The following is a 138872-nucleotide window of genomic DNA, read 5'->3' as shown; positions in this document are numbered from 1 at the left end:
TAAAATTAAATTTTCATTTTTATCCTTTGTCACATTCATATCGAATCATATCCTCACATAATAATAATAATAATAATTAATAATAATAATTAATAAACTATTTATATCCCGCCCTCCCCAGCCAAGACGGGGCTCAAGGCAGCTGACACCAGGTAAAAACAATTGATTAAAATACAACTTAAAAACAAGATTAAGTACAAAATGCAGCCTCATTTCAGTAGAAACTCAAATCAAAAGCTTTTGGGGGATGAAAACGTCAAATCTTCACCAAGGCCAACTATCCAGACTGGTCCTACCTGGGCCAGAAAAAAGCCAGGGAAGTCCCCAACTTTGCTCCTACCAAGCATCGACTCCCCGCCCTCCCTGGCTTTCTTAAGTAATCACAACCATCTTAGCATTTCTATATTGCCCTGTTTACCGTCTTTCTATACTTTGTAAAATTTACTGTAGTATTTGTAAACCAGTTTCCAAAATGAACATTGCAAAATATTTAAGTCAAACCTGCAAACGTTTTCAAATGTTTACAATGTTCTTTCATGTATTGTATAAATTTACTCCAGTCCTTCTCAAAACAGCTCTTCACACTGGTTTCTGAATCTCCCTGTCAGCTTTGCCAGTTCTGCATATTCAATCATTTTTTCTGCCATTCTTCCTAAGTTGGAAGTTCCTGCTGCTTCTATTTCTGGGCTAAAAGTGTCCTTGCAGCTGTAGTGGCATACATAAATATGTTTATATCTGCTTTTGAAATTTCCTCTCCTATAATAGCCAGTAAGAAAGCCTCCGGTTTTTTAAATAAATGTATTTTTGAAAATCCTTTTCAATTCATTGTATATCATATCCCAGTAGGCTTTGACTGTCCACCACATATGGAATAAATTCCCTTCCTTCTCCTTGCAGTTCCAACATGCCTTATCTTGAGTTCTATACATTTTAGCAAGTTTAGTCAGCGTCAAATACCATCTATACATCATCTTCATTAAATTTTCCTTAAGTGTCGTACATGCAGTAAATTTGTTTTTGTCCATAATCTTTCCCATGTATCAGATTCAATATTATGACCAAGATCTTGAGCCCATTTAACCATAACCGACTTAACTTCTTCATCCTTTGTATGCCATTCTAATAATAACTTATACACATTTGACAAAACATTACCGGATGCTATCAAGACATTCACCGTAAAGCACAGCTCTCCCATCTCTAGGACGGGGTGGAAATGGCAGCTCAGAAGGACCACCATAGTTTCTTTCACAGCAGATATTAATGGTAAAAAAACGACAACAACATTGACTTGGCTCCTGAGGTAAATTCACCTCAGGAAGCTTACGGAAGGAAAGTTCTCCTTTCCTCCTGCTGCCCTTCCTGTTTTCATATTTAGTTTCACATGCTTTTTGGAAAGTCTCTCCCCCCCCCCCTTCTCATTACTCTTTGAGACACTTTGATATAAATCATGACAAATAAATAGATATTAATAGTAATAAAATAACAATGACCCCCCACCCTGGTGTCCTATCACAGTTGCTTAGGAGGGCCCCCATCCTGCCCCAGAGACTTCCAACAGGTAGATCGTGATCTACTGGTAGATCGTGGGGTGTATGTAGTAGATCGCGGTAGATCGTGGAACACCCCCCCCCGCCCAATTTCTCTGGCTTCCTAAAAAAAAGCTCAACAACTTTGGTAGATCACTGCCAGTTATTTTAGAGTGGGAGTAGATCTCAGTCTCTTGAAAGTTGGACACGCCTGCTGTATAGCAAAACAAAACAAGGCAGCCTGCTTTGTTTCCTCAGAGGGCATTGGCTTAGAACAGAAAAGCGAAGAAGGAAAGGATTAAACACACACAAATCCCTGAAATCTATGGTATGGCAGCTGTTGAGTTACAATAAAGCCTTTCCATGGGATGTGTTCAGACTGATCCTTCTTTCAGAGGAAGGGTAGGTAGAATGGAAATTGTATGTGTATGTGTATGTGTGTGGAGAGAGTGAGAGAGAGTGCTGGAAGCAGCTCAGATGGATGGTGAGTTATATCAGGATCCAAGCCAGTTTCTTTTCTTCGAGAGAGAGATATTGTATAGCAGGGACGTCCAACAGGTAGATCGTGATCTACTGGTAGATCGTGGGGTGTATGTAGTAGATCGCGGTAGATCGTGGAACACCCCCCCCCCCCTGCCCAATTTCTCTGGCTTCCTAAAAAAAAGCTCAACAACTTTGGTAGATCACTGCCAGTTATTTTATTTTAGAGTGGGAGTAGATCTCAGTCTCTTGAAAGTTGGACACGCCTGCTGTATAGCAAAACAAAACAAGGCAGCCTGCTTTGTTTCCTCAGAGGGCATTGGCTTAGAACAGAAAAGCGAAGAAGGAAAGGATTAAACACACACAAATCCCTGAAATCTATGGTATGGCAGCTGTTGAGTCACAATAAAGCCTTTCCATGGGATTTGTTCAGACTGATCCTTCTTTCAGAGGAAGGGTAGGTAGAATGGAAATCGTATGTGTATGTGTGTGGAGAGAGTGAGAGAGAGTGCTGGAAGCAGCTCAGATGGATGGGGTGTAAGTAATAAAAATATTAAAATTATATTTTTTTAATGTTAGCTCAGATGTAGGGCTCATTTGGGTGGCTCAAACCTTAGTACAGTGTGTGTGTGTGTGTGTGTGTGTGTGTGTAAGATCCACCTTCTCTATATGCTGCTGGACTACAATTCTTGGGATTTTTCCTGGTACAAAATGGAAAAATGTATAGCTGGTTGTAGAAAAATACAGGAACAATATAGTACAGTTGTACCTTGGTTGACGAACAGAATGCGTTCAGGAAACGACTCCCAGAACCGTTCGAAAACCAAGGCGCGGCTTCCGAGTGGCTGCAGGAGGTTCCTGCAGCCAATCAGAAGCTGCGTAAGCCTCGCCGGATGTTTGGCTTCCGAAAATCATTCGAAAACTGGAACGCTCACTTCCAGTTTTCGATCGTTCGGGAGCCAAAACATTTGGCAACTAAGCCGTTCATCAACCAAGGTATGACTGTACTTAATAATTGTTTTCTCAGAGGGCTGATAGCATTGTTGTGGGTAGGGGACCATTTTGGAATGGGAACATTTCTCTCCATGAGAGTTGGGATTGAACTGAACACAAAAGCTGCCTTGGTCCTTCCAGCTCAATAAGATCTGCATCAGGGATCCACATCCACCAAATGTTTCTGCACTACAGGACCCATCGTCCCTGCCCATTGGTCATGCTGGCTGGGGCTGACCAGAGCTGGAAGCAACAACACATGGAGAACTACAGGTTTTTCCACCTTTACCCTGGACTTTGTCACCTGATTCCCCCCCCCCCCGACCTCCCCTATTCCTGTGGCTCTAACATGTTTTAAACTGATTTTAATATTGAGTTTTAAATTGCTGTAACTCTGGGACACTAAGGTGACAGGTGAGTATGTAAACAATTGAACTGATGATGATAAATCCTTAGTATAGGGTTGCAGGCTTTTTGATGAGGACTGGGGCCCTTATGTTTTTCCCGTGGCTCTGGATGAGGACTTCAGTACTGATGTCTCAGAGTAGACCTATTAGCTATCAAAGATATTTAAACCATTGGTCAATGAGACCTCTTAACATGGAGCAAGGTGGTACAAGTGTTGCTGCCTTTATATTAAACAGTGTATTTTAGATGGAGCAGCTTTCCATGCACACAGAGCCAGTGTGGTGTAGTGGTTAAGAGTGGTAGTCTCGTAATCTAGTGAACCGGGTTTGCGTCTCCGCTCCTCCACGTGCAGCTGCTGGGTGACCTTGGGCCAGTCACACTTCTTTGAAGTCTCTCAGCCCCACTTACCTCACAGAGTGTTTGTTGTGGGGGAGGAAGGGAAAGGAGAATGTTAGCCGCTTTGAGACTACTTAAAGGGAGTGAAAGGCGGGATATCAAATCCAAACTCTTCTTCTTCTTCTACTAATAAGAACTGCTGCACTGTCTGAATCTTACAAATGCGTGGGTGCATTAGTGCTGTGGAGTGGGTTCACTTTTGGCACCCTTGAGCAGCTGCCATGGCAGGTAATGACTCACCTGATCCATCCTTTAGAAAAGCTTCCAGCCAAGCACTACAAGCACCACCTGGAAGCTGGGTTTACCTGCCCATTAAATTCCCCACCCTGTTTGTGGTGTAAATGGGCATTGTTGTCTTGGAAGATGTTTAGTAGGGCCAATTCTGGGGTGATTTCTAATACTTGCTTAGATATTTTACATATTTCTCGAATGGCTGTTGTCCAGAATAGTTGGATTTGGGGGCACTCCCACCACATGTGGAGGTATGTGCCTGTGGAGGTGCACCCTCTCCAGCATTTGGATGAGGTTCCTGGGCGTATTAGCGCTAGTTTTCTTGGTGTTAGGTACATAACCCACCTACTTTCAGCAGCCAGAAACACCATAACCAGACACTGGAGAGACCTGTCAGGAGTAAGCATGGACCAATGGTACCAAATAGTATGGAAAACAGCCCTACTAGAAAAATTAACCAATAAACTGAAACTGACACGGGGACAAACAGAAGAAGATGCCTTTACCCCGGTATGGCTCCCCTTTATCACATACACAGCCCAACAAGTCAAGGACAATAATCCACCTGGATTATTCAATATGGCTAACCTGATCCAAAACACCCACCCACCCCACTCACACACAAAAACCAAGATCACCACAGTCAATCACAAACAAAGAACCACAACCTAGGCCAACCCGAACCTCTCTCACCACCACAGGAACACAAGTGAATAGCAAAGAACCTGCACAAGCAAAGCTGACACCAAACCCTACATACATTAAGCAAAATAGAAACATTGCCACCTGACCCTACCCCCACCCATCTTCCCCCCCTCTACCCCTCTCCCCCTTTTCTTCCTAATGTATCAACAAATGAAACTGATTTGTAAAAATGTTACATGGAAAAAATATAGAATCATAGAATCATAGAGTTGGAAGAGACCACAAGGGCCATCCAGTTCAACCCCCTGCCAAGCAGGAAACACCATCAGAGCACTCCTGACATATGGTTGTCAAGCCTCTGCTTAAAGACCTCCAAAGAAGGAGACTCCACCACACTCCTTGGCAGCAAATTCCACTGTCGAACAGCTCTTACTGTCAGGAAGTTCTTCCTAATGTTCAGGTGGAATCTTCTTTCTTGTAGTTTGGAACCATTGCTCCATGTCCGCTTCTCTGGAGCAGCAGAAAACAACCTTTCTCCCTCCTCTATGTGACATCCTTTTATATATTTGAACATGGCTATCATATCACCCCTTAACTTCCTCTTCTCCAGGCTAAACATGCCCAGCTCCCTTAGCCGTTCCTCATAAGGCATCGTTTCCAGGCCTTTGACCATTTTGGTTGCCCTCCACTGGACACGTTCCAGTTTGTCAGTGTCCTTCTTGAACTGTGGTGCCCAGAACTGGACACAATACTCCAGGTGAGGTCTGACCAGAGCAGAATACAGTGGCACTATTACTTCCCTTGATCTAGATGCTATACTCCTATTGATGCAGCCCAGAATTTCATTGGCTTTTTTAGCTGCCGCGTCACACTGTTGGCTCATGTCAAGTTTGTGGTCAACCAAGACTCCTAGATCCTTTTCACATGTACTGCTCTCAAGCCAGGTGTCACCCATCTTGTATTTGTGCCTCTCATTTTTTTTGCCCAAGTGCAATACCTTACATTTCTCCCTGTTAAAATTCATCTTGTTTGTTTTGGCCCAGTTCTCTAATCTGTCAAGGTCGACATTACACATACTTCTGTAGATCAAGAAAATATTTAATAAAAAATACAAAAACAAAACAAAACAAAACCCACCATCTCATATAGGAGACACTATTCCCTTTAGAGAGTTGTAATTCCTATAGTGATAGAAGGATCACTCCCTCTCTCTGGGTGTCAGAATTCAGGGCCGGTCAGAGGTATGTGCCTATCTCTCCAGGCACCGGCTGAATTCTTTCGACCTCCCTCCGGCGACTCCCGGGAGGAAAAACACTCGAGGTCCGTTCCGGCGATTTTCCTCAGGCTGTGAGAAAAACACACCAAACTGCTTCTCCTCCTCCCTGCTCTCCAGCATATCCCCAGGGAGGGGAATCAGACTCAGACAGAAATGTAACTACATTGCTTTTATTCCTGTCTTTCACTTCAGTACAGAGAAAACATGTCCGCTCTCTTCAACAAACAGAGAGTAACTCCAAACTCCACCCATGTACATCCTGTACAGGTCATATGACACACACAGAGCTAACATCCGGTGCTCAGTACAGAATGGACTGCCCCTTTGTTCCCATGGCAACAGTCACATACTTCCTGTTTGGCTTTCCAGCCACAAGCAGCAGACTTGGCTGCTAGAGCCTTTGCTTGCTGCTGCATTGCTGCTTTAGAATAACATACTCCCCCTAAAGCATCAATGCGTGCTGCGAGCAAAGCGTCATCCAGAGAAGAAAACAAACAGTTGTTATACTTATAACACTCCCCTGTTGTTTCAGTTCCACCCTTGGAACTACCCGCCACTGGTTTTACCAATGTACCTCTCTGGTTGTGTGACTTCCAAGGAATGAGTGCTTCTGCATTACCTTGGTTAGCAACTCTCTGTTGTGCCTTTGTCTCTGACTCAGACACAGCTTCAATTTGACCTTGGTCGTTTACAACAGCAACATATGCAATAGCTTGGTTGGCAAACTCTTTTGAATACCTCTTGGGTGGTACACCCTTCGTTGCTCTCTCAGACCTACGTAAGAGGTGCTGCTCTTCTCTGCTTTCTGGTTCAGCCTCTGAACTCTCTGAAGAACCAGTACTAAGCTTAATCAGTGGTTCATCCTCCTCTTCTGAGGGTCTAGTCATTATGTGAGATTTCCTCTCAATGACTGTGACAACTGAGCTGTCTGAGCTATCGCTGTCATCATCAGTACTACTGAACTCAATAAGATCAAACTCATCATCATCATCATCAGAATCATCATCATCTCCTGTGGGAAATGTGTGAACAACCACTCGCTCCTGTTCAGGAGCACTCTCTAGAAATTTTGTGAGAATCACTTTACCAGATTCAGACAAAATTACTCTGTAGAGACCCTTTTCATAACCCACAAAAATGCCTCTGGCATTCTTTACTCCACCCGGAGCTTCTGTCCTCACATGAGACCCAAAAACCTTGAAATGGGCAACAGAAGGTTTTCTGTGGAACAGTTTCTCAAAAGGAGAACATCCCAATTCTTTTGAAACCTTTCTCAACCACGTGTAACAAAATGACATTAGTGACTCAGCCCAGTACTCATGTGGCAGATGTGAACTAAGCAATTGCGCTTCCATTCCCTTTTGCAATTCTTTGTTCACCCTAACACAAACACATCTGTTCCAAGCTTCTTCGGAAGCTGCAATTTTGTGTCTTATCCCTTTCTTCTTCAGGAACCTCTGGAAATCCTGTAAGAGAAAAATTGGCTTCTCATCTGTGCAAAGACAATCTATGTCAGCATCATGCATATTTTTAACCTTGTCACAAAACTCTTTAAACCTTTCTAAGGCTTCTTTCGGTCTCTCCAAAAGATAAATCCAGACAAAACCTGTAAAAGAATCAACACATATTAGGTAATACTTTGCATTGCCTCTAGAAGGTGCTAGAGGACCAATCACATCAGCATACACCCGCTGAAATGCCTTGTCGACCCTCGAAGTGACCTGCTTGGCGCTCTTCTCAGCTACACCTGCAAAAGAAATCATGTTAGAATCACAAGAATTACATTCCATGTAATCACTTTGATTAAAAGTCAACAAATACAGTCCATCTTTCTCTTTGGCAGAAAGATACAACTCTCCATCTTTGTAGATCTCGCAGTGTTGATCATCATAGGACAGTTTTAGTCCCTTCTTGGCAATCTGCGAAACGCTGAGCAGATTGTACTTCAACTCTGGAACCAAATAAACATTGTTTATAGTCAAGTTCAGACTTTTAAGATACACAGTCCCAATTCCGGTGGCTTCCAGCTCTCGACCGTTGGCTTGTTGTACAACGAAGCTTTGCTTCTTAAACGACGAAAACAAATCCCTGCGATGGGTCATGTGAACCGTCGCTCCCGTGTCTAAAACGAAGGAATTCCCCACTTGTGGTGTGGCTTTTAGGGACATCAAAGCCTTTGCAGGCTTCGCCTGTGACTTGGCATGACTTCTGCCTGACGCCTCAGACTTCGTGGAGCTTCCCTTGGCTCCTTTGTTCTGACGTGGCTTCTTGCAGTACCGCTGAAGATGCCCAGTCTGTCCACAATTGTGGCATTGGACAACGTTCAAAGCTACGGCGTCTCCTCCAGTAGCTACAGCAGTGGGGGTGTTAGAACTCCGTTCTTCCCTCCCCCTGCCCTTGACTTCCAGGGCGGCAAGTCTGTCATGTTCGTTCAGGACCACGGCAAAGACCCTGTCCGACGTTAGATCTTGCGCTGGGAGAGACCCCAGCTGACTGGCAACAGTTTTGTAAGTCCGATTCAGGCTGTTGATCACCATGAAGCAAAACACTTCCTCCTGCAGACGGAAATTGCGTTCCACCATCTGCTGACGCAGAAATTTCATTTCCGTCAGGTGCGCTTGAACATCTCCATCAGGCGCAAGCCTCAGGTTAGTCAGCTTTTCAAAATACAGCAACGCTGAAGAACCTGCATCTCTCTGATGTGTCCTTCTCAGCGTGTCCCAAACATCTTTCGCGTGCGGTAAATCTTGTATATGTATAAGCTGAGAGTCTGACACGCACAGAATTATAGCGGTTCTGGCCTTCATATCCTGTGACTCCCAAACAGGCGTTGGTGCTGCAGGGATGGGGTTCTCAATCACCCTAAACAGTCTCTGATTCTGCAGCAAGGCCTTCATCTTAATAGACCAAGATGCATAATTGTCACTGGTCAAGTGGGGTGGAGAAGGCAGGCCTCCCCCCTTCTTGGCATCCATTTTGATTCTTCCTCCTCCCTGCTCTCCAGCATATCCCCAGGGAGGGGAATCAGACTCAGACAGAAATGTAACTACATTGCTTTTATTCCTGTCTTTCACTTCAGTACAGAGAAAACATGTCCGCTCTCTTCAACAAACAGAGAGTAACTCCAAACTCCACCCATGTACATCCTGTACAGGTCATATGACACACACAGAGCTAACATCCGGTGCTCAGTACAGAATGGACTGCCCCTTTGTTCCCATGGCAACAGTCACATACTTCCTGTTTGGCTTTCCAGCCACAAGCAGCAGACTTGGCTGCTAGAGCCTTTGCTTGCTGCTGCATTGCTGCTTTAGAATAACACTGGGAACTGTAGCTCTGTGAGGGGAATAGGGATTTCCCAACAACTCCCAGCACTCTAAAAACAAAACAAAAAACTGCAGTTCCCAGGATTCTGAATGAAAAGCCATGACAGTTAGAAGTGGTATGATACTGCTTTAAAAGTATAGCGCAGATGGAACCATAGTCCTGGTTTTCTTCCAGATTTTCTGCCTAGCCACATAGAATACAAGATAATTTGTCAGAAAAGCAAGGGTTGGTGAGAATCCCAAAGTAAGAACAAAATGGACACTTGAGGCCTGAATGTAATCCATTGGTTTCTCCAAGAAGATCATTTGCACTCACTTGCAGGTATGGAAATGGACTGCATGGGGCTACTGAGAGTAGTTTCATATGAAAGCAATTTGACTTGATTTTTGCTATTCTGTCTAAAAACCTTTTTCACTGAGAATATGACTTCATGCAGCAGCAGTGGTTGGCTTAGTATTGTAATGGATTTGTGGGTGCCCACGTTTCAGGGTTCCCTGCCTCCTCTTCGATTCCTAGGTGTTGAGGTTCAAGCGGTGTTTAGATGATTAAGGTGAGCTTACTGACATTAAAATTAGCAGTGTAGAAATGCAATCTATGCTGGTTTATTATTATTATTATTATTCCTGTTCAGGAAATTGGCTGATAGAGGTGCCATTGATTAAGAAACAAAGGGAGCAGTAGAGGACCAGGCCATTAAGAGCAATTGGCAATGCAAATACTGTCCCGTCCCCGTCCCCCCCCCCCCGCCTTGCCCCGCTTTGAGCAATGGACAGAGACAGAATAATTGAGAAGGGGAGGTTGCCAGGGTTACAGCATGCATGTATGCATGCATGCATGATGATGATAATAAAATAATAATAAATAATAAATAACAATAATAGTTTGCCCCAGTCACTACAGGAAAAAGTGTCCTTTTCCAGGAGGTCCTCTGCTTATTTATTGAAGAACCAGCTAACACCTTTGTTTTCAGGATGTTTGCCCTTAAAGGCCTCTGCATAAACTATACACAGGTAAATGGGAAATGGTTCCATTTAGCAAACATTTGTTCATGGAGGTAACCTTTCTTCCATTTACTAAACAAACAGAACTTTGTCTCTTCAAAAAGGAAATGTACTCTGTATTTTCCTATACTGAGTGAAACACCATAATTTCACTCCAAATAATGAACCTAATAACCACATTCCTCTGGAAACACATATTTTGGAAACAGAACCGTTTCTATTGGGTATCATGCAGTTCAGGGAAAGAGCCACTTTGGATGTAGGACATTTTGATCAAAGAAATCAGCGTGAATCCTCAAAATGCAAATCTCCTTAATGGCAGCCTATATAATTGCAAAAAGAAGTCATACAGAATCCATTTTATTTTGATACAAGTTTTCTGCAAATCCAGGTAAGGAGGAGTGAGGGAAGATCTACACCAGGAGCAGGGGAGGGCAGAAAGGTCAACATTGGGATCTGTTGTCCCATTGGATTCTGCCATTTGAGGTGGTGGTCTCACTTTGCCTCATGTGTGGGCCGACCCTGTCTCTGAACATGCTTAGTTTCTCATTAATATGTGTCTCAGTGGGTCATTTCATGATTCGATGAGATTCCTTTTGAAAACAAATATTTGCTGACTACATTCTTTTTATAAAAACACTGGGTTTTGCCAGTGATTCCAGAGTACCTCAATGCTCTTTCTTTGGCTGTTATTGCCATTGTAAAATAGGTGGGCACTAAACTTTACCCTTTTCAAGAAAGAAGGAAGCAACATGCAGTGGCTCAGCTAGCCTGAAGGACCAAGCCCAAGATGGGAGAACTGGGTTTCTCTGAAATGTGGATGGCAACCTGATGTAGATGGGAAATCTGGGCTTTGGTGCTTGGATATGCATCTGAGCACATCCAATATGAAATTAATCACAAATGCTCAACCATGCAAACAACCTTGTTTGTAGTAGAAATATCTATTCCACCCTTCAAGCAAGCTCACAGCCTCAGGAACAAAAGAATGTATAAATACAGCTGAAATGTAAAAACAACATACAGTCAAACCTCGGTTCCCAAACACTTCTGTTTTGGAACATTTTGGCTCCCGAACATCGAAAACCCGGAAGTAAATGCTCTGGTTTTCAACCGTTTTTCAGAAACTGAATGTCTGACATGGCTTCCACCTGAGTGCAGGAAGCTCCTGCAACCAATCGGAAACTGCATCTCGGTTGTCAAACATTTTGGAAGCCAACATTTTGGGCTTCCAGAACGGATTACGTTCAACAGCCAAGGTTTGACTGTACTAAAATCTGCAAAATTCTAAGAGTAGCATAAAACAATGAGCAGAGATTAGAAGATTGAACCAAGTGATTTAAGATCCTGGTAAGACAGAAGTGTTAGAATAGGTGCCAGTTGAGCGTTATTGGGGAAAATATTCCTTGTAAGAACATAAAAAGAGCCCATCTTGCCCAGCATCCTTCTCACTGTGGCCAACCAGATGCCTGTGTGAAACCCACAAGCAGGATTTGACCACAATAGCATTCTCCCCTTCCTGGGGTTTCCAGGACATTCAGAAGCATTACTGCTTGTAGCTGTGAAGGAAGAGCATCACCATCTTAACTAGTTGCCCTCAATAGCTCTCTCCTCCATGAATTTGCCTAATATTCTTTTAAAGCCATCCTGGTTGGTAGCCATCACTGCCTCCTCGGGGAGCAAGTTCCTTGAATGAAGAAGTTTTCTTTCTTTTTCTTTAATCTGTCTTGAATCTCCCAACATTCAGCTTCATTGGGTGTAGTGCTATGAGAGAGAAAGAAAACCTTTTTCTCTATCCACTTTCTCCATGCTATGCATAGTTTTTTAAAAAACCTTTATGAAGTTGCCTCTTACTTGCCTTTTCTCTAAACTAAATATTCTTAAACACTGCAACCTTTCTTCATAGGGGAGTTGTTCCACCCCCTTGATATCTGGTAGCTGGTCTGCTGGGCCTCCAATGGCAGGTCACCTAGACAAGGAAGAGCCTCTGTTGAAATCTTGACATGTGGACCAGCCCATTTAATTTAGCCCAGAAACAGACCAGGGTCCCATGCAATTGACAAAGCGTGTTCTCCTTCATGGAGGGCACATGTTGCGGTGGGGGCCGCCAGGACACTCCAAAGTTGGGGGGCGGGCTAATTGATCGTTGACCACTGATGCGATTGGGGCTTCCCTTGTTGTTCAGAAGAAGTTAATGTTGCCATTTATTGATTGACAGCCAGAAATAGTAAAACTCCTTGCACGAGGCTAGGGCTTCCTCTTTTCGCCCGTGCATTGGATTGCCCGTCCCTCCCTCCCTAGAATAGGGTTGTTCGCTTTGACCTTGCTATGCCTGTCATGGGGTCGTCTGCTTTGGAGCGGGGGCCTGGTAGGAATTTTGTCCATCTGGCTGATTGGCTGGGGCTATTTAGAACTGGATATGGAACAACTGACTGGTTCAAAATTGGGAAAGGAGTACGACAAGGCTGCATTTTGTCTCCCTGCTTATTTAACTTATATGCAGAATTCATCATGCGAAAGGCTGGGCTGGATGAATCCCTAGCCGGAATTAAGATTGCCGGAAGAAATATCAACAACCTTAGATATGCAGATGACACAACCTTGATGGCAGAAAGTGAGGAGGAATTAAAGAACCTTTTATTGAGGGTGAAAGAGGAGAGTGCAAAATATGGTCTGAAGCTCAACATCAAAAAAACGAAGATCATGGCTACTGGTCCCATCACCTCCTGGCAAATAGAAGGGGAAGAAATGGAGGCAGTGAGAGATTTTACTTTCTTGGGCTCCATGATCACTGCAGATGGTGACAGCAGCCACGAAATTAAAAGACGCCTGCTTCTTGGGAGAAGGGCAATGACAGGCCTAGACAGCATCTTGAGAAGTAGAGACATCACCTTGCCAACAAAGGTCCGTATAGTTAAAGCTATGGTTTTCCCAGTAGTGATGTATGGAAGTGAGAGCTGGACCATAAAGAAGGCTGATCGCCGAAGAATTGATGCTTTTGAATTATGGTGCTGGAGGAGACTCTTGAGAGTCCCATGGACTGCAAGAAGATCAAACCTCTCCATTCTGAAGGAAATCAGCCCTGAGTGCTCACTGGAAGGACAGATTGTGAAGCTGAGGCTCCAGTACTTTGGCCACCTCATGAGAAGAGAAGACTCCCTGGAGAAGACCCTGATGTTGGGAAAGATGGAGGGCACAAGGAGAAGGGGGCGACAGAGGACGAGATGGTTGGATAGTGTTTTTGAGGTTACCAGCATGAGTCTGACCAAGCTGCGGGGGGCAGTGGAGGACAGGAGTGCCTGGCGTTCTCTGGTCCATGGGGTCACGAAGAGTCGGACACGACTAAACGACTAAACAACAACAACAACATTTGGTTTTTGCCTACTGCGTAGCAGATCGTCACAACTTGTAAGGTTCGCGGTTAGGCATTGGTTTATGGTTTGGTTGGTTGAGGGGCATGGATTGGCTGTGCCTGCCCCTCTAATGCTGCTGCTGCAAGGGATTCTGTTAAAGGAATTGGGAGCTAACTATTGCTCGTCCACTCTGACAAGGGGGCTCGGGCCATAGCAATGAGCTCCTGGTTGCATTTGGGGTGAGGGCAGGTTCCCTGCTCCGCGTAACCCCCAAGTGTATTCCCCCATTCTGACTTTCGCATCGTGCGGAATGTCAGTCTGTCCCCCATGGTGGGGGCAGATAGTTGTAACCAATGCCTACGCAACCACTCACAAATTTGTATTTTAATAAAGTTGTGGCCAAAATTATGCCAAAAATCTTAAACAAAAATTTCTGTGTGATGTGTGAGGTATTGGGGTGGCCCTGGGGACCTCGACACGCAAAACACTGGTGCAATGTGATCAGTTGGTATTCTAGAAGCTGTATTCTTAGTTTATGAACCATCTTCAGAAGAAGTCCAACATATAACATATTAGCTATGTTGCCAGCTGTATACTCAGTTTGCCTAAAGGAGTTCTGGTCTACCTTGCAGTAGCTATTTCTAAACTGCCCTTATTCTGCTCTCTGTTGCTTCTTGCTTCCTTCCATAAAGCAGATTATTGAAATTCTTTATTTCTTTAACCATCTTTTCATCTGTTGCTAAATGGAACGATAAACCTTTTATTAGAGACTTTTTAGATTGGCTTATTATTTCTCTTATGGAGCTTTTGAAAATCTGTGCACCATATATTATTTAGGATATTGTGAAATTGAACCAATTGGCTTTCTTCCTAGCAAGCTGCAAGTATTTATCTGTTCTGTACCAATTTCATGTCATGTAAGATCACCAACTTCTTGATAAACTAGGCTGTCTATCCATGATCCTGGGCAGCTCACTCTAAACAAAACCTATAACAGTATTACAATTAAAATGGTAAACAATGAATCAATCAAACAAACAAACAAATATATTTGATACAAAGTCCTAAAGCTGTAATTTAAAAAATGCTGCCTCTTAAAATTCCATGATAAAGGAATTTATCTACATCAAAAAATTCTTACTGCTTTAAATGTTTCAAAATCGAAGTGGTAGTTTGTTCCGTTGAACACTTTGTAAACGTATAAAGACAAACCTAATTTAACTGTAATAGAAAAAAGTTAACAATTAATTTCAGAATTCAGATGTAGAATTTCTCAGTACTGGATAACAATAAAGTTTTAATCCTAGTAAAATAATCTGTAAATTTTGCTTTTATGTTTGCAGCTTAATGTGGAAATCCATGTGGAAATCCTTCAATCACTGTCACTGACAGTACCAGGCATTAATTTGTACATGCCTCTCATGGGAGCTTGGGAAAAGGATATGGGTAATACAAGAGTATTATATCTAAATATCTCTCCATCCTTCTGGTGAATCAGTCTGTGCCCATACCACATCCGTCAGTGTATCATGGGCCAGGGTATCCAGTTTGTAAGATTTATTAATGTCTGTAAGTTCTTTACCTGCCCCAAACATACCTCCTTCCTTTTAAGCAGAGCTTTGATGACTGTCATGGATGCTTCAACTGAGATTCCTGCATTGCAGGAGGTTGAACTAGATGATCCTTGGGGTTTCTTCCAATTCTACAATTCTGTGGTTCTATTAAAACTAAGGGTATTTGGGTAATGTAGCCTATGGTTACATTGAGATGGCTATAGTTGGGAACCTATACTCTCCATACAGCATGCCAAAAACACTGTAGCCTTAGGCAGTGCTTTTTTCTGGGGGGATGCGGGGGTACGCATACCCCTAAACATTTTGTGAATCCAAGTTTGGCTTCATTGAGGGGCAGTATTTCAAAATGAGTAGGAAAATGAGAGTATCCCTAAGCAATTTTTTAGAAAAAAGCACTGGCCTTAGGAGAGGAAAGAACTGCACTCTTTGAGTGAATGATGCCCTTTATAAAAGTACATAAAAGGAAAAGGGTGGTAGTTGTGCATGGGAACAGCTGCTTTCCCCTCAATTTTTATTGCTGTTGTAGGCTTCAGCGGGGAGCATCTAGGCCTCTCAGAAAGCTAGCAGAGAGAACCGAAGAACATTTGAGAATGATGGACAGCAGTCACAACTGCAACAGATAATAGAACCCTAGACTTGTAGAATTGGAAGTGACCCACCTTCTGCAGTGGTGGGGCTCTTTTGCCCACTGTGGAACTTGAACCCATAGCTATGAGATTAAGAGACTCCTGCTCTACTGACTGAGCCGTCCCAGATGCCATATTGTAAAGACTTCTGAGAGTGGCAGGAACAAGCAGTTCAGGAGAAAAAATAAAGAGCAAGCAAGTAGGCTAGTGATCACTTTGGACATTATCACACACTGTTTATACCATTATGTTGCAACACTAAGAAGAGTTTTTCTGCACCAGGCCATCTACCTAATCCAACATCCGGTTTCTCCCCCCCCCCCTTTTTTATTGACTTAAGAAAATTATACAGACAGCAAAACGAAGAAGCCTAAATTAACATAGCCTTCTACCGATAAGAAATAATAACTACTATTACAATAATGAAAATACTAAAAATACATTTACATCCCCTTTTAAACTTCTATTCTGGTTACTATTCTAGAAGAATCTATTATATCCTTTGCTGTCCCATATATTATTTTATTTCCCAAATTCAACCTAACCCTCCCCTCCTCCCCACTGCTTCCCTTCACTTGTGTGAGATCTTCCCATCATCATATTTTTTCTAGTTGCTTTAATAAAATAGAATAACATGAAAACTGTTAAATTATAATTACTTCTTTTGTCCTGTTTCTTTAGGCAAACCTAAGGGCATGAACCCAATATGCCTCTTCCACTTGGCTTTCTAGCAAATAATATTCATGCGCCGCTAGAGCTGGAGGTTCTGTCTAGCTGCCAGGATTTCAAACTCCGCATTCCAGCACCAGAATATACTGGGAAACCCAGTAAACTCAAGCGCCAAAATGCACTGGGGGTGACAACTGTTGACGCCCGCACAAAAAGTAGCAGTAGTACTGAATTTCAAAGTTCTGCATTCTGGGTTGTAGAAAAAGGTATTTGCTTCGCTTATTAGTATAAACACATTCGCTGTTCTGGAAGAAGCACACCCGTTTTTCTCTGCCGCTTGGCAGCGTGACTCTCTTCGCTTAGGGGCAAAGTTTGCAGGCGTACAGCTCCGAAATACTCTCTTTCGATCCTAAGGATCAGCCCTTGAACATGGTGAGGGGGTAATAAAAATGGGCAGACTCCTGTGCACGCGCAGAGTTCCTTTCCCCCGACAGCCAGCTTTTGAACGTCCTGGCAAAGCTTATTTCCTGATCCTCTAATATGGAGACGGACTGGACAGCTCCTACAACTGCATGTAAATACGCTTTGTCGGGGGAGCGTTATCGAGATGGGAGCCTCGGCCAGCGAGCGTCAGCCTTGGCTTCCGCTGGCTGCGTCCAGCTCCGCCTTTTGACTCTCACTCTCCCCTCCCTCTGCCGGCTCCATTTTCTCTCCGTCCCAGCCCCTCCTTCGTCCCCCTTCGCTGCATTGCAAGGGCGGGTCTCATTGCAAGGGCGGGTCGTCGGTTGTTGTTCTGAGCCTGCGGCGCGTGGAGAAGCAACGAATAGAGACCCACCGGCAAGGTATTGGCTTTCACCTCGGGGTAGAAAGCAAATATGGGCACCGGAGGAGAGAGCGTGTGAAGGCTGTTGCAAAGCAACCCCTAAGGGTGTTGATTTCGAATTAGTAGCTGCCTAGTGAGTTTGTTTCGAGTTTGCAACCTTCCAGACTAGGCGCGTTAAAAAGAGGTCTCCGCCCGGGGCCCCGGTTAGGCGGCGCGGGGAGCGGGGCATCAACCTCTCTTTCCTTCGACGCCCCGTTAAGTAAGTTACAGGTAGGTAGCCGTGTTGGTCTGCCGTAGTCAAAACAAAATAAAAAAAATCCTTCCATTAGCATCTTAGAGACCAACTAAGTTTGCTATTGATACGAGCTTTCGTGTGCATCTGAAGAAGTGTGCATGCACAGGAAAGCTCATACCAATAACAAACTTAGTTGGTCTCTAAGTTGGTGCTACTGGAAGGATTTTTTTTTATTTTGCCGTTAAGTAAGGGCAGGCCGAGGGGAATTAAACAGGAAACGCGAAATCAGGTTTCCATAGATGGCATTGCCCAACACCATCGGTGAAACTTTCCCTTTAGTACAGTGGTACCTCGTGTTAAGAACTTAATTCATTCTGGAGGACAGTTCTTAACCTGAAACTGTTCTTAACCTGAGGTACCACTTTAGCTAACGGGGCCTCCCGCTGCCACCGTGCGATTTCTGTTCTCATCTTGAAGCAAAGTTCTTCACCCGAGGTAGTTTCTGGGTTAGCGGAGTCTGTAACCTGAAGCATCTGTAACCCGAAGCATCTGTAACCCGAGATACTACTGTATTGTATATCCATGCCAAGAAAAGCGAAACTGTTGAATTTTAGATGTTGATTCCTGCATAGCAGGGGGTTGGACTAGATGACCCGCTGGGTCCCAACTCCACGATTCTGTGCTTATCCAGCCTTCCTAGATATCAATCTTGGCTGTCTACAACAAGATGGCAAGTGGCGAATTCTAAATTATAACGCTGTGGTGGTGGTAGTGATGTTTTTGTTTTTTAAAAAATCATACATTTAATTAGAATGTTAAACCTTTACTAACTAATGTGAATTGGTGGATTACATAATCACAAACCACAGTCATTTAACCCTTGACCCTCCTGATGTTGCTGGACTACAACTCCCATCAGCCTCACCTACTTGGCTAATCATGATAGGAGTTGGATGTCAACAACCCCTTTCAGAGTCAAAGTTTCCAGACCCTGGAGTCCAGTTCCTGTTTTTCCATGGCATGCTGACAAGAGCAGCTCCTAAGTGGGAATCCAAGAATGCATCCAGATAATTGTTATTTCTGAATGGGATTCGATCCAGTTAGGGATTTCATTTGGGAGGGGCTGTTGCTCAGTTGCAGAACATCTGCACTGCATGCAGAAGGTCTCAGGTTCAATCTCCAGCATATCCAGGTATGGCTGGGAGAGAACCCTGCCTGAAACCTTGGAGAGCCATCAGCAGTCAGTGTAGACTAAGGTAAAGGTAAAGGTAAAGGGACCCCTGACCATTAGGTCCAGTCGTGACCGACTCTGGGGTTGTGGCGCTCATCTCGCTTTATTGGCCGAGGGAGCCGGCGTACAGCTTCCGGATCATGTGGTCAGCATGACTAAGTCGCTTCTGGCGAACCAGAGCAGTGCATGGAAACACCGTTTACCTTCATGCCAGAGCAGTACCTATTTATCTACTTGCACTTTGACATGCTTTCAAACTGCTAGGTTGGCAGGAGCAGGGACTGAGCAATGGGAGCTCACCCCGTCGCGGGGATTTGAACTGCCAACCTTCTGATCGGCGAGTCCTAGGTTCTGTGGTTTAACCCACAGCGCCACTAGTGGTGGTCAGACTCGGCCCTCCAGCTGTGTTGGGACTACAACTCCCATCACCCTTAGCTAACAGGACCAGTGGTCAGGGATGATGGGAAATGTAGTCCCAAAACAGCTGGAGGGCCGGGTTTGGCCACCACTGGTGTAGACAGTACTGTGCTATATAGACTGACTCATTTCAAAGCAGCTTCTATGTTCTTGTAGCCATGCTAGCAAATTAAGCTATGCAACCATTGCTGATTTGGAGCTCTTTTGTAAAAAAGCACAAACTCTCTTAAAAGAATGTTTCATTTTGTTTGTGGTAAGTGATGGGGAAACACTCTGAAAGTGGTGGGGTAACATTTGCTCAATCAAACGTCATCTCCCATCCCATCCCCCCCATATTAAAATACAGTATAATTAACTGGTGTCTCTATGAAAACAAGTCAAGAAGAAAGCTCCATGAACAAGTTGCCTGGAAGCAACACATCAACTTGGGGGAAGGCAGAGATTTCCTGAAACTATACCTATTGAAATTATCCCCTGAAACTATACCCCTTTGATTCTCCCTGTGCTGCGATCAGATAAAGGCACTGGAAGTTGTAGGGAGGAAAGGCCGTTTAACCTTTTCATTCCCAGCTCTTTGCTCCAAAAGCCCCAGCTATTGATTTTCTCCCAGGCGGTGTACACATGGCAATTTGAAGTGGATTTGATACATCCCATGTCTACATGGGGTTTTGGCGTGTGTGCCAGCAATGTGACATTGTTCTCATCTAAATGTCAGCCTGCACTTTCCCCCACATTGAATCAAGATTTGCCCAATGCATGGTTAATGCATTAAGGGAGGAAAAAAGTATGTTACCCAACTGTGGACATACTGGAGCGCATTGTGTGCCACTACCCCAACCCCCCTGTGTGGGCGATGACATTTCTCAGGGTGCCATCTGTTACCACACCCTCTGCTCTGCTTCCATTGGTGAGGTGCTCCTTAGTGGATGGCTGGTGGGCCTAGGTGCAGCACACACACACACACATGGTTTTTGTTTTGTTTTGTATGCAGTTTTGTGGAAGTTGGGATATTGGAAAACTTGTATATCAACCTTTTTAAAAAAAACTTCAAATGTTCCCAGCCATTTTGATCATTTTTTAAGGCATGTGTGCCCATGCTCAGAATGAAACAAGCGGGGTGGATGGGACAGGAGGAAATATATACTGCCTGAAAAGCACTGCCGACTGGGGGTGAATGACAGGTGGTCTATATTGCCCAACCTTGTAAGATTCCATCTTACAAAGTTGCAAAACCAGGTTGCCCGGTGTACTTCTGCACCACACCCATGCCATAGACTTTACCATCCTTGGCTGTGTGGGATTTCCAGCTGCGTCTTGTTTAAGCAGCATTTTTGTGTTGTTGTTTTTTGTCTGGCTGCAAATTGTCCAAGCTGGGTGGGATTTTCTTTGCCCACTCCATACTGTATTCAGGGGATGTTGCGATTTAGGGGTGGAAATCACAGGTTGATTTGGTTGCATGCTTTATTTGGGTCACATTATCGGCGGGAAGGTGTGGGAAAGGTTATGGTTAGATAAGGGAACAGACAGTGTTAGAAACTCAAATATTTAAGCTAGGCATCAAATGGCTCTATAAACCAAGGTTGCAGGTTGAACAGTGGGAACACCCTTAGGCTCCTTTGAAGGTGACAGGTGTTTCTGGAGGCCAGCCAATATAAGTTGTGGGGCCCTTAGCTTGGATCTGGAACATTCTTGAGCCTCACCTGCACACCTGCCTGGAATTGTGGGGCCCTGGGAGGGTGTGGGGCCCAAGGCCTCCCTACTTACTATAAGGCCTAGGCTTTGTCATGCCACTTGAAATGGGGAAGGTTGAGCTTGCTCAAAGTTTTGGTTAATAATAAAATGTGGCCCTATTTCAACCCATCACTTGTGCCTCACCTCTTTATTTCTGGGTCTGGTCACAATAGCAGATAAATATGGTTGGAAAACAAGGAGTGTGTAGATATTTGCATGCCCATTGCTCACAGCCAGGCATAGGCAAACCCAGCCCTCCAGATGTTTGGGGACTACAAATCCCATCATCCCTGACCACTGGTCCTGTTAGCTAGGGATGATGGGAGTTGTAGTCCCAAAATATCTGGAGGGCCGAGTTTGCCTATGCCTGGCTCACACAGAAATATTGGATCTCAATGACTTGTTTGTGAGAGAATGCTCCTGCCTGGAGGCAACCTCAGTGCCAGGTAAATTCCAAAATCATGGCACCACCACTGAAGAGGGCCTCGCTTCAGTCCTCACCCACCTAACTTTTGAAGGCAAAGGAATGTGAAGAAGGTTTTCCAGTACATAGCTCCATAACTGCACAGGACCATGTGGAAGATGGTGGCCCTCATGTTAATCTGGCTCATTGTTCTGCCAGCAAACTGCATCTTATTAAACAGAAGCTGCAGTGTCTATTGATGAGGAGATCATTTGCCCAGAGACTAGGTCCCAATCTGTAATTATAATTGTCACCACCCTGTCCAGGTCAAGAACAGCGGTGATGGCATTGTTAGGTAGATCTGCCCCACCGCACATGCCACTGCTGATATAGGACAAATTGTTGTGTGATGGGATTCACCCGATGAACCCCATCAGAGGAAGACCTTCATAAGGGCTTCCACTTGTGCCATGCAGCTTCTCCCATCTCCTTCCCCCATGCACCCCCCCCCAAATTGGCTCAGGGGAACCCACAGAATAGCACCCAGGGAGAGGGGAAGGAGGTCATTCCACCTGGCAAACTGATGGAACATTTGCTAATAACATGCCATAGAATTCCAACCATGGGAATCTACCCTCAATATACCCTGCCAACCCACCCCATCTTTCCACACCACCAAGTCTAGCAAATGATCCTTCAACACAAACAAGTAAGGAAATTCATGTCTCAAGGATCGTTTCCCCCCTCATTTTAACTCTTTTACCCCCTGAGGAATTGAATTGTGTTTCCATTGGCTGTTGGACTGAATAACTCATTTCAGACTATACAGAGTAGTGGTAAGTGAACTAGTTTATTATCAGAACCCTACATGCTGCACTAGCTGGGTTCTGTAGCACAGGTTTCCTGCAGGATTTCCCTAGGGCAGGCATAGGGAACTTGCAGTTCCAAACCCCATCCGCCGCAGCCAACATTGCCAATAGACAATTAGAGTTGGAGTCCAACAATATCCAGAGGCCACAGATTCTTCATTCCTGCTCCAGACATCTTGAGCATGTGTTAGAATAACCCTTCCGAGTGGCCTATTGCATAAAAGAACTTTAACATTGCAAACAGTGGTTGCACAGAAGAAATTTCTGTTGTGCTGTAGGATTTCCAAAACATTTTTTAACTCCTCCTCATTTTGAGAAATACTGTGTGTGCATTGGTAAGATTAGAAAGCCCCTGATGTATTGTGACTTCAACTGAAAGATTATGTTCATGCTCTTGAAGGAATTGCATAGTTGATAACATTGCAGAGGGGGTTGGGGAATGGCAGTGCAAATACAACTGAACAAACCTTGGAACAGGCGGCAGGGGGGGGGGGTTCTGTGGAAATCTATGATGTGGAACCAAGAAACCTGAAACCAAAATGGAATTCTGTCTGCAGTTTTGTACAGTTCAGTCCCGTACATATATATTTAGAGAAGCAAGTTCAGTGGGACTTACTTCATAGTGAGTGTGTTAAGGATTGTAGCATCCATAGCTGTATATTTCATGTCTCCACAAGGGTGCCTTGAAAACAAACATGGACTATGTTATCTTTTCATAACAGCTGGTCAGATGTAACATTTGTTTTTGTCAATCACCCCAAAGAGCAAACTGAAGTGGGGAGAAATGATCATACTGTAAAATAAATATATTATTTTTTTCAGACAGGATTGTATGCAAAATCATGGAAATGCCATGTGAGTAAAACAACAAAAAGCAGTTTCTGTGTGTGACTTATTTGCTTTTGAGCTTGGAATATGCACATTCCTTGGTTTTGCTTGCATGAATGCCTCTCTGCTTCTGCTTCTGCTCTTATTTCCAGTCTGATGTAAGAGGGTGCTCAAGTTTCCAATTTAAGAGCCAGACTTAAAATAATGCTACAGAAGCAGGAATCTCTTCTGTTAGGTAGAGTTGGGAGAGAAATTTGATTCAGGTTACATTTGAAGGCAAAGTTCCATAATTCTCACTTCCTGAAATAACATACAAAACCAAAATACAGCAAACGTTTGAAATTCACATTTATCTGAATTTTGAAATACAATTCTCCAACCGAGTAATGTGTAAAATATGTATATTAACTGGAGTAAAGTGTGGGTTTAAATATGTATATTTAAGGGCCAAAACCATACAAAAATGCATTATATTAGGAAAATAGGAGGCTGCAGCTGATTGAAAATACTGCAGATAGGCTGTTGGTGGGACAGTCTATGTATTGGCAGCATATAAATCCGGTGCTGAAAAGTCTGCACTGACTGATGAACCTGGTGGTAATAATAATAATAATAATAATAATAATAATAATAATTTATTATTTATACTCCACCCATCTGGCTGGGCTTCCCCAGCCACTGGGCGGCTTCCAACAAAAGATTAAAAATACATTAAAACATCAGTCATTAAAAACTTCCCTGCCTTCAGATATCTTCTAAAAGTCAGATAGTTGTTTATTTCTTTGACATCTGATGGGAGGGTGTTCCACAGGGTGGTCGCCACTACCAAGAAGGCCCTCGGCCCGGTTCCCTGGAAATTCACTTCTCACAGTGAGGGAACTGCCAGAAGGCTCTCAGCGCTGGACCTCAGTGTCCAGGCTGAACGATGGGTGTGGAGATGCTCTTTTCGGTATACTGGGCCAAGGCTGTTTAGGGCTTTAAAGGTCAGCACCAACACTTTGAATTGTGCTTGGAAATGTACTGGAAGCCAGTGTAGGTCTTTATTTGTGGTCTCAGTGGCTGCTCCCATTCACCAGTCTAGCTGCCGCATTCTGGATTAGTTGTAGTTTCCGGGTCACCTTCAAAGGTAGCCCCACGTAGAGCGCATTGCAGTAGTGTAAGCGGGAGATAACTAGAGCATGCACCACTCTGGCAAGACGGTCTGCGGGCAGGTAGGGTCTCAGTCTTCGTACCAGATGGAGCTGATAAACAGCTGCCCTGGACACAGAATTGACCTGCGCCTCCATGGACAGCTGTGAGTCCAGAATGACTCCCAGGCTGCGCACCTGGTCCTTCAGAGGCACAGTTACCCCATTCAGGATCAGGGAGTCCTCCACACCTGCCTGCCCCCTGTCCCCCAAGAACAGTACTTCTGTCTTGTCAGGATTCAACCTCAATCCATTAGCCACCACCCATCCTCCAACTGCCTCCAGGCACCCAATGGCATTGAGGTGAAAGGAAATGAAACTCAGAAGTTGCAGATTGACAACTTTTGGTGTTTTGCATCCTTCTTGACCTCACAGCCTACGTTTTTCTCTCTCTACAACCAGCTGATTTCCAAATTAAAATGGCAATGTGTTTATTAATAATTTAAAGAAATAATTTTATAAAATGTTTATAAACATTTATAAATGTTTTTAGAAATGGTAAACCTAACACATTTTAATATAAATATTGCAACAAACTAGCATTTCTGAAAAGGCTAAAATAGGGGTGTAAGGATCTCTCCTGGTATGCCCCACAGAGGAACTTATGGTCTTCAAATAAAAACATTTTGAAGGTCCCAGGCCACAGAGAGGTTAGGCTGGCCTCAACTAGAGCCAGGGCTTTTTCGGCTGCGGCTCCAACCTGGTGGAATGCTCTGTCACAAGAGACTAGGGCCCTGCAGGACTTGACATCTTTCCGCAGGGCCTGCAAGACAGAGCTGTTCCACCTGGCCTTTGGTCAGGGCGCAGCCTGACTCCCTCCTTTGGCAATCTTTACAAAACTTTAGTTTATAGTTGCCATCAATTTTGATTTTAATTAATTTTTATAATGTTTTTATAATGTTGCACTGTTTTAGTGTTGTTAGCCGCCCTGAGCCCGGTTTCGGCTGGGGAGGGCGGGATATAAATAAAATTTATTATTATTATTATTATTATTATTATTATTATTATTATTATTATTATCTCCAGTGATTGGCAATTGAATTTTGATCCATAACCTTTTGTCCTCACCTCTCTCATGTATTTATTTTATTTTTATTTATGAAATTTGTATGCCGCCCTTCCCCCACAGATCTCAGGGCACTTCACATAAAAAAAATACACAATACAAAACACAAAATGCATAATTAAAACAAAAACAAACCAATAACCCAGCCCCAAAAGCATTAACAGGCTTCAAGATGTTTCACATGCACAGTGTGTAGGTATGGATAAGGGAGATGCAGGGCACATGTGTAATGCACCACACACCTGACCGTCTTTCTCTTCTTCCAGCAAAGGAATCTGAGCCTACCCCACCACCTCCACAATATCCAGGCCCAGGATATCCACCTGGCCAAGCCCAATATGGATATCCTCCAAATGCACCTGGACCTGCAGTCCCAGGTAAGCAGTTGGTTCTATGCAGGCTTTCTTAGTTTGCTTACAAAATGATGTTTAGATAGGTGAAATATTCAGAATGTGGCTGTATGACTATTCATTTAAATCTTCATTTATTACATTTATATCCTGCCTTTCCTCCAAGGTCCACCTCCTGCCCACATTTCCCCCCCCCCAATAAAACCAACAAGTTAGGCTAAGCTTATGGGCTTCCTGGGGATTTGAAAGTCTGTTTGATATCCTTAATCACAACTCAGTTGTTGTTATCTGTTCAGAATTTTGTAGTACAATGTTAAGACACACAGCATAAAACTTGAGTTGTTGCATCACCACATCGCACAGTAAGTAAAAAACCATGGTTTACTGTGTGAGAGTGAACTCACACCCACTTTGGATGATGGAAGTGTCACCGCTGGGAGAAACAGACCATGAACCTTGGTTTAGTGCCATGTCCATGGTGGGGATTGTGGTTTGTTTTGCCACTAACAAAGCACAACTCGGAGCCAAAGTTTGTTCTTGGCTTGCACATGATAGCTTGCTTCCTCCCAATGTGAGCAGGGAGAAGTGGGCGGCAAAGAAACTTTTGCTTGAAGTTAAATTATGTTTTGAACTGGAATTCAGGTGAATTGAAACTGGAGAGCGCATTGTCCCCATATCCCTTACAGGCCTTCAACACATCTATCAACAATGAGGTGGTGGAAATCGTTTGTTTAAAGTAGTGTACAGTGTTTTGATTTTTCATTTTACACCCCTGTGTGTATGGTGAATACTCTGTGCGCCCTCTAGTGGATTTTTCAGCCATTGATGACAAGTTCGTGAAACCTTGCATTTGTGAAACTTTGCATTTGAAATGCATTTTCTTTCCTGTAACACAGTCGACTTCAAAAAGAAAAAGAAAAGAAAAAAGAAAGGCTTGCAATCTTGACTGAGATTATTGCAGAATTTAATTGGAACATGATGAAGAATTAACATTGAATTTATTTTCAGTAGTTATAAATCACATTTGTGAAATTATCCAAAATGATTTGCCACAATGAAAGGAATCCATGATCAAATATAATACAGCAAGGCTGTAGTTTGGAGGTATAGAGTATATGGAAACTGAAAGTGACCCTTCCACCTTACTGAATGCCCTTATGGGCTCTTACTGATGGGTGAAAGCGAAGGGTTGTTGTTGAAACATACAGTACAACCACGAACCCTTCTGAAGCTGCTCAGTTTGCTTTCAGTTGTTTCTGATTTGCAGTGCAACCCTAGCCATGTCGACTTGGAACCAAGTCCTATTGAATTCAGTGGATCTTCCTCCCAGGTAAATGGGAGTTAGGATTGCAGCTTTAGGGTCTTCAAGAATTCTAGAGGTTAAAATAATGTTTTAATTAAGTTTTGATCTTTCAAAACACTCCTGGATAACTTTCTTCAAATTTCCTAGGTCTGCCGGCAACTTACAGTGCTGTCCCGGTTCAGTATCAACCTAATGCGCCTGTGATTTGGATGCCGCCACCTCCTGCAATTCCAAAATGCCCTCCAGGATTGGAATATTTAAGCCAGGTATCTCCCTCCATTTATCCCTATGTCTCATCATTTACCAAGCACAGCAGTCTCCGCAAAGATGGTCACCCCAGTTGCCATGGTGAACCCTGCCTTGATCCTGGCAATCATAATTGGGAAGCCATGCACAAGAACCAGCTGTGGTTTTTCCTTCTTTTCTTTTCTTTTCTTTTCTTTTCTTTTCTTTTCTTTTCTTTTCACCGCCCAAACTTTCAAAATCACATTCTCTTGATTTGAGTAGATGGATAGTTGCCTACCATCTCCCTCCCCCACTCCCTGCAGACACCCACCATGGCAATAAAAATAAAATAAATGATAAAAAGAATAATTAGCCGTTTTCTGCCCTTTCATACCATTCAAAAGGAGCTGCATTGCTTTGCCTTCCTCATTGAGGAGGAGCTGGCTAATGCAGAAGTTTGGCTTCACCCCTAGAGGCATACTCCATTGTCTCTCGAGTCAGATGAATATCAACAGTGGATATAAGCACCTCTAAGCAAATGTGCAGAAAATGAAAATGGCGGCAGTGTAAATGACCATAAATATTACCAAAAATGTACAACGTTACATTAAAATAATTGCACCTATATAATCATTTTGTAATGCATTTCTGTTTTAACATGTATGCTCTTGTCTTTTGCCTTTTAACTTTGCAACAGCTTGATCACCTATCAATTCAACAGCAGATTGAGCTCATGGAAAGTATGATCTTGCTATCTTACTTAAACTCTAATTGAGCATTGAGAGTGACTTTCAAATTGATGGCTGTGCTTTTTTAAAATCCAGAATGTTCTCATGGGTGGCAAATTAATATATATCTATTACTAAAGCTATGCATTAGCCACCTTTCCCTATACTAGAGGTGGTGTGTGATAAACAACAACTCAGAATAAAACAAATTGGAAGAAACAGCAAAAATGGGATGGGGTGAAACAGCACGCTTGTAAAAGCAAATTAGCCAGCTGACCCAAAGATCAAAAATAATAATAAATAGTAGTAGTAAAAAAAATGTGTTGTGCAAAAAAGACTAAGAATCTAAGTGAGAGCATTCTTTTCCTTTTCTTCCCTTATTTGTACAAACTGATTTTCACATCCTGAAACATGACTGCATGTAATGTTAATGACATGATGAGCAATCACAGTGTACCTTAAAAAATATTAAGGACCAGGTTGTTACCTAGACATGAGTGGAGTGGAGGCTTCATCCTTTCTCTAGGCCCATTTCATTTGAAATCATGCCCCACCCTGCAGCAGCTAACATTAGGGGGGAAAGTTCTCATTGACACCAAGAGGAACTTTCCTCCAGTGCTAATTACTGTCCACGAAGGTGGTAGATTTGGTGGAAACAGCAGCTGGAGAAGCAGGTTTAAACATCTCCACCTGCTGAAATCTTTAACCATCCCCTCTGAACCTAGTATATTAACATTTACAAATAGATGTTGCTAATCATGTCCTTAATGTCACCAGTAGCCTCACTGTGCTGCTTGCTCAACTTGTTCAGCGTTTGGACAGAGAATAAGGCAGCGTAACGCCTACATGTTGTCTTATTTTACTAGGCAGGCAAGAAGCTGAATATTCTTCTAAGGCAAGGGTAGGCAAACTAAGGCCCGGGGGCCAGATCTGGCCTAATCGCCTTCTAAATCTGGCCCACAGACGTTCCGGGATCCAGCATGTTTTTACATGAGTAGAATGTGTCCTTTTATTTAAAATGCGTCTCTGAGTTATTTGTGGGGCATAGGAATTCGTTCATTCCCCCCCCCAAAAAAAATACCTGTATAGTCCGGCCCCCCACAAGGTCTGAGGGACAGTGGACTGGCCCCCTGCTGAAAAAGTTTGCTGACCCCTGTTCTAAGGCTTTAGTACTGCAGATTTGAGGCTAAAGTTGATGGCTCCCATTTTTGTTCATAATGTTCATGACAAGCATTTGGATCAACTACGTAAGCACTCAAACTGATGTTGCTTCCTTTTCAGTGATAAGTGGCCTTGAAACTTGCAACAGATATGAAGTCAGAAACTCTGTGGGGCAGATGGTGTATTTTGCAGCTGAGGAAAATGACGACTACACCCTGAATTGTTATGGGTCAATACGCCCCTTCACCATTAAGTTCTATGACAGTGCAAGCCAGCCAATCATGCAACTGACAAGAGATTTCCAGTGTTCCATTTGCTGCTGCCCTTGTATTTGCTGCTTGCAAGAGGTAAACTTGCACCTTTCCTAGGAGCTATCTTCTGATTTTCTTCCTCAAATTAGTCTTTCCAACTTTCAAGATGATACTCTTTAGGGATAAAGGTAAAGGGACCCCTGACCATTAGGTCCAGTCATGACCAACTCTGGGGTTGCGGCGCTCATCTACTTTATTGGCCGAGGGAGCCGCCGTACAGCTTCCGGGTCATGTGGCCAGCATGACTAAGCCGCTTCTGGCGAACCAGAGCAGCGCACGGAAACTCCGTTTACCTTCCCGCCAGAGCGGTACCTATTTATCTACTTGCACTTTGACGTGCTTTTGAACTGCTAGGTTGGCAGGAGCAGGGACTGAGCAATGGGAGCTTACCCTGTCACGGGGATTCGAACCGCTGACCTTCTGATCAGCAAGTCCTAGGCTCTGTGGTTTAACCCACAGCGCCACCTGCGTCTTTAGGGATACCTACTTATTAATTCTCAAGATTTCTTTGTGGCTCTTTTCAGGTGGCTCCCATCATTTCAGTTCCTATTTTTAATTGCAGAGATTCAATTCATTAGAATTATGAAACTTTCCATTATAGTAGGGACAGGGACCTTTCTTTTTCTGAAGCCACAGTGACAATTTTAAGTGAATCTCTCTCTACCATTAGCAAGTGTGTGTGTGTGTTTATTTTAGACCTCTTCAGTCTTAGGTCTCTGCAAATACCCATTTATGCCAGCATGTACCTTCACATCTCTTTCCTCAAGAAAATACATACCATGTATGTGAGGACACACTATACCTTTGGTTAACCTATTTCCCCCATGTATTTTCATCCTGGGCATACTCCAGCTTGTATTATAAACCTGGAAATTCTTATTTGTGTATTTCTGCACTAGACAAAAGGGCAAGGTCCTGTTCTTACTATGCTGTTTTTCCTTTGAAGCTTGAAGTTCAGGCCCCACTAGGCACAGTCATTGGTTATGTTAAACAGAAGTGGCATCCCTTTCTCCCGAAATTTGTTCTCCAAAACGAGGCCAGAGAAAGCGTACTTAAAATGACTGGGCCATGTGTGCCATGCCGCTGTTGCCAGGATATTCATTTCGAGGTAAGTCAATCCTTAAAAAGCTAAATTCCTAGGTTTCCCTGCCAGATCATTGTTATTGAGGTGTATTGTATCAGAACACTAATTGCATTCATTATTGGGGTATTGAATTTACTCATAGGAGCAGGTGTTAGCGTCTCAGGGCCAGGGGTGTTGGATAATTCTGTCCAAAGCGTTTTGTTCAAGGTCAGGAATGGAAATCATAAAAGCAAATATGATGGGCATTTGCTGTCTGCAAACGTCGTGCACACAGCAGATATTTCCTATTTGTTTTTGATATTTCCCTTCCATTGAAATGCATTGATGCTGATCACATAATTAATTAATTATGCTAATTTTGCTCACCGTGGGATAGGAAGACGAACTGTGTAGGTTTTAGTGGAAGCCAGACTGTATTGGAATGGGGAAGGCGCTGATAGTGACATACACAGTATGGTGCAGAATTGGCTCCTTCCTTGCATCCCCATACTCTGCTTTGTTCCAGTCTGGCAAGTGTGTTGTGTTGGGGGGACCTTGCATCAGGTCCTGCACCAGGCCTGGGTTGTGGCAGAGCTGTGGATGGAAGGAACATGTGATTTTGGGGGCAATCATAAAGCAAGAACAATAAATGCTATAGCCACTTAGAAGCATCAGACTGCTGAACCCCTGCAAGCACAACATAAGGTTGAGCAAAAACCTGTGCACAGGAACATAGGAAGCTGTCTTATATTGAGTGGGAACATGGGTCCATTTAGCTTAAGTAATGTCTGGACTGACATTACAGGCAGACTCTTCCAGCAGCAGCAACAGCAACAATTTTTTTGTACCCTGCCCATCTGACTGGGTTGCCCCAGCCACACTGGGCGGCTTCCAACAGAATATAAAAATACAACGAAACACCAGATATTACAAGCTTTCTGAGTGCCACTACCAAGAAGGTCCTCTGCTGGTTCCCTGTAGCTTCAGTTCTCGCAATACGTATGCCAACTTAAATTAATAATGTAAAGTATGCCAACTTAAATTAATCCAGCATAAGGTGCACCGGTTCCAAACTCCGTTTGGGAGCAGGGTTACTGCTGGCTAAACCAGCCTAATCCTGGCAGAGGGAAAACAATCCTTTAACAAAGGTTTGGAGTTATACCATTTTTTGCTGCCTTAACTTATGCCGAATTTACCAGATCATGTGACTTGAGCTGAATAGACTTAGGATCCAGCCCGAGGTTCCCCCCGCCCCGGTCTCACCCCTGGAATTCCCTGCTTTCAAGGCTTACGCCACCTTAAGATCTGCCATGCTCAGCTCAAGCTGGCTTAGGGGTGTTCCAGCTGAGGGAGTTTCACCAGTGTAGATCAGCTTGAATCAGGAACCTCATGGCTCAGCCGGAGATCCACTGGACCCTTTTAAATGACTATAGCATTTATTGTTATTAAGATATTTAATTGATGTTGAAGTTGATGTATATTTAATGATAGGTTATTGTCAGGGAACTGCCATCGGAAGAACAGGTGGTGGAAAGGCTCCAGGAGAATATCAGAGACACTACATCAGAAGAGGGAACCAGTAGGGGGGGTGCAGGAGCTCCAAGGGAAAGGGAGTCAGAGGGGAGGCTCTGGGATACTTCTAGTGAGAACAGTGAGGAGGTATCAGGACCCCCTTTAGGGACCCCCATCCCTCGCCGGAAACTGTCACGCAGAGAATCCAGGAGACGCGTTTCCGTTAAACAGCTTTTATGTTGGAAACGTTTCCGCAGACGCCCACTGTCAGATTCTACCAGCGACTGACGGAGCCATGCCAAAGGGCTCCGCTCAAGGCAGAGATTTACTACACTGAGTAATCTCTGAGGGATCAAGCTTTTACGCACAAGCAGCTCATTATCCCATCACAGTTATGTCTGATGATGAACTATCTATACTTAGGACCATTTCATAATTTTAATTATTAGTACTGTGCCTTATTTTTGTGCTTTATGTTGTACTGTGTGCTTACTGTATTTTTCGCTCTATAAGACACACCAGACCACAAGACGCACCTAGTTTTTGGAGGAGGAAAACAAGAAAAAAAAAATCTGAATCTCAGAAGCCAGAACAGCAAGAGGGATCACTGTGCAGTGAAAGCAGCAATCCCTCTTGCTGTTCTGGCTTCTGGGATAGTTGTGCAGCCTGCATTCGCTCCATAAGACGCACACACATTTCCCCTTACTTTTTAGGAGGGAAAAAGTGAGTCTTATAGAGCAAAAAATACAGCGTTTTATTGAATGCACTGTATAAATGTAGTTAAATGAAAACAAGAAAACACCTTGCAAATAAAATATTTTTTTCTGTTCATATTAAAAACCAGGTGAATACACTGGATGGGAGGTCTACAGTCGGAACAATCAATAGGAAGTGGACAGGCATGGCAAGAGAGGCTGCCACAGATGCAAGCAACTTTGATGTCCAATTCCCCATGGACCTTGATATCAAAATGAAAGCAATCACCATGGGGGCCTGCATGCTTCTGGTAAGCCTTATACTGTACCTCAGACTCTACAGTATGATATTAAGGTCCATTGCACTGGAGCAGTGGTTCAAGGGAAGTGGCACAAGGACCTTTATTTTAATGTTACACCGCTCTTCCTCACAATTGGATGCCCAGGGCCCATGTGCAACAGAATTAAACTTTAGTAAATAAAGGAAATTATTTACTAAATTCCTAATACCAAACAAGAATCCAATATGTTTGGTTTTAGGAGTAAAGTAAATTATTTCCTTTACACTGATGGTTTAATTCATTTAAAATGAAGAAGCTACCATCTAAGACTGCAGCCCCACTCAACCTTATAAGCAAACTTATAATGGAGAAGAGGGCTATTGATGGTTATTAGCCATGGTGGCTATTCTGCCGTTGGAGGCAGCAATGATTCTGAATACCAGTTGCTGAAAACCATGGGAGGGAAGAGTGCTTTTGTGCTTGAATCTTGATTGTGGGTTTCTCACAGGCATCTGGCTGGCTGCTGTGAGAACAGGATGCTGGACTAGATGGGTCATTGGCCTGATCCAGCAGTCTCTTCTTACAAACAGTGCTGTACTTCACAGCAGAGAAGATAAGGAGATGATATTGGATGGATGGAGAATGCAGCATAAGTGGGCAAAGTAGACAGTGTGCTGAAGAAGAAGTATGTGCTGGTCCCGTGGGCTGACCGTGAGGCAAGATCCAAGTCCAGTCCGAGGTTGAGGTTGCAGTATGGAAGCAGTCCGTCAAAGCTGAAGCTGGGTTCAAGGCAGGGAGTCGGGTGAGGTCAGGAGATCCAGCAGGACAGGTGCAGGCAGGAACTGGCTACCAACAATGTTGCTCCCGCAACTTGGAACTGGGGGTGGCTGGCTTTTATCTGCCCCGAGGCATAGGGCAGCCCCAGTCCACAGGCGACTCGCCTCTCCTGGCCTGCAGCTCAGGAGAGGCTGGAGGGTTACTGGACCCAGAGGCCACCTCAGCTTCCGCTGACGGGGCTGAGAGTGAAGCACCTGCAGGCAATGGGTCCTCAGGGGCCAGAGCAGACTCAGCTGATGCCTGCACCTGAGGATCCAGCACAGGTGAGGACCCTTCAGGCTCAAGATCCAGCCCCGGCTCAGCTGGTTCTGGAGGCGGGGTCTCCTGTGCAGGCTGGGATCCCTCAGGTTCAGCCTCTGAGTCCGAATCCCAGGCCGTCACAAAGTAGTTGAGAAAATGGATAAAATAGACATTCCATTTCCGCTTGGATGTTGCTGAGACAGTGAGCCTATTCAGCTACAACCTCTTCATTTTCATCAGATGATTTCAACAAGATCAAGTTTTTCATTCTTCTTACGTTTGAGGCCAGGCCATATTTTCTTTAGCCAGCAACAATTCTTCAAGTGTACAGTGGTACCTCAGGTTACAGACGCTTCAGGTTACATACGCTTCAGGTTAAAGACTCCATTAACCCAGAAATAGTACCCCAGGTTAAGAACTTTGCTTCAGGATGTGAACAGAAATCATGCAGCGGGGGCAGCGGGAGGCCCATTAGCTAAAGTGGTACCTCAGGTTAAGAACAGTTTCAGGTTAAGAACCAACCTCCGGAACGAATTAAGTTCTTAACCCAAGGTACTACTGTATACTAAAAATTGAAATCTTAAGGAGAAAGTGACAAGGGCATTTATGAAGGGCAGGCAGGCAGGCAGACTATTATTGCAAAGTTTTGTGATTCTCAAGGGTAGAGAACCACCCACCATTATTTCTCCCAGCTACCATGGTTTCAACTCCTAAAATTTCTGTCTAGAACATTTTCTTCTCCAACAATACAAATGGCAGAAAGGATTCTTTCAGTCATCAAAATTCATTTGCTTTGGATGACTTGCTCTGACAAGTAAAAGAAAGCTTCTTTGCTCTAGAATTCTTTGCAATCCATACTTATTCATAAATGCGTTTCTTGGATCTCCATACCTGCCAATTCCTTGGCTATTATACCAAGGGCATGAACTAAATGGTAATCTATTTCTGACAGAAGACAGAGAGGCTGGTACTAATAGGATAATAGGATAATGATGTGAGGAAGAAGGTGGCTTCTTGCAAGCAAGCTTCATGTGGAAGGAATTGCATCTCAGTCGTAGCAGCAAAATTCATTGCTTATTCTGAGGTAGCTTAAGCTGTACACAAGGTCACATTGGAAGCTGCTATTACTGGAAGATAACTGGTCAAAACATGCATTGAATCCAGAGCTGTAGATATATGCAGAGTAGCATTACTATGATTGTTTTATTTATTTGTTCCTTAATACAGTTCCAGGCAATGCAAAATATAGAGTTAAAAGCATACCAATTACCATGACACTTAACAAAGCAGCAGCAGCAACTTTAAAAACTCCAGCTGTATATTTTAGTTTAGTTTTTCACTTACTCCTAAAGAATTTATAAACTGCTTATTATTATACAAACCTCTATGGGTTATGGTAACCCATCAGAATTCACCAATTGCCTAAGGTAAGTATTAACCTGGTGTTGAAAATATGTTGAGGCCACCCTCGCTGTGCAGAGCCTTCCATAGCTGGAAGAGAGGCCTTGGGGGGGATGAATGTAGGGTCCAGGTAGCTTCGTGCTGGGAGAGGTGCTGTGTCATGTATTTGGGCCTCAAGCCATATAGGGCTTTATAGGTCAATACTTTGAACTGGGCTCAGCCACTGCAGCTGTGGCAGAACCATAGTTATGTTGCTAGATTACTTTATTCTTTTTGCGTGATTAATGGATTTTATAACTGTGTTGAGAGCTTAAGAACAGCCCACCCATCAGGTCCCATGCTGTCCCGACTGAGCTACTCCTGACTTAGCAGCGAAGAAGCATCCACCCACAAAGTACAAACTTCCAAGCATGGAAACATTACCTCAACCCTCAAACAATAAATGGCTTACAGCCTCATGGAGTTGCATTCAAGATACAAAGGAACCAGACCTAGGGACATGTGCTGCTACTGGATGCAAGTCCTTGAATTTAAAGCAAAATACAAACAAGCTGGACATATTGTTGCCTGTGCCCAAGTCTTGCACACACCTTCCACTGCAGTGGGTTCAGTGAGCCATACTTTAGTGCAGAGATCGAAAAGGTGTGACTTTCCAGATGTTGTTGAACTAGAACGCCCACCATCCTCGAGCATTAGATCTACTGGCTGGGGCTCCTGGGAGTTATAGCTCAGCCAAATCTAGAGGCTTACATGCTCCTTATTCTTGCTTGACATATTGTCTGTCTCCAGTAGTTCCATTTAAATAATTCTGGGATAGCTGTTGTAAAATATAAAATAAATTATGGATTTGATTCCAGAGTTCATGTAATTGATAGTTATTTTTTCTACTACTTAGGATTTCATGTTTTTCGAACGTACGGGAAAGAGAAACCGTGATGACTGATACATCATCGTGCTGGGGTCCATCATGGGATACATTGACGTTAGTTCAGGCCAATTTTGCAATGAGAATATGAGTGTGAATGTCCAAAATTGTGTTCTCCCATAACTTTACTAAAACAAGTTCCCAGTCCAACTTGTAAAAGGGACTTTAGTTTTTAATTTTGTTTTCCATTTAAAGTAGTAGTAGTAATAATATTTTTAAAAATTATTTATACCCCGCCCATCTGGCTGGGTTTCCCCAGCCACTCTGGGCAGCTCCCAACAGAATATTAAAAACACGATAAAACATCAAACATTGAAAACTTCCCTAAACAGGGCTGCCTTCAGATGTCTTCTAAAACTCAGATAGTTTATTTCCTTGACATCTGATGGAAGGGCGTTCTACAGGGCGGGTGCCACTACCAAGAAGGCCCTCTGCCTGGTTCCGTGGCAACCTCATTTCGCGTAGTGAGGGAAGCACCAGAAGGCCCTCGGAGCTGAATGATGGGGGTGGAGATTTTATGACTGGGTTGAGAGCGTAAGAACAGCCCACCAATGACCCATCAAGTCCACAGTCCTGTTCTCACAGTGGCCAACCCGGATGCCTGTGGGAAACCAGCAAGCAGGGTTCAAGCCCTCTGCCACCTTGTGGTTTCTAGCAGCCATTGCAGCCACATGATGTCACTCTGAGGCATTATGTCTGATGAGTACTGAATGGTCAGTACTGTAACTGGAGTGCCAGAAAAGATGGGCAGTCATGCCTAGTGATGTGTGTTAAAAAAAAATCCAGAATTTTAAAAAGAGAAGGACCCAATGCAAATTTGCACAGGATAATGTGCATTGTACAATTTTCAGTTTGCATTAGAATTTTTTTTTTTATGCTCGGCCTAGTATCATAGAATCATAGAACTGCAGAGTTGGAAGGGACCAAGAGGATTATCTAACATGCTGCAAAGCAGAGTCTTTTGCCCAAAGTGGTGCTTGAACCCACAATCTTGAGATGAAGAGTCTGATGCTGTACTCACAGACCTATCCCTGACTTAGCATTTTTGATATAAAAGGAACAGTGAAGAAGCATCCACCCACAAAGTACGAACTTCCAAGCATGGAAACATTTCCTCAACCCTCAAATGATAAATTGCTTACGGCCTCATGGAGTTGCATTCAGGATACAAAGGAACCAGACCTAGGGACATGTGCTGCTACTGGATGCAAGTTCTTGAATTTAAAGCAAAATAAAAACAAGCTGGACATATTGTGGCCTGTGCCCAAGTCTTGCGCACACCTTCCACTGCAGTGGGTTCAGTGAGCCATACTTTAGTGCAGAGATGGAAAAGGTGTGACTTTCCAGATGTTGTTGAACTAGAACGCCCATCGTCCTCAAGCAAGAGATCTTCTGGCTGGGGCTCCTGGGAGTTGTAGCTCAGCCAAATCTAGAGGCTTGCATGCTCCTTATTCTTGCTTGACATGTTTTCTCCAGTAGTTCTATTTAAATAATTTTGGGATAGTTGTTGTAAAATATAAAGTAAATTATGGATTTGAGTCCAGAGTTCATATAATTGATAGTTCTTTTTTCTACTACTTAGGATTTCATGTTTTTTGAACGTGCGGGAAACAGAAACCGTCAACGTCGTTCTGGGGTGCATCATGGAGCACACCATGGTGCTGGGGTGCATCATGGGATACATCATCATCATGCAGGGATGCATCATGGGAGACATCATCATGCAGGGATGCATCATGGGCTACATTGACGTTAGTTCAGGCCAATTTTGCAGTGTGAAAATGGAAATATGAGTGTGAATAGCCAAAACTGTGTTCTCCCATATCTGTTTACTAAAACAAGTTACCTATCCAACTTGTAAAAGGGATTTTACTTTTTATTTTTGCTTTGCATTTAAAGTAGTAGTAGTAATAATACTTTTTAAAATCATTTATACCCTGCCAATCTGACTGGGTTGCCATAGTAGCTTATTTAGGTAATTTGCAACTACCGCTGTAATCTTCATACCCTATAAACTATAATATTCCCTCTAGGTAACTCAAAATATTGCCAAAAAAATTTGCACTGCTTTAAAATACTATTTTGATTCAGCTAATAAATCACTGTATAAATATAAGTATTAATTATAAATAATAGTTAAAGTACTGCACATCCTTTCCAGATCACCAACAGGCTTAGTAGCAAAGCGGCAGAAATCCAACCCTTTATTCACTGTTGCAGTTGAAAAGCCTAGAAAGTGACCAAATTACTGCTCTCCAAGTGCCTTTTAAGGATTGAATTCTATATGATGGTCCTAATGTCTGCCTTTTTTATATTTTATACTGCAAGTGTAACAAAAAGAAAGATGTTTGCTATGATTTTGTACTGCATTATTTCGGCACTGTATTGTTGTGCAACTGTTTTGTTCAGTTGTATATTTTTGGGAAGCTACATTGAGCATGTCAATGGTAACACAGCTATCTAACCTACGAAATCACTAAATAACATAATTGACAATGAAGCTGAGTAGTGCCATGACTGTGCACTCAGTGTAGGACTGTGTGTGCAAAACTGGCTTAAAACACAACCAGCTTGTTCTTTTTCTCAATTTGGATTAAACCGGCTCGAGGGGAAATGAATCAAGACACAGTATTTCCTAAGAAACGACAGGGCAAATACAGGATACATATGGATTGTATACACTACCAAAACACAGTGTGGGACTGTTTGAGAGTCCCCTTGAAACAGCTCTTCGGAATTATCTTTTTATGTTGGCTGTTTGAAAATTGTAATTTTTTTAAATCTGAAAAACTAAATAAATTTTTGTTTTAAAAAAGAAACAGCTCCATGGTGCTCTTTGTCGAGGCTGCATGCCTTTCTGCCTTCTCACCAAAACCCCACTCCCTGACAGCTCTGGATCACTCCAGGCAGCCCAACCTCGGGTGACCTGGGGCTGTTGTGACCCCACCCGGTAGAAGCCTGAATCTGCTTCAGTTTGTGATTCAGGCTTTGGCCAAATCTTGGGCATGGCCCTACTAGTTTCCTGTCAAATTTGGTCCAATCATTTCAGTTTTGAAAGGTTTAGTGGCCCATCATCTTGATTCAGAATCGTCTCTGATGGTATCCAAAACCATCACCTCAGGGATCATCCTGCCAAATTGAGTGAACATAATATTGAAAGTTGTCCAATTCAGGGCAGTGACAGTTCACCAACTTGATTCGAAATGGCATTTGATGGTTTCCAAACAGAGAGCAAAAGCCGCTTCTCTTGAGCAGTCATACCAACCATGGTGATGGTATCTATAGAAGTGTCCTAACTGGTGCAGTTTGGAATGTTTTGGTCCACCATCTCGATTCAAAATGATGTCCAATGGTATCCAAACCAGCTCCTCCATCTCAGGAACTGTCATGCCAAGTTTTATGCCAATAGGCATCCGAATGCATAGAAAACAGATGGACAAATGCCACTTTCCAACATATATAGCAGAAGATTATGAAGAAAGCATACCTCACGAGTAACTTTGTGTTTCCCTTATTTTGAAGGACATATTGCTTATTTTTTTGTGGGGGTGGGACTTCTTAAGCGCACTGAGGTTTAAAACAATGTCAGAAACACAGGAGATCTTTCTCTTATCTGCCAGGCAACAACAACACAGCTCAGTCTATTTCCCTGTTCATAAATCCGGGCTTTTGAAAATATTACAAGATTTTCAGCTTAGAATGTGTTATTTAATTCCTTCTGATTTAGATAAAACTATTACATAAAACATTCATAGTATGAGATTCCCAGATGGTTCTCTCTCTCTCTCTCTCTCTCTCTCTCTCTCTCTCTCTCTCTCCCTCTCTCTCTCATCAGCTGTGCTATTGCTATAAATTCTTGCTGCATATAGGCCAACATTATATACTTATTTAAACCTTAATATCTCTCTATAGGACCTGAAAATAAACTTGACTGATCCGATATATTCTTGAAGTGTTTGCCAAAACCAAACAACCTAATACAACTACAGTAAATAAAGGTCCATTTGTTCAGACAGCTTAGTATGGGCTGACAGTAGCTGCTGTTTGTGAATTTGTAAATCATCTCCAATATGACAGAAGATAGTTTTAAACCCAATTAAAACATCCATACAGGTAGGATGTACACCAGACCTGCATGCCTTGTGACCTATTAAAATATCATAGTCCTTCGATCATACATTGTGGCCTTGGTTACAGGTACCATAAAAGGTTTATGGTCTAAGAGGCAAATGCTTTGTATGTTTCAAGCAAACCTATTATTATTATTATTATTATTATTATTATTATTATTATTATTATTATTATTTTCATTCAATGTGCAGAGAAATTATCCATAGTATGCCTCTGCAGTGAGCCTTGCTCCCCGGCTAAACACAGTCTATGCCCATCTGTTAGATCAGACATAGGCAAACTCGGCCCTCCAGATGTTTTGAGACTACAATTCCCATCATCCCTGACCACTGGGCCTGTTAGCTAGGGATGATGGGAGTTGTAGTCCCAAAACATCTGGAGGGCTGAGTTTGCCTATGCCTGATCTAGGGCCCATTAGTCATCCTCTTTATTAGGAGTGTTTATCTGCCTCTCCCCACATTTACTGATAGCACAAAGGCTACATTCACATGACAGTTCATTCTACTTTCCCAATGTTTCCCTAACTGTGAATTTCCACATATTTAAGCTTTCACATGATGTAAAAGCCGCTTCCTGAAATATAGAGGAATACAGCACAAGTTTAGCATTCATTTCTGCATGATGTTCAAACCGAATTATTTTCTGGAAGCAAATAACACAGATATAAGTGCTAAAGTTGTGTTATATTCTACTATATTTCTGGAGCTGGCTTTCATGTCATGTAAAAAATCAAGTGGAATGTAGAAATTAACAGTTAGGGGAACATCAGGGAATGGAATAAACTGCTGTGTAGCCTTAATCTTTCCATATCAATCCTTATGTGGCCCAAATGCCACCATCCACACAAGACAGAAGTGATGACAAGCTTGGAATAGCCCCCAAATTTGTAGAAGTATAAAAAGGTGAGGTTTTTTTTACTATGTATTTTGTGGTTTTATATAGTAATTTTAGATTGTGTAGTGCCCTGAGGTCTGTGGGTGAGGAGCGGTATACAAACTTAATATAACAACAACAATTGTTATTATTTTCTTATTTATTAAATTTGTATTCTGCCCTATATCCTAGTCCCAGGGCAGTTCACAGCACAAAATCACAATATAAAAACACAAAATACACAATCAAAATAGAAACAAGAGCAACCCAATAACCCCCCCCCCCACTCCTGTAACATTTTAAAAGGGCATCATAAATCAAATCAGCCAAAGGATTGTGGTTAAACAGGAACGTTTCAGCCTGGTGCCTGTTAGCAAAATTAACTTTACAAATTAAATATACAGTACTGGTAAAGAAGCATAATGAAATGACAACAACAACCCCCCCCCAAAAAAAAACCCTTCAATACTATTGTAGAAAACTTAATTCAGACATGGATTCAAATAAACTTAAAACTCAAATACTGTACTGCTTTACTATTCACCAAAGTGAACAACAGAGGGCAGTAACACCATAGTTTATTTCCATATGCACATACCTTTCCAGCTTCTTTGAACCACTGGCCTGTCTTCTCCCTCTCCTCACTGAGAGAGTTACAGCATCTGTGCTCTTTAACAAACAGGCTGTATTTCTCAAGTGGCATGATACGAAGAAGCATTCTTCCCACTGGAGTAACAAAGTTAACATCTCTAGGTGCTGGAGCTCTTAGGAAACAATTAGAACCTGTGCCCCAAACACGTGACAGAACAAATAAAATAGAAATGCAGGCACAGTAGAGGTATTTTACAAATCAGACTGGCATAGTGGCAACAGTTGCCTCTGTTTACCTTTAAGGTACATAAGAAAGCATTGTGATAATTTTTTTGCTTTAACAAATAGCAAACACTATGACAAAATCAATGACAAACCTAGACAGCATCTTAAAAAGCAGAGGCATCACCTTGCCAACAAAGGTCCGTATAGTTAAAGCTATGGTTTTCCCAGTAGTGATGTATGGAAGTGAGAGCTGGACCAAAAAGAAGGCTGATCGCCAAAGAATTGACGCTTTTGAATTATGGTGCTGGAGGAGACTCTTGAGAGTTCCATGGACTGCAAGAAGATCAAACGTATCCATTCTTAAGGAAATCAGCCCTGAGTGCTCACTGGAAGGCCGGATCCTGAAGCTGAAGCTCCAATACTTTGGCCACCTCATGAGAAGAGAAGACTCCCTGGAAAAGATCCTGATGTTGGGAAAGATGGAGGGCACAAAGAGAAAGGGACAGCAGAGGATGAGATGGTTGGAGAGTGTTCTCAAAGCTACCAGCATGAGCTTGACCAAACTGCGGGAGGCAGTGGAAGACAAGAGTGCCTGGCGTGCTCTGGTCCATGGGGTCACGAAGAGTTGAACACAACTAAACGACTAAACAACAACAATGACAAAATAGTGCCAGCTTGCATCACAGCCACTGCGTATCACAATGATGTGATAAAGCTGAAGCTTAGGAAACAGTGTTGTTCACCAGTCAAAAGAGAAAAAAATAAAAGGAATTTCAACACTTCTTTTACATAATGCTCACAGCAGCTTACAGAAGTAGGCAGAACTTGAAAAAACCACAAACCCTTAGGCCAGGTTGTGGGTGAAGTTTCTATTAACCAGAGCCATTTCTCCACTCAACAACCCTGGCTGAGCTAAACTGCTGCTGGTTGCCACCAAAAGACTTATTCCAGCATCACTTGAATGGTGCTGACCAGAGCCAGATCTACACATTTTGCCACAGGGGGCAAAAATCTGCACTGCTGCCCGTCCCATTTGTTTGTTTGTTTCTGTGTGTGTATTTCTGTGCCTGGCAGAATCCCCAAGGATTTGCCTTACAGGGAGTTGGCTTCAGGCACCAGGCCTGTTGGCAAACCAACTCGCATCATAAAGATGTCTGCAAATGTGATGTGAAGGCCAGCAGCATTAAACCCACCGTGTGGGATTCCCTATCAGCCCAAATGGGGTGTTCCAAGGGGGGGGGGCAGGGCTGAGGCAGCCTGGGGGCCACTGAATCCTGAGTCTGCCCCACAGTCATGGTCAGCCAGCGTTGTGTCTAATCTTACATTTTTATTCACAAGAGAGAAGAACCTTGAATTTCACATAGGTTTCTTTCTGGCCACAGTGAGAACTATAGATGGTTCGTAGGTCTGATCCAGCAGGATACTTCATATGTTCTTATTTTTTGCTAAACCTCCAAAACATGGATAAAGGGGGGGGGGGAGGCAGCATCAAAGTCTCAGAAGAATGAATATAGCCAGAAGTCATAGGGGAAGTGAATCTTTCCATTTCCAGCTCAGTTTTCCTAAAAATTCTCATCTATTTACTCTGTTAGTTTTAGTCTCAGCTGCTTTAATCAATTGACATATTCAATTTCTTCATATTTGCTGTCTTAAGGATTAATTGATGTAGTTTGTGAGTTTTCCCTCCTTGTGGTGCTTGGTAATGTGTGGTCCAAAACCTCATTTTGAAATAAATAAATAAACCAACCAAACACAGAACTTACTGGCTATAGGCTCATGTGTGGTCTAAATTTTCATAAGAGGGTATTAGGGCAGGGGAGGTTGTTCACTGTTATTCTAGAAGCTGTCAGAGCTCTGTTAAGCTTTGTGTGTTTTAGATATGTGGTTGTTGAAGCTGCAATCCTATATTCAGCTAATCTAAATCCCATTGGAGTAGGTTTCCACAAATGCAAGAATCCATCAATCTGATGCCCATAATCCATGTTTCATGGCCCACAAGGTACTTGATCCTTGGTGGCTGTTGTTTCTTTTAAAAAAACAAAACAAGAAAACACAGGAGTTCAATTTCTAATGGGCTCCCATACAAAAATGGCTAGTAGGCTTTATGGTGTGGGGGTAAGGTGGGTGTAATAACAAATTATTATTTATAGATACCCCACCCATCCGGCTGGGTTCCAACAAAAGATTAAAAATACATCAAAACATCAGTTATTAAAAACTTCCCTGAACAGGGCTGCCTTCAGATAAATAAATTTGACATCTGAAGGGAGGGCGTTTCACAGGGTGGGTGCCACTACCGAGAAGGCCCTCTGTCTGGTTCCCTGTTGCTTCGCTTCTTGCAGTGAGGGATCCACCAGAAGGCCCTCAGAGCTGAACTTCAGTGGGGCTGAACGATGGGGGGTGGAGATGCTCCTTCAGGTATACAGGACCGAGGCCGTTTAGGCTTTAAAGGTCAGTACCAACACTTTGAATTGTGCTCGGAAATGTACTGGGAGCCAACGTAGGTCCTTTTAAGCTGTACAGGCTTGAGTCAGAGACTGTACTAACTCCTGATTAGTTGTGTGGGTGGTTGTCTTCTCAGTGGTGACTCCTACCCAATGGAATTCTCTTTCAAAAGTTCGGTCTGCTCCAGTTTTAAAGAAGGCTTTAACTTATCTGTTTTATTTGTCCTTTAATTGGAATGTTTATTGTAAAGGCTGCTGCTGCACATTTTTTAAAATGGTATTTAAAAATAGATTATGCTCAACCTTGTTAAATCTTATTGATGGTTTCATATTTAACTTACTGTTCTGCATTATGGTTTCATACATGTCGTACACCACTGTGATATCTTTTTGAAGAAGGGCTTTAAAATATTTTAAACAAATAAACAAAATGAGATTGGATTGGCTCCATCCTGCAACCTTCCTCCCACCATGCCCAAAATGATATGCCAACCAAAACAAAGCCATCCTTAAAAATAAAAATAAAATTCACACTTCTCTGAATTTTGCAATACAGTTCTTCAGCCAAGGATTGTGTACAAAAATACATATACTGTAGCAAAGTGTATATAAGAATGCATACACTAGTGAAAATAGCATACACAAATGCATTGTATTGGTGAAATTTGATTTGCAAAAATGTGTATGTTAGGCAAAAAATATACAAAAATGAGTTTATTTGGAAAAGTCTGCACTAAACTACTGATGAGATATTATGAGGCCTTTTTTAAAAAAAGCAAGGTGATGTGGAAATGTGGAGAGATCTGAATGTGGAGAGAACTGGAAAAATCAGAAACGGAGAGAAACTGAAATTGAAATTTGCCCATTTCTAGTCAACAGCACCTTGACTTGGGCTCAGTAGTTGATTGGCAGTCAGTGCAGGTCTCTGAGGGTTTGTACTATATGGTTCCTCAGCATCAGATTCAACAAGACTAATGCATCCAGAATTATATTTATGGGCCAACTTGGAAATGGAAAGAAAGAATAAGTGAATACTCTGTGCAGTTCAAAACTCTGTATCAGATGTGTTAAACTAAATCAGGATGAGCTAAACTGGATCAGTTGAAATCAATCTGCTTTCTCACATAAGGAAAAGCAAACGTTGGAATATGCATTTCTTCACGTTTTATAAAATCTCTAAAATAAGACTGTTCCATCGTTTTTCTCCATGGGCAACGTTTCTCTATATACCATACTGTTTGAACATAATGCACAGTGGAGCTTTGGGAAGGAGAGTAAGGGGAGATTGAAATTCAGAGCCTTCAAAGCTCAGGCTACCAAAATCTACCTAAGTTTGCAGTATGCACTGGATACCACATTTCTCGAGGGCCTCAGTAAATACATTTCCAAGCCTAAAGCATACAAAATGCATGGCTTCATGAAACTGTTACACTAGGGCAACAACTTCAAGCCCTGCGTTAATATTATGCCTAGTCTACCTGTTGCCAACTTGGAAAAATAAATACAAGCTGGGCTGCTGGATGCAGACAAGAGCTCAGTGTGCCTTGTGCCTGCCTTTTCCACTGAACAAACTGTAGGGAGACAAGGACAGCAGTGAGCAAATGTTCAAAAAACATGCAAAACAAAACACAAAACTCTAAAACAAACAAACCAATAGTACACTGGAGGACTCCAACTGGAATAAACACATGTTCACCTTAAGATTCCTAAGTCAGAGTTCTATTAAGTTTAATGGGACTTACTCCAGGAATAGGATTGCAGCTTTAAAGATGTAAACCAGGGATGGAGAATCTGTGCTTCTACTGATGTTGTTGGACTCCAACTCCCATCAGCCTTTTCCAGCATGGCCAGGGATGATGGAAGTGTATATAAGGGCCACAGTCTGGCCACCCCTGATTTAAAGAGAGCCAGAAAATTACTGAGGAATCTGAAGCTTAACCCCTGAAATCTAAATGTTAGAGAAATTCAGGGAACTCAGACAGTGTGAACATAGAAACTGTTGTGTATTGAGTCAAAGGATTTTATATCTGTATTATTATTGTCTGTATTTGCATTAGGGTAAAGTAACTGCCTTTTGGTTCCAGAGGGTACAGCTACTATTGGTTCATTTAAGCTGCTGTATTTGGATCCTCTGTCTTATTGGTTTCCTCCAAAAGGCAGGACTGTGATTGTCTGATATTGTTCCCTCCAAAATGTATCCTTTCTAGATAGTTCCCTGTCCCTATAAATGTAGCTCTCCCCTCCTCAGGTCTCAGTCTTGTTGCTTTAATAAAGAAGTGTTACTAGAGAACTGTCTCCAGCATATTATGTCAAGAGAGCTGAAATCACAAACCGCACATCACAACAGAAACTGTACACTGAAAGCACTTTAAAAAACACAGGCACTTCTATATGAAAGGTGGAACAGAGAACAAAATACCTGTATCTTACGAGACCTGTGTTCTCTGCTTTTTAACAAAATCATGCCACAGATCTATCAAGTCCAGCATTCTGTTCTTCTAGTGGCTAATCAGATGCCAATGGGTAACCCCAAAGCAGGACCCAAGTGCAATTTCAGTGAATTACTTGAGTCATTTTCAATATATTACTCTTCATCTAATTCCATCTCAGAACGTGGAGACTATGAAAATCTGAACCCTCATTAAATCCAACAAGAAGTCCATCAGAGCCTCCCACCTCACTTAGCAAGTTATGCAGTTGTCAGCCTAACCTTTTCTCCTTTAGGCTATTGTCATCCTTAAATAGTATGGTAATACTGAACTACAGTTTAGTGCTCTGTGCCCAATCTGCAATGAACCTTAAGTACAGGCTTGCAGGTTTTCCCCTCCCCTCCTGTCTTCCCATAACTACAGAGGAAGACTTCACTGGAGGTCAGTTTTACCTTCAAAGAATGTCAGCTTGTGAGGTATGAACCAGGAATCTTGGCTTACAACTAACTTTGCTTCGCCAAACAAGCCAGCTTCCATTAACCTATTGCTGGAAGTCAGTTTGATTTGAAACCTACCAACCCGTGTTATGCTAGGGAGCACCAAGTGCTTCTCATCATTAAGAATGGAAGGGGAGAGAGAAACAGAAGGCTATTTGTACAATATCTACCATTGTATGGATGCATTTTGTACTTCAGACAATCAAAATATTGGCCTTTTGTGTTGTGCCCCTCAGGTTGTGGCACTCTCTTCCCAGGGAGCCTCAGTTGTTCCCTTCTCTTTTAAGCTTCAGGTGAACTGCTAAGATCTTTTTATTTCTCCAAGTTTTTCAATGGAGTTGATATTTCTATCCTGCACTGTTATACCTTCCTCTTGATTTCCATGTATAAAATGTTTGAAATGCTTACAAAACCTTGACCTATTTTTACTGTTGCTTCGATTGTTTCATTGTGCTTTGTGATGATGCAGGTGCTGGCTGTAAGATGCTTCAAGTTTATTTGATAAAGAAAATAATAAAGACCAAGAAAAGCGGGGTTTAAATATGTAAACAAACAAATTTATGACAGTGGAGACAGGCAAAAATACAAGACAAACTGAATGACAGATAATTTATCCGTCCCACTTACCCACCCACCCCCAAAAGCAAACCCCCACACCTTTTGGGCTGCAATACCATGCACACTAGGGACGCGGGTGGCGCTGTGGGTTAAACCACAGAGCCTAGGACTTGCCGATCAGAAGGTCAGCGGTTTGAATCCCCACTATGGGGTGAGTTCCCGTTGCTCGGTCCCTGCTCCCGCCAACCTAGCAGTTCGAAAGCACATCAAAGTGCAAGTAGATAAATAGGTACCGCTCCAGTGGGAAGGTAAACGGCGTTTCCGTGTGCTGCTCTGGTTTGCCAGAAACAGCTTAGTCATGCTGGCCACATGACCCAGAAGCTGTATGCCAGCTCCCTTGGCCAGTAAAGCAAGATGAGCGCCGCAACCCCAGAGTCGGTCACAACTGTGCCTAATGGTCAGGGGTCCCTTTACCTTTACTATGCACACTTACACGGAAGTAAGACTCATTGAACTCAGTGGAATGCACTTCTGAGCAGACAGCTCAGTTGGTTAGAGCTTGGTGCTGATAACACCAAGGTCACAGGTTCAATCCCCCTAAGGGACAACTGCATACTCCTGCATTGCAGGGAGTTGAACTAAATAGTCCTCAGGGTCCCTTCCAACTCTGATCCATGATTCTATGATATATAAGATAACACTGCTGTCTGGAGAAGATTTCTGATGAACAGTATATTCCTGTACATGCCTACTCAGAAATAAATGTCACTGAATTCATTGAGATTTCTTACCAGGTATATGGATCACAGCCTTAACCATCTGAAAGCATAGCTAGCTGCCGTACAAGTAACTGAACAGATGAATTTTGTTCCTGTGTGATTTGTACCCAAATTCAGGTAGCAGTTCTATGCAAACTTACTTAGGAGTAGGTCCCACTGAACAGATGTGTAAACAGAATCTGGATTTAACTGCAAATGATTCGCTTCTGTTTTTCTGGATCTCTTTGGGAAAGGGCAGGGGAGTAACTGGTTCCAAGATCCCCCGATCCCTTGGTCACACAGTTGCAGGAGCTTTAAATTCAGCAGTACATTTATTCAGTAGTGTGAAGACTAACTTAATACAGATGTGTCAGTGAGCATAAGTGATGGGTAAAAAAGAAAGAAAGAAAAAGATTGAACTCAACCTGAGGCCTCTGGAAGTCTGACTGGAAATCACAGGCTTCCAGACCAGCAGGTTTCCCTCATGAAAGTATGAAGTAAGCTCAAGCTGAGTCAACTCCAAATACACAACCCAAACTGGCTGAAGGGAAAGCAGCCAGCATGGAAAATATGTGTGGATGGTGTACGTGCAAGAGGTCAACTGCACAACATTTCTCTCAGGAAGACTGCATTCAGCTCTCAAGACTAACATCCTGATTGGAGTTTTGCAGCACAATTTTCAGCACTGCCTGATTAAGAAATAACCATGCTGCATAAAAAATATGCTTCCTTGTGTAAGCAATAATGATTAATTTATGTCTGTTAAGGTTCACCTCAGCTTCCAATGCTGGGATATTTTTCCCACCTCCAGATGCATTCCAGATGGCCAGTTGTTCTATCTGGGGACCTGTGTGGTTTGCAGATTTATTCAATTCTCCTGGGAGACCCTCTTTCTAGGCATCTACTCCTACACTACACACAAGAAAAGCAGTAGCTCTCTCGAACTCTTCTGGCACTAGAGAAACAAAACCATGGGCTGGGCAAGACAATTTCATTATCTTACAAAGCAGTGCCTACTAAAATCCAGAAGGGAAAGATGTCGATTATCATCATATTTGTGAGGTGCTTTTTTAAAAAAAAGTCTCAGAGTGACTTGATTTGATAAACAGATAAAAATAATTAAAATAAAACATTGAAGACAGTTGATAATAAAATGCTCATCCAGTAACAAATAATGACAAGTCCTACCTACTCCACAGTAAACAGAAATGTCTTCACCAGGCACCCAAAAAAGGCTTATGCCCTGAAACATTTGTGACACCACCAGCAGCTGTCATTGCGCTGTGGGTGGGGTTCGGTGGCTGACCTGGAGAGGGACAAGGCAGCAGGGAGTTTGGTGTGGTGAGGGCACAGCAAGAGCATCAGTTTAGCTCTGCTGTTGTGACTATACTGTTTTCCTGCCACCTTGCCCTTCTTTCTCTCTCTCTCTAACCAGGAACAACGCCTGGAATTGGGAAACCAGGTCCACACTGCAGCCCCACCCACACCCCTACTACTAATGCACATCATAAACTCTTTTCAGAAGATAATGAAGCTGGAACATGTGCAAAGGTGAGTGATGTCCTCATGGTAAAGGATCTGGAAACAAAGCCTTATGAGGAATGGTTGAGGGAGTTGGGCATGTTTCGCTTGGAGAAGAGAAGACTGAGAGGTGATATGATAGCCACCTTCAAATATCTCATGGAGGATGGAGCAAGCTTGTTTCCTCCAGCTCTGGACAGTAGGACCCAAACCAATGGATTCAAATTACAAGAAAGGAGATTGTGACTAAACATTGGAAACATAGAATTGTAGAGTTGGAAGAGACCATGAGGGTCATCTAATCCAACCCCCTGGGATGCAGGAATCTTTTGCCCAGTGTGGGGCTCGAACCCATGATCTTGAGATTAAGAGTCTCATGCTCTACCAACTGAGCTATCCCAGAGTGAGCTATCCCATTAGGAAGAACTTTCTGACGGTAAGAGCTGGTCCACAGTCGAATGAACTACCTTTGAAAGTGGTGGACTGTCCTTCATTGGCAGTTTTTAAACAGAGATTGGACGGCCATCTGTCAGGGGTTCTTTAGCTGTGATTCCTGCATTGCAGAGGGCTGGACGAAATGAATTCTATGATTCTATGTTGATTGAAATATGTAGGCAGTCCCATATCAGATCTTGTGAGCTTTTCTATAAGGCTTTTAGGGAGAAGAGGGTAAACTCTATAATGATGTATTTCAAACAAAGGATTAGCAAGGGGTGAAAGTATGCTGCCTTTTCTCAGCCTCAGCATCGTGTTACACTGGCTCCAGAATAGAGTGAAATAAAGTATATTCCCATCAGATTCCTGAAACCATTTTTATGTTGTTATCAAATTTCCGCTGACACTACCCTTAGCTGCTTGAGAAAACACATGCCATTAATCTAGCATTCCTTAAGCACCAATTATACCCGAGAGTCTATGAATTAAGTGGAGATAACAAATAGCCAGAGCGGCATTTAAGCTGTTTGGGTTTAACATTGTTCTTAATCAGGCTAAAAGTGGGCTGGACAAGCTATGCCCTTTCAAAATGCACCTTCAGAAATTAAACAGCAAGGAAAATCTCACACCAGCTTCAATTTACAGCTACTTATGACTGGTCTGTTGTAAATGGGCAAGTATAATGGATTGTAGCCAGAGCCTCCTGTTACATAAGATCCTGAACACATACTTCAATATCTGTAGAAAAACAAGGAAGTGGCACCTTAAGGTTTTAGTTTTTTAAAATTAATGTGATATAAGCTTTCATGGGACACAGTCCGTTTCATCGGATGCAATCCTAAATTGGCATGTATAGATGAGGCTAGAGGGAAATAAAATGCAGACAGTTCAGACAATTATATTAAAGCTTAAGTGTGTGTAACTTTATTACAGTGACCATTCACACAGCAGTGACCATAACACAAACATCCTGGAACTGGTAAGCTAATTCACACCTGTAGAGGAATTAAAGTCCATTATCTTGATTCTGGCCACAGATGATAGAATCAAACTTAGTAGTTCCACACTGGTGTCTCTCTTCAAAGTTCCTTTGTTCAAGAATGGCCACTTAAGGCTGGGATTCATTTCCTCCGGTTTCTGCATACTGAGCTTTTTGATGTCAGATGTGTGCCCATTTATTCTTTTGTGCTGGGATTGGCTTGATTGTCCTATGTAGAATGTTGAAGGGTATTGTTGGCATAAGGAGTCGGTGCTAGCAGTCGTCAGCAAAAGGTTTTGAATACCATACACAAATATTTTTTTTTAAAAAAAAATAAAAATAAATAAATCCCGTAATAGCATTTCTAGCCATCAATTAAGAGGTAATGGTTGACTGAAGTTTAAGATTAAAGGAATGTAACAAGAAGAAATCTATTTTTAGATGGCAAGCTCACAATTACGGCAGCAGTTATAATCAGACTTAAAATGAGCAGTCTAGCACTTCATTGCTCAGGAGGCTGTAATCTCAGATACTTAAGACAAGTTTATTAGAGGTTGCACATTTGTGTAGTCACACAGTTTGCTAAATCATGGTGTGCCTCCTATTGCTTTTGTTCTTTTGGATATGCCTTTGACTTTTGAGTCTGAACACAAAAAACAGAAATCTCTTTAGTGCTAGACACGTTAATAATGTGTTTCCAAGGCATGTTGAGGAGAAGGTTAAAAGCGCCATAATGAAATATTTTTGAATAATATTTGAAGGGGTTTTTTCCATGAGACTGGGAGAAACAGAGAATGTTCTGAACTTTCCATTATTTCAGTCTGTTCACTTTTATTTGCCCGATTCTGAATGAGAGAGTTGTTGTTATAATTGATGCAATCCACATCCTTCTCAAACCCATGGCCAAACTCCAGCTTGATGTTTCTACTGACCAATGTCAACCTTTGCATGTGTGAAATCCATTTCTCATTCTAAAATTGGAAAATCTTATTTTCAGCTGCCCTGCTGAGGAAGTGTTTTAATAACTCAGATATCAGGCATGGCACGTTAACTGAAAGCAATAGCCAAATACATATCCTGTAATAAATGCCTCTTGGGTCATATTAAAACAAAAAGAAAAGAAAAGAAAAGAATAAAGAGTCAAACTAGGTTACTGAAATAACTACATTTACACCCAGTCTTGACAAAATGCCACACTTTCAATGCAGTCAATCAATGATATCATGGGTTTATTGTACTAACTTTTTGAACATTAATAGAAAGGTGGGGGGGTAACTTTTCACTGAGTGGGGGGAACTGAAAATGTGGGCAGAATTGCAGGAGAAAAAGAATGAGCTGCGTCATTCCATAAAAGCCATTAAAGATCAGACTAGTGGAGATGAATGAAGAATGATTCACCGCCCAGACAACACAAGGCATGTTGACTTCTACCAGACATGTCAGATTCCCCATCTGTTCAAAGAATCTTCATAGCACAGAGGTGATGTAGTTTGCCATCATGAGAGATGTTTTCCTATGGTTCTGACCTCCACCCCATTTCATGTTCCTGCTAAGGAAGCATTTGTACCTTTTCAGATCTTTATACAGACGCTGTTTGATTGCCTTCAGAGTTTTATGTGACTTGGAGCCCCTTTCTATGTCCTCATAGTGGTGTGGGCTTACTCTCTGGTCAATAGGGTAGCGTGGCTAGAGTCTCAGACTAGGACTGGGGAAATCCAGGTTCAAACCGCCACTCAGCCATGAAGCTTACTGGGTGATCTTGGGCCACTCTCAAACCAGATCAGCCTACCTCTCAGGGTTGTTGTGGTGATAAAATATGAGGTAGAACCATGCTTGCTGTCCCTTGGAGGAAAGATGGGGTTACTGTGGTAATGCTTCAAGTCCCAGCACTACACAGACAGGGCCAATTGTATGACTCCTCTCTAGACATTTGTTGACTTCCCCCTCCTGGCTGTGGTCGAGTGGAAATTACCTGTGCTTTCCTGTCACTGTGGAGCTGGGCTTTCAAACATTATTACCACAGAGTGAGAAAAGTGATTCCTGTGCCACTGTAGTAATACATTAAAAGGTCCCACGCTGACATCCAAAATGTAGGGCCAAAACGTTTTGTCAATTACTTAACACCTTTGCATTTATTAAAAAGTTGTCCTTGATGAATCTGACCGTTGACTGAAAAGTGGTAGCATTATATAAATGCTTCTAAAACCTGCAGGTTCCACATGCCATCTAAGAAGAAGTGCTGCCCCCTTTCTTACAGACACGACAGGCATGCGTCTTCTTAGATGCTGCCTGCGATGACATGGATATACATGCTTTAAAAGCAAAGAAAACAAAACTTTCACCCCAGAAGTATTGCTCTTAGTCACACATGGTGGGCAGGGAAATCCTATCCACACATAACTCTGGGCCAAGAGACATCGCCAACTCTGCACAGGTTGAATAGCGGCCATATTCAATGGGAGGGTGGCAATGATGTCACATGACTTTTTGCTGACTGTGCAATACTTGAAAATACACTTCTTTTGATTATAATCCTGCAGTACTAAATAGAGAATGCATGCTTTATATTGCATACATTATCACACACCACATCCCTGCTGCTCCAGCACTTCCTGATTTCATTGTGGGCTGCGTGCCAGAGCTCCCAGCACTGACCTCATGACTTCATCCATCTTCTGTTGACCCTTGTCCATGCATTCCATACTGGACCTCCCAACTTGACCAAGGGAAAAGAGTAGCATTGTTTGTTTGTGATGCTAGTTTAATTCAAATATGTACAGTTATTGAGAGGCTAAGCTCAGATTAAGCCACCCTAGCCACTCCACTTTCGCTGATGTTTGGCTTTCAGATGTCTTGGTCCATGACATCAGTCAGTGCCAGAGCACATGCTGTTAGACTGGAAGATTCCAGTTCTGTCTCTAAGGAAAACAAACTGGGGGAGACTGGGAACCAAGCTAGGTGCTATGCTATGCTAATATAGGGCATGAGGGTATACAATCTATATATTTACAGTGCTTTTTAATGTTTAGGGGTACTCTCATTTTGACTCAAGAAAATCACCATTTTATAGTTCAAATCGGGGGAAATAAATACAGTAAATGGACAAAAGTACAAGGAATATGCATTATCTCATGTTATACAGCTGACACCACACAGTAATTTCCACACTGGCATGGGGTTGTGTCCACTAACATCTTCCCGACTTTCATCAGTAAAACACCACACATCCACATTTCACACTGCTTCACACATTAAATGCTCGCTTCCATCTGAGACTCAGGAAACACCGGGAAAGGAAATGAGGCCACCATTGGGGGTAGCAATGGAACTGACAATTCACCATGCTAGAGACGTAACTAATTTTTTTAGTTTCTTCTCCCATTAGATTCACAAAATGTTTAGGGGTATGGTACCCCTGCATCCCCCCCAAAAAAGTACTGCATATTTATTTATATCCTACCTTTAAAAGATAAAACCCTCACAAGGTGGCTGGCAATAATTAGTAAATAAAGTGATACCTCGGGTTACAGACGCTTCAGGTTACAGACTCCACTAACCCAGAAATAGTACCTTGGGTTAGGAACTTTGCTTCAGGATGAGAACAGAAATTGCGCAGCAGTGGCGCGGTGGCAACGGGTGGCCCCATTAGCTAAAGTGGTGCTTCAAGTTAAGAACAGTTTCAGGTTAAGAACAGACCTCCAGAATGAATTAAGTTCTTAACCCGAGGTACCACTGTAAAGTATATAGAACTGGTGTGGTGTGGTAGTCAGAGTGTTCGACTGGGAATTGGGAGGCAGGGTTCAAGTCTCCACTTAGCTCTAAACCTCACTCAATGTCATGGACAGGTTGGATGTCCACGAATGGTGGGAGGAACCAGCTGAAGAACCCCCAAGGGAAGAGGCCCCAGAGACTGGGGAGTGGTGGTGGTATGATGATGAGTGGTCAGAGGGAGAAGAGAGAGAAGACTGGGAAGGGGTGGGACCGGAAGCTGAGGAGGTAACAGGTCTTAGTGAGCTGGGAGAGTCTGTGGCAGAGAGAAGTTCAGAATGAGAGACATGAAGCCAAAGCTGGCAAGTGGAAGGAGGGAGGCCAAGAGGCAGAGATGAGTCAGGCTGGTGAAGAAGCACAGTGGGTCACCCTCTCCTGCTTTGACAAGCTTTTCTCCCCTCTGATCTCCCAGGGCCAGGAGAGGCAGGAAGCAGGAGGGCCAAAGGATGGCATGCCAGCACAGTCTCAGATTGCTGGGGGAATCCCTGGAGGGGACTTAGATGGCTGTGGGGAGGTGGGGACTTTCAGTCTCGGCAATTGATTCATGGGGTAAGACCTACTGGAGATGAGCTGCTGTTCTCATTAGGCTTGACAAGCCTGTGAAGATCATATTTTTCCTAGTAAATCATTAACTCTGACATTGAACAGTATGATTTACTGCCAGCTCGTTCTACGACACTGGATGACCTTGAGGCACTCACTGTCCCTCTGCCTAACCTACTTCCCTGGGTTGATGAGAAGGATAAAATGTGGAGAACTATGGACACCACCTTGAGCACCTTAGATGGAAGGTGGAGTTTAAATGAAATAAATCAATAGACAGACAGATAGAAGGCTTAAAAGCGAAAGAGGCAGTCCTGTAGCAAGATATGCTAGGATGTAAAAGTTAATGGGACCCCTGACCATTAGGTCCAGTCATGGACGACTCTGCGGTTGTGGCACTCATCTCACTTTATTGGCCCAGGGAGCCAGCGTTTGTCCGCAGACAGCTTCTGGGTCATGTGGCCAGCATGACTAAGCCGCTTCTGGTGAACCAGAGCAGCACATGGAAACGCCGTTTACCTTCCCGCCGGAGTGGTACCTATTTATCTACTTGCACTTTGATGTGCTTTCGAACTGCTAGGTTGGCAGGAGCTGGGACCAAGCAACCGGAGCTCACCCCGTCATGGGAATTCAAACCGCCGACCTTCTGATCGGCAAGTCCTAGGCTCTGTGGTTTAACCCACAGCACCACCCGTGTCCCGTGCTAGGATGAGTGGGGTTCAAATTAATCAAACATCTAGCTGAGCTGAGAGCTTCCCAGTGTATCTTCCCCATCCCAGCTCAACTGGGCTGCTGCCAGCTAAGTCAGGTCTGGTGGAGCTCAAGCTGGGGGTGGGACCAGAGAGGGAGAAATTAGGCTGGATCCTAAGTCCATTCAACTCAGTCACATGACCTGGCCACCTGGACTATGGTAAGTCAGCAAAAATGGTGGTGCAGCTCAGACACTATTTTAAAGGTTTGTTTAGGCCGACACAGCCAGTGGTAGCCCTGCTCCGGAATGAAGTTTGGATTTGATGTATTTTATACCAGTTTAATTTACATCAAACTTGCTTTACGCCAGCCTCATGGGCATTGGATTGCTCCTAAACTAGGAAATTAAACAAATATAAGCAATTAAACAGGAAGCGAAATAAAGCCAGCATTAAAAAGCTGGATGAAATTCAAAGGTGATTTAAAATAAATAAATAAATAAATCCATCCATCCACTTAAAAACCATCAGTGAGGGTACCACGTCCACCTCCTGGGGGAAAGGATTGCAAAGATGTAGGTCTAACATTAAAGGTTTCTCCCTGCCCTCCATCAATCTCATGGTATTTAGTGGCAGGCCTGCGAGCAGTGCCTTTCTGTGGACTTAAATCTCTGCCAAATTAAGATTTTTGTATATTGAATATTTTATAAGGGCACTGCTGGGGAAAGGGAGTGAAATGATAAAAAAGCTCTTCACTGTCAGAAGTGTGCCAAATGAGAAACTCAATTTTTTTTGCCTCAAAGGCAGGCCTGCTTTGCTCATAAAATATTTAGTCAGTTTTTTAAAAAATGTAATGTGTTAATTTTAAAACATTTAAACAGATATTTAGCAGCTCTTTAAAAGTTCATCCACAGAAGAGGGTAAACAAAGGACACAGTATATCAATCTGGGCTGGACACAGGAAGCTGGTTTTCAAAGATCCCAACAGATAAGGCCAAACCACAACTAGATTTATGTTCCCCCGGAGAAAACTGTGCTGAGAAATCTTCATCCCACTCCATTGAGCATTTGTTGGTGTCAGAGTTCCTGAAGATATCTAGACAAAGAATTCCTCCTACAGTGAAGAGAATGGGAGAAACCACTTCATGTGACCTTGAGGTTGCATTTTCAAGCATTGGGTTGTGTATGGGGCTCTGGATTTAAGGATGGAGACAAAATCAGATTCTGTTCACATTAACAGAACCTATGTTCAGTGGTACCTCGGGTTACAGACACTACAGGTTACAGAAGCTTCAGGTTACAGACTCTGCTAACCCAGAAATAGTACCTTGGGTTAAGAACTTTGCTTCAGGATGAGAACAGAAATCATGCTCCGGCGGCGTGGCAGCAGCGGGAGGCCCCATTAGCTAAAGTGGTACCTCAGCTTAAGAATAGTTTCAGGTTAAGAACGGACCTCCAGAATGAATTAAGTTCCTAACCCGAGGTACCACTGTAATTCACATTTTCCAAAACAATAAGAGAACTCAAACCCTTCAAAATGTACAATTCTCCAAATTAGTTCTTCAGTCACGTAACGTGTTTAAAAATGCATACGCTGGGGTAAAGTGTGCACAGAAATGCATATATTACTGAAAGTGACACACACAATTGCAAACAGGAAGAGAGCTAGCTAGCTCAGCCCATGCACTAAGGCTATTGCACCATTTGTTTCGTTAGCAAGCAGGTGCCAGGCAGAGGGCGGCAGTGAGTGAGTTGTTGGAGGAAACAGCCATTTTGCGCCACACAGCTTCCCCTGAACCTCTTCAGCTAGGCTGATGCCCTCTGATGTAGCAGCGAGTGCTGCTGTTGCCAGTGCTGAAGTGAGAGTCACCTGCCGGTCCTGTTTATTTCTGTACATAGGAAACTGGAGAGGCAATGTGTCCTTTGGGGCAGAAAAGATGTTTGGGCCAGCCCTGAATGGGCAAAGGACACGACTCTTTCAAATACAGGTCAGCTGGCAACTCTAGCATGAATGGTTAACTTTCTACTGCTTACAACGTAAATAACAAAAACTGGAAAGGAAGGTCGGATATTATCTTGGCTATGACAGCCTGGTAAGAAACAAGTAGGGGTGATGTTCTTGCTATGTTAATGGGGGAAACATTAAACAGGGGTGGGGAGCCTCAGACCCAAATTTTGCCCTCCATTCCCCTCTACCCAGACTACCTGACTCAGACCACCTGGTTTGCATCCAGTATGTTTTTCTCAGGGGATGTGCACAGAGATTGCTCTTGGCATTGTCATGTCTGAGTTGCGCAGCACAGTAGTGTATTATATATACAACTCTTAATCTTCCAAGACTAATCTAAACTGCCAACTTCCTGTAGGCTTCTTTGGTGGCCTAAGCTTCAATTATGGAACCTCTCTACATTTCCCCAGAACCACAGGTTCAAATCTCAGTAGGGCTGACTCGGCCTTTGCTTCCACTAATATAATGCTGCAATTCTAGGCATACTGCCTGGGAAGGAAGTCCCATTTAATTCAGCGAGGCTTACTTTTGAGTAAACAGACTTAGGATCACCAGACCATAAAGATGTCCATCTAGAACAAGCTTCCTTGAGGGCAGCACCAATTATTTGTGAAATTTAATTATTCTCCCCTTAGCTGCTTACACACACTGAATCTTCCCTCTACACAGCACATATCTCAGACTGTCTCCACTAGTCATATCAGATGAAATGAGAAGTGAGGGTGGTGAAGAAAGCTCTGGTGATATGGTAAGGGTGGTAGGAGAGAAAAGGGAGGTCACTATTAGCAACACTGTTGACTCCCCCGTCCCATCCACCAACTGTGGTAAAGCTTTATACAGTGGTACCTCTGGTTACGAACTTCATTCGTTCCCGAGGTCCGTTCTTAACCTGAAACTGTTCTTAACCTGAAGCACCACTTTAGCTAATGGGGCCTCCAGCTACTACTTTGCCCCTGCCGCACGATTTCTGTTCTCATCCTGAGGTGAAGTTCTTAACCCAAGGTACTACTTCCGGGTTAGTGGAGTCTGTAACCCGAAGTGTTTGTAACCCAAGGTACCACTGTGCCTTACATTTACAGAGCAAAATAACCTCTTGAATTATATACCCAGCACATGGAACCTTACAAAAGGTCAATATGAGTGGACTCTCGGTGCCCTTACCACAGCAAAAAGACTGATACTGATGAACTGGAAAAATAAAAACGAGGCTCCCTTCTACGATCGGATTGAAGACTTATACAAACTCGCAACATATGAACAACTTGCATATAAACACAGACTTGCCATGGACAAATTCCATTATGTGGAATTCCATTATTACAAATACTGTAATAGGTTAAGATCTGGTGAAGTACAATAACAACTTTGTAAAATATACAGTTTTGGGTCGTCGTCCCCCCTATATTTCCCCTTCTCTTTTTCTCTTTTATTTACATCTCACCATGTTTAGTGCACATATAATTAGGAACTTTTTGAATTTTCAATAAAGATGTTAAATAATAATAATAGCCTTATGTCTGTTTCGACCAGGAATGGTTGATTCTATCACCATGCTTTTAATTTTATTTTTTGCTAGAGCTGTCATCTGGACAAAGCTAAGGTTGAAATACTCTACACACACATCTGAAGTCCAAATGATTGATTGATTGATTTTTTTTTTGCCTATATTACCCTTCATCCAAGCAGCACAGGGAGGTTTACAATATAAAACACCAAGATACATAACATAGTATGTTGGAAAGGGACCACAAGGATCATCTAGTCCAACCCCCTGAAATGCAGGAATCTTTTGCCCAATGTGGGGCTCAAACCCATGGCCCTGAGATTAAGTCTCATGCTCTGCCAACTGTAACAAGGAAAAACAGCAGCCTGCTAGAGACCTCCAGGAAACCTATAAGCAGGGCATGAAGATAGGGGCTCCTCGCTTCTGTTCACTTTGCCTGAAATTGGTATTCACTGACCTACCATCTCTGAGCAAGGAGGTTCTATTTAGTTTCCAAGGCTGATAGGTTTTTTTTGCAGGTTTTTCGTATTCTGACAGCTATATTAACTATTCCATGTTGGACAACACATCTGCCATTGTGTAATCATGTGGCAGGGAGCCATAGCAATCTTGGCCCCATGGTGCTTGGGGCAGTATGATGCACAGAGCCAAAAACCTCTGCCATGTGCACATGTTATGGTTTTGTATTTAATCTGATACAATTATGCAAAATAAGCATTTATATCGAAAGATGCTGCCAGAAAGCAAAGCACAGCTTCTTTTCATGCCCACCAGCCAAATTCTGCAATGGTTTATATTCTGGAGGAGCAATAGTCATCCTGATGTGGGAAAGCAAGAGGAGAAGGAGAAAGAAAAGCATGTAATGTGTTTATTCTTTTAAAATAGACAATAAGGTTCTGGACATTGTGCACCATGCCATAACCTATTAGGACACCAGTGCTTGTTTTGAGAGAAAACAACAACAAAATAAAACTCTGGCCTGCATTCTGAAATCAGTTAAATAAATGTCATCATCACATCATTCAGAAGCACAAAATTAATACAATTATATGTCACAATGAAAAGCAGATGGAAGCTAAACAGAAGCAGTTGCATTCAGATGTAAAGCCTACATTGGAAAAACAATACAAAAAGCCAACAGCAACCACCAGCCTTAATTTGTGTTGGATTTTTATGAAATTTTCCAAGATGCCACGAAGCAAATTTCAGACTATATATTGTGTAAATATTTTTGCACTATGAAATATTTAACATAAAGTAATGTATATCATGGGGACGAGGCAAGCAGACACAGGTGATTAATATCATTTTCACAAGTAACATTAACCAAAAAATAAATAAATTCTGGAATGTGACGCTCTATAGATGAGCAGTTTTACAAATGAGCACTGTTGCAGCCTATCTATATAGCTTGTTATATGTATGGCACCGTATTTTTCACTCCATAAGACACACTTTTTTCCACAGTTCAATCTCTCAATATCTTTCACTTCCACAAAAAGTCATTTTTATTAGGGCCATGGCACAACGAGAGACTGTTTAACCCTTCCCCCTTGGATCATTTGCTCAATTTAAGTTCTAGCTCAATGTTGCTATTACCAGAGGGCCATATGATACCCCAGTCTCTCTCTCTCTCTCTCTCTCTCTCTCTCTCTCTCACACACACACACACACACACACTGCCGTTTGGATTCCCCCCCCCCCAAAGCACACTCCATTGTCTCTAAAGCCCAGGCTTCCTCAAACTCGACCCTCCAGAGGTTTTCAGCCTACAACTCCCATGATCCCTAGCTAGCAGGACCAGTGGTCAGGGATGATGGGAATTGTAGTCTCAAAAACATCTGGAGGGCCGAGTCTGAGGAAGCCTGCTCAAGACAGACAGATGTCAAAAACAGAGGGGGAATCTATGTCTCCTATCCAAATCAGGAGCCCCACATTTGCTTTGAGTGGTCATAGATTTCTCATGCCATGTGAAAACAGTAAACATGTGATTCACTGCCGAACAGAATAGGAGTGAGTAATTTAAAGTCATTTGTACAGTTTTATTCAGGTACAATTGCACATGGGCTCTGCCCTGGGGATTTTAATGAAGGACATCGTAAAAAGTGATCCCTCAAATAAGCAAATTAACGCACAAGACAAACTTACCGCACAAAAAAACTCAAGTATGCCCCACAGTCCCAGTTCAGCTTTATTGAGAAAGCTAGCCAAAGGCTTGCAAATTCAAACACCGCTATTCACACTGTGAGAATGTGTGTTCTACCCAACAGGTTTTGCATTCCATTTTCAGATATGGAAAATGCAAAAAAGCTTACAAGCAAACAGAAACTGCCCTGAGCATCACTTGTAAAATGGGATTAACTTTGGAAGTGGCTGTTCTGTGGAGTGCTAGGCTGTAAGAATTTTCTGAAATTGAGGGACTGTGCACAGATATCATAATGTTTGGATTTGCAAGCCTTTGGTAAACTGTAACTGCTTTTAAATGTTTTAATTGTACATGTTTTTAGAATGTTTCAGCTGTTTTGGAATGTTTTTAAATTCTGGCGGAAGGGCGGGGTATCAACCCGACAAATAAATAAATGCATTGGCAACAGTAACAATTAACGCCAGGAAATCCCTAAACAAATATTGAAACTCTTTACAGGAAGAGACTTGGGGGTGGTATCTAAAACCCTGTGTACACTGTACATTTAAAGCACACCCCCTATGCCAAAAGAATTCTTGGAATTCACAGAGCTACTATTCCCAGCACCCTTAAACTACAGTTCCCAGGATTCTAGTGTGTGCTTTAAATGTATAATGTATGGTGTGCACACAGGTCATACTGTATTAGAACCACTGAAATCAATGCACTGATTTCAATAGGTCTACTCTTAGTATGACTAACGTCGGAGATCCTTGGCACTGTTATAACTGCCATAAGGGGGGTGGGGGTGGCGGGAGGCAACAATAACTAGTAACAACTCCTTATCATTTGCAACATATTTTACGTGAATAGTACTTATTCTGCAATACAGGCATCCTACTCGGATAGCTCATTTGGTTAGAGCATGATGCTGATAATGCCAAGGTTGCAGGTTCGATTCTCCTACGGGGAACCGCAAATTCCTGCATTGCACTAGATTAACCTCAGGGTCCCTTCCAATTCTGCAATTCTATTATTCTACGCCACGCGCTACTTTGCTCCTCTAAAGTAACACCAACGTAACTGCATCAACCGACGGTTAAAGCATCCCACGACAACCAGTTCCGTCCCAACGCCGCCCTAGGCAGCAGCTGTCACTTGTTAGCTCGCCGCCATTCGTGCCCCCTTAAAGCTGCAGAGACCGAGAAGAGCACCTCTTAGGATGCGGAAAGCAGCCCGGCGCCAGAGGACCGACGGCGCTTGCCAAAAGTCCAAGTCCGGGTCTGGGCAAGGGCTTCACGTCTCTACCGAGCATGTGCGGAGGCTTCCCATTTGCTCCTGCGAGGGCGCCAGAGGATGTCCTCGCACCGGCAGGGTCCAGGCGCGCCTGGGGGACGCGCAAGGAGGGAGACACCCCTTTCCCCACCCCACCCACCCCTCGGGCTTGCTCCCCCTCCCCTGCCAGCCCCCCGGCCAATAGCTGGGAGGACCCGGCAGCACTTTGGGTAGAAGCTCTCCTCTGGCCGCGCCCGGGGCTCCCCGACGGCCACCCCTCCCGCTCGCCTTATAAAGGCTCCAGCGCGCACCGACGGCTCCCTTTGCCTGGTGCCCTTAAGCGAGGGCCAGACGGCGGCGGGATCGCGGCGCTGCCTCCACCTGATCGCATCTTTCGGAACGCTTCCCCGCTGCTCCTTCGGCGAGTGGATCGAGCGGATCATTTTCTTTCTTTCTGCTCCCGGCACTTTTTCATCACGACCTTTTTACCGGAGGATCCTCACTCCCCCACCCCCGCGAAGCAATTCCCTTCTGGAGTTCACGGCGGCCCCACGCGCTTCGAACAAGGGAACGGGCCAGCCGGCCGGCCGAGCGCCTCGCAGGACTCTTGTCTCGAGTGGGAGAGCAGGCGAGGGAGGGAAGAAGGGAAAGAGCCTCTCCGGGTCTTCTGCTTGGCTCTGCTTCGTTTCCCGGCTTGGCTGGAGCGCCGAAGATGGCCAGCAGCGGCGGCAGCAGCGCTGGACCCCTCGCCCTCCTCTTGGCTTTCGCTATCCATCTCCTGCAGCCGACCCACCCCGCCCAGCCCGAGGCCGAGGCCGAGAGATCGCCCATTCCCACCGGTAACTTGACGCACCCGTTCCTGCTTCCCCGCCGCCCCCACGTTTTCATTTGAGCCGGGCCTCCTCCATTTCTTTGCGAAGCTTAATCTTAGCGCGCGCGCGGTGAGCAGGGCAGAAGGCGAGAGGGTTCCTTGCCATGTGCAGAGTTTTTGCATAGACCAAGCTGATTTCTGAGACGGGTTCACTTCTAGAAGAGAGGGGCTGGGGCGTGGATTTGTGCCCCGGTACGTTTATATGAAATCCACCCTCCCACCCCCAAAACACTTTAACATTTGATTAGGTCCACGTTATGACCGAATAAATGAATGGATTGCTGGTGAAAATCCTGATTTTCGTACATTAAAATTAAAATGTGATTCTTCCCCACCCCTTTAAACTGAAAGTGGATTCTCTTTCGTGAAGAGAGAGGAATATCCCTAGGGGAAATGAGTTTCTTTTGCTGCAAGGCGAGTTTTGCCAGTCCGTTACTTTCTATGAGAGACGGGGAGTAAGACCCTCCCACCCCCCGAAAAAAAATACCTTCTCATTCAGACCCCGCTTCGGGATCTTCAGACAAAAGCCCCGTTGTTCAAACTGCAGCTGATTTCCCCAACTCTCAGGCGGGTCTGGGTTGCCTCTTGAGTGCTGAATTTGTTGCACATGCTTTTTGTGTGTTTCTTTCTTTCACTTCTCCCTGTCACTTTCCTTGTAACATTCATGTGGAACATAAACGTCTGGCGAAGGTTTTCTTGGCCGCCCACCCAGACACAAGTTACAGGCAGCAAGCAGCGTTCCACGTTGGGAAGCTGAGTCTTTCAAAAGGAGTCAGTTTGAGATACAGTAACGTCAAAAGTTTCCAAGTTTCAAGAGGAAAACAGTTTCTCCGAGATGCTTAGGTCCATTTTCACTAGGTGTGCATTCTCATGTAGGTTGGCAATTTCCTTAACATGGAAAATGCAGAGAGAGTTAGCAAAGGGTGATGGGTGAGGTTTGCGCTCCTCATTTCTTTCTTTGCAGCATTCACACACAATGCTGTTGCCATTAGAATTCCAGCTTGTACCCCCTTAATTTAATCCGAATTTACTGGGGGTGGGCGATAAGCTTGAAAAACCTGTTCCCAACGATCCTTGTGATATCTCAACAATCCTTTAAAAGAGTCCTTACTTCTAAGCACCTTGTAACCTTATGAGCCGTCTTTTCCTGTCTGTGGTGAAGAGTTGAATCATGACTTTCATACCGGCGATGATCAATATTTAGGATGCATTTGAGAAGGCAAGTGATATAGAAATGCAAATTCTGAGCTGGGCATCGTGGGGAAACATCTATTTCCCCGCTAAGCCTTAAATACAATCGTGATTGTTTGCCCTACAAGAAACTTCTCTCATTTCCAGTACAGTGGTACCTCAGGTTACATACGCTTCAGGTTACATACTCCGCTTACCCAGAAATATTACCTCGGGTTAAGAACTTTGCTTCAGGAAGAGAACAGAAATTGTGCGGCGATATCGCGGTGGCAGTGGGAGGCCCCATTAGCTAAAGTGGTGCTTCAGGTTAAGAACAGTTTCAGGTTAAGAACGGACCTCCGGAACAAATTAAAGTACTTAACCCGAGATACCACTGTATTTTACTGTGCAATCTTGTGCATGTTTGCCCGAAGTAAATCCCACTGTGTGTAATGGAGTTTACGCCATAGGGACACCATTGCCTATTTGCCCCATCGAACATAGCAAGGCTTACTCCTGAGTAGACAATATACAGCTGCACTGTTAGTCATGATGCTGTCCTTGCCCCCCCTTTTTTTCTGGCCAGATTTTCAACCAGTTTCCTTCCCAGCCTTGTTCACATTCTGCTCCTTGGGTCGTGTAAAGTGCTTGTTCCAGGGAGCTGGAAGGCAGAAAGAAATTCAATCCTCAATGTGCAAAACAGAAGAGGAAAGACATGCATAAAATCTGTTTAAAGAAAAGGGCCCGTAATGTGTTCTAGTGCTTCCAGTCAAAAGAGACAATTGGTTTTAAATACACATCATGCTGCTTGCCATACACTGCTTCTTGCTTGGATCCTGAGCAGGCCTTTGATTGCGTTCCCAGCTCTCGCTCGCATCAGTCCTGGGAAATCAACCATAATCTGTGATTTATAATTTTCACATGGTAATAAAAAGAGCTCAGAGTTTTGATTCACACCTTTGAGGTAGTAAATGGCTCGCTTCAAAACTCTGCCGTGATTGTTTTGCCACACAGAAGGAACATAGTTGCTTCTTTCGGTTTTTCATTTTTTCCCAATCTTAACTTTACATTTCCACATCAGTTTGTGGGTTGTTGTTTTTTTAAGTCTTCGTGAAAATTCATCAGTATTTTTGTGCACGTTATCTCCTAATCTACTCATGTTGATATGCAGTTTTGCCTAATATACCCATTTTTTGCAAAACGATTTCTCCTAATATGATGCATTTTCAAAATTTTATTTTCAACAGTATATGACTTTTTTGGCACACTTTACTTCAGCATATGCATTTTTTGTACCCATTGCTTGGTTGAAGAAGCTCTTCCCAATGCAACATTTGCACTCAAGGCCGTGCTGCTCTGCATGGCGCCTCCCAATGCTGTGCTGCCTGGTGTGATTCTCACCAGGCTGTGCTGCACCTCCTGATGATATATGGCATGGGGCGACTTCCCACCAGGTCTCCTCTGCGCCCTCAAGATTGGGACTCAGCCCCATCCCTGTGGAATTGGGGGGTGGGGGCTGTAGAGGCCCCATTCCCATAGAATTGGTGTGCCTGATTGCATGTAATGTAATTTGTCTGATTCCTCACTTATTAGTTAGTGTCTTATAAGGAATAATAGCACTTGTAAGCATTGTTTCTTCTTTAAAATACTTTTAGGGCAATCACTTCTCTGCTCAACTACATAACTTGTATAAGGGCTTATATAAGTACAGTGGTACCTTGGTTCTCAAACGCCTTGGTACCCGAACAACTTGGAACCCAAACACAGCATACCCGAAGGTAAATGTTCTGGTTTGTGATTTTTTTTGGAAGCTGAACGTGCTGTTTTAGGGGTTGTTTTAAAAGTCTGGAATGGATTAATCCATTTTGCATTACTTTCTATGGGAAAGCGCACCTTGGTTTTGGAACGCTTTGGTTTTGGAACAGACTTCTGGAACGGATTAAATTTGAGAACCAAGGTACCCACATATCATAAAAGCCACATCACATCACTTCCTCAACTTGAAATGTGACCCTTAGTGAAAACTTATTGGTTCACACAGTCCCCTTTGTGGAAGACAATACAGAACAGTGACTCTTGTGCGCAGCTTCTATCTCCTTATCTCTGCAGGCACAGATGTACAGCATGGCTTGCAATCTGCCTTCTATGTGCAGATATCCAGATGTCTCATGGATGCATCATTTGCCCATTCCCTTTACTGAAGTTTACAGATTTTAGGGCTGTACACATATACAGGCAGATTCTGTATGGGGGGGGGGGAGTTGTGCATGAGATTTGTTAATACCCCCCCCACACACAAACACATGCCCCCCCCATGGCAGAAGGAACTGTTGTGTGAACAGGACGTTGTTTTGTAACTCCCTGGAGTCCATCCCAGACTAATAAACAGAACAGGAGTAAAAAACTTAATCCCAAATAAGTTTATTATTTGTAAATTATTATGGAATAGCACTGTTCAAGCCATCTTAATGAAGAGGCAATGGTCTAGAATGCTGAAGCAGTGCTAATAAAATGCATGTTACAGAGTAAAAATAATAATAGTGGATTCTGGTTAACATAAACAGTAAGAAAATCTTCACTGATGTATAGCAGATTCTCCTGATGTGCAAACTCCACTTCTGCCAGGACCCCAGACATTGCAGGGATTGTTAACAACAGACTCCAGTTTTAATCCTTGTTTAATTTTCTGAGTTGCTTTACATACACTTCTTAGCCATTGATCTGACGTTTCAAAATCTAATGAGACTGACATTGATGTAGGTTCTGTTTTATTCTGCATAATTTATATCCTATTCATACTTAATAAAATGCCTCTAAGTCTGATTTGAGCAGCGTTTAAGCTACAAAGAACTTTCCTTATACAACCTCCCCCCAATTGTATGAGGAGAAACACATTGTGAGGTGAATCCCAAATTGACAAGGTCCTTCAATGTTGATGTAACCATAATAATAAAGGTTTCTGTCCAAGCCATCTTATAGCAATTAAAACAAATGAGCATGTTTGATTGATGTGAAAACCTACAGGAAGTGTGTTATTCATTAAAAAGAGATACGTAACATTCAGGGATTACTGTGTAACTTTTGATTTATGCGACAAAAGTTCTATTGAGTCTATGAAAGCTAGAGTTTGTTAGAAGAGACCTTATTGGTCCTGAAAAGCTACTCAGAAACAGAGCAAAAACTGAGTTACAAAGTCTCCTTTGTAAACTTCACATCTATTTCTGACATGGAATAATTTGTGGTTATTGATAAAACCGCACTTATATGCATAGCTACACCTCCTTCTCTCTTGCTGTCTCTTATACCTGTCTCTCGACATGATCAAAATTGAGTGGAACTTGAAAGCTGGTGTGTCTTCAGTAGATTTGCATTCTGCCTCTTTGAAATGGCAAAATTCAGTCATCTATTCTAGTTGCTTGCACAAGTGCCAATCTGACCCACAAAAAGTTTTGCTGAAGCATGTGAACCTAAACTAACAGTCCTATTATATTCCAGAGACTTAGATTCTTGACTGGATGCACACCAGGCTCTTAGTTTTCCTTCTTCTTCCAGAAAACTATAATTGCAACTTCTATAAAATAGAAATAAAATACCTATAATAAAATACCTATAGGTAAATATAATACCTATAAAATACCTACATTGGTTTTTTGTGTTCATTGCATTTTAAATGGCTTTGAATATTCATAATAGAGTTGGAACAAGTATAGAATATGTGTGCAGCTCTCTCTTTTTTAAAAAAGTAGAATTTGTTAGGTAAATGTTTAATACTGGACACTTTAAAAGTCAGCAGAACATGAGCCAATTTAATATGACTAAGAATGTCTTATTTTGTTTTGCAACTGTGGGTAATGTGGCAATTTGTAACTGAAAACAGCCCATTTTCATTTATATAACTATTAATTAAAGTATTTTGTAGCTTACTTTTCCTGTACTCAAGGTGGCTAACAACAACAGTGAGACAATTTACCAAAATATAAGCAAAGAGTACAGCATACAATTAAACCATGTAGATTCACCAGAACTTTGACAATATGAGTGGCATGAAATAGGAAGGGCCTATTGCCCTACAGATGGCAGTAGTTGGCAGACAGATTGGTTAGTGTGATTTTATTATTTTACATCTATATCTTAACTTTCCTCCAAGTAGCTGTCTCTCTCCCTTTTATATTTACAACAACTCTGTAAGGTAGGTTTGGCTGATAGACAGTGATTGGTCCAAGCTTCATAGATGAGTGGGGTTTTGAACTCTGGTCCAAAAGCATGTACAAAGAGCATGGATGGCATGGATTGGGCCATAACACATTGCCAATCCCACTTACGTAGGTGTTTTATTAATGCACATTTGTGAATGTTATACCACAGTATTTTAATTGTTAGATGCAGATTTTGCGGAGTGACTTTATCGTACTGAACCTTTTGGAATTTTGTCTATATGCCAATAAAGGTTTGAGATTGAGATTGAATTAATATATAACACTCCTGGAGATCAGAAGTGGTTTCCAAGCTGCAGGGAGCATGCGAGAAGAGACCCCTTTTATGTCATCTACTATAGGAAGAAAAAACCTTTCCACTTCTAATACACCACCGACACACTGATATACAGGAGAACTGTAGTGCTTTTGTAATTCTTCAAAAGTTACTGCTTCCATAGATCTGCATCTATAATAACTCAGTGGTAGGTCCCGGGTTCTCCAGTGGAAAGACTCCTGAAACTGTGAAGGGGTGCTGCCAGTCTGTGTAGACAATACTGGGCTCAATGGATCAATGTTCTGACTAAGGTCTGAGGTGGCTTCTTATGCATCTGGTTGCTGCATGATTCTGTGAGTGCTCCGTTCACATCTTAACTATGATTTAGCCAATATGTGTGACATTAGAGTGAAGTGAGAGAGACGAGGAAGAGAGTGAGAAGGAAAACGTCTGGCTGGGTGAGTGATCAAGTATCAGTGTGAAAGCAGACAAAAATACTCCCGGTCAAAAGTCAATAAACTGGGTGCTAAAAGAGTAATTTGAAGTGTTCTGGGGATCTTGCTTCACAGCTGCTGTTTAAACAGCTGGCCCTGTAAAAAGGAGAAGAAAATACCTTGAGGGCACAAAGCTTTCTGTGCCAGTAAACTCTTCTCACTTTGTAAAAGCGATGCCAGTTGCTGAAACTGTAGTCATATTGATTGTTTAAAAAACAAACACAGAACAGTATGTTAAACTAAGAATGCAGCAGCGATGTTAGTCTTGTTCTGTTGGCTTCTGAGCAGAGGTGGCAAAGTTGAAGTCAAGGTCTTTGTACCTCACTAGGCCAAACAAACCATGTGTTGGTACTGGAACCAGTTGTCTGACAGTTTCAGTCTTATCCACCCCCTCCAGACCCGAACAGACACTTGGGCCAAACCAGTAATTTCCTGGTGGTTCATTTTTCTGTGCTTGGAAATGTTACTGAAATATCTGGCTTCGGATTTAGTTATGGGAGCTCACAAGGTAAAATATAAGGCTCACAAGGTAAAATATCCTGGCATCTTCAGTTAAAAGGAGCACTTATTCACAAAGCTTAGTCCTTGGAAACCCGCTGCCAGTCAGGGCACCCAACACTGGCTAGATGGGTCAGTAGTCTGACTCCATATAACAGCCTTATATATCGTATGGTATTTTTGCGACTTTACGGATGTAGCTTTCGAAAGCACAAAAGGTTATGAAAACATACATTTGGCTATTGCATACATGGATTTATTCAATTTCCTGTCGGGGTAGTATGTACCGGGCTTATGATGCAATATATGTGGGCTCTAAATTGCCAGTGTGTAATTGCAGTGTTCACCAGAGAACTGTAGCTTATTTACTTTAACTCAGCACCATGACTTCAGGATGCCTAAGCGGGGAAAGGGAAGGCAAGACGTGGTTTGGCAAGGCCTCTCGCTCCTTTTGGAGCTATTTGTCTCCAATGCTAGCTGCAGAATATAATTGATGCTAAGTGCCTGACACTGATAATTTTGGGTGTTTCCGGTCATGCTTCTGATCAATGCAGAGCCAATACAAAGAACTGTTGTGCCAATGCTGGCATGTACGTGGTATTTGAGCTAGCTTTGGAAGCTATATCAGGGATAACCATTAATCATATCAACCCACATTTCAAGGATGTTCACCACTTACACTGTAACTAAAAGGTGGGAAACCTTTTTCAGCCAGAGGTCTCCATTTCCTCGTGGCAAACTTTGCGGTCGTGGCAGTGGTAGCATGACAGTGGTCAGCAAACCCAGAGGCAGAAGTGGGTGGCACAACAGATGTGCCTCATTACCTCTTTTCTTTTTCTAGTAGGCTACATTACAGCCACACAAAAGTCAAACTGAATTTTCAGGCATCCAGGAAAATAAGAGGCATGATCTCAGTTCAAAGACTTATTCCAGCTAGGGAAAAGCATTCAAAAAGAGCGCAGAGCAAGGCTGGAAAAGGATTTGACATGGGGAGAATCCCAAGGGCCAGATAATGATTTTTGGAGGGCCACTTTCAGCACCCGGGATTGAACTTTCTCAGCCGTACAGTTGATGTTTCATTGATACAATGTGGAGCTGCAACTGCAATAAGCAGTAGCAGCAAATGATGTGCTTATCTAAAATTATCTATTGCCTCAGATGTTGCACCCCAGAAGAATTAAGATTAGTGCTTGAGCATACATGTAACTGATAGCTTGCAATGCTGACGCTGCATTGGCTCTGAGTAGAGCAGAAGCTGTTTCGTCGGTTACTTGAAACATTCATTGCATGTGAAGACCTCCCAAAGAAAGACACAGTTATCACCAATACAGTGGTACCTCAGGTTACATACGCCTCAGGTTACATATGCTTCAGGTTACAGATTCCACTAACCCAGAAATAGTGCTCCAGGTTAAGAACTTTGCTTCAGGATAAGAACAGAAATCGTGCAGCTGCGGTGCAGCGGCAGCGGGAGGCCCCATTAGCTAAAGTGGTGCTTCAGGTTAAGAACGGACCTCCGGAATGAATTAAGTACTTAACCGGAGGTACCACTGTATTAGTTTAAGATTATTGGCATAATTTTGGCCATAACTTTATTGATTACAGAATGTGAGTGGTTTGCTTAGGCATTAGTTTGACTAGCTGCACCTACACCTCCAGCAGGGCAGCACTGACAACTGGACACCGGCAGAAGTCAATAAGGGTAAACATACTGGGGGAACATTGGTCCTACCACAGATACAACCTCACCCCAAAATGCTCCCAGGTGCTCTGGCGTGGCCCTAACCCCTGGAAGGGGATCGGACAAAAGCATGGCGAGCACCTGGGTTCCTTTAACGGAATACCCTATCACACATTGGGAGTGGCAGGTGTGACAATCTCCCCTCCACCACACCTTGAACCAATGTCTAACCACCAAACCTTACAAAGTTGTGACGATTTGCTATGCGGCAGGAGAAACTCAAGTGGCACCAGCCAATCAACCAAATGGGAAAATTCCTACCGGGCCCCTGCCCCAAAAGCAGATGACCCACAGTGGCATAGCAAGACCCTAAATATAGGGAGGGTGGGCAGGTGATCCGATGCACGAGGCGCTAAGAGGCAACATGCAGCGGTATAAGTAGGTCCCCCGGCTGCAAATTCTCTCAACCCCATTGGCCAGAATTATCTCAGCAACTGAGGGACCCAATTGGGTTGTGGCTATCCAAACGATCCCACCCATGCAAATGGTGAGGTCGGTCTTGGTGAACTCTCTGCAATGCATGCCCTCCATGATGAGGACATGATTTGTCCTCTAGGTATGCAAATGGAATGAGTTCTTAGTATTGCTTTACAGATGTAAATGCATGCCCCACAGACGTTTCTCTTTTGGATGGCAGTTCACATGCACAATACTATGGCCTTCTAAATGTGTCTGTGCAGTGTATTGGCTTGTATTTTTTGTTTTGTTGTTGTTATGTAGTTTGTGTTTGTGATCTTTGGATGCAGGGCGATCTATAAATGTGATAAATAAATAAACAATTTCTGGCAGAGGATCTGCATTGCATGGAAATGGTATGGGTGTGCATGTGCCTTGACTATTATCTTTGCTTAAGTCTAATTCATAAAATCCCCGCTTTTCCCAAAATAGGCTTTAGTGTCTATGATTGTGGTCCCTGCATCACATCTTGCTTGCTTTGAAAAGGGCGAAGGAACTGTTGCACACAACCCATTGGGTACACAACCCATTGGGTACAAATCCAACCCATTGCACACAACCCATTGGGTACAAATCCAAATGAATTTCTTGCCCACCTTTTTGGACTCACTCTTCACAAGGCAGTTCTGTAAACATGGGAGTGGGTAGGAAACTGAAGGTCATATTTTAATATTTGGAATGCAGCTGTGTGCCAGCAATTTATTTCCAACCCAGTAAGCTGATAAAATGTACATTTTTCAGATAATATGCTCCTTTTTAAGCTGGCTTGATTTAAAATCCTGAAAGATTTAAAGCTTGTCTAACATCAGTGATCCACATGTTTAACACGAAACAAAATAGTTAAATCATTGTACTGCAGAGACGTGGCCTTCCTTGTGTAAATCTAAGAATGACTAACTTAGAGGTCTCCCACAAGTAAGGCCATCTGTGCACCATACGTTTAAAGCACTATGGCACCAGTCATGGCTCCCCACAAAAAATTAAAAGGAACTGCAAGTTTATTAAGGATGCTGAGAATTGTTAGGAGACCCCTACTTTCCTCATGGAGCTACTGTTTCCAGAGGTTTCTGGGAAGAGGAATTGATTGCTAAACCAGGAATTGTAGCTCTGTGAGTGGGATATGGGTCACCAAACAACTCTCAGCACTCTGAATATCCCAGGATTATTTTGTGGCAAGCTCTGTTTGTTCAAAGTGGTATAATGGTGCTTTAAATGCAAGATAGACCTAGTGGTCACTATAATTCTGTTCCAAAAGAAAACATGGCCACATTTTATGTTGTATTATAACAAATTTGAATTGTAATGTAGTATTCATTCATTTTTACAATATAGCCCACTTTTCCTCAAAGAAGCTCAAGGTAATGTACCTGATCTCCCCTTTCCATTTTATCTATATGTTGGATTCCAAGGCATTATAAACAGCCTTGTCTCTTTGCTAATGTATTCATATCCAAAGGTATAGTCCTGAATAAGCTATCACCACTCTATACTATATATGTGGGATGAGTTATAGGATTCTAGGCAGGTTGCAGGACAGAGAAGGAAGAAGGCACCATATTTGGCCGTTGATAACTTAGGAGTATAAATATATACACCGTTGGCTTCAGATTCCTGCCAGGGAAAGAATATGTTCTGGTAGAGTCTTTTTCCATGCTCAGCCTTATGAGCCCTGCATTTGATTTGAACATTTTCTGTTTTGTTTGTTAGTCAGTGCAGAAGTAGCTCACATTCGTCAGTCTTGCTATATACGCGTAGACAGATCTGAGTAAACAACTTTCATGTTTATGAACACATAAACCCATGATAGTACTGACTGCGGGATGACCATGTAAGGTCTGTTTTGCATTCCTTCCCATTTTCTCCAGTAAAAGACATGGCATGTCTGTTGGTTCTTAATAGGGGTGTGCACTTTTGGGCAAATCCTTAAGTACCTTGCTCAGTACATGATTTGCAAAAATTACCGTACCCAAATTTAGGCTTGTTCTGCATAGGTGGCTGGAACCCCTTTTCAACGGGGGCCTCATTCTCTTCCAGTGTGGCCTCACGCCAGAAGTGCAAAGTGGGCGGAGCAAAAAAAGAGTGTCTCTTTACATTTTTGCAGTGAGTTACATTGCATCCATACAAATGCCTGGTGTACCACACACACACACACACACACACACACACACACACCTGCATACACAAAACTCTCAGTCCTCCATACAGGCAAGGAAAAAGCATGATTACAGCTCTAGGACACATTCCACCCAAGCAAGATATTATTAATATTATCATTCATTCATTCATACATACATACCCTTCCCATCTGACTGGGTTTCCCCAGCCACTCTGGGCGGCTTCCAACAAAAGATTAAAAAACAGAATAAAACATCAAACATTAAAAAACTTCCCTAAACAGGGCTGCCTTCAGATGTCTTCTAAAAGTCGGATAGTTGTTTATTTCCTTGAGATCTGATGGGAAGGCATTCCACAGGGTGGGTGCCACTACCTTAGAAGGCCCTTTGCCTGGTTCCCTGTAACTTTGCTTCTCGCAGTGAGGGATCCACCAGAAGGCCCTTGGCGCTGGACCTCAGTGTCAGGGCAGAACAATGGGGGTGGAGACGCTCCTTCAGGTATACTGGGCCAAGGCCATTTAGGGCTTTAAAGGTCAGCACCAACACTTTGAATTGTGCTCAGAAACATACTGGGAGCCAATGTAGGCACTCAAGGAGGGCACAGAGCTGGCCATTGAGGGCTGTGGCCTGGAGAGTGGCATGGCCTGGGGAGAGTGCCAGGGAAAGGATTGAGAAGCCAGGGAGAGGGTTTGGGGTTGCATCCAACCCCTGGCCCTGAGGTTCCCCACTCCTGCTTTATAGAAATGTTGGAATGCCCTTTCTACCTTTGTTTCAAAGCACATTACAGGAATGGCTTTAGATTTCCCCCTTTAGATTTTGGTGTACAAATATGTAACAGATATTCCATGAAATACACAGGCAAAGCTGAACCTAGATGCGATTCATGCTAAAGAAAAAGCAAATGTTCACTCCCCACCCTCTTTAAATAGTAAGAAAAGCAATACCCAGGATATATTAAATCTGTCCTTTATTAAAGTCCTGATTATTTAGCTTGATATATATGAAATACCATGAGGCATATTGGCTTTCCTGGTTGTGTTCCAAAAAGTAACCTCACATTGCATGCAGATATGGAGTGTGATCCTAACTTATGAACTTTAAATTCAGTTTAGCCGCTGCACCATTCAAGAATCAGTACTTGGTTGCCTGCCAGAATTGCTCTGGATTTAACGGCACATAAAATTAAAATCCTGAGCCAGACTTGAAGCGGAATCCTCTCTTTGCATCCACAGAGGAATGTAGAAAGATATATTTCACAGCTCTGCTACCAGAGGGCCTTTTAACTGGAAATGGCAGGGAATGAAACAAAGACTTTATGCAAGCCAGACCATGCAGTGTATGCATTGCTGCTAAACCATTACCCTTCCCCTGCTACAGATAAATTTATGGCCATCTTTTAGGCCTGGTTCAGCCTTCAGGAGCAGCGTCCGTGCAGAAATTGCTTAAATGTCCAGGAAAATCCAGACCTATGGCAACCCATAGCTCAACAACTTTTGTGTCTGGATTTTCACTTTCTGAAATATGGCAACTTTCCTCCTCTTCTGGTCAATCTGCTGTTACACTGTCCTGCGCTAAACCATAGCTTGACTTAGCACGCTGCCTGAACCTATGGTTTGCAGTTCATGGTTTGTCTGGGAGAGCTGCATTCTGAAGACTTGCTAAATCAAATCATGGTTTAGCACCTCACAGCAGCAGAATGGCCTAATAATAATAATAATAATAATAATTTATACCCCGCCCATCTGGCTGGGCTTCCTGAGCCACTCTGGGCGGCTTCCAAAAAAATATTAAATTACCATAATACATCAATCATTAAACGCTTCCCTAAACAGGGCTGCCTTCAATGCCTTCTAAAAGTCTGGTTGTTGTTGTTCTCTTTGACGTTTGGTGGGAGGGCATTCCACAGGGAGGGCGCCACTACTGAGAAGGCCCTCTGCCTGGTTCCCTGTAACTTGGCTTCTCGCAGTGAGGGAACCGCCAGAAGGCCCTCGTGCTGGACCTCAGTGTCCGGGTAGAATGATGGGGGTGGAGATGCACCTTTGGATATACTGGACCGAGGCAAAGCAGCAACGATTTCTTCTTCCAGAGCTTGTGAGGGCACGTTAAGCCATAGTTTGGTTTAGTGTGATGTGTCAACCAGGCTTAATCTGTATGAACCAAATTTTAATGATAGGGTGCACCCAAGTTTCAAGCTAAGTACAATTGAACCTTCAGAGCTGAGAAAGATGTCATGTAATTTGTGATCATACTGCTTTGTGGATGGGTTAAAGCTAAATGACCCCTGGATGGTTAAGTCCAGTCAAAGACAACTATGGGGTGTGGCGCTCATCTCACTTTCAGGCTGAAGGAGCCGGCGTTTGTCCGCAGACAGCTTTCCAGGGCATGTGGCCAGCATGACTAAACTGCTTCTGACACATGGAACACAGTGACGGAAGCCAGAGCACACAGAAATGCCATTTACCTTCCTGCCGCAAGGGTACCTATTTATTTACTTGCACTGGTATACTTTTGAACTGCTAGGCTGGCAGAAACTGGGACAGAGCAATGGGAACTCACCCGGATTCAAACTGCCGACCTTCTGATCAGCAAGCCCAAGAGGCTCAGTGGTTTAGACCACAGTGCCACCTGCGTCCCTTTTGTGGGTGGGACCGAAATACAAATAGCATACCAGGCTCAAAGGATCTTTTAGGCAGAAATGAATGCAACAGACCAGAACAATCTGCAAATTCAAGCAGCACCTCAGTGAAATAAATCAAGCAAATAAGGCATAGTACAAAGGAAAATTAAATCAATAGTACAATGAACATGAATCCTCGGGGTTGTCAGTTCCTTCCTACCTCAAGCATGGAAATCCGCAGCAGTGAATTCAAATGAGCAGTAAATACATATGGATATAGTATAACCATTACAGACATGTGTCATCTCAGAGTGCAAGTGTGTTTCCCTGGGAGAGATGCTTTTCCATGACAATATCAGTCTTCCTGTTTCTAGAAAGTGAATATGTTGGGGGTCGGGAATGCAGAAGTAAAGCCTCTGGCTAATCTTCTCTCATCCCTAAATCTGCAGTAGGGAGAGCTTTGTAATTCGAAGTTCTGTGGGCACACAAATTGCCAGTTCTAAACAGAATAAATGAGTCACATCTTGTATTTATTTCAGGGGCATGCTTCTGCTTTCAGCTTCCATGTCAATGGAAATGTCATCAAAGGGAAGGATAAAGGTCTTCCTTTGAACAAGCCATAATTAAGGAAAATGTTGCCAGTTGTCTGTCTTTCTTAAATAAAATGAAAATTAGATTGGAATAAATCAGTCAGATTTTATGATTGTTTTTTTCCATTTAGATTATCGTTTTTTTAAAAAATGGATTTGGGATGCCAATGTACAGAACCACATAAAACTTCTTTAAACATATTGAGAAATGGACTATTAGGGAAGAATCTGTTTTCTTTAGAATTTGGCTGTGACTGGGGGAAGCCCTTACAGGGGTCACCAATGTGGTGCCCACTGATACCAGTCTACGGCAGCTGTGAAAGGCCTAAGAAAATATGCATTTAAAATGCACAATAGGTGAGAGATTGCTTGATAATCCTCTCATCTTCTTTTTCTCTGGGTTCTCAGCACCTGCATGAAATTAGGTCAATGGTCTCATGCAACCTTCAGCCATAAGCTCCCCATCTCTCCCTTATGTGATGGAAGAGTGTTGCATATGGAACAATGCTTTGTTAGTCCCAAGGACCGTGTGGTGGTACATTAGAATCAAATGTTGGAAGAGCCTTGTTTTGGTTAGGCACAGAGCAGGAGTTTTTTCAGTAAAGGTATAGAGTTTTGCTGTGCCCAAATCAGGCAAAATGGTTGATTATTTGTTAAATTATGGCTCTTCTGCTTGGTATAGTTCCTGTCTACACACACATGGTAAATATTTGGAAAAAGCTACAGGGATGCCATCGAGATTTGTCAAATTCCAGGCTGGGAGAAAACTGCAAATATCAGCTTGCTTCCAGATTTGTAAAGAAAAGCAAACTCTATATTTTGCTCTGCCTTTAATGGTATTAGTTGCAGTTAGAATTGTGTGCTGGAAAATCAGTATGAAAGTAAAGGAAGTCCATGGATGAGGAACATGAAATTTGCAAAGTGCTTTTTCTACAGCTTATTTGGAGAACCAGTTCCCTGTTTCAGAGGGTTAGTAATGCACTCTGGGGGAGGGACTGTAACTGCAACTTAATTCTTTATTACAGTGTTATTCCAGACACATAATAGACGGGATGACGGCATTTTCTGTCTGCTCTGTATCTGTCTAAGGAGAGAGTTCCTGTAAACTCATTCAGTTTTTAAGCACCCTCAGAATAATTTCTTCCCAAGCTTAGAACTGTGTATTCATGAACATTCTCTGCTACATAATAGAGCTGGTCAATGACAGCTGAAGTACCTTAACATAAACATTTTATTAGTTTTAAAGTTGAAATGAACCTACTGAGAGGTAATAACCATCACATAAATATGAAATTGTACAAAATACCTTCCTTCTGATGTGAAATTCCTTGGGTTTTGTGAGCCTTCCTTAACCATGAAGAGATGAATTCTATCACTAAGCACCAGTGATCTCTCAGAAAGATTTGTTAAAATGTTATATTTTAAAATTGTCTGGTTTCACAACGTGCCTTCAAAATGCAGATTGTATATATGGCAGGTCATGGGAGTGACCCTTGAATTTGTAAATAATCCCTCACTGCACGGTTTCTGGGATGACCTAGGTCTCATGTGAGGGTGTGTCTGATTCTGTCCGTCTAACAATATCTGGAAGGCCACAGTTTCCCGATCTCTGTCACAAGAGCTGCCTACTGAGTGTTTATGTGTTGGCTGCTATGCCTATGATCATTTCCTTTGGAGTGATTATAAAGTGTCTTGACATTTGTTCCAACTTGCTGGCAAGTGTAGCTGTAAAATACGGTATAGCCTCCCAAATCCAAACCTGAAATTGCTCTCAATCAAAATAGTTCACACAGGGAAATGTAATAAGGAATTCATTTGGCTTACTTAGTCTTCTATGATCACATTTTCCAGTGTACTCTATTGCTGGTGCTTTCTTTCCAAAAGCTCCATAAATCAAAGTAGGGTGGTGGTCTGGTCGCAAGTTTGTTTCTCATAGTTGCTACTTTTTTTTTGCTCAGCCTTCTCAGAGCCTATAAGAGGACAAGGGAAAGATATGGGGAAACTGCCAATATGTGCTTTGTAACTTCCAGCCATATCTGTTAGACAGAATACCGATTTTTCTTATCATGTTTATAGGATGCTGTTGTGAACCTAATTTGTTCCTGCTGCTGAAATATACCCACTATTAGTAGCAATCCTATCTTAAAATACTGCTTGAAAACAGAGATGCATTTTTAACTAACTAATCCCCAATAATGTTCAAGCTGGTGACATAATAGCTTGAAACAACAGACTTTTATTGCACAAACTGGATTTTCTCTTTTGCGCTATAAAATCTAGCTTATTGAAAATGTATAATATTCCATGAGTTTGAAGGGTTTCCAAATGGCTTCATTTCCAAGTCTTTATGTCAGCAGTGGCACATTAGGGATAGCAAATTAATGATTTTGGCCTGGGCTTGTGACTCCTTGCATCCTGAATAATAGGACACAGACATTCATTTAGACAACTTTCTTTCCAAAACCATCATTCAGGGGCCTCAGGACCCCTTCTTGCCATGTGGTTTTGACAACTTGCTTTTCAGTACAGTATTTAAAGGGAAAGTTGTTCATGAGCTTGAATGGCTGCACTTTCTCTTGTGAGCTGTTGAAATGCTTAGTTCTATTGTATCCAGTTTGAAAGTACGGTAAATGGTATAACACAGAGCCAATGTGGTGCAGTGGTTAGTAGGCAATTCAATTTCAAACTCCTGTTCAGCTGAGCTTCCTGAGTGGCCAAGGGTTTATCTGTCAGCCTAACCTACCACACAGGGTGGTAGTGATTAGGTTTCTGCAATGCTCTGAGCTCCCCAGTGAATTTCCCTCTATAATTCCTAGTGTTTATATGCCACTTTACAGGGCAAAAGAAAGACCCAAACTTGGCTTCCTCGACTGCTTTGAATAGGTTTAATTTGGAACACAGAATGCTACCTTATACCAAATCAGATCATTGCTCCAAGTAGCTCAGTGCTGTCTACACTGACTGGCCGCAGCTTTCCAGAGTTTCAGGCAGGGAACTCTCAGCGCCATCTGCGGATGCCAGGGATTGAACATGGTACTTTCTGCAAAGCAGAAACTGTACTACAGGGTTGCGGCCGTTCTCACAAAATGGAAAGATGGTAGTCACTCGTAAATAGCTACCTTGCTCATTGCCTATGGCAATAACTGCCTCCAGGTGAGAAGGGAAGAATATTTATTTGTAAATCAGAAGAAAATTAGCTCTACTTTTTATGCATGCCATATGCATGCCATGTATGAAGCTGCCGTATATTGAATTGGGCAGTCCAATGTTTCCAATATGTCATATCCTAATAAGGCAGGCTAGAAATCCATTAATTGTTGTTGTTGTTATTTCATCTGTGAAGAACTCACACCTCTCTCTCTCTCTCTCTCTTTCCCCCTTTTTTCTAGATAAGCTACTAATTCTAACTGTTGCAACAAAGGAAACGGATGGCTTTCACAGATTCATGCAATCAGCAAAGCATTTCAACTACACTGTAAAGGTATTGTGTACCCTCCTCCTCTTTCAAAATATGGAAAATAGTTTCTCTCTGTGTGTGAATTCACACACGCACACACACTCATAAAATAAACCACTGTAGAATGAAATCATGGAAAATACCACTTCGGTCATTTGCTGCATACCTTTGCCAATTCAGAATTACTCCCTACTGTAGGTTTAGTAATCTTTCACCTAGTCTAGCTCTTAATATTCCAGATGGTGGAGTTTTCTACTTAGCTCAGGAGGCTATTCCACAGGCTTATAGATTTAAGGGCTGGCAAGGTTTTATCCACAGTCTGTGTAAATATTATCTCTTTTCCTTTCCAGTTAACTTATGCTTATGCTTGGTAACTATTTTCATCCGAAAGCATCCCCCTTATATTCTGCATCTTCAGAATAAAATGCATCCATTTCTTGGAATTTATATCTCCTCCTTATTTTTGGCCTTATCCCAACTGCTGCTTTAAAAAAGTTACTTCTGCGAGGAATGTGTGCTCCTCCACTTGGTTCTGTAGGAAAACACTGATAACTGAAATAGGCTGTAAAGGACTTAGCACTTCAACTTTAAAGGGAATTTCCTATCAGAGAGGTCCAGAGCAATGGAGGTCAATAAAAAATATTTTGCTTAGCAGATTCCCATGGGCCTGACTGCAAGGCATAGAGATATGACATGTACTGAGTCAGATTACTGGCTAATCTAAGTTTAGTATTGCTGCACTGACCAGTAGCAGCTCTCAGGGGTTTTGGACAGGACATTTTCTCACTCCTACTTGGAGACATTAGTGACTGAACTTTGAACTTTCTGCATGCAATGCCTATACTCTGCCAGTGACTGTAGGAAATTTAGGAAACTGCATTTCACCATGTCAGTCCTATGGTCCATCTAATTCAATGCAGTCTACACTGACTGGCTGGCGCTGTGGGTTAAAGCCTCAGCGCCTAGGACTTGCCGATCGAAAGGTCGGCGGTTCGAATCCCTGTGGCGGGGTGCGCTCCCGCTGCTCGGTCCCAGCGCCTGCCAACCTAGCAGTTCGAAAGCACCTCCAGGTACAAGTAGATAAATAGGGACCGCTTACCAGCGGGAAGGTAAACGGCGTTTCCGTGTGCGGCTCTGGCTCGCCAGAGCAGCGATGTCACGCTGGCCACGTGACCCGGAAGTGTCTCCGGACAGCGCTGGCCCCTGGCCTCTTAAGTGAGATGGGTGCACAACCCCAGAGTCTGTCAAGACTGGCCCGTACGGGCAGGGGTACCTTTACCTTTACCTTACACTGACTGGCAACAGCAAAAGATTTTAATCCCAGCCCAACCAGAGATTGAACCTGGGACTTATTGTACCACTGAGCTATGGCCCTGCCTCCTTTTAAAAGCCCCTTTTAAAACCATCAGTATTTGCTTGCTACTTAATATGTGACAAAGAAGCTGGGTCACGCCTGCCATCACAATCAGGCTCCGCATGCTGTTTTGTGAGCAGGGCTAAGAACTTTTGTGTATGTAAGGTCTTTCCACATAATCAGGATTCAGCAACCCCAAAAAAGGTAATTTCCAGTTGTGTGGACATTTCCTATACATGCACAATTTATTTTGTGCACGGAAGGAAGAGGCTGGTGTAGGCAACACGCAGTTCTCTTAATTCAGTTCTCAGAGCCTTTATCCCTTTTCTAAAATAGATTAAAAAGAAATCCCGGCCAACCAACTAAACAAATACTATTCCATCCTGAATGCACCATCTGTTCTGGCACCTCAACACTATGAAGGTGCTTTAGCTGTGATAGCATGAATGTTTATCCCACTGTGATGGCCAGGAATGAAACACAAGCAGTGCAGGATTCCTTTTTGCAAATGAGGCAAAACTTTACAATTACCACTGCCCAATGAAACTCCTCCAACATGCGGATTAGTGGTGTTTGTCTCCATTGTCCACAGTGTCCTAGTCCAGTTGTGATTTATCCTTTGGATATACTCTACTTATCTAGTTTAAGAATCAAAAGCTTTCCCCTCTCTTTCTCAGCAATTTGGTGCTTTGAGCAACTTATGTGGTGGAAAGTAATTGCTGGGTTACTGTTTGCTTAGGAATTGCCTCTCATATTTCTAGAGTGATGTCATAGTGCTCAGGACTGCTTGGGACATGGAAAATTTATGGGCAGTGAAATCCTGTCTTTAATATGTCTAAACTGTTGGAAGGCATGGGAGGTGTGTGTTGAGCTTTGTTGTAACTTGTTTTCAGCCTAAACATGTTCACTTCAAAATAAGTTTCTTTTCTACTCATTGACGTACAGGAAATGCACCGATAATTAAAATGTGATAGGGAAACAGTGTTTCTTCTTTGGAAGTGAATTGAGGATTCCCCCCCCCCCTCTAATCCACTAGATAGGACAACAGTAATCATATTTAAGAAAAAGTCTGATTTAGAAAGGGTTGAGCATTTGACAGGCCCCATAAGACCTGAGAAACTGGCTGATAAAATGATAGCTGACTTTTTACTAGCCCTCCATAATCCACTTGCAGCTCTGTCTTGTGGAGTTTATTGATTGATTGTGTTTGTACCTCACTCTTTTTCCCAAAGGAGGCCAGGGTGGCAAACAATTCAATTTAAAATAAAAACCCCTATTTAAATCCAATTAAATACCACCTTAAAACATCTAAGGGGGACGCGGGTGGTGCTGTGGTCTAAACCACTGGGCCTCTTGGGCTTGCCCATCGGAAAGTCGGCGGTTCAAATCCCCACGACGGGGTGAGCTCCCATTGCTCAGTCCCAGCTCCTGCCAACCTAGCAGTTCAAAATCACATCAAAGTGCAAGCAGATAAATAGGTACCGCTCTGGCGGGAAGGTAAACGGTATTTCTGTGTGCTGCTCTAGTTTCACCAGAAGTGGCTTAGTCATGCTGGCCACATGACCTGGAAAAACTGTCTGCAGACAAACGCCGGCTCCCTCGGCCATTAAAGCGAGATGAGCACCTCAAGCCCAGAGTCGTTCGCGACTGGACTTAATTGTCAGGGGTCCTTTACCTTTAAAAACATCTAAAACACCTAAAAACATTAAAAAGCTACCACAGACCCCCACAGTTACTAATTTTAAAGTTCCATCAGCTTTCCATCAGCTGTCAAATGCCTGGGTAAACAGGAATGTCTTTATATTTCTCTGGAAAGTTGATAAGGAGGGAGAAAGACATAGCTCACCAGGGAGGCATTCCACCAATGGTGAACTACCACTAAGAAGACTCATGGGTCATGGGTCAGTGCCAAAAAGGCAGGAGACAGAAGCAACGCCACTAACAGCCTCCTATGCTGACAGTAGGGCTTGTGGTGATTTACTGCAACCAGTGCCTTTAGTTCCAGCAGCAGGTATTGCCCCCCCCCCCCCGCCAAAGTCAAATCCATTGATGGACAAACAGCCAGTTCACTGGGTGAATGCATTCTCTGGTACCCGTAACAACCAAGTTGGAGTTATGGACTACCCTAGTCAGTGGCTTTTGCCATTGACAGTTGTTTGTGTTTTTGCTTGGAGATGTCTGCAGTTGTAGCAGATGTCCATCAGGAGAATACCAGGAGATACCAAGACCTACCGGCAGAGGAAGAAGCCCATCAGAGGACACATTAGCCAGTCCCCCTGGAGCTGACACTAATTTATGGGATGAAGACCAAATACTATCTCACTGCTGATCAATAATGGTCCAGGTTGTGACAGCACACTCTTCTCAAGACCCTTCATTATTTATCCTAGGTGCTGGGTAAAGGTGAAGAGTGGAAAGGAGGAGATATTCTAAACTCTATCGGAGGAGGTCAGAAAGTACGCCTGTTGAAGTCTGCATTGGAATCGTATGCTGATCAAGAGGATTTGGTGGTTATGTATGTTGACTGGTAAGATAACTTATTTATTTTGGATCCTGTACTTTGGACTGTGGAGGAAAATCAGTTTTGTTGTGACATGCTGTTGGTTAACATGCATATATTTCCCTGTGTCCTAGTTTTTAAATGGGGAAAGCTAGTGTTTCTTTCCACTTCCAGAGATTTTAGGCTGTATAAGAAGCAGGCTTTGTTTGTTTAACAGATTTACAGATGCAGAAACTGTCAGCGGGGCATGTTGTGTTCCTTGAAGGAAGGAGGGGGGAGTGGATGTTATCTAGCTTCAAGAAGCTGTGAGACACGCAGTCTAAAATAAACATTCCTGCTTTATGAGTTAGAAATTCCTGTCAGAAGTAAATGGGTAAATGACCTGCACAATTGGCAGTTAAATAAGAAAGTGTTTTTATAAAGAATGCACAGTGAGCGGTAGCAGCAAATTTATGTTAAACTTACAGCAGATTCCTTCAACCTGGTGCCCTCCAGCTCTTTTGCCCGACCAGTGGCCATGCTGGCAGGGGTTTATGGGAGCTGAAGTCCAACAACATCTGGAAGACAGCATATTGGCTAATTTCTAAAATTCAGAGGTCCAGTGCTGGGATGCAAGCTTTCCTGATGTTGTAATTCTTTCTGACTTGGGAGACTTCCTCCACCAGTCTCAGATGTTTTGTGTGGAAACTGGCTGAAATTATTCAATGATGCCCTTCATACATGCTCCTAGATCTTCTCCCCCAGCCCCATGTTTTCCAGGCCCTCCTATTGAAGAAAATTGCAGGGCTGAGCCTGGTGATCCATAATTCATATGAGGCTCAGAGGTAGAAGCTGTTATTTTGGAGCCCTAACTCTTAGGGTGTATGTTTTATAATTAATTGGTGTCGCCTTTCAAAAATATTTTCCCCTGTATTCTGTACAGGTTTATAGCTAAAGTGGGAATTTCACCCAGCTTGGAGTTTGCGAGTAGAGAATCAGAGGCAATTAATCCCGAGGAAATGTTTAATGGGATTAGAGTTGCAATAAAGACTATCACAGTGAAGTCTATTCCCTTCATACAATGTTGGACTACAACTCCCATCAGCCCTAGCCAGTACCAACCGATAGTCATGGATGATGGGAGTAATAGTCTTAACAGCATGGGACAGCCGGCCATTTCCCGGTCTGTTCTGTTTGGTTTACTAGCATAAAGATTCAGACCCTTTGCATGTGGTCTTTGTGTTACAATGGTGAGTGTGGAAGGGAAAAGTCTGAATCCTGCCTGCTGGCTCACTTATTGCACCTGTCCTTCACATGTTGAAGATGACATTTGTACAAAAGTGTCTAAGCATATACATGTCAGCAGGTGTGGATTCTTAATGATGAATATCCAGTGCTATTTTTCTAGAAAAAGAGGTCTGGAACTCACCATGAACACCTCCCTCGTTCTCTTAGAATAACAACGGCACCCACCTGAGAGATGCCAGAAATGAGTTCCTGTGAGTTCCCTCTTCAAAAAAGCCCCTTACGTAACCTTCATTTTTCAAGTGTGCGACATCGCCTCCAAAGCATGGAGGCTGGGCACCATGAATGAGCCAACCTAGTTGGTAATGCCCTCCCCACCCTGAATATCTAGCTCTATGGGGAATAACTGTCTGGACTCGGCTTCAGTCACTTACACATGGCCTGTGGAAGCCTGCCAATCTGACTTCCTTCCTATGGGAGAAATGGCAGGTCATCTGGCTGAACTTAGCACAGCATTCTCTGCTTCCCACAATTACCTAGGAGAGCAGCTTCTCCAAGACTTCAAAACATGCTTTAAAACATTCTCAAGGTGAGAAACTCAAATAATAAGAAAGTGGAAGACTTGATGCGTAATGTAATGAGCTGCACATTTCTTCTGAAACTTGCATGCTGTTAGAGTTTCAATTTCTGTTCATAAGCATTAGATGCATATTCTTACTTTTTAAAAACCTATTTGAGTCTTGCTTATATCGTTAGGTACATTCAGTCTAAGACCTTTCATATACCTCAAGCATTTGAAAGCTGATATCTGGTGGTTTTTAGCTGCTTTCTGTTTTATTGCTCTCTCTCTCTCTCTCTGTGTGTGTGTGTGTGTGTGTGTGTGAGAGAGAGAGAGAGAGAGAGAGAGAGAGAGAGAGAGAGAGATTTGTGGCAGGAAATGTGTACTTTGTGGGGGCTGTTTACTGTGATCATTTTTAGATGTGGTTGTATATTTTCAATATTTACAATGTCGCCTTGACATCTTTGGGTATAAGGCAACACATGAATTTAATAATAATAATAATAATAATAATAATAATAATAATAATAATAATTCAATAAAAATGTATATACCCCTTGATTGTAGAAAAAAACTTCAAATGACTTGCAGATTCTCCCAGTAGCTCATGACACAAAACGTATGGCCTGGTAAATTGTGTTTTGCCATGAGGCAAATGTTTTCATGATAGGAAAAATACTCACTTTGGCCACTTTGGAACAGGCAGAATTTCAACGTTATTAAACCCCATGGTTCATATAGCTATTTATAACTGATAACAAATCTGGAATTGGAATTTGTAAACATACTTTAAATATTTAAGCCCTACCACTCTGTCATATGGCCGCTACTGTTACCACTTCTAAAGTTGTCTGAATGCCTTAATATGCTGCCACTCTGGGACACAGAAAAGGAAAGGAATAACATGAGGTCATTCCGTCTTGTGGTGGAAAAACGTTGTCTGGGAGATCATACTCTAGAGAGCATCTGGTTCCTGTCACTGACTGAAAGTTCCTGCTACAATTTTGCAAAAAGGGAAAATGCAGCTCTGAGCCAGGCACCACTTTCTCCTCTCAGAGCATCCCCTGTTTCACTCTGTGCTTTAGGTCCAACTCTGGGGTTAGCCAGCTTGAATGGAGGGTTGTCTGGAGCACAAGCCAGCCATTTTCATTTATTCATTTTATATTTTTTGTTGAGAGCTGGAGAAACTCCAAGGCACACTTTTCACATTTCTTCTGCCAAACTTTGGGGAAAAGCAAAACAGTGGGAGTCTTCATGAACCCACTGGGTAACATTATACAGCTTACTTAATAGGCTTCCTTCCCTGCAAAGTTTCTAAATACCTGCCGTTCCGCTTGGAGCAAAAGACAAGCTTTTGCCTTTTCCCACTTACCTCTTGTTAATCAGCAGCTTTCTGTTCCAGCTTTCTTTTGCAGTGAGATTATTTGCCTCTACGAAAAACACAGCATGTCAGTCAACCTTACCTGTGTAATAGTTACCTATTTTCCCATGTGTTTAAGCTTTCTGAGATCTACATGAGAGGCCCTTCATCATTTCCCCTGCCATCATATGGGATGTGGGGGGGAGATGGTTACCAGGGAAAATGGCCTTTTCCTTGATTGTGCCTCTACTCTAGAACATATTCTCCAGAGAGGCTCACTTGGCACCCACCTGCCAATTTATATTCTTTCTTGTGCTTTATTTTCTGTTCTGTTTTTAAGCAAGAGATGCTATTTTAAGTATATTTTTGGAGCAACCAAAAGCAGGATATACATTACAAAAAATCAATGGATCAATTATTTCTTCAGTCTCTGAGTTTGATTCTGAAGCAAATAATCAATGAAGCCTAGTATACTTGATTGATTGTATGTCAGTTCCTTGCTATAGAGACAGAAATAACACTTCACTTCTGATATATATATATATATATATATATATATATATATATATGTAATTCTATATATGCATATGTAGTTATGTATATACATATATATATATGTATGTGTCCCAAATCTCAAATCAGCATTCTTTTTTTTCTTTTTCTTTTTAATTTTCAAATTTTGAAATAACATTTTTTTACACAAAAAAACACTTGTTTACATTAAAAGCATAATGTATGTCAATACATTTATGGGGTTCCCTGAACCCCCAGACATCTCTCTACCCCTCCCATGGCCTCCAATTTTTTCCCTTCCTTTTTCGTTGCATCTAATTGCATTTATCTAACTTATTACATTTCCATTTTTATCCTTTATCGTTTTAAATTACAAGTGCTATATCAATCCTGCTAACGTTTTTAAATGTTTATAGTGATCTTTAATATATTCTATAAAGTTATGCCATTCTTTGCTGAATTTATTGTGCTCTTGGTGCCTCAAATCTGCTGATTTGAGGCACCGAGGACAATAAGTTCAGCAAAGAATGGCATAACTTTATAACACATTCTGGATCAATCCAATGTATGCAGATGTAGCGCAAAAGTCAGTGCCCTCTGTCTTGAACACGCCTTCTCCTTCAGAGAAGGCATTGTTGTTGTTGTTTTTCTGTGAAAAATAGTTTGCTATGGTTTCCAGCAGGGATGGGTAACCTGTTGCGCTCCACATATTGTGGACTCCAGCTCCCATCAGCCAGGAAAGCAAATGCTCAAGGGCAATGGGAGTTGCAGTGCAATAACATTTTGAGGCACCAATCTAGACAAGACTTTTCAATACCAGGTGCTGAATTCCTCATCCCTGATTCACAGTATTTAAAACCTAAGTGTGGATATTGTTGCTGTTGTTGTTGTTCATCTCTATAATTGTTTCAAGGTGATATACAATAAAATAGCAGGGGAAACTGTTAAAAGCTTTATCTTTCTATGTAAAAGGCTTCTGTGCATTTTCACGCAGGTTTCAGTCCTCTCAGGGAAATGGAGACCAGCTACAGCAATAATTTATTCCACTACAGTAGTGAATTCTGACAGTCTGGCTCTATATAAAGGACTTCAAGTACACCATTTCAGAAATGTGTTCCTGAGTTTGCAGACGACACCAGTATTGCAGCTGAAGCAAGGATAGATTTTCAAACTAAAATATCATGTTTCAAGTCTATGAGTGAAATCAATATTGTTTTGCTAGCTAAGCTTCCCTCTTCTCCTACCAACAAAGGATTTCTTTTTTAAAAAAAGAAAGTGTAAAGGCCAGAAAATACATCGCCAAATCACATCATAACTTCTGAGCAAGGCATTCCTTTGGCAGTGGAACTTTACCATGGCCAGTGTGGCTTTTTTATATGATCCACTACTGTCATGCTGCCAGTGGTTTTAATTCAGATTAGGTAACCCTGAAAAACTTTTCTTCACACATTGCTCTTACAGGGCTTCATTATACAGTACTTCTTTGACCTGATTGGAATGAATTTTTGGTTTCCCCCACCCTTCAGGAAATACCCTGCATTTACAGTACAGTGGTGCCTTGGGTTACAAACACTTCGGGTTACAGACTCCGCTAACCCGGAAGTAGTACCTCAGGATGAGAACAGAAATCATACGGTGGCAGCAGGAGGCCCCATTAGCTAAAGTGGTACCTCAGGTTTAGAACAGTTTCAGGTTAAGAATGGACCTCCAGAATGAATTAAGTTTGTAACCAGAGGTACCACTGTATTCCATTTCTTTATATCTTTCAACTCTTCAGAGAATGCTAATGCTCCTTGGGACATTTTTCTAGGTCTGCTATGTTTTGCTAAGCATTGATCTACTTCAACAGTTGTAAACCTTCTGAAGGATCATATTATACATTTCCTATAGGCCCAATTCTGCACCTGTCTATCAGATTTTTATCCCAGTTTTCTCCAAAAGCAGAAGGCTGCATGCTTGGGTACCATCACCCACTTCAAAACTACCTTGTTAGACAGGTTGGGATAAAAATAGAGACTTGCTCAAGTTAGGCTTTGTGGTTGAGTAGCCATTCAAATGAGGGATTCCTTGGGTCTAGTCTGACACCCCTGCCCACATCACATTGCTTTTCTTTGTTCTTTTCAGGCCACATTAGACTTTCGGGGGAGCCATGACTGTCAAAGTGGGATAATAGTCCTTTATATGTGAGGCACAGATGTTCAGACATAGGCCCCTTGTTCTGTGATCCAAGGTCCCCCCTCCTCTTTTGAACCTGTTATATACTGAAGTTCTCACCCTTGGCCAGCAGGGGGATACTGTAGATAGTTTTCACTCAGGTCCACATATGCAATTAAGGGATTGAAAGTGACATTCAGTGATTGGATAGTTACAGAAAGTGTTACAGTTGCAATGTAGTGGAGCTCTATATAAGCAGGCTGGCTGAACCCTTCAGTTCAGTTCTGTTCTGGCCTGTGAATAAACAAGAGCTGTTTGAAGAATCGCTGTGTCATGTGATATGTTCACCCACAACTTAACAGAACCCATCACCATCTGATTCTCTAGTAAGCAGATTGATATCCAAGCATTATGTCTGGTGGAAGGGCCCCACACCGTGAGGGGTGGCTTTGCTGTCTTGCATTGGTTCTGTCTCTTTGAATGCTCTGCTCACTTAGATGTTGTTGGACTTGTTAGATCAGCACTGGGTTAATGGTCCTCAGGTGCTGTAACATTGCCAAGGAGAAGTAGGGCCCTTAAGCCTTTCCTAAGTGCTGCTTGAGTGTTTCTGTTCCTCCAATGGCGGTTCAATGTCCTCCACCCCCCACCCCCAGGAGAGAGAGCTTGGCCAGAGCTAGACATGCAGTTGCAGCCAAAGGACAAACACAACTTGCATATGTAGCTCACAGATGTCTGAAATGTAACTCTACCTGCTTTGGTACAGTGACATCATCCTTTTATGCAGCTGGACAATGCTTCCAGCTTAAACATAAAAGGAGTTAACAAAAAGTAAGAGGACTTCATAATTTAAAAAAGCAGTCTGGTAGTATGAGGAGAAAAAAATAATATTTTGCAATGCAAAGTTCTGCCTGACGCTGCTGTAAAGCTTCTGTCACTGAAATGCAGCCAGACCATGATCCTGTGCCTGCTGTTTTTCACATAACCTGTCTTTAAACATAATGTGACATGCTCATTTCAAATCCTTTTCTTGTTCAGTCCTCCACTCCTGTTCTTGGGAAAGCCCCCTTGAAGAGGTATTGTTTTCCTTTGTGATGCCTAGAATGTCCCATTTCCTGGAGAAATGCTTCCTGGCTCCTTCTCTACCATCAGAGCTGGTTGTGGATTCCATAAACATTGCCAGCACTTTTATATAATTTTATAATGAATTGATTTTAGAATGCTGTATTATTTTACTGTTGTTAGCCGCTCTGAGTCCGGCTTTGGCTGGGGAGCGTGGGATATAAATAAATTATTATTATTATTATTATTATTATTATTATTATTATTATTATTAGCTGTCCTAGAAAGTATAGGTCTCTCCCTCCCTAGGCTGAGTTGGCCCCATGGATGAGGTTTCCTTCTCTTGCCTCTGTTGGACTAGCTGTCTGGGAAGTCTATATAGAAGAAAGCAAAAAAGGAAAGCACACCTTGTGTCCTTCAGATGTTTTGGTTTCCAACTCTCATAGTCTGTAACCAGTGGCCATGCTGACTGGGGCTGATGGGAGTTACAGTGCAAAACATCTGGCAAGCACCAGGCTGATGATGGAGGAAACCAAGGTGTGGCAGCAGCAAGAAAATATAGGGTTGTGGAGAAGATGACAAGCAGAACATAAAATGAAGAATACAGTGGTACCTCAGTTTTCTAACGTCTCCGTTGACGAACTTTTCGGAACTCGATTGCCAAAAACCCAGAAGTAAATGTTTCCATTTTTGAACACATCTTGGAAGTTGAATGGGCATTGTATTTTTCTCAATTTTCTCTGTAAATTTGCAGACTGCCCTTTGCGCCTCGGTTTTCGAATGTTTCAGAAGTCGAATGGTCTTCCGGAACAGATTACATTTCAAAACCAAGGTTCCACTGTACATCTTTCACATCCTCAGTAGTTTAGTAGAGAGGAAACCTGTTTGAGTGCACATTTCATGACTGCAAAAAGAATGAAAAGAACAAGGCCTTCTTTTTCTTCCCCTCATGTGGTTTAAAACTGCCAAATGACAAGGACCTCTACAGCTTATGCATTTGTGGTAGTAGCTCTCTGGAGAGAGACTGGAGGAGAAAGGGAGCTGGGGAGACAAGGAGGGGAAGGATAGAGGCAGCCAAGATCTTGGACTGCTGAATTACCAGATGCAGGGGAATACAGTTTGGCAAGCTTGTGGTCGGGGAGAGGAAAATGAAAGGAGGCATAAGTCTTCTTTATTCCCTGGTAATGGATCTATGTGTCCAGAAAATATTTGAAGTGCTGTATAGGGAGAACTAGAGACATCCTGGAACAAAACTTTTTTTTTGGGGGGGGGACCCTGTAATAAGAGAGTGCAGATATGCACATGTAACACCTAGCTGTTATTGAAATCCAAAAGAGCAATTCTGTTCTCTTAAGCTTTCCAAAGGCCGTTAAAATAGGTACAGCTGAACATGTAATCCAGTAGCATTGGATATAATGACTGAGCTAAGTACCATAACTTTCAGAGAGGCAAGTAGTCTGTGTTTTATTGACTAGTCAGTTTTATTAACTGTGTTTGCAAAGAAGGTAGACATTGGATGAAAAGGGCATGGTGATGGTAGAATAGAGATTTGCCTGAGTGGAATCAAGTCAATAATTGCTCCGGTTCCTAGACAAAGGCCTCCTTGAGTTAATGAATTTGCAGTGCAATGATTCCAACAGGGGCTCATTCATTGTTAGCCCTTTTCATGGTTTTATACAAAAAGCAGGGGTTTCTTTTTGCAAACCGTGTGTGTTGTGACAGAGCCCTGTGTCTTAAGACCTGCGGTAGCATCTATAATAACCTTGTTCTACTGAAAGTTGGCATGCCAAAGCCAACATATCGGTTTTCTTCCAGGGAACATGCGTTGGCAAAGGAAGAACACAACAAGTGATTGTTATAAACCACCTTAATGAAAGCAGCCCATTTTGCACTCTGCTGCCCTTTTGTATTGGTATCACTCCTTGTCAAAGGACCATTGTAATGCTTTGTATATACTGAATGCTGCACTGCTAAAACATTGCTTCTCAAATATATGTCTCCAGTTAGTTGTAAAATCTCAGCAGCATCAGCAAAAATATCATAGTTTGTGGTATCATGTGGTACAACATTCAGCATGTTACATCCTAAACAAGCTATTTCTGCAGATGAATCAGCAGTGAGCCTCAGTCTCTGAAAAACTGTTTGTGAACTGGTATTGCCAGCTGCGGATATTATCACTGATGTTTGGAAGTGGTGTGTAAAAGTACAACCATGATAGAGCAGACAGATTTGCGAATTTGTAATCACTCACAAGGCAGTGGTGTTTTATGCAGGCACTTAAAGAGCAAGCAATCTGATACAAAAAACAAAACAAAAACCCAAACACTAGCCCAGGCTTCCTCAACCTTGGCCTTCCAGATGTTTTGGGACTACAATTCCCATTATCCCTGACCACTGGTCCTGCTAGCTAGGGATCATGGGAGTTGTAGGCCAAAAACATCTGGAGGGCCGAGGTTGAGGAAGCCTGCACTAGCCCCTTTCAGGCATCCCATTTGTGTACAAAACTGACATGAGAGCAGGAATGAGCCTTATACCCACTCTATCGCCATCCCCATTCAGAAGTTGGAGGGCGAATGTACAAAGGGCCCTCTTATACATTGTCCTCCTCCAGGTTCCAGATTGTAGATATCCTGTTCAAACTGTGGTGCCTAAGCATAGCTTGCAAGATTTGTTTTTGCATGGTGCAGAATTTGCATTTACCTTGCAACAGAATATTAACAGTTGGCACAGATTAAACACACACACAGTTGTGAGGACTATTCACAATGTCATCCAACTAGGATGAATGTATGGGGGAATGGGATTCTAATGGCTTCTAATTGCTTCTTTCTGGCTGTCCCTGTGGTTGTCCTAAACCTCATCTAGAGGACTGAGGTAATAGTTGGCTGTTACTTTTTAGGGCATAGACAAACAGCTGGTGTTCTCTACATGTTGTTGTGCTACAACTTCCAAGGACCCTGACTATTGGTGAAGCTGGCAAGGATTGAGAGAGAGAGAGAGCACCACATTGGCTATTCCTGGTGTAGTGTATAGGTAGTAGTAGCAATAATAATTTTATTATTTATATCCCAATATGTTGCTTCTTGTGGAGGCTCATCTGTGCTCACTGCAGGAAACTAGATTTGCATACTTCAGTGTGCCCTATGTAAGTCGAAGCAAACTGGTTTTGTTGTGTGGTGGTGAAAGGAAGAGCTGAAAAAAGGGCATCCAGTGAGGGTATTCTGGGAAGTGATACATGACGAGAAAATTAGTTTTCTAGAAGTACATTTTATGTTGTTTGAAAAGCTCAAATATAATGCACAAAATAACATGTCAAGAAAATGGAATAAACTGCAGTATGAATGAAGCCCAAGTGAATGGTATGGTGACAATTAGCCAGATTTTCGGAGTAAATGAATTGTATGCATCTCTTTGAGGTTGCATGCATCATCTTTTCTAAATAATAAAATATGCACATGAAATAACTTTTTGAAAATGAGATTTATTCTAAGTCTCTCTCTCTCTCTCTCTCTCTCTCTCTGTGTGTGTGTGTGTGTGTGTGTGTGTGTGTACACACTCACTCACTCCTGTTTTGAATATGTTAAGCCTAGAAATGCCCTTAATGCTCATCTTTTTATCCCTCCAAACTTCAGCTATGATGTTATATTTGCTGGGGGACCTGAAGAATTGTTAAAGAAGTTCCAGCAAGCTAATCACAAGGTAGTGTTTGCAGCAGATGGATTGATATGGCCTGATAAACGACTAGCAGACAAGTACCCTGTTGTTCGCAGTGGAAAACGGTACCTTAATGCAGGAGGTAGGTAGTTTCATAAAAACTGTTTGATTTATTTCACAATATTTATTTAATGCTTGATCATAATGAGACTTCAAAAACAGTTGACAAAACATCTTCTTTAGTGCTGATGGTGATCCTTCTGCTTCTGGAGAGTCTGTGGCAGGTGGCCAGCCCAGAGTTCAGTTGGTAGAGCATGAGACTGCAGGTCATGAGTTTGAGTCCCACATTAGGCAAAAAGATTCCTGCATTGCAGGAAGTTGGACTAGATTATCCCTGTGGTCCCTTCCAGCTCTACAGCTCTGTGATTCTATATTTCAGATATCCACCCACTCTGAAAACTAGATGTTTTCTATTTATCCAGGGCAGGACTTATCTAGCAGCTAATGAACTCTGACATACTCTCACACTTTGATACCATTCTTAAAGCTCTCCACGTCATGTTGGACTAGAACTCACATCACTCCTGACTCCATGGGGCATGCTGGCTGGAGATTATGGGAGCTGGAGCCTAACATTACCTGGAAGACCACAGATTCCACACCACTTCTTCTTCTTTTTAATTTATTTATATTTTCAAATTATATATTTCATTAATTTTACAATCATTTTAACATTTCAAAGTTTGACTTCCTTCCCTCTCTTTCTGCAGTTCCTTAAATTTATTTTTTAATATCTTCTGCATATCCAACTTCATTTAATTTGCTCATTTGATTATCTACTTTAAATAGATACTCTTATGAAACTACAGGTTATTACAATAATCCTGCCAATGTTTTTATCTGTTTGCAATTTATCTATAAATATTCAGTAAACCATTTCCATTCTTTTATTAAAAGTTTGTTATCTTGATTTCTTATTCTTCCGGTAATTTTTGCCATTTCTGCATATTCCATACATTTTTGTATCCATTCTTCCCTTTGGGACTTCTGCTTCTTTTCATTTTGGGGCAAGTAGCATTCTTGCCGCTGTAGTAGCATACATATACTATGGTAGCATACATATGGTAGCACACATATAGTATGGTAGCATACATATATTTAGGTAGTTCTGTCTCTATAGTTCCCAAAAGGAAAGCTTCTGTTTTTTTTCAAAGGTTATTTTGAACATCCTTTTCAATTCATTATATGTCATTTCCCAGTATGCTTTAATCTTACTACAAGACCATCACATATGATAAAAGGAACCTTCTTTCTCTTTACATTTCCAACACTTGTTCGATTTAGATTTATATATTTTTGTTAGGTTACTCAGTGTTAGATACTAATGTTATATCATTTTTACATCATTTACGTGCTGTAAATTTTATATCCATATTCCACAATTGTTCCCATGCTTCCATGTCTATATTATAACTGATATCTATTGCCCAGTGTATCATTGAGGATTTTACTTGCACAGAGATTCAGGGAAATTGTACTAAGACAAGTCTCTGGTCATAAATGGATGGGAAAACTTTATCTAGTTTCATCTACTGGGACTTCCTGAAGTTAGATGTTCAGTGCAGGCAGCTCATTTTCAAGTGGAAACAGTGATGTCTTTATTTAGTTCAATCTATGGTCTCTTTCAGGATTTATTGGATATTCTCCAGCTGTAAACAGTATTGTGCAACAATGGAACCTCCAAGATAACGATGACGATCAGCTTTTTTATACAAAAATCTATATCGACCAATTAAAGAGGGTATGTTGAACCACTTTATGAATCATTTTTATGATTCCTGGAGTACATCAGCTTTGCACACAATTGTGAAAAATGAGTGATGAACCAAGCTAAAATTCTGGCTATGTTTAGGTCACTTGAAAGAATGATTCTATCTTCTATAAATATCCTATATTAGCTCAAATGGCATCTACAAACAAGAGGGTTTGGATGCAGGGTTTTGGAAAATTTTGGAACCCCAAAATTTCAAGATTTTTCATTGGGATGGAATTCTTTTTTCCAATGATGACTGTGCATGTTCAGTGGCCAGGTGGAATGCTGGCAGATTATGTGGGGGGTGGGTTGCATATGGGAGTAGAAAAGGACCTGGTCAATAGGAACCTGGACAAGAACACCCCTCACTGTAACATTTTGTTGTAGGTTCGATGTGTTTAGTTTCATGCTGTCATCCGCCTAAATTAGAGGTAGTCTGCCTAAGGACTTTTGGACATCCAGGAAATAAACTCCTGCACAATTCCAGTATTACATGGGTGTTGTATTGATTTTAGTGGAGATTTTAGCAGATCTTTGGGTGAGAATTCTATTGCAGTGGTCCCTTTGAAGAACATGGTTTGCTGCTCGTTCTCTTTTTTCAAAGCAAGGCACAAACAAGAAAGTCAATATGTATAGCAGCAACATCTGAAGTCACCCAAATTGTTCTGTATATATCCTGGTATATTTCCAAATTTTCTTTATTTCAAGCTGTTAATGTATTAGTGTCAATTGGCAGCTCTTCTCCTATACCGCTGACTCATCATTCTTTGAGAAGTCATGAACTTAATTTGCTTGGCTTACAAAACAGAAAGCAAGCCTTTGTTTGTAGGATGATAGAAACCGCTGGCTAAATGAATTGTATGTTCTTGACGAGGGACAGATCTGTATGATACGCTGAACTATGAAGATATATGAGGGATTGGGAAACATCTGGCATAAGAATTAAGGATATTAAAATGAATTGTCAGCGAAAACATCCAGTCATGTTTGCAGATAGTTTACATTTGTCAAGATGGTTAGAATTCTGTTTGTAGAGTGGTACTTCGGGTTACATACGCTTCAGGTTACAGACTCCGTTAACCCAGAAATATTGCTTCAGGTTAAGAACTTCACCTCAGGATGAGAACAGAAATTGTGCTCCGGCGGCATGGCAGCAGCAGGAAGCCCCATTAGCTAAAGTGGTGCTTCAGGTTAAGAACAGTTTCAGGTTAAGTACGGACCTCCAGAACGAATTAAGTACTTAACCCGAGGTACCACTGTACTGCCCTTGATTTTATAATGCCTCATTTAGCATATTTTATATACTTACATTTTAGGAACGCATTAATATCACGTTGGATCACAAGTGCAACATTTTCCAGACTCTCAATGGAGCAGTTGGTATGTATTCTGAAGTGTCTATTGAGTGATGAAGGATATGCCTCTCAGATTTCTTCCTTGCCATTTCTGCATTACCTATTATATAATACAATACATCCAAGGGGCTTTCTGTACATTTATACTTCATATGGAATTAACATCAAGTGGAGATTGCTTACAGGCCCCCTGGCTTATGTAGTCTTTCATTGGCTTCCCAGTGGGAGAACTGACTGACCAACTGGAAGATCATGTAGTTATTTGAACATTGGATCACTCCTCATCCCAGAAAAATAAAACCTAGAAAGATATCCCAGCTTTTTTCTCCCCACAATAGAAGTAGGCAAAGGAGAGGGAGAGAGGTGGCAGAAGACAGTCTGCCTCCACTGTTTCCAGAACAGCCCTGAGGGGGAAAGATTGTATCTGGACAGGCCCTGACTTACAACAAGTGTTGGGAAATAGTCACCCAGTTCCTCTGAGGAAGCAGGAGTTCCCATTGTCATAAATATGATCTTGGGATAGGAATAATAATGATATTTAAAACAAACAAGCAAACAAGCAAAATATTGTGGTTCTTATTTGGCAACTGAAAATGTTCCTAGTGAACGTAGAAATTAACAGCCTGTGGATCGTAGGCTGAAATGACAGGAAATATGGAGATCTTTTTTTCTTTTCTTTTTTTTTAAAAAGGATGCTCAGGGAAAGCGTGTTCTCCTTCATGGAGAGCACGTGTTGTGGTGGGGGCCGCCAGGACACTCCAAAGCTGGGGGGCAGGCTAATTGGTCATTGGCCACTGATGCAATTGGGGCTTCCCTTGTTGTTCGGAAGAAGTTAATGTTGCCATTTGTTGATTGACAGCCAGAAATGCTAAAACTCCCTGCACGAGGCTAGGGCTTCCTCTTTCCGACCGTGCATCGGATTGCCCGTCCCCCCCTCCCTAGAATTAGGGTTGTTCGCTTTGACCTTGCTATGCCTGTCATGGGGTCGTCTGCTCTTGGGGCAGGGGCCTGGTAGGAATTTTGTCCATCTGGCTGATTGGCTGGGCCCATTTGGTTTTGCCTACTGCGTAGCAAATCGACACAATTTGTACGGTTGCGGTTAGGCATTGGTTTATGGTTTGGTTGGTTGAGGGGAAGTGGTTGAGTGCCTGCCCCTCTAATGCTGCTGCTGCAAGGGATTCCGTTAAAGGAATCGGGGGCTAACTATTGCTTGTCCACTCTGTCAAGGGGGCTCGGGCCATAGCAATGAGCTCCTGGTTGCATTTGGGGTGAGGGCAGGTTCCCTGCTCCGCGTAACCCCCAAGTGTATTCCCCTATTCTGACTTTCGCATCGTGCGGAATGTCAGTCTGTCCCCCATGGTGGGGGCAGATAGTCGCAACCAATGCCTAAGCAACCACTCACAAATTTGTATTTCAATATAGTTGTGGCCAAAATTATGCCAAAAATCTTAAACAAAAAATTCTGTGTGATGTGTGAGTTATTGGGGTGGCCCTGGGGACCTCGACACACAAATGCAAAGAATGCTGTGAGAGTCTTGTTTGAGTAAACTACAGATGATGTATCTTTAACTTCCTGGTGGGCTGCAGATGAAGTGCTCCTGAAATTTGAAGATGGAAGAGCCAGAGCGAGAAATTCACTGTATGACACTTTGCCAGTCACTCTCCATGGAAACGGCCCAACCAAAGTGAGTGACAGTGACTGTTTCAGCTAAGTTTTTAATTTATTTAATGATACTGGGATACTAGCAGCCTACTGAGGATTAGTTGACAGTGGCAGTAGGGTAGAATTATCACATTCTGTTTCACCCCTGGTTTCCACTCATTTAAGTTGAGTTAGCACGACAGCAGAGCCTTGTGGAACTGGCCTTTAATTGAAAGGTACAGAAACAAGATTTTATTATACTGCTGAATTAATTAGGGCTGTTTTTTTCCCCCTACCTCCCAATTGTAGCTTAATCTCAATTACTTTGGAAATTATATCCCTAATGGCTGGATCCGTGAAACTGGATGTGGTGCCTGTGATACAGATTTATTAGACTTCTCCACACTTGATGTAAGTATCTGTTGCATGCGGCTGAATTCTTTCAATGTTGAGCTACATATTGATCGTCATGGCATTGTCTACCTCCTTGTGCCCCTGAACTGTTGCTCCAGCTTCTCCCTCCTTGCTTTTATCAACCCTTCCCATCCTGCTACCACCTACCTTTCCCTCATCTTCAACAGCTTTCTTCCAGGCCCTTCATGCCCATATTTAGTTTTGGTCTGAATCACTTAATGCTTCACAGTTTCCAGATGTTTATATAAAGTGTCTGGTAGAGCGGTAGAAACATATTTTTTTTGTCTTTTTGGCACATGTTTGTGCAGGTTACAGTACATTCTTGGTCTTCATTGATTCAGATAATATACGAAATGTTTTTCCTGGCACTGACAGCTAGTCATGATTCAAAGTATCATTTTTTGGGGGGGGAAATAGCTGACAAAGCTTTTTTGCACTCACTCAAAGAGAAACAACTTCTAGCTGACATTTCATAGACATCATCAAATCTTACACTACGTATGCAACCGTCAGGATTCTTACTGGCTAATTGGATTGTTAAGCTTATTGGCTATGCGTTTGCAGTCCACTGTAATTTCTTGCAGCAGTTCTTCCATCAGTGTCAGGGGTAAGATAACTCCTGAATGCCATCTGGGTCAGCTGCATTGGCAGGCTACCATAGTCTTCAGGAAAAAAACCTGATCCCATAAGAACTTTAGAACTCCAGGAAACTATTTCCATTGTTCCAAATTCTCAGTGAGTTTTCCCACCCCATCCTTCACACTCTACCCCTTAGTTATTATATATTCTGATTACATCATTAATACACTTATATAAAGCCTGAGAAGGGTCATAGCTCAGTGGTAGAATATCTGCTTGTTTTCAGGAATATGGTTATAGGAATGCAGCATAAAACTTACTAATTTCTCAGACAGCATTTTGCTCACTTATTTCAGTAGGAATTTCATGGATTCTTATTGTATCATTTCATTTCAGCTATTAGTATCTCAAAACAGCAATTAAAAGTGTATTCAGAGTTATAACTTCTGTAAAACTGGAGGTGATTTCCCAAGATATATAATATGGATCATTTTGGTTAAATGTAAGATTGTTCATACTGTTTTAAACTTTAAAGTAAAAGCTTTTCGTGGTTTTCTTTTATTTTTGTGCACTTTTTTTTTTAAGGAGATTCCAACAGTAACAATTGGTGTTTTCATTGAACAACCAACTCCTTTCCTGCCTAAGTTTCTAGACAGATTGTTGACTCTGGACTATGCAAAGGAAAAAATTACCCTCTTCATTCACAATAATGTAAGTACTTTAGGTGGTAATTGAACAGTTACATTTGTAAATTAGTTAATGAAGTTGGTCTAGTTATGTAGATTGACAACAAAGTTAAGTTCTTAAACATTTAAATGGATCTCTTATTACAGAACAATAATGTGTGTGTACATATATGTATACACATACATACATGTATGTACATGCACACATGTTCAGAATAAAATTTCATCAAAAGCCTGTTAACATCTCCATTCTTCCTCAGTTCAGTACTGTTTATAAGACATGCAGCTATGCCACCATGACTTAAACTACTTGTTCTTTTGGTTTTTGAAAGTGGTGGAATTACACCATCTACCAATAAATATTAAATAGCTCCTCCAAATAATATTTAAGGGCAGCTGTTAAAGCTCCTGTGTTTTGGCATCAATAAGTATAATCAGAGGGAGGAATGTTGGTGTGTGTTGGGGGTATAGCTCCTCACTTGTGAAAGAGCATTTTATTTGGACTGCTCCTTGTGTGGCCTCTAGATGCTTTTCTCCAGTTTATTTTCCAGTATACCTAAAGATATGAAAGTTTCCCTCTTTCTTTCTCTCTCTGCTGCCCCCCTTCTTTTTATACCATGGATGGGGAACCAATGGCCCACAGGCCTAATTTCCCATGAGGCCATTTCCCATAAACCACGCCCACCTCTTCAACCCTTGATGTCCAATGGGAAGGAGGTAAAGGCACGACCTTCACTTTGAAGTCCATTTCTAAATGTTTTCAGTAGAAGACAAGGATCTTTGCCCAATGGGTTTAAAAGGTTCCTCATCTCTTGCTTATCCCTTCCATTTAACTTCACTGTCACCTATTCCTCATAGAAAGTATACACAGCTCAGGCCACTGCCTCTGAATACCAGTTGTTGGAGACTACAGGAGGGGCGAATGATCTTTTGTTCAGATCCTGCTAGCAGGTTCCTTCAGACATCTACTGAGAGAACAGGATGCCAGGCTAGATAGGCCATTGGCCTGATCCAACAGGCGTATTTTACATTTTTTGCTTATTTTGTCCGAATAAGTTTAGGGTAATCAATATTCAGAGGGGAGCAAGCAATGACTGGTGAGGCAGTTCACAATGCGATATCTGGTGGCAACTGCATGGCAATAGAGAGGGAGAAGAATTCTCTTAACTTTATACAGTGGTACCTTGGGTTACATATGCTTCAGGTCACATACGCTTCAGGTTACAGATTCCGCTAACCCAGAAATATTACCTCGGGTTAAGAACTTTGCTTCAGGATGAGAACAGAAATCATGCTCTGGCGGCGCGGCAGCAGCAGGAGGCCCCATTAGCTAAAGTGGTGCTTCAGGTTAAGGTTAAGAACAGACCTCCGGAACAAATTAAGTACTTAACCCGAGGTACCACTGTAATTGCTGAGAAGTAGAGAAATGGGTTGCTGCAGCTGCACCATTCAAGTGTATGGCTGCACACCTGATGACTTCAGGCACCTGCACCCAATCTGGGGCAGTTTATCCACCCGGCAACAGTACGCTTACATAGAGTTGACCACAGCTTGTCCAACACCATTCCCTGTGTTCTGTGGAATTGATGTTTGTGTGCTGCCACACCTAAAAAAAGGTTGGTCCAATGAAAGACCTTGCTTAGGTTACATCCCAATTTATTCATCAGCAAATAATGAATTATGGAGAACCGTTGCTATTCATTTTTACAAATGCAAACAATTCTATATATACACTGAGGCTTGCAACTCAAATAGAGTCACAAAACTGAAAACAAACAGTTTTATAAATTTATGCCTGGCACAATTTCACATATTTTTTACTGGCTAACTAGTATAGATTTAGTGGTTCAGGGAAGGTACTGAAATAGTTTTACACCCCCCCCCCCAAAAAAAAAACAACCCCTAGATTTTAGAGCTTATCCAATGAAACTGAATTTTCACAAGCAATGGGAAATCACTTTTTAACTACTCTGATTGATGTGTAAAAAGATAAGATCTCTCTAGGAATAATAAATCCCAGTTAGGGAATATTTGATATGTAGTGTCACTCTATAGTATAGAAGGTAATGCCATGGGCAAAAGATCACAACCATATATTCTACATTAATTAAGAAAAACTGGCTACACCCTTCCATTTCCACCCACCTTCTTTTAAGAATAAGAAAATCCAATACATTAACAGCTTAATGTTATGCATGTCTACTCAGATTTACTCCCACTGTGTTCAATGGGGCATACACTCAGGTTGAGCTGTTACAGGATTGTAGCCTAAGGAGTTAACACATCTGTAAAATAGCAGGAGTGACCTAAAATAGTAGTTGATCTTGGGCTTGTTTATTCTGCTGCTAAATTTCCAGTGTTGTTTTTTATGGTGACGGTTCCTGCTGATTATCATAATATTTTTAGTAAGTGCTAACATCCAAGTTCAAAGTGGAACTTATTTGAGGCGAAATAATATTTAAAGAGGAACTCTGTAAAGGTGGACTGACTTTTTAGAATGATTGTTGCTCTTCTTATTTTTTTGCCATCATTATAAAAATGAGTAACTATATTAAATCACTTGTCAGAGATCTAGTTGTTTTATAGGCGCGTTGCAGCTAAAACAAAGTATTTTAAAATGTTATTTCCTCTAGCACATTCTTTTTCCAGGTGTGGTATTTTCCTGTCGCTGGTCTGTGTGTTCTTCTGATTCTTTTTCTGCTTGCTAAACAAAATACCGTATTTTTTCGTGTATAAGACTAGGTGTGTGTTTTTTTACCAAAAAGTTAGGTTTGAAATTGGGGCTCGTCTTATACATGGGTAGTGCTGAGGGGTGTTTTCTTAATTTGGGGTCCCCCAAAATAGGGGGCGTCTTATACACGGAAAAATACGGTATATCTTCCTCTCCTCTGGGTCTCTTTCTCTTACTATTCTTGATTTCTGGTGTCCCTGGTGGAAAGAAGCATGTGTATTGGGAGGGGAGGCATTCCTGCCTGGGGCTCCACCACCAATCTGTGTGCATCTGTTTCAGTGTCCGAAGCAAGTCTATGCAACTAGCCTTACTTTGGACCTTGAAACAAATGTCTGTAGGTCAAGGATGCCCTTCTGCAGAGGTATAGTGAAGGCACCTGCTACACCTCTATGGAGAACTTGTACCACAGGCTAGTACTGGACTGCTCTGTTGCATGTTTAATTTTTACACAGTATTACCGATTTCTCTTTTATTAATTATTTCATTACCTTTTCAGGAAGTTCACCATGAAAGACATATCAAGACGTTTTGGGAAAAAGCCAAGCACATATTCAAAACGATACAAATTGTGGGGCCTGAAGAATTTCTGAGTCAAGCTGATGCCAGGAACATGGGAATGTAATTTTATTTTTAACGATTTATCTCCTCAGATCTATATATGGACAGGAATGAAATGTGTAGATTTAGACGGGAAGATGTCTAATTAAAATGAACACACAACCAAATCATTGATGCAGTGGCCCCAACAATGTATTGTGTTTATGAGCAATTCCTGCTGCTTTCTTGTTGGGCTGTTGCTTGTTGGCAAAGATTTAATGATCCATCATTGAGACTTCCAACATATGTTTTTAGAGTGCTGAGACTAATAGTTCATGTTGAAACTCAGCAGATGTTGTAGATTATTCATCGGCTTCTCTGTTAAGATCATTATTTTATTTTTAGGTGTGTTTTTTTAAGAAGGTTGGCTAACTCCTTTTAAAATTCAACATCTAGCATTTACATTCAAGTAATGCAAAACAGTAATAGTAATAAAGCAATTGTAAAAGACATTTTAAAAAGCAGAAAGACTAGCAATAAAAATAGGGAAACAGCAGGTATAAAATAAATCATCTATTAGGAGTTCAGGATGATAAAACTGTCTTGATCTGGCACCAAGAAGCTAACAACATAGGCATCAGCTGTGTGCCTCTAGGGCAGGCATCCCCAAACTCGGCCCTCCAGCTGTTTTGGGACTACAATTCCCATCATCCCTGACCACTGGTCCTGTTAGCTAGGGGTGATGGGAGTTGTAGTCCCAAAGCAGCTGGAGGGCTGAGTTTGGGGTTGCCTGCTCTAGGGAAACTGGTCCAGAACTGGTCCGCACCACCAACCCCCCTCCCCACACTACTCTCTCCAATCTCTACCCATCTCTAACAGTGTTATGTGGGCTGCCCTGATCAGATGTTCATAAGTAAGGAACCTGTTATCATGCTTGTGAGCTGTGGTTTTCTTCTTTCCAAGCATTCACTGGCCTGCACACCTTGATCCTGTGAATTCTCGCTGCCTCTCCCAAGGCCCAGACACTTGCCTCTGGGATGTGAGAAGCTAGTTGCAATTCTAGCAGAGGTGGACGCTGCCAGGTCTCAACAGAGTGTCTTTTTGCTGTGGAGTGGGGCTGCGTCCTGGAAAAAAAAATCTATGTGGCTTTCACTCTCAAAACAGCCTTTCCACTGAACAAAATAGCTCCCTCAACATTGTATGACCTGCAACATATGTTTGGGATGATAACATACAGCTGGCTCCTCTTTCACTGAAAGGTTGCACCATAGGAGAAAAAAAAGATCCAGCTGTTATAAATTATGAAAGTTCTGGGAACGAGAATGTTCATAGCCTTCAAAATGATCTATGTTCCATAGCTTTTATAATCAGGTCCCGGTATCACATCTCTTTGTCTCTCGCGCACATACATGCACACTGGATTGGCCATTTACTTTAACAGTGCAGCACAGCCGTTTAATATCACATTTTATTTTCCAACAGAATTCCCTGGTATTAAACCAGCCAACTATCTACGTCAGTATTTTGTTAACATCCACACCTTAACTGCAATAGGGTCGTCTATTGGGGCTCAAGCCCATGTTAAGAGTATCATGCTCTCCCAACTGAGCTGTTGAGTGAGGCTCCAGTCCAATAGTAAAACAGTAAACTAGGGTTATGTTTACCACTTACCTACCTGTCTGTCACATGGGGGATAATATTGTGATCAGAAATTAGAGTTGTACATAGAGGACAATGGTTGTATTAATATGTAATTTATATTTGCGTTCATGTATTCAGGAATAGGTATGGTAAATAGGTATCCATAAATTGCTATTGTATTGTCAGATTTAATTTTCAACAAATAGGTGTACAGTTGTATTAATTGATGGCATTGTTATTAAGAATGATTTTTTTCATTTACTAGGAAGGGACAAGTTAATGACAGTGAATGTGAATTTAGAAAACATCTGGGGTTTTGAAAATATTGGGAATATAGCTCTCCAAATCTGAGAGAAATAGAGGAATTTCACTATGCAAATCTTCCAGAAAATGGACAAATTTCCCCAAATTGGTAGTAACATCACCTTCAAAAATCCAAGACATCTGTGCAAAGAGTGAGACTGATATTTTGAAAAACTTCCTTCTGGTGGATAGATAAATCAAGCAAAACCCAGATTGTATTATTATCCATAAAACTTATTACTTTCAACTACTAACAGTTGCTTTAAGTAGACTTGTTTCAGGAGTCGAGTTGCCAATTCAGGTAGCTATTAAGCAAAGGAACTTCTTAAATGCACACTGCAGCTGTATGCTTAAAACTATTATCATCTCTTTGGAATGGAACATGTTTGCAATGCTAATGCTTCGTGTGTCTCTTCCTTTTCAAGGGACATCTGTCGGCAGAATGAAGGATGCGACTATTATTTCAGCATAGATGCGGATGTTGTTTTAACGAACCCCAGTACTTTAAAACTCTTGATAGAACAGAATCGGTACGCTTATGGCAGGAGGGGTTTGGGAACTTATCAATTCTAGGTTCTTTTACTGGTTTCAGTGACTACTACAGGTTTGTTTCGTAATTCCTTGAAATAGATTTCTCATGAAAGAAGATATACCGGGTGGCATCCAGTGGTGTTCATCTGCCGGTAGAGTAGATTTCCATTTGCGCAGCGGTGTTTCCCATTCCTATCTCTGTACCTAAAAACTGTGGAGAACTGCAGTGGGGGAGGAGAGGAAAATTACTTCTGCATCACTGGATATCACCCATTATGTCCGGGCAGAGGAGAATATTAATGCACTCCTTTATGGGCAGACTTGCCTTCCATTATGACTTAGGGGAGCTCTTTTTAAAATAATAATAATAATAATAAATTTTTATTGGATTTTTACAGTTTTATATTCAATCAAACAACACAATATAACATTTGTCATATAAAAGAAAAAGAAATCTGCCCCCCCCCGTGACTTCCCTCAACTTCCCCTTCTGGTTCTTTAAATATTTACTACTTCTGAGTATTTATTAACTTATTTTTATAATCTTACACCTTAATACTTGTATTTTCTTATCAGTTTTATACCAAATTTTCTTTCATGATTACATCTTACAGTCAATTTCATTCCATGTTGTCCTTACTTAACCGTTGATCTTATTTTCTTACTTGTGAGTGTTTAATGAAACCCTGCTAGCGAGTCCATACCTTTACAGTATTTCTGTAAATACATAATAAAAGGTTCCCAGTCTTTTTTTAAAATTCTGATTTAGGGGGCTCTTCTTAATCATGTGAATGCTCTGTCATTGGTGGATATGTGCTGCCGGGATGGAGACCCTCTCCCCCATGCTCCTCTGCACATATTGCAGTAAAGGCACGTCCTTCAGCATGTTTGCTTTTTGATCACGTCAACTTTCTTGACTTTGACGACAATGTGTCTACAAGAGAGACTCAGTTTCACTATGTGTCAGTTAAGGCTTTAAAGAGCTATTTTATCATTCACACCGTTAATCCATTTTATCCTGATTGGCAGCCCCTTTCCTAGACATCAGGCAGAGATCTTTCATCGCTATTCTAGCAGAAGCCTTTCAGTGGGAATGCGAATGATGGAATATAAGACTTTATGCATGCATGCATGCATAACATATACTCTTTGCTGAGCTATGGCCCTTGAAATTTCACATTGCAGTTGTTGCTTTACAAATTCAGAATTCAGAAAGACTCGGTTTTTCTCACTATCCCAGAGGCAGTGACTGGAAGCAAAGAGGCCTATTTAGAATAAGTGACAGCTATTAACATCCGTCTCTTCCCCAGTAATAGAGCTACTCCTTGTAATTGCCTCACATTTCAATCTTTTTGTTAACTTTCAATGCAATCGTGTTTTTAAAACAGAAAGATGATTGCCCCTCTTGTACTGCGCCATGGGAAGCTTTGGTCAAACTTTTGGGGGGCGCTGAGCCCTGATGGATATTATGCTCGGTCTGAAGACTACGTGGATATTGTCCAAGGAAACAGAGTGTAAGTTAACTGTTTGCTCTTTTGCATAGGTGCCGACTATGTGGGGCCCTGGGTGCCCGGGCACCCACAAATTTTAAATGAAAGGGCTGCTACCCCCCCTCCGATTCGACTTGGTGGCATGCGCACACTCTGGAGCATGTTGATGTCACATCGACATACTCCTGTGATGTGCAGGAGTGACATTGACACACCGCGAGTGTGCCAGTGTTGCACATGAGCACACCCCGGGCACATGCAATTCCACATACAGTGGTACCTCGGGTTAAGTACTTAATTCATTCCGGAGGTCTGTTCTTAACCTGAAACTGTTCTTAACCTAAAGCACCACTTTAGCTAATGGGGGCTCCTGCTGCTGCGCCGCCGGAGCACGATTTCTGTTCTCATCCTGAAGCAAAGTTCTTAACCTGAAGCACTATTTCTGGGTTAGCGGAGTCTGTAACCTGAAGCATATGTAACCTGAAGTGTGTGTAACCTGAGGTACCACTGTACAGACATCCAACAGCTATCCCAATAGTAGTCGTTGAAAAACCACTTTGCTCACACTTCTTTTGATTTGGCACGTATGTATGTATTGATCATGTCTATATTCCAGCTTTGCTCCAAGGAGCTGAGAACTCACTGGGTAACCTTGGGCCAGTCACAGTCCACCAAACCTACCTCACAAGAAAATTAATTTTTTTCCCTTCCAGTAGCACCTTAAAGACCAACTAAGTTAGTTCTTGGTATGAGCTTTCGTGTGCATTCACACTTCTTCAGATACACATGTGTATCTGAAGAAGTGTGCATGCACACAAAAGCTCATACCAAGAACTAACTTAGTTGGTCTTTAAGGTGCTACTGGAAGGAAAATTTTTTAATTTTGTTTTGACTATGGCAGACCAACACGGCTACCTATCTGTAACTACCTCACAAGGTAGTTGTGAGGATGAAATGGGGAGGAAGAGAACCATGTATGCCACCTTGAGTTTTTTGGAGGAAAGGTGGGGTATAAGACATACATAACATGCCACATCAATGTATGTGTTAAACAAGTCGTTCTGAGGGACGGACATACACTATTGTGGTAGCTGTATTGACTATTGCTTCAGTGAACATTTCTTAAAGTGAAGTATTTCTAAGAAACAGTCAGCTGTGAGTGGTTTCAGCCCTTTTTCGGCTAAATAATCCCTGTAATGTGTTGAAATATGCTGTGGATATCCTCAAAACCCGTCTCCATGCATGCCCCACAGTCAAAGTAAAAAATAAAAACCAAAGAAGAATCTGGTAAGAAGGACTTTATTTAACACTCGTAAAGTTCTGCATAACCCTGGGTTGCAAAAAAAGGGGGGCTCTCGATAGTGTGACCCACTTACTTTGAACTGCTTGCATTGACTGTGTATTAAATTCCTTCAGCATACCCCAAACAATTTACTTTCCCCATACTTCCCACATATTTCAGTTCTGGCTTTTTCCTCAGCCAGAAACCATAAAAGAAGGAATTAATTGATATTGTTATAAGCTGGCTATTATTGGGGGAATATTGGAAAACTAATGAAAATTTAAAAGAAGTGATATATAAAGACGTTAGTTCTTGGAAATGTTGCTTTTAATTTTCCTTGTTTCCTTGTAATTGCCATATATTTTAATTTATAAGCTGATTTTGAAGACTATGTGCTCTGTCAATAGCTTTAATTGAATAAAAAATGGAAGGGAGATTTAAAAGTGAATGTTCTCAATTCAACTATTTTCTGATTTTATTCTTGTATATGGGTCTGTGAGCGAGAAACCTGACCTGAAAAACAAGCAAAAAATGATTGATTTTGCTTGTTTATTGTTTGTCCAGCTTTAGAAACCCGCCACAGGGTCAAGTAGCATTTTGGGACATGCGGTTCTACAGCTGGGTGTTAAATATAATTTTAGAATGGTTCAGTTTGTGCCTTTCTCCATGTGGTTGCATTACCAAATATTCCACAGTAACTTATTGGTCTCCTTAGTCTTGTTTACAAATGGATAATGTTCTCTCAGTTCTGTATAGTGGAGCTTTGTGGAGCTTCTCCGCAACAAGAGTACAAATGATTAAAAAAAAGAATTATGCTCCATAATATTTTCATCCTGTTTCATGGGTGGAAAATTCTCACCATAGGAAACAAATGATGAAAAAATGATGAAACCTGAATGAAATTCATCCAAGTGTATATTACACCCAACTCATTTTACCATTTTCCCCCAGGGGTGTATGGAACATCCCTTATGTGGCTAACATATATTTGATCAAAGGACAAACCCTCAGATCTGAGATGAAAGAGAGAAATTATTTTGCAAGGGACAGATTGGATCCTGATATGGCCCTCTGCAGGAATGCCAGGGAAATGGTGAGTTGCATGAGCTTTGAAAATGTCTTGCTACACTTTGGTTGTTCTTTCTTTCCAATTTAAAGTACTAGCCAATTTTTTTGTGAGTTACAATCACTTTTCTGATTCTTTGTTTCCTCTCCACAATGGCAGCAGTTAAACCAATTCACATCACAACTTTTTGGCTTTGAGTATAGTTAACGCTCATAAATATTGTGTGCTGCCTGTTTCTGAATGCAAAATTACTTGTGAACTTAATCAATACCTATTTCAAATGGTAATTGTAGCTCAGCACTGATTTTCTATTTTTTCTAAATTTTGTTCTTGAGTTAATAAACCATCACAAATGCTATATATTGTATGAAGGATACAATAGAACTGATGTCACATTATTGCATTTTAGAATTGTCTTTTTCAAGGGCAGGAATGATTGATCTTGTTATTTCAAGGCAGATTAAATTTTGCTAAACAGGACCAATGCTCCTTGTCGTTATTAGTGTTTAATGGATGCTAGCATTATGAGAACATATATGAATATCATTGCAATACAAATGTAAATCTGTATCTGTACTGATATCTACACTAGTTCCAGAGCAGAATCAAATGACAGCTATTTCCAGGCAATGTAGCATTGAAAAATAATTTTGCTGAATTGAACAAGAAAAGTTGGCAAGTATTGAAGTTTATTCCCTCCTTTAACAAGGCATGATTTTCTTTTGTTTGTACTTGTTCTGCAGAATAGTCCAATCAACATTCTCTTGTTCTCAACCTTTCTTGCATCAGTTATTGCAATCTGTGCTTACCATGTGCTCACGTCCAACTAATCTGACTTGGTGGCTCATCAGAAAAAGTCTTCTTTTTCTCATTCTTATGCTGCGAAGCAGCCTGGTACGAGCTTGTCTCTGTGTGTATGTTTTTTAAAATACATATACATATATATGTATATATTTGTTGCAGTAGATAAGAGGCTGAGAGTTCAAGCTTTTAACCCGTACGTTTTAAGCTTTGCTTAGAGCTGCATGATATCCGTAAATGGTATTTCAGAATACCAGCTTTTGATTAAAGGATCTTGTTTATCTAACATGGCAGCAGAAAGCGAATGCAGCTCTAACAGTGCGAAAGAGAGCAATGAAAGGTCAACTGATGTGGTCCTTCTCCTCCTTCGTTTTAGACCTTACAAAGGGAAAAAGGCTCCCCTTCTGCGGAAACATTCCATATGCTCAGTCCCCCAAAGGTTTTTCTTTCTTTTCATTTTTTTACTCATTTATTACAATGCGGTTTTAGTCTCCTAGAGGGAGGTGTCTCCATTCCCTGTATCCCAGTGATAACTGGGCATTGTTTTGTCTTGAGCTTTTAGCCCCATGGATACAACTTTTGCAAAAAAAAAAATGTTTTTTTCCTTCTGTGGCCGTTTAAATGATTAAATCATGAATGGAAGGAAAACAGCTGTCAGTGCTGCCCCACACAAACCTGTGTACAAGAATTCACACACGGATATGTTGAGTAGGTTCTATAGATGGCGGTCAATTGGCTGCCGGCATTTACCTGACCCTTGTCACCCTCATCGCTACAGTGTATTAGGAAAGGAAAGGCCGTTGTGATGCAGACATACTGGCAAAGCCAATCTAGCACTCTCTGCTTGGTTGGTGTGCACCAAACCAACTTCACCTCTGCGTTGTCCCCACTCTGTGGCATGCCCCAGCAATGGGGCTGTCAGGAGGTCAGGAAAGTGCCACCACTCCAGCGACGACTGCTGATCGGCAGTTTTCATTATTATGCTTGCATAGGAGGTTGCCCAAGGCCTTGTGAAGCCTTTTGTCCAAATGGAAGGACATACTTTTTGCTGCTTCTGTGTTTCACAGAAAATAGTGAGCAGAAGATGCCTTCTGCATGCAGGAGGGCAAGTTCCAGCCCAAACAGTAGCACACTTTCCACATTGTTGAGTTTGTAAACCAATATGTTAGTGTACTTAAACATACACCCAAAATCCTGATGTTCCATAATCGCAAAAAATCAACCTATCCTCATTCTTTTAATGCAAATCATTCTTGTGCTACAAGTCCCTGCTTCCTAGTTATATACATGTGAGAATCACAAATTTTGTGGTATCGTCTTAAGTAGTAACTCATTTTAGCATTGACCATTCCTTCTAAGATTCAATCTCCATTAATTTCATTGCTGGCATCTGCTCATGTTCCATGGAGACTAATGGAGATTGAGAATTTCATTTCTGAACTTCCTTTGTCTTTCATTTAGCTATATCACTTTCACTTGTTTTGGATGTCAAAAGGCTGCATCCAATGGGTTTCACTCAGCTGACAGTAAAGCTTCTGCTGGCAGAATAGAGAGGGAACGGATTTTTGGAAATTCCCTTCCCACGCTGTCCCACTTTCCAAAAACCCCAAAGGGACTCTTAACCCAGATTTAGAGGGGAAGAGAGGCTGCAGGGAGAGGATTAATTGTAGGAAACTCTTTCATTCCCTGAAGCCTTACAATCAGCTTGTAGAACCTAAATTATGTGGCCCTATTAATTAATAAATGAATGAATCTATGATTGGGGCCACTCCACATCATTCGAGAGGTAGACCCACCGTTAGCAAATAGAAGAAGCCACAGCTGTTAGCAGCATAATAAAGTCAAATTTCAGAATGATTTTTTTTATGGAAGAGTAGAAAAAATAATGAAATATAATGCCAAAATAGTTTTGAAGTCAAGAACCAAACAGTCATTCGTAAACTGCATACAGTTGCATACAATTTAATGGGCTCTTTCTAGTTAAAACTGGATGTAATTCAATGGCTTTTTGTTGTTGCTGAGACAAAGCTACCCACACTCTGTTATCTATTGTAGCTGTAGGAACCAGAAAATCCATTGCTTAATAAGGGTTGCTTGCTCTTCCCTGTTCCCCTAATGCACATTTTTCAATTTCTTGTTATGATTAAAACTGAAGCTCGCCCATGCTGTAAAAACAGAACATACTGTGGTTTCCCTACACTTCTCATGAGAAATTATGTCTTTAACGCAATGACATGGTTTTCAATACACCCACTGTCAAAAGCATGCTTTACCACTGTATTTCTACAGTTTTATGCTGACGCAACTCCATTGGAAGTAATGGAGCATAAAACCGGACAGTGGTGTGGTGTATTTTTGTAGCAGAGGGAAGTGTTACATAATCATCACTTAACTGTTTTTGGCAGAGCTTTTTTTAATTCAGCTTTTCGTATTTATTATTTAATAAGAGCCATGGGTTGAGTACATGTTTATTATGTTCGTGTTTTAAAAAAGAACATTACAACATTAAAAAAAAATTCCCCCAAAAGACTTAGACCCAACCCTTATGTACTTGAGATAGTGTATCTGCCTCACTACTTATACAACATAGCCTGAGACAGTATTTGTTATGTCTACCTGGTAGCCTTCTGACGTTTTGGAATGCCAATCCCAGCAGCTCCAGGTTTGAAAGGCTGCCCTATCCTGATCACTGAGGAAACTCATAGACATCTGCTTCCTTAGAGATGGTAGCCACAGACCCAGAAGCAAACCAGGAAGTACCTCATTATAGGATAGGCCTGTATTGCCATGTAGGTTTGAAGTCACTATCACATATTTTGTTTAATTGGTGCTGCCCCTGGCTAGTTCTACTAGCCTGCTTGGACAGAGATCATCATCAACATGAGGACTGGTGTGGCTGATGTCTGGCTTGTAGGTGACCAGCATGCTGACCATTCACAAAACCACAAGTGTCAGAAACAGCAAATGTCTTGAAGCACCATTATTCAAAATGGCAAGCGATTGGGCTGTGACAAATGCAACAGTATCTTTGATCAGTTTGAAAACGTGGGCCTGTTTATATTGAAAAGGAAAACAACATACCTTCCCAATTTACTTAATTTGATTTGTTCAATTTAATATGAAGTTAATCGGTCCTACAAGGATCATGTGGCTTTTGCTACTGTTCCAGTTCATTTTGCTTTTCATCCTTCTTCAAGCATTGCACAGTGGTTTGTTGTTTTCATCATATTCATCAAAATAACTATTTGAAGGGGAACATTTTCATTACAGGTCAACTCGTCAAAGGATCTGGTAGGAAATGGGCTGAAATTGGCACTCTATAGAGCTCTGACACTTGCTTCTCTATTTATGTTGTTACCTGAATTCAACAGATCAATATTAGTTAAATATTTAGGACATAAGACAACTACATAAAAATGTATAGAAGGAAATATACCCACTTTTCCTTCATAAAATTAATCTGGTCACTCATCATCAGTTATATAAATGTATAGATATTAAGAACATAACCGAGATTGCTGTGTGTGGGTCTCTGATACAGGAATAGATTGCCTTATGTTCAGGGCTTCTCCTCCCTACATTTTCATGAATTGGGAATGCTCTGTATGCATGGACTGCATGTAGAAAAGAAACAAATTGCCTCAGGCCATATCAGAATCCTTGCTTTGTTTACTGACTATATCTGGTCAGTTGGCAGTACAGCTTCTTTAAATACCCCAAAGAGTGCAACATACTTAGTTAGAATTTCAGATAAAGAAGACTGTAGTTTGTATATTCAGAATGGGGATGATAGTGAGTTTGGGTGATGAGTATTAATATAGACTGGATAATATAGTTTCTTCTGTATTTCTAAATATTAAATGTAAACTAACATAAGGATGTTTTTTGTCTGGTGGTAGGGTGTCTTTATGTACATCACTAACAGACATGAATTTGGAAGACTTCTATCAACCGCCAACTACAATATATCTCACTACAACAATGACCTTTGGCAGATCTTTGAAAATCCAGTGGTATGTATCAAAGAATGCAATATAATTATTTTCATCTCCTTTAAACCCCCCCCCCCAAATAACCTCTTTCTTTTGTGAGCAAACAAATCACAAAATGCTTTCTTACATGGGGATCTTAATCCATTTAATTTTTCAACATTAACCTTCATTGCTCAATTTGAAAAAAAATAATAATTCTATGGATTGTATCCAGCTAAGCCCTACTCAGACCCAACCCACTGAAATGGAACAAAGATAGTCATGTTCATCAATTTTAGTGAGTTTGCTTTGAGTAGGACTATCCTTTGCTGAAACCCTACATTCTAAGCACTTCTGTGTGGGTTGTTCGCGCTCTCTCTCTCTCTCTCTCTCTCTCTCTCTAATCTAACTTTGTTCTAATCTTTGTTCTCAGGATTGGAAGGAAACCTACATAAACCCCAACTATTCCAAAATTTTCACTGAGCACATAGTAGAACAGGTAAGGAAAACCACTATTTGGGGACTCACAAAGGGACTGAACTTCATTTATGAGCTGAACTAAAATACAAATGGGTTTTAACATGGATTGGAGTGAGCTAATTGTTTATGGGCTCTGTATGTGTTTCTGTAACTCCCACGCCCACCTGAAACTTGGCAGCAGCACCACTAATAATAGAAACCACCTGGGGTTGGGGTGGCCCAATACTTCTCTGCTTTGACACTGAAAAACCATTTCTTCTTCAACAGACTTGGCTTTCCATGCCATGCTAGTTTGTGCTCTCTCTCTCATGTGTATGTGGGAAGAATCAGCAGGTTAGCATCAAGAGTCCCATAAGCTTGGAGAAATAGGGTTGCTGGAAGCCTGTAGTGTAGTGTTCTTCACTACATTGTAGTGCCAGTCCTGCTAGGGGAAACCAAATTACCACAGCCGAAAATGTTCCTTTCCTCAAATATGGGAACACTGGGTAGATCAGTACAAATGTAACCTTCTGCTGTGGGTATTTGTGGGCACATGAGAGGAAACTACTCTACAGTGACTGACCCAAGCAGCCACTGAAATGGTTTCTCCTTTCAGATAATTAGAGATTTTGCTGTGTTTTCTCTTACGCAGCTGGCCAAGTGCATGATGCAGAGCAACTGCTGCATAACGCTGGTATCCACAACCTAAAAGACAAGAAATGACATTTAAGAAACAAAATGAAATCAAAGGGGTGAGACTAGTTGCTGTAGTGATGGACAAAGGATTCCTGCAGCCGTCCTCCACCCTATATTCAGAGATGTAAAGCATAAGCTATGCAACAGCCTTATCTGGCACACAAAGGAGCACAAAATTCTAACACACAGTTTTATGTTTCACACCTGTAGCCATGCCCGGATGTGTTTTGGTTCCCCATATTTTCTGAGACAGCCTGTGATGAACTGGTCCAGGAGATGGAACATTATGGACGTTGGTCAGGTGGAAAACACCATGTAAGCATAATAGTTGGAAACTTCTTTTAATTTATTTTTTATATGGGTGTTTTTGAAAATAAAGTATGGACTGCTGACAAAAGGTGAGCACAATGCCACATGCACATGTCCCCTGTGGGAGGCACCCATGGGACTGTCATTGCAGGTGCACACATACACTCATCCAAGGGGGAGTTCATTGGGGCAGGATTGTGCCCAATGTTTCCATCAGGACTGCAAAATTTAATTTTAGATTGGCAAATGAAGCTTAGGACTCATTTTAATCAGTGATATTAAGAGTTTTGGGCTACCTTATTAAAAAAAAAACACTTTTGCTTTTATGTCACTATTTTTATTTATGGAAAAAATACCAAGCACAATGCAATGTTGACAGTATTATAGAAATAATGGAGATACAGTGTTATTTTTGTTACAAGTCCATTCATAATACATCTACCTCAAAGTACAAAATTAGTTTTAGATCCAAATCCATACGACATTTTGACTTTGTAAATTTGATAAAGGGTCAGATTGTGATTTTTTATTTATTAGCTTTCTTACTTACTTTTCAGCATGAGGTCCCAGGGTGGGTCCAGTTATGTTACCATAAAAAATGATAAAAGAAAGGCCATCTTTACTATTTTCTTCAACATTGTAAGGCAGTTTACACTTTCTGTATATTAAAAAGCTCCTTTTCAGTAATCTAAGATGGTTTTAATAATCAGCTGATAGTTTCAAGTGCTGTTATTTTTATTGAAACATCTATTGATGCATTCAGCCAGTACTGAATTATCTGATGAACAAAACAATTTATTGTTGTACTAGTTCCTTACACAATACATTTGATGGAAGAAGAGATTGTGATTTTGGTCCCATAAACTAAGCCATACGACGAGTATATTTGTTCACTGGGATGTGTCTCAAGGTATGAAAGCTTTAGAGTATGAAAGCTTTAGAATTGGACAGGCATGTGCTACTTTACAAAGTGTCCCATATGATTTGAAAACATAACCTTATGCCCTATGTATCTGAACATCTCTGTGATGTCTTGTTTTAGGACAGCCGCATTTCTGGAGGATATGAAAACGTTCCAACTGATGACATTCACATGAAACAAATTGGGCTGGAAAGCGTGTGGCTACATTTCATTAGAGAATACATAGCGCCTGTAACACTAAAAGTGTTTGCCGGCTACTATACAAAGGTAGGTTAAAATGGTTATTAAAAAGTAAGACTTAAAGGCTCAAGCACAGGTGCAGTATCCAATCACAGAGTAGTCACGACAGACCCAGTATGTCCACCCCACAGGTCCTTCTATCAATGTGGATGCACCAAGAACATGCAAGCAACATGAGGGGGCACTGCAGAGACTAGGAGATCTATTCATGCCTCTCCTATCCCTACTTCAGCTTCTGCACCATGCAAATTATTTAATTTCTGAAAAGCACAGGAGAGGAGAGTACTCTTTTGCTCGAGTCCTGTGTGGAGGTTTCACACAGGCATCAGGTTAGCGGCTGTGAAAAAAGGATGCTGGACTAAGATGAGCTGTTTGCCTGATCCAGTAGGCTCTTATGTTCTCATGCTCAGGAGCCAAAATTAGACGCTGAATATTATTTATTCCATTTATCAGTAGTTTCCTATGAAGTATGTGCTAGGTGGACTCTGTGTCTGCAGGCTCAGAATCTTTAAAAAAGGAAGAGAGAGACAAAAGTTGAGGACATCTGGAAGTGAAGGAGTTATTATAAACAGTGGGTGGGAGGAGATCCATGACAGTAAATCACAGATATTTATCATCACAGGGAGTAGGCTTGAGGGATTCCCATGAGCTATCCTTTCTTAACTGTCCTGTTATTTCTTTATAGGGCCATGCCTTGCTGAATTTTGTTGTGAAATACACTACTGAGAGACAACGTTCCCTCAGACCTCATCACGACTCCTCCACATTTACTATCAACATAGCTCTCAACAAAGTGGGAAGAGATTTTGAAGTATGTTTGGAGCAAATCTGTTTATTCCAGCAATGGCTTTCAACTTCTCTGACTCATTTCCCACTAAGCTTGCTTAAAAGTCCCAAATAAGAAAATGACACCACAATGATAATTCTTGGTTCTTTTTAAAGTATTAGAACAGTGTTTCTTTCAGTGACAGTATAATTGCATCAAGCTGCAGTGATACTGCAGTTTAAGCAGACAGCTGTATTCAGTGTTGAAATCAGTGATAGGATTATTTTGTATGGCTGGTGAAAGAGTTCCCTGTGAGGAGTGTCTTGTCTTTTTCCTCTAGGTTGTTACCTGATTTGAGATACAGCATTTGAAGGGATGGAGTAGGCCTAGTGACCTCCCACTACTAATGCCTAGACTAGAAAAGCTATTGACCTAGTTGGCATGTAACACTAAGCCAAACAATGGCTTAGCACAGGCTTCCTCAGCCTCGGCCCTACAGATGTTTTGAGACTACAATTCCCATCATCCCTGACCACTGGTCCTGCTAGCTAGGGATCATGGGAGTTGTAGGCCAAAAACATTTGGAGGGCCAAGGTTGAGGTCGCCTGGCTTAGCACAAACAAGCACATGTGTTGATTCTTGGTATGCAGATCACAGCTGCTGCTTCTGTGCTATCCAGCGCTAAGTCATAGTTTGTGTTAGTGCTACATCCAAAGCCGGGTTCATGATTTGTTTCACTCTGGACAAACCATGAGTTGTAACCAAAGTTTGTTCTTGGTTAACTGCTTGTGGGTTTTCTGGGGTAGATAAACTACACACCCAGGTTTGAATACAACACTAAGCCAAACCATGGCTTATGCCTGGGTGGGACAACTGCAGGATCAGGTGAGCAGTAGGAGCTGCAACCTTTGCTACCAGAACACACATGTTAAGGCATGGTTTGACTTAGTATTTGATGCAAACAGGGCCACTATTATGCAATTTCCACAATGATGTTGATCTACATATGAATTAGAATAGGGCAATGTTAAGGTGTGTTATTGTTCAAATGCAGTATATTCCTGGTGCAAATTAATGCACTTGGGATTGATTGCACTTCTGATTATTGTCTTGGGCTTTATACCAAAAAAACCCCCCTCCCAGTTTCTATTGATTTCTGCCAGATGGTGATTTAAAGACTTTTGTTTCTGATTTTTTTATAGGGAGGTGGATGCAAATTTCTGAGGTACAACTGCTCCATAGAATCACCCAGGAAAGGATGGAGTTTCATGCATCCAGGAAGACTTACGCATTTACATGAAGGACTTCCCATTTTGAAAGGAACAAGATACATCGCAGTATCATTTATTGACCCTTAATCTTATTTCCCTGGCCTGTTACAGACAACGTTTGGCAATCTATGACAAACTCTTATTTATAGTTCTACTCCCAGAAGATGGTGACAAAAGAAACTTCTTCTAGATTGCTGCTTCGCTTTGGGCTAAAAGAATGAGCAGGAAAAGAAACCCAAACTCTTAAAAAATAATATAAACCTTCAAGCATCTGATCTGAGCCTTGAGTTGCAAGGTTAAATAATTATAATTTCGCTCCCTTGTGAAAAGGGAGTCTAAAAGGAAAGGGGGAAATCATTGATGCCGATGATCTATAAAATTTTTCATGTGGGTTTTCCATCCGTTACAATAACATTACGAATATGTCTTTTGTACATATCTTGATTAAAGAAAGAAATATTTGCATATCCAGCTATCTATGAATATTCTTCTAAGAAAGAAGTGCATGATAGATAAATGCAAAGCATTGGCAAAAATACACACATGGGTACTTTTTTTTAAAAAAAAAGCCTTTAAAAGAAGATATCCTCAACTTGGAAATCTTTTCGTCTCACCAAGTGTCCTTTGATCAGGCTGGGAACTATTCTGCAACTTTTTTTTTTTTTTTTTTTTTTTTTTTTTTTTTGCATCAGTTCAGTGCTGGAAATCCAAGCTCTCTTTCTGCAAACTTTCTAATACCAAGATGTCTCGGACACCAAATTTGTCTACTCTTATTTAACACTACTTGAATTTTGTATCAGGAGATCAAGAGGTTGAAGTTGCTCTTTTATAAAACGTGCAGGGTTTTGACTTGCCTTTGTTTTTTAAGGGATCAGTTTAAAATTATTCCTGCTGTGCCTACTGTTTGTAATTTAAAGGTTACACTTGAAAAAAAAAAAGAATGTTGAAGCATGAAACCTGAGGTGCTAAAATGCACATATTTTCTAAGTTTTATGGAAAATAAAGAAGCCTTAAATTAAGAAAAGCTTTTGGTGTGTCTGCTTTTAAAAATATGCAGTGTTTGGTTTCTGTTTTATAAGCAGAGTATGATAGCTTTTATTACATTTTGGAGTGTGTTCAGTAAATTGACAAATGTTTTAGTAAAGGTAAAGGGACCCCTGACCATTAGGTCCAGTCGTGACCGACTCTGGGGTTGCGGCGCTCATCTCGCTTTCTTGGCTGAGAGAGCCGGCTTACAGCTTAGCATGACTAAGCCGCTTCTGGCAAACCAGAGCAGCGCACGGAAACACCATTTACCTTCCCTCCGGAGCGGTACCTATTTATCTACTTGCACTTTGACGTGCTTTCGAACTGCTAGGTTGGCAGGAGCTGGGACTGAGCAATGGGAGCTCACCCCATCGCGGGGATTCGAACCGCCGACCTTCTGATCGGCAAGTCTAGGCTTCTGATTGGCAAGTCCTAGGCTCTGTGGTTTAACCCACAGCGCCACCCGTGTCCCTGACAAATGTTTTACATCTTAACAAATGTTTTACTTTTCAGAAAAGCTATTTGTCCTGCATCCCCCACATCAGCAGCCACCACTGTGGAAAAGATGCAATAGTCTAGCTTGCTGAAAACTACAGTAAGAAGAAACCTAACCTACTTTTCAGGGCAGCTTGCTTGTTTCCTAGTTTACCATTTCCTAGTTTACAGACTGCAAAAGAGTGCTGGTTTAGTGGATTCTCAGCTCTGGCCAGATTCCTTTAAATGTGAACTCTACCAAATGACTGGCCTCTTTTAATAAGATTTATGCCGCAAGTTATGAAACTCAAACATCTCTGTGTGATCGTGAAAGTGATCTTTGTTTTCATGAGGTTATTTTTGGCATTACACTGTGATCTGTTGGGATAGCGCAGCACCCTGTGGTGGCCCACCTAGCTGAGCTACCGTAAAAGAACTGTATTTATTAAAACAATCTCTACTGAACTCCAAGCAAAGTACTTCAGACTGTTTGGGCAGGCCCTAATGATTAACTGTTGGAGCTCCTAAATTAAAATTTCCCTCCCCCCAGTATGAGTGATTTATGATGTATACTTTTGCTTCTGCATTTAGTCATTCAAAATACATTTCTTTTTATAATAATGGTTCCAAAGTTCAGAGTCCTGTGGGCTATGATGGTCTGCATAGTCACCAAACAGCCATTTAGTCAGTATTATCATTTAATAATTTATTCCCTACCTTATTCCCTGACAGGGACTCAGTCACCATTGCCAATCAACATTCCAGGCAGGGCTCCAATATATTATGTTCCACAGGTGTTATTTTGTTTTGCTCAAGAAAAATACAGTGGTACCTCGGGTTAAGTACTTAATTCGTTCCGGAGGTCCGTTCTTAACCTGAATCTGTTCTTAACCTGAAGCACTACTTTAGCTAATGGGGCCTCCCGCTGCTGCCGCACCGCCGGAGCACGATTTCTGTTCTCATCCTGAAGCAAAGTTCTTAACCTGAAGCACTATTTCTGGGTTAGCAGAGTGTGTAACCTGAAGCGTATGTAACCTGAAGCATATGTAACCTGAGGTACCACTGTAAATGAACATTAGAACATAAGAACTTGCTGGATCAGCTTAGGTACCTTTAGTTGCCATGTGAAAATGTTTGTCTATAACCAGACCTTTGACTGATTAACATTCTATGGCATTTTAAATGTGTTTGTGAGAGGAGGGTCCATTGGTTTTGCTTTGTTTTATCATGCATTTTGTGTTCTCATTTTGTATTTTTATGCTGTAAACCACCCTGTGGTGTTCGGATGAAGGGTGGTGTACAAATTTAATAAATAATAATAAGGTCAGTGGCCTATCCAAGCCAACATCCTGTACTCACAGTAACCACTCAGATTCCTGAGGGGAACCCTCAAGAAGGACTCAAGGACAAGAATACTCTCTTCTCCTGTGGTTTCCAGCATTACTGGAATTCAGAAGCATTACTCTGGTGGAGTACAGGGTCAGGTTTAAGGTGCTGGTTTTGACCTTTAAAGCCCTATGCGGACTAGAACCCTCATACCTATGGGACTGCCTCTCCTGGTATGCCTCACGGAGGACCTTGAGGTCCATAAATAGCAACACTTTGGAGGTCCCAAGCTTCAAGGAATTTCAACTAGGGCCAGGGCCTTTTCAGCACTGGCCCCGACATGGTGGAACAGGAGACTAGAGCCCTGTGGGATTTGACATCTTTCTGCAGGGCCTGCAAGACAGAGCTGTTCCACCTGGCTTGGACTCACTCTGACCCCTTATATGGGATTTGGTATATAAATTTTCCCTTGGCTTTTTTTGCTGGCCCATGTAGGACCAGCATGGATAGCTGGCTCGGGTGAATATCTGATGTTTCCTCCCTTTATGGTATTGATTTATGGGCTATTACTAAAATGAGGCTGCATTTTAAGCCGTATTTTAATTAACTGTTTTGTTTGTTTCTTTGTTGGTTGGTTTGTTTTTCTATTATGTTTTATTGTTAATTCATATTTCGTGTTAGCCGCCCTGGCCGGGGAGGGCAGGATATAAATAAAAAATTATTATTATTATTATTACTGCCTCATACCCCAGTGGCAGAGCATAGCCATCATGGCAAGTAGTGACTGATAGGCCTATTCTCCATGAATTTGCCCAATCCTCTTTCAAATCCATCCAAGTTGGTGTCGTTGACTGCCTCCTGTGGGACCAAGTGCCTGGGTTTAACTGTGCACTGTACAGAAACCCGCCTCCCCCCCCCCCAGTGTAGTCAAAAGGTGGAACTATTGGCCTGTCTGGCATCACTTCCTCACAAATGACTTTGAGGGTGCAATCCTAATACTTGGTGGGGAGGGGCAAGGCTTGGCAGAATGGCTGATCTGCTGCCACATCCAGATCCCTTCAGCTTGCACTGGCTTAGGATGGAAGGTGAGGAGCAGGAAAAGTCTGCATGTTTTCCTGGCACAGTTGCCTTAGGTCTGCCACTTTTCTGGCCTTGATTCCAATGGATGCTATGAACCTGGTTTAAGGTAATAATAATAATAATAATAATAATAATAATAATAATAATAATAAACAAAGTTGTAATTCCATGGTCACCACATATGACATTTTAACCTGCAGTCCTCAAGTCAAACTTATCCCAAGAATAGGAAGAAACATGATGTCATTCTGTAGCAAGCGCCTTAGAAAACCTCTTTATCTGGTCTAATATGTTACACAGCTTCTAGGTAAGTAGCAAACGGAAAAAGAGGGGCAGGAAGGATGGGGAATGGCTAAGATGACCTCCTTACTAGCTTCCAGTCCTTGATATCATTACTCAAGTCTGTGCAACTGCACCAATACCATGCTGTAGAAAGGTTCCAGATGCAAGAATCATGGAGGCCTCCACTCTCTAAACTCAAGACTTTTGTCAGTGGTGGACCTTGGCATCTCAAATTTCAGTGGTGTCCTGTGCAACACCAAAATCCATTGCCCCCTGCCTCTCACAGTCCACTGGACTTCATAGTTGCAGCACTCAGTGCAGCACCCCAGAAGCTCTGGGCCTGATTTGACTAAACTGGTTGTGCTCCCCTAGATCAGCTTCTGTACTTCTTCCAGACATGATGAAAGACAAGAGGAAAACAGTGGTCAGGGATGATGGAAGTTGTAGTTCAACAACATTTGGAGGGCCACAGGTTCCCCATGGGTTATGTGAAACATTCATTTTAATGACTGCAGTTATATTCCTAGTACATATTTATGTTTGGTACATTTCGTTTATATTTAAATATGAGTATGTATAAAAATATGAGCAGACATTACACCTATACAGAGTTTTAAAAATATAGAGGTTGAGTTTACACAGTGTTGGTTTATCTGAGCTTTAGGAATAGGGTGAGCAAAATAAATTCTTGAATTTTTTTTGTGAACGAAAAGCAAATCATTCCTCTGTATTTATTTTAAATCTAAAAGGAACCAAGCCACAGCATTGGGGAGGTGGGGCAGAATGCATTTCTATTTAGGGCTCCTGAGGAGAAGAAAATCAGAATCCTCCCATAACTTCAAAGAAGTTATTTTCTGACCCAATGTGAAAGTTTCATAGTTTCCACAGGAACAGATGAATGGAACTATTGCATGACCAAATGCCCAGAAAAGGTACGGAAGGAATATAGTTGAAGAACCACATCAATTTTGCAAGGTTTATTTTTGCTACCTGCCTATTCCTGCTTGGTTTATTTTGAACAAATTCAAGGGCATGATCCACCCACAGTAAGGGAGTTTTCAGCTCCATTGGTTTTTCAGTCTGAGAAAGTTAAATACACACTTAACTCTCGCATAAAATCAATAGTATTTAAAAGTGTGTGCCTTTGTCTGCATTGTGGTGAAGTTTTCTACGTAAACAAGCTTAAACTTAATAGCAAGGAGTCAGGTGTTCAACCCAATAACTACAAAAAAAGCTTTTCCAAACCATTTCTCCATATTTTTGTTATATTTCATGGCTTTACGGTGCTGTCTTTAAAAAGTCAGTTTTGAAAAGGGGTTTGGAAGTATCCTTTATTTTCAGCAGGGTTAAGAAATGTCAGACATGATGTGAAGGTAAAGTAGAACAAATTTTCAAGAAGGAACACACAACTCTACAACCTGCTACAGATTAAACCTTAATGTCTGCACTAGGATTTAGTTTTACTTACACACACAGCACATCCCACTGGGGCTAAGACTTGCCTTTTAATTGTTTCCAACACAACAAGCATCACTGGTTGCATCTACAACAAGTAAAACTTTGTTATTTTTATTATTTCAAAGTGTTGTATATCACAAATAGCTCAGCTTTGCTCTTGCTGAAAAGCATTCACCTGCCTTTTCTTCTTTGCACAACCAGGGTCATACTTCACTTCCTCCAATTAAATCAAACTTTATTTTTAAGGAAATTGTCTAGTAATGCAAGTACAATGTTGTAAAATGCAAGTACAGGAGGAGATGAAAACTGACTGACCTTCAGTTTACTGATGATCAACAAAAACAAAATCCCCAAATAAGGATTATCTGAGGCCAGGGATCTTCTGAGTTGGAAGTTGGCTGTGGAATCCAAAAAGTTGACCAATGGGATGTTCTATTTTGTCATGCAGCTCACACACAACAAGCAACAAACTTCCTTGTTGGAGTGTGTGCTTTTTTAAATGTCAACTGTATGAAACTGGCCGCAAATATCAAGCATAAATAATGAATGGCTTTGACATCTAGAAGAAGAGATACATGTAAATCAAGTCCTGTCAGCTAGCCTCTATCTTATCCTCAATATATATTTCTTGGGCATAGAGTTTCTTCATAGGCTGCTGAATTTTGCCACCACAAAGTTCCATTGACCCCTTTCCTATATTAGACTTTTTCTTGAGAGAGCTTTCCAAGAGCAAGATTATTTATATAGGACACATTTGTATTGAAAATATTTTGCCAGTTTTTCCACAGGAGAGTAATGAGTATCTGTTACTCAAATTTATGGAGACACAAACTGGCCTCCAGTTTAAATTTCTGCATGGTCTGACTCTAAAGAAAACAATCGTTGATCATATTTGCATATCCTACACTTCTTCAAGAGAAGTTATGTGAGAAAAGTTATTTTCCTTTTTTAAAAAAACCAAACTCATCCTTCTGAAGGGGATTAATGGGTAACAGGTGACTCTGTGAGCTTTATGGCTGAGTGTATATTTGAATCTAGGCCTCTGCAGATTCAGTCCAACACCCTATCCCCTGTACAACATTGCCTGTCCCTATCCAAGTAAGGCAGTGCAATTATTGAACAAAGGCACTACAAACAGCACCTCAGTTTTGAAAACACCCATGAAATAAGCTATCCTCTTTTCAAATAACTGAACAGACTGTCCATTTCATGTTCTTCTATCGTAAGATCTTCCCATGCTGCTGGCCATGTACTGAGGAGAAGGAAAGTGTTCTTGAGGTTGCTCCTATTCCTATTGATATTGTCAGAACTAACACTGACCTCTTTGTTTCCTCAGCAAGATAGCTGTGAAGTGCCCTTTCCAGGTTTCTGCACACTGGGTAAAGTCTGGGCCTTAGCCTATATCGGTACAGACCACAAGCGCCAAACTTTTCTCCAGGTCTTCACCAAGCCTTGCCAACAAGAAGCCACTCTGTGCAAGCAATTGGCTCCAGGGACAGCGACAGGTTCATAGCATGTCCAGAAAGCAGATTTGACCAGACCATCACAAAACTGCACTGAGAGGACACAATTAGGGAGGTTTGGTAAGTGGAAGTTTCTCTTTTTCTTTCTTCTTTCACCCAGCAATTTTCCCTTTTATGGAACTGCATTCAGCGAGAATCCAGTCTACATGTATTGATCACTCTTGCTGGATAGGGTGATTGGGCAAAGTTTGTAGTCATCTGAAAAGATTTCCTTCCAATAATTAACCGTGCAAATGATTTTAGTGGAGAGAATATATTAAAATTCAATTGAGACTTGGCATGGCTTCCTAAGCCTGGAGGGAAAAAGCACAATATTGAAATTGCAATCAATTTTTTCTACATATTTAAAGATTTTCTCTGCATGTTGATTTGCAGTAATTAAAATCCTGTAGTAAAATGCAGTGCTTGGTGTAATGAGAATTTTTTTTTCAGCTCATTATTACAGAGGATAGATCCAGAGAACCAAATAATTAAATGCATGATTCTTATTCATTTTGCTGAATCTATTAGTAGGAGTGGAACTTTCCTTCCTGATGCTGTTTCTGTGGAGGAGGCAGTGCTGTAACCCTTTCTAGGGATGTAGGAAAAGTTACACAAACATTTTCAGTCTGCAAATAGATCAGTGCAAAATGTATGACAAACTATTTTAATAAGCCACACACTAAATATAAACATGAATGCTAAATTTAACTGGAGCATTAGCAAGAACATGACTATATCATGAATGTAACCATAAATGACTATTGAGGGACGCGGGTTCAACCATCTTTCTGTTCCATCTGAAGCAAGTGAGGTGCTAGACCGGGGTTTGGGGGCAGTGAAGGGCTGGCTGTGGGTCAATTAACTGAAGCTGAATCTTGAAAAGCAGAGGTGCTATGTGTTCCAAATTCTCAGGTCTATGAGGTGGGAACGCAAGTTTGTTTTGGATAGTGTAGTACTATCCTTGAATGTGCAGATCTGTAGCTTGCGAGATCACATTCATCCAGTGCTATACCAGCTGCACTGGCTCCTGTTGGAGTACAGGATCAGGTTTAAGGTGCTGGTTTTAACCTTTAAAGCCCTATACAGCCTAGGACCCTCATACCTACAGGACCGCCTCTCCTAGTATGTCCGACAGAGGAACTTATGGTCTTCAAACAAAAACATCTTGGAGGTCCCAGGCCACAGAGAGGTTAGGCTGGCCTCAACCAGAGCCAGGGCTTTTTCGGCTGCGGCTCCGATCTGGTGGAACACTCTGTCACAAGAGACTAGGGCCCTGTGGGACTTGACATCTTTCCTCAGGGCCTGCAAGACAGAGCTGTTCCACTAGGCCTTTGGCCAGGGCACAGCCTGACTCCCTCCTTCGGCAATCTTCACGGAACTCTAACTCAATGGTTGCCATTAATTTGATTTGAATTAATCTTAGAATGAAATGATTTTAGAATGTTGTATTATTTTATTGTTGTTAGCCTCCCTGAGCCTGGCTTTGGCTGGGGAGGGCAGGATATAAATAAAAAATTTATTATTATTATTATTATTATTATTATTATTATTATTATTATTATTTGTACTCCCAGATCCAGCACAGTCCTGGAGACCAAAGTGTCCTAAGTAGTTGGGAGTGCCTATTTTCAGCTATGCCTGGTTCACCAGCTAGAGTCCCCTTTGGACAGAGGTGACTTGTCCACTGTACTCCTTGTGCTCCACATTGCATTATAGCGACACACTCTATAAAGGGCTGACCTTGAAGACAGCTTAGAAAAATCAACTGGTCCAAATTGAAGCAGCCAGATTATTGGCTAGGGTTCCATTTAGAGCTAAGTAACTGCTCTCATTCTGAATACAACACACTGTATTTTCAGTCTAGTTGCATTTCGGTTCACTTGCTAAATTTGTTAACAACCGTTTGAGAAATTTCTTTGTTAATCTCATTTTCCCAGGCTTATTGCCAGCAACTCCTTCTCCCCAGGCTTGAGCACACTTCTTCGGATTTGTCATTGATGCTTAAAATCAACTCCACTGGAATTTCTCTTTCATTTGCTTTCTATTTGATAATCTTATTTCATTGACTGCAGTATTTAACAGGCATTAGTCTTTTTTATACGTTAGGCCCACTGCTTTCAATTGCTCTGCATGTTGGGTTGACAAGAGTAACCCTCTGTCCACTTCAGATCTGCAGATAATTATCAGGGTTTTTTTCTTTTAACATTTGGTGATGGGTTGTTCCTTTAACCCAGATCTTTGCCCAATAGACCATCTAGTCTAACCATCTGCTTCAAAGCACAGCATTCTGTATGACCCCAGCAAATCTTTTTCCAACTACTCTTTGTGAAACACCTCCAAAGGACAAACTCTACATTCACCAGTTTAGGGCAGCTGGTTATTTAACAACCTTTAGGATATGAAAGCTTTGACTTAAGCCATTTTTTTTTAAGCATGTGCCCAGAGATGCTCAAATCAAGGAAATGGTAGCTTCTGGATTAAAGGTTAAGATGCATCAAAATAAACCATGAGAAGGTCTTATTCCATGAGGATAAAACCATTTCAGATATTAATATTGTGTAAAGGTAAAGGTAAAGGTACCCCTGCCCGTACGGGCCAGTCTTGACAGACTCTGGGGTTGTGCGCCCATCTCACTTAAGAGGCCAGGGGCCAGCGCTGTCCGGAGACACTTCCGGGTCACGTGGCCAGCGTGACATCGCTGCTCTGGCGAGCCAGAGCCGCACACGGAAACGCCGTTTACCTTCCCACTGGTAAGCGGTCCCTATTTATCTACTTGCACCCGGAGGTGCTTTCGAACTGCTAGGTTGGCAGGCGCTGGGACCGAGAAGCGGGAGCGCACCCCGCCGCAGGGATTCGAACCGCCGACCTTTCGATCGGCAAGTCCTAGGCGCTGAGGCTTTAACCCACAGTGCTACCTGCGTCCCCAATATTGTGTAGCTTGAAGCAATTGGATGAATAAAAGCTGACTCCTCTTGGAACACAAATTGCCCAGATCCATAAATATGTTCCAAAAGCTTTGCTCACAGAACTTTCTTCAAAATAGAACATAAAACAAATAATGACCAAATAGTTGTGTGATATCATGTGCATGTCCAGCACAGGTAAAAATTGAAATAGCTCCAAACCCTGGCAACTGTAGTTTGTGAAAGATCTCTGAACAACTCTTAGCACCCTTAACAAACTACAGATTCTTGGGGAGAAGTTTTGGCTGTTAAAGTGATATAAGAGTGCTTTAAATGTATAGTGTGACCAGAATCTGAGGAAGAGAAGAGTCCTTCCTCATCACTGAACATGTGTGCTACCACTGTCTTCTTGACCTAGAAGTCTTCTAACCAGTGTTCCATAGGGAAAGTCCATCTAATTTTCCAAAGAAAATGTCTGGGTCTTTCTTCAGTGACTTCCCAACATTGTTTATTTGTCTTTTTAAGCACAAATGCAAAGAAATGCACAGTAATATTCTGTTCAACTGACTTTTTTCTTGAAAAATTTCCCCCTGTAGCTGTTCTGGATTTTATAGTCAAAATTATGCTCACTAAGCCCTTGGACATGCCAAAAGTTTATTTTTATTTTTATTGTGGCCTCTGTTAATGTGAATCACTTTAACAGTGGGAAGAAATGCATTAAAGTTCTTTTTATCAAACTGAGCTGTGTAGTAAAATAAATGTTGGTACACCTTTGGGTTAGCTTGATCTTGCCAGCAAGAATGCAAACTGGGTATAGCTGTCAAGCAAAACATGCCACAATAATAGTCTTAATTTAATTCATTTAGTGGTTGCTAAAAAAATTACCATGGCAAGCATTGAAAAGCTCTGTTAAGTGTAAAATAAACAACTAGTAATTGTAGCCTGTCCACAACAAAGATAATATGCTCAATGTAAAACAAATAATAGTATCAGTTTTGGGGTCATGCCTGGAAATTGCTGTTAACAGTAGATCATCTGATTTCCATTACCTTTTTAAAATTCTTTGACTGGAGCCATAAAACACGATTTCAAAAACAGCACATTAGAAAGCTCTTTCCTTCATCTTGATAACTGCAATTGGCAAGCTGTTGTTTTTTTAAAAAAGCTTCTGTTGGCAGAGGAACCCCATCAAGCTACGTTCTGAGGTTGGGATTCCAGATGCTTACAATTCTAAATTGGGAAAGGACCTCAAAGATCATGTAGTCCTGTGGTTCCCAAATGCCCCCACAGACCACTTGTAAATTGCTGGGGGTCTTGGTGGATCTCCTAATGATTTTTCTTCTGCCTGTTGTAAAAAATAAATAAATAGGGAAGTTTTTAATGCTTGATGTTTTACTATGCTTTTATATTTGTTGGAAGCTGCCCAGAGTGGCTGAGGCTGTCGTGGTTTTGCTCCATAACAATCCAGAGCAAGTCACAACACATAGTTAGCAGAGTAAATATGGTGCAGGCTTCCAAAAAATAATTCAGAGGCAATCAGCTTCATCCAGTATTATTTACTGAAGGCGAATGAGCATACTAGTCATGAATCAGATGGGTGGGGTACAAATAATAAAAATTGTTGTTGTTGTTGTTGTTGTTGTTACAGTTTCAGTACCCGGTGTTAGATGCTGTATGGTTTTTAATTGTATTTTTATTGCTTTTTAAAAAATGTTGTTGTTGTTGTTTAGTTGTTTAGTTGTGTCCAACTCTTTGTGACCCCATGGACCAGAGCATGCCAGGCACTCCTGTCTTCCACTGCCTCCCACAGTTTGGCCAAACTCATGCTGGCAGCTTTGCGAACACTATCCAACCATCTCATCCTCTGTCATCCCCTTCTCCTTGTGCCCTCCATCTTTCCCAACATCAGGGTCTTTTCCAGGTAGTCTTCTCTTCTCATGAGGTGGCCAAAGTATTGGAGTCTCGGCTTCAGGATCTGTCCTTCCAGGTAGCACCCAGGGCTAATTTCCTTAAGAATGGATAGGTTTGATCTTCTTGCAGTCCATTTTTAAAAAATACTTCCACGTATTAAGAAATTGCATTCACTGTTGCATTCATGTCCCAGTTTCAGTCTTCCCACAAGCATCATTTTGGCCACAGTGAGAACAGGATGCTGGCATTATCTCCCAGAACCTACCTGGAGATGCCAGGGATTGAATCCAGGATCTTTTGCATGGAAAACTGGTACTCTACCACCGAACTACAGCCTTCCTTGAGTATTAGTGGGAGGAAAAAGTGGTGGTGATGGAAGAAGAGGCAAACAGACCATCAGTTCTAGGGCAAACTAGGTGTGCTTTTATTCCTATTGTCTGGCCTTGCATGGCTGATGTTTTCATTTTCAACAAATATCTAGCAAGGATGCCTTCCAGTTCAAAATCATGACATGAAGGATGGAGTCTTGAACTCTTTGCTCCTGCCATTGTCCCAATCCAAGTCAGAGACTCCGTGCAACTGTTCTTCTCAATGAGTGGATTGTACCAGTGGGAACCTTCTTCCCTTCCTTAATCCATAGAAGACACAGAGAGCCCCAGTTTTGACTCAGGGCAAAAGGTTCACTCTCCCTTCATCTCTCTTGGCCATGGAAGGCTGAACTACATGAATAAAATTCATGTCTTTGGCCCACATTTAGCTTTGGAAAATAACAGAAGCCTTGATATATTGAGAAGACTGCCTTAGTAGACATTGTACATCGTCTGTCCAATGCTGGGCTTTCTCGTTTTAGGAGGTGCCAGAATTTTCACAATATATCAGCAACAGCAGAACAAACCATCATGGCCATGTCTTCTTGTCAGTGACACTTTTGCAAATTACAACCTGGCTGATATAAAGAATTTTTCTCCAGGAATTTCACCAGTCAACTGGAGAATATTCAGTCGGAGGCTGTTGCTCATTTCATTGTACATGCCTGCATCAATTGAACTGTTGCTCAAACAGAATTTCTGTTTTACTGGGGTTGTTTTTGGCATGTTTCCCAATTCATCCCTGCTGAACTTTTTAAAAGAAAAAAGAGTCGGGAATTAAGTGAGTAGTGCTGCCACAATATATATATTTGAAAGAGTGCAGAAAAGGTCCCTTATAAAACAAAACTGGTGTGTTTTGTATTTCACTCCATACCATACCATGCAATCCCTGGCTATTTTGTATCAGCAGGAGAGATGGAGGTCATAGGCTAGATCTGGTTTTTCGATCTATTGTACTCATCAGTTCTCTTTCTCCTGACAAGTACATTGCCCAACTGAAATGTTGGGTCAAGGAAAGTCTTACTTACAGAGAGGGACTTAACAATGTTGATATTAGTTTTTTAAGGTTAGAGTGGTTTCTCCATTGCATTTTCCTGAAGAGTGTGTGTGTGTGTGTGTGTGTGTGTGTGTGTGTGACAGAATTGTAGAGTTGGAAGAGACTGAGAGGGTCATCTCGTACGAGCCCATCCTCTAAAAGTGTTGGTGAGCACTTAATTGCCTCAACCCCATAGATATAATTTGTGGGTTGCCATCTGATTTCATTCTGATCTTAACTTGATTTTAAGCTGTATTTTAATTGATTGTTTGACTTTATGTTTTAATGTATTATATACTTTGATGTTAGCTGCCCTGAGCCCAGTCCTGACTGGGGAGGGTGGGATATAAATAAAATTATTATTATTATTATTATTATTATTATTATTATTATTATTATTCAAGCATTCTTTTTATGTGATAGAGAGAGATCAGAGAAGAAGAAGGTCGCTTCACCCCCTTCCATTACATTGTCATCTCTGGCCCCCATTGGGTATGGCAGTTCACCATGCAATTTAAAACCATGTGTAGAACATGAGCACCAAAACAGCCAGCCTGTCCTTTCTCTCCTTCATGCAATTCTAATTAGGGGGGGGGGGGCTGAATGTCTGGAATTGTTATTGATGCCACAGTTTCAATCTGAAACTATAGCATAATCTTTTTTAAAAATAGGATTCTTAGAAATTTGAGGGATAGATTGGATCCAGTGCTGGAAACCAATTTCTGTGGTTCGTGGTGCAATTGGAATAAGCCATTGTCTCCGTGCCATTTGATTATGTTTCTGTGGGGTATATACATTCCTCTGTGTGAAATACAGATTCTGTGCAAAACTGGCTAAGGACATTTTGTTTATAGGCATCGTTGGGCTGCCAGATGTGTTCTTGATCAGGGAAATTTACAATGTTGGCTGTAAATTATGGCAAGGCTGCCTTCAGGTGCAAATTATGCTTATGCAGACACTTGGTTTGCAGGCATCACAACGTTTCTGGAAAACTGGCGTGAATTTTGAAACTTGGAGTGGTGCTGGAGCTTCCCAGTTCTGCTTCTGAGTTATTAGCTCTGTATACTGTGTGGAATTTGTTCCACAGGCTGGAGGCCCCCAAAGATTTTTCTGTTTACATTCAAGCCAAAAACGAAAAAGAAATCTCAGGTGGTCAGTTTTGTGCATCTTGTTATTCAGAATTCTTCCACACTTTCTTTTGCTATTCCCTTGGTATGAGATTCTTAGCCTTATTAAAGAGTCTAATACTGTCCCTGTTTAAAAGAGCCTGTTATTTGTCTAGAATACAAGTGAAGTCAGAAATCTCCTATCTTAAGGCAACTGACTAAAGACACCTCTAGTATTATAATAAGTTTAGGAACAGAACTACCGTTCCTAATAAGGCTCAGTATCATCTCCACCACCACAATAACATAACGTCACCCTATACTATGAATGTGTTCACAGAGTCAATTCACAAACATCTTCTGAATGATGCAAGAGCGTGTATGGAAATAACCAGAAGGATATTGTGATAATGTAATATCCAGCAATTATCTCTTTGAGGCTTTATTTAGGGGCTGTGAAAGACATTGAATCTGCTTACTAGTCACATTGGACCTTTTAGGCGGCATCATTTAAGGGGTTAATTATAACAGTGTATAAAGTGCCGTATAATGGAAAGTGAGCTTATTTTTAAAGATAAGGTGGTGGCATAACCTGAATTATTAGTACATGAGGTCAATCTGGGATGAATGCCAAGACTGATGATTAATTCATGGGTTTGCAGGATCAAGCCCATGGGAATGACAGGAGCCAGTGATTTCCATGCTGATAGTGGGGAGGCCATCTTGCCAAGCCTTTGATGTACCTCGGATGATGCCATTGGTACCTGCCCTGGCTGACCACAGAGGGATGGCTGCCTGCCAAACTCTCATGCCCAAATAATATCACTTCAGGAGACTGGAGCACCAAAGCGATCAGAGACCAGAGACATGTGACAATTTCATCCTAGATGGAGGTCCTTTATTAAAAAAATCTTGTGATGGAGAGTGATAGAACTTCTGACAGGCGATGGAACCTACGAATGAAATAGTCTGAGAAGGGTTATGTTCCGATAATGTTTAGTAGTTTGCCTTAGTTATTGTGTATGAACATTTTATGTCCAATATTTGCTGGGTAGCTAATAGAACTTGTAAAACTTTGCCGCAAAGTGTGCTTATTACCGCCAGACGCATAAGGACAACTCCCCTTGGCAGAACAGAGTGATTTGCAACTTAGCCTTTTCAGATATGGGGTTAGTATTCAACTAAGTTGTATTCATAGTAGATTTGTTCAAATTAATTAAGTTAGTAATGCCCACTGATTTCAATGTGCGCACTATGGGTGCACACTAAGGGAGAAATCCTAAGAATGGGAAACTAACATAAATTAAAGGTAAAGGGACCCCTGACCATTAGGTCCAGTCGTGACCGACTCTGGGGTTGCGGCGCTTATCTCGCTTTATTGGCCTAGGGAGCCAGTGTACAGCTTCCGGGTCATGTGGCCAGCATGACTAAGCCGCTTCTGGCGAACCAGAGCAGCACACGGAAACGCCGTTTACCTTCCTGCTGGAGTGGTACCTATTTATCTACTTGCACTTTGACGTGCTTTCGAACTGCTAGGTTGGCAGGAGCAGGGACCGAGCAACGGGAGCTCACCCCGTCACGGGGATTCGAACCGCCGACCTTCTGATCGGCAAGTCCTAGACTCTGTGTTTTAACCCACAGCGCCACCTGTGTTATGCTGCCTTAAATTAAGCTAAATTATGCTGCCTTAAATTAAGCTAGGGTAAAGCACACCAGTTCAGGCTGAGCCAGACTAAGCCTGGGAGCGGAAAATAAGGTTTTAAAATAGAGTTTGAGGTACACATTGTCCCTTTTTCTAGCTTAACTTACACCTGGTTGCCAGGTTATGTGACCAAGCTGAATTGGTTTAGGATGCTGACTAAGTAACCAGTCACATAAAAAGCAAATACAGCAACAGTGTTAATATCCAATTTTCAGTATTTTTAAAATGTATTTTTTTATTTAAAAAGTCTCAGACTACATATGAACAAAGAACAGTATTTCTGCAGTGAAGGTATCCTGTGCTTCTTGTTATAGATAGTAAAGGGAATCAGCTGAGGTTGTTTTTCCAATGGGGTGTGTGTGTGGTTGTGGTGGGGGCAGGGAGAGAGAGATTTAGGTTGCATGTTGAAAATCTTGCTTTAGTTGTAAATTTGAATATATTAAGCAGTTTTACCAGCAAGGATTGGAAAGATTTTCCTGTGGGGAGCTGAGCTAGCATTTCCATTTCTGGAAATGCAAAATGAAACCGGCATGGCTGATCCTTCAGACAGTGTCATAAGAGGACAGAAAATGCAGCCTTTTGCCATTCAGCAATTTTGTAGCTGTGGGAGAAACCACTTTTTTGTGACGGCGACAACAACGAAAAGCTGCTT

At 41.9% G+C, this 138872-nt stretch overlaps 2 protein-coding genes across 6 annotated transcripts; both read left to right on the top strand.

Annotated features, from left to right (window-relative positions):
• Positions 1-17217: 17217 nt before the first annotated feature.
• On the top strand, positions 17218-38557 carry LOC307217124 (phospholipid scramblase 1-like). 4 transcript variants are annotated; one of them, XM_079978242.1, is made up of 10 exons: positions 17218-17350; positions 23040-23072; positions 25565-25675; positions 27099-27217; positions 27874-27916; positions 29186-29412; positions 30323-30484; positions 32796-32957; positions 36301-36387; positions 37913-38052. In XM_079978242.1, the coding sequence occupies exons 2-9, from the start codon at positions 23060-23062 to the stop codon at positions 36346-36348; spliced, it is 885 nt and encodes a 294-aa protein (XP_079834368.1). In that variant the 5' UTR covers positions 17218-17350; positions 23040-23059; the 3' UTR covers positions 36349-36387; positions 37913-38052. The 4 variants fall into 4 exon arrangements, with proteins under 4 accessions (XP_079834368.1, XP_079834365.1, XP_079834367.1 ...); XM_079978239.1 differs by lacking the exon at positions 36301-36387 and having other exon boundaries at positions 37913-38557; XM_079978241.1 differs by lacking the exons at positions 17218-17350; positions 36301-36387 and adding an exon at positions 17361-17464 and having other exon boundaries at positions 37913-38557.
• Positions 38558-63888: 25331 nt separating this feature from the next.
• PLOD2 (procollagen-lysine,2-oxoglutarate 5-dioxygenase 2) lies at positions 63889-122597 on the top strand. 2 transcript variants are annotated; one of them, XM_079977838.1, is made up of 20 exons: positions 63889-64522; positions 82094-82185; positions 85906-86042; positions 96517-96680; positions 98227-98339; positions 99668-99731; positions 101294-101391; positions 101658-101759; positions 102927-103052; positions 106255-106376; positions 108665-108769; positions 110159-110284; positions 112494-112635; positions 113786-113848; positions 117309-117422; positions 117814-117879; positions 118746-118850; positions 119887-120033; positions 120692-120817; positions 121975-122597. In XM_079977838.1, exons 1-20 carry the CDS (start codon positions 64396-64398, stop codon positions 122128-122130), a joined length of 2295 nt encoding a protein of 764 aa, XP_079833964.1. In that variant the 5' UTR covers positions 63889-64395; the 3' UTR covers positions 122131-122597. The 2 variants fall into 2 exon arrangements, with proteins under 2 accessions (XP_079833964.1, XP_079833965.1); XM_079977839.1 differs by lacking the exon at positions 113786-113848.
• The last annotated feature ends 16275 nt before the right edge of the window (positions 122598-138872 follow it).

This window comes from Podarcis cretensis (assembly GCF_951804945.1).
Source record: "Podarcis cretensis genome assembly, chromosome: 5".
NCBI lineage: Eukaryota > Metazoa > Chordata > Lepidosauria > Squamata > Lacertidae > Podarcis > Podarcis cretensis.
Note: the sequence above shows the minus strand (reverse complement) of the source record. Positions and strands in the feature narration are given on the sequence as shown.

Bases quoted from the DNA above. Each gene is read 5' to 3' on its own strand.
- LOC307217124 (XM_079978239.1), top strand. The intron at 25,676-27,098 runs GTAAGCAGTTGG...CAAATTTCCTAG, and splicing joins ACCTGGACCTGCAGTCCCAG to GTCTGCCGGCAACTTACAGT. The intron at 30,485-32,795 runs GTAAGTCAATCC...ATTAAAAACCAG, and splicing joins GCCAGGATATTCATTTCGAG to GTGAATACACTGGATGGGAG.
- PLOD2 (XM_079977838.1), top strand. From the start codon at position 64,396: ATGGCCAGCAGCGGCGGCAGCAGCGCTGGACCCCTCGCCCTCCTCTTG. The intron at 110,285-112,493 runs GTAAGTTAACTG...ATTTTCCCCCAG, and splicing joins ATTGTCCAAGGAAACAGAGT to GGGTGTATGGAACATCCCTT. The intron at 112,636-113,785 runs GTGAGTTGCATG...CCTTCGTTTTAG, and splicing joins GCAGGAATGCCAGGGAAATG to ACCTTACAAAGGGAAAAAGG.